Genomic DNA, 104,713 nt, shown 5'->3' with positions numbered 1-104,713 from the left:
AAATAGGTGATGATGATAACGATGATGATCATAATCATCAGATTGAAATGTATTTAAGTCTACAAGCATTTTTAAGAGCTTATAAAATACCTAGTACTGTTTCTTAAATGTTTGTTGTTTGGTCATTTTTCAGTCCTGTCTGATACAGTGGAGGGGTTTGCCATTTCCTTCTCTGGTTAATTTTACAGGTGAGGAAACAAAGACAAACAGGGATAAATGACTTGCCCAGGGCCACAGAGCTAATAAATGTCTGAAGCCAGATCTGAACTCAGAAAGAGGAGTCGTCCTGACTCCAGGCCTGGTGCTTAATCTACTATATCACCTAGCTGCCAGTGCTAAGTGTTAGGAATACAAATTAAAAACAAAAAGAAAAGCAGTACCTACCCTCAAGGGTGGTTGGTTCTTGTCTTTCCTTAACTGAAGACTAAAAGGATATCATTATGTTAGAGACAAGTTACAGTGTGTACAGCTGTGGCTGATCAGACCAACATGAATCAAAATGCTCTGCCACAGATCGGGCACAAAATGTTCATGTGAACACCTGGGGTGGTTACTCTAAACTTATACATCTCACATTTCCTTTGAGCTGTTCAATTGTGCCTTGCTCCTAAAGTGTAGAACCCTCTCTGATAAGGGCATGTCATATTGAGTGGTCCTGTGCCAGTGTTTCCAATATTCAACAATCAATTCCAAAGTTCTTAAGAGAGATCTTCAGGGTATCCCTGTATTGCTTTTTCTGACCCCTCCATGAGTGCTTGCCCTTTGTAAGTTCTCCATAATAGTCTTTTCTTTTTGCTCTGCTCCTGGTACTTTTCCTGGAGTTTTGGGGTGACAAACATATCAACTGTTCCTTAACTCTTTCTGAAGCCACACTGGTTCTTAGGTGGGTGATCATCTCCCAGGTGAAGGATCAGACTATTAAGGAGGACTGGCAAGAATCTTGCCAGCAATGACTAAGAGAGGAAACACCCCTATGATTTTCACAGGACAATCTATTCCATTCGCCTATACAGAGATGGACAATGGAAGCATACTTGAACTCTTGGGGGATAATGTCTTCATGCCATATAATCTGGAAAATTTCAGTCAGCTTCTATATGAGCAGTGGACTGTCCTCCTACCTTGTAGATCTCAGCTGGAATAGAACACCAGTTGCTTTGCCACTGGAAAGGAACCTAATGGTATTTAAAACCTTTTCTTCAGCGGAACTTCAGCTAGGGATAGAATGACTTCAACTTGAGGTAAACGGTCAATGGTTTCTACATAGATTGATGACAGTCTGTGGAAGTGTTCAGCCCATCTCCCTAGGATCATGTCCCTATCAGTAATCATTGAGTAATTGAGATGCACCATAGGTTTTTTGACCCATAAATAGCCTTTGTGGCATCATAAAAGCACTTTGGTTTGGTATTATCTGCATAAAACTGACTTTCATCTGCCTTCCTACTGAGCCAAGAGTCCTGCAACTCTTTAAGCTTCACTTGTACTTTATTTTTGATGAAATTAAATGCTGCCTTCTCAGAAATGGATGAATTATCCTGCTGGCAAACAGTGTGGAGCTCTCATTTTCCATTTAGCAGTATTTCCCCATCATTTTCATCAATCATGATGTTTGTGAGTGTTTTGACCAAGATGAGTAAATGCAGTCCTATACATCAGATCTCTGAAAACTGCCCATTCTTTTTCTGCTCCATTGTTGCCAACTGTATGTTGGCTAAGTTTTTCCTCCATGTTATCCACAAATTGTTGTCTCTCAGAGACACTCTAATCTCTTGACACTAATTCTTCTAGTAGTCATTTTTGCCCTGGGGCTTCCACTTAGGTTGAATGTGAAAATTTAACTTGGAGAGGATGAGTCTGTGATCAGTCCAGCACTCTGCACCACACATTGCCTTTGTCATTCTTGCATCCTGTCTGTCTCTCTCCTTACAATCACATAGTCTATTAGATGTCAATGTTTGCTATGAGGGTGCATCCAGGAAGTTTTATTACATTTAGTTAAAAAAAAGACAGTGTTTGTGATGAGAAGGTCATGAGATGATAAGTCTTCAGTAATAGGTGACCATTGTTGTTACACCATTCCTCCCAAGGATTCCCTACCATGTCTGGTAATCTTAGCCTAATCTAGCATTAAAGTTACACAGAATTATAAGCTTATCCTCTTTTGGGACATTGATGATCAGGGTCTCCAGGTCTTCATAAAATTTTTCTTTGACTTCATCAGGGTTTGTCATGGTTGGGAGCATGGGCACTAATGATGGTGGCAAGGCATTTTCCTGGAAGTGGCAATCTCATTGTCATGAGCCTGTCATTCATTCCTTTTCATAGGCATTCAAGAATGTTGACAAGATTAGTTCTGACTGCAAAACCTATCCTAGCTTCATGGTGTTCTTCACTGTGGTAGCTTCAGAAAAATGTGCATACAGCTCCAACTTCAGTGAGCTGGCCTTCATTTCACTCAGGGTTGCTATTTGGATATGATTCTTTCTGAGTACTCTTGCAATGAGAGCTTTTTGTCTTTCAGAGTTATTGGATCTTGTGTTGTCTATGAGTGTGTGTACATTCCATGTACCTATGGTGAAAGGAATCTTCTTTGGAGAAGTTTTTGTAGATTTTTTTTGTGTCTTGACCACACTGTGGGATCGTGGCCTGCTATAATAATCAAGCCACGGTTAGGTTAGCAGATAATTGTTAGACCACCTTTTCTAGCCCCTTGCTCACATCAGGAGCTGAGCAGTGTCATCCTTAAAAGGACTCTTAGTCATCTAGGGGGCTGCAGAATCTCCCTGCTGCTTTTCAGTGGCAAATGCCAGGAACAGAACAGAGGTTTGTAAACAACATTTGTAGATCTGAACAAGGTCTTTGATACTGTCAGTTGTGAAGGTTTATGGAAAATTACTTAAAAATTTGGTTGCTCAGAGAGGTTCATCAGTATTGTAAATCAATTTCATGATGGCATGCATGCCCAGGTTCTGGATAGTGGAGGATGCTCTCGAGATTTCCCAGTCACCAATGGAGTGAAACAAAGATGTGTTCTTGCTCCCATGCTTTTAGGCATGATCTTTTTAGACATGCAATCAAATGATTTCACTAAGGATGAACATGGCCTCAAGGTCAGCTACTGTACTCTTGGCAAATTTTTCAACTTGAAAAGGCTACAAGCCAAGAACAAAGTGGAGTGTTGGTCATTTTATGTTTACAGGTGATTATGCACTCTGAGGCTGAATACAACAAAGTATGGATCAATTCTCTGCTGCGTGTGCTAATTTTGGTCTAATAATTAACACGAAGAAAACACAGGTGCTCCATCAGCCAACATCACACCATTCATATGTAGAACCATTGATTCCAGCAAATGGAGAAGTTTTGAGTACTGTGGACAATTTCACTTACCTTGGCAGTGTCCTTTCCAGGGAGGTACACTTTGACAATGAGGTTGATACACAAATTGCCAGAGCTAGGTTGGTATTTGGGAGGCTTCGAAAGAAAGTGTGGAGAAAAGAGGTATTTGACTACCAAACTGAAGGTCTGCAAAGTTGTTGTGTTGATATTGCTATATGCCTGTCTACCAGTGCCATATCAGGAAACTGAAATGCTTCCATTTAAATTGTCTTAGGAAGATTCTGAGGATCACCTGGTGGGAGAAGATACCAGACACTGAAGTCCTTTCTCAAGCTAAACTCCTTAGCATTCCAACACTACTATAGAGAGTACAACTACAATGGGCTGTGTTTATTGTTAGAATGCTAAAAGTAAACTTACCATAATGACTATTATATGGAGAACTTACATGGGGCAAGCACTCACAAGAGTGTCAGAAGAAGCGATAGCAAGACACCCTAAAGGTCTCGTTGAAGAACTTTGGAATTGACTGTACAGTATGGGAGACACTGGCACAGGACCACCCAGCATGTTGTGCCCTCCTCAGTGAGGGCACTGCACTCTATGGAAGGCAGAATTGAAGCAGCTCAAAGGTAAGATGACATATGAAGTTTAGAATATCCACCCCAGGTGTTCATATGGGCTATTTGTGCCCAACCTGTGTAGAGCATTCTGAGCTCATATTGGTCTGATCAGCCACAGTAGGACACACTGTAATTTGTCTCAAACATTGTGATGTTATTTTGGTCTTCTTTGATAAGGAAAGACAAGAACCAATCAACCAACATTTCAGTTTTTCTGCTCTCTTCCCTTGGGCACTAACTGGATTCAGAACTCAGAATGTGATCATATAATATTAATAATGGAATTAGAATGTAATAGAAAATATAAATTGTTCTTCCTGGTGTATCTTCCCTCCTAGATCTTTAGAGCATATAGAAAAAAATTCCTGAGCCCAAGTAACTAACTGGTAAAGAGGAACAGAAAGTGGACGAGTGTTTACTTTTTTCTCTTCCCACCAATGGCTGAAGAGATATTGAAGATGATGCTGTTTCCTAGAACATCAGGTTCCTAAGCAAACAGTATTCATAATAGTTGGCAGTCCTTAGAAGATCTTGGACAATGCTGACTATGACATGTATTGATATCTGCTCCCCACTATCCTGGTCCAATTCTGCACTGCCTCTCAACCCCCAGTGATGCTTGCTTCAAGACTTCAGTGAAGTCATGGCATTTTCTTTGCTGAGTTAGAATCTCAGCATTTGTTCTGCCAACTTCTCTTTTTGAATAATTTCCTTGGACCTTGAGCATCTCCATAAAAACAAAAGGACTTGACAGATTTTTTTTTGTTTTTTCCTTTTTTTATTAAAGATATTATTTGAGTTTTACAATTTTCTCCCCAATCTTACTTCCCTCCCCTCACCCCCCCCACAGAAAGTAATCTGTCAGTCTTTACTTTGTTTCCATGTTGTGCATTGATCCAAATTGAGCATGATGAGAGAGAAATCATATCCTTAAGGAAGAAACAAAAAGTCTAAGAGATAAAAAGATCAGACCATAAGATATCTGTTTCTTTTTTCTAAATTAAAGGGAATAGTCCTTGAACTTTGTTCAAAGTCCATGGCCCTTTATCTGGATACAGATGGCATTCTCCTTTGCAGACAGCCCAAAATTGTTCCAGATTGTTGCACTTATGGAATGAGCGAGTCCTTCAAGGATGATCATCACTCCCATGTTGCTGTTAGGGTATACAATGTTCTTCTGGTCTGCTCATCACACTCAGGATCAGTTCATGCAAATCCCTCCAGGCTTTCCTGAATTCCCATCCATCCTGGTTTCTAATAGAACAATAGTGTTCCATGACATACATATACCAGTTTGTTAAGCCATTCCCCAACTGAAGGACATTTACTTGATTTCCAATTCTTTGCCACTGCAAACAGGGCTTCTATAAATATTTTTGTACAAGTTATGTTTTTACCCTTTTTCATCATCTCTTCAGGGTATAGACCCAGTAGTGGTATTGCTGAGTCAAAGGGTATGCTCATTTTTGTTGCCCTTTGGGCGTAGTTCCAAATTTCTCTCCAGAAAGGTTGGATGAGTTCACAGCTCCACCAACAGTGTAATAGTGTCCCAGATTTCCCACAACCCTTCCAACAATGATCATTATCTTTTCTGGTCATATTGGCCAGTCTGAGAGGTGTGAGGTGGTACCTCAGAGAATCTTTAATTTGCATTTCTCTAATAAGTAATGATTTAGAGCAATTTTTCATATGGCTATGGATTGCTTTGATCTCCTCATCTGTAAATTGACTTTGCATATCCTTTGACCATTTGTCAATTGGGGAATGGTTTTTTGGTAAAAAAAAATATGACAGTTCTCTGTATATTTTAGAAATGAGTCCTTTGTCAGAATCATTAGTTGTAAAGATTGTTTCCCAATTTACTACATTTGTTTTGATCTTGGTTACAGTGGTTTTATCTGTGCAAAAGCTTTTTAATTTAATGTAATAGAAATCATCTAGTTGGTTTTTGGTGATGTTCTCCAATTCTTCCTTAGTTATAAACTGCTCCCCTTTCCATAGATCTTGACAGATTATTTTGGACTTCACTATCTATTTTAACAAAAATTTTTCTTTGTGATTCTAGTTAGTTGCAAATTTGTGACACTATAATTTCTCAAAAATTTAAAGTTTTGGGTAACCAAAAGAGTAATAGATAGATTCATGGTGGGTACAAGTAGACTAGAGAACATTTTCAAAGATGACCTATGTACAAGAAGTGGCATAAAATGTCAGATGACTGGCCCTGTCCTGGAACCCACAAGATGTAAAAAATACTTAGAAGAAGGCATCTAGCACATTGAATGGATCCTTCATGAAGGATCTTTGAACAAACATCAACAAGAATTCACAAGTGAAGGGTATACATAGTTTCAGTGAATGCCAGGGTCAAGATAGTAGAAGAAAAGGAAGAATATGAGAGTTGTGCCCCCTCCTTGACTTCTGCATATATACATATATACATATATATATATATATATATCCAGAAAAAGGTTCTAGATAGGAATGGCCACATGGAGCACATGTCTTGAATAAGTAGCAACCGCTTGGCTTTGGCCCTAGGAGTGGAACAAGTACTCAGTTCTTAACTTATAGTTTAGTCTGAAGCTCAACGAAGAATAATTAGGACAGAAACCCTATATCAAAGGGAAGCTATAGTTTTGTATCCCTGAACTTGCAGAGCTTTTCAGCTGGCTGATAGTGGCTGAATCCTACAGCAGTCTACAGGAACTCCAAGCCTACACATTTTTTGGTGAGACCCATTTCTGGGTCAAATCTTGCAAAGTTCTGACTAGGAAGGCAGGGATCTGACTTTGCCCTGGGTCAGATGCTTTTGGAAGCATTGAAAGCTTACAGGTCCTCAGCCAGACCTGTAAATCCTGAGATTCCAGAATAAAAGAATACTCAATAATCTAAGAAAGTACTAGTAGTACCTCAGCTGAGATGATATACTCAGCTTAAATATTCCTTTCTGAATTGTGCATAGCCAATCCTAACATAAAGTCTGAAGTCAGGAAATAGACTGGAAGAATGAGCAAACAACAACAGCAAAAGAATCTCACTATTAAAAAAACAGAAGCTATTGTGGTGATGGGGAAGCTCAAGACACAAGAAGAGAATGACTCCAAAACACAAATAAGCAAAACCTCAGAGAAAAACAGCTTGAGCACAAGTTCTACTAGAATTCCTAGCAGAGATGAAGCAAAAGTTTTTTTTTTCAAGGTATGAAGAGAAAGCTTTATTTGTTTCTTGAGGAAAGAGCCATAATCAATTAGAGAGATTGAGGCAAAAAGGCCCAAGAATCACATTTACCCTAATTCGATCCCCCACCCCCCCACTGACCCACCCTCACCCTAGTTAATGAGGAATGTGGTCTTACAATCTAAACAGGAAAACTACCCTAGGGAAAAGAGCATAAAATTCAAACTGAAACCAGATTATCTCTTTAGTCCCAGGAATTGAATGATTCTCCAGACAACAACAGATAAGGTGAGGTCAGTTGACTCTTCAACACTATCCCAGAAGTTTACTTTGTCAGGGGAGAGGGGCACATAGTTAACCAAATTCAATCCATAATATTTTACTGAAGAAATCTCAGACTTTATCCCACTCAATCCTTCCTCTTTTTTTTTTTTGATGAGATTTCTTCAAATTTCTGAGTTGGCCCTTAAATCTGAATAACAACTCCCTGATCACCTCCTTACTTCCCAGGGACCCTTTTAGATAAGCCCTATAATCACCATGATAACAGGTATGAGTGGGATAAAGTCTGAGATTTCTTCAGTAAAATATTATAGATTGAAAACATCATAGATTGAATTTGGTTAACTATGTGCCCCTCCTCCCTTGACAAAGTAAACTTCTGGGATATTGTTGAAGAGTCAACTGACCTCACCTTATCTGTTGTTGTGTGGGGAATCATTCAGTTCCTAGGGTTAAAGAGATAATCTGGTTTCCTTTTGAATTTTATGCTCTTTTCCCTAGATTAGCTTGCAGGTCTAGACTGTAAAACCACATTCTTCATTAATGAGGGTGAGGGTGGGTCAGTGGGGCAAGGATCAAGTTAGGATAAATGTGATTCTTGGACATTTTGGTTTTGCCTCAATCTCTCAATTGATTGTGCCCCATTTCTCGAGAAATGAATGAAGCCTTCTCTTCATACCTTGAGAGATGTCTGAAATTTATTTAAGTGGCATTTGTCCCACACAGGTACATTTCCAAAGTTACTGCATCCCTTTAATATATGAAAGTTTTTATACCAATGTTTTTAGAAAAGTCTTCTTGGATGCAAAATTGATCAAACTAAATTCCTGATTTTGTGTCATTGAATCAACCCCAAGAATAACTAACATACCTAGTGATATTCCTTAAATTATTTTTCTTGCAAAAGGCCATTTCCATACTTTCCTTGCAAGTCCATACTAACTCATAATCAGTCTCCCTTAATAAATGCCCCAGTTTGCACATCTTTACAAAGGATCCAAGTACCATCATTAATCTCACATGAGTCTGAGGCTACCTATCTCTAAGTTGTACAATCCAGAATATATTCACCCCACTTCTGGACATATTCAGACATATTCTACTCCCCAGGTAAATATCTTGGCCAGTCAGCTATAAAAAATAGTCACCTTGAACTGACTCAGTCATATGCCACTGGTGTTTCTCTCCTCTGGATCAGAATCCTGTGCTACAGTGCACCTTTGATCAGGGACTGAGAATCTAGGTCAGACCCAGGGGTACTGACACCCACTAATCTCTCTTTCTCTCTCAATGGAGAACATTTTCACCCTGCCTCCCTTCTTCCTTTCCATATGGAGAAGGGCATAAGTAGGGGGTGTCACACTTACAGAATCAAGGGAAAGTTATAGATAAACAATGTACACATAGGTGATAGATGGTAAAGATGGAACTGGTTCAATGTCTCTCCTCTCCTCTCTTCTCCTTCTCTTCTCTTCTCCCTTGGAGGCATCCAGTGTTTTTCAGCATCCTCTGAATCTGTTCCAAAAAATCCTCTCCAGCTCTGGTGACTACTTGTTGAAGCAAGAGTTTTAAAACATATTTATAAAACATTTTATATAAATCAAAGTATTGGAAGAACAAAAAACAAAAAGAAAAGAAAAAATTGAGTCATGAAAGAATTCGAAGAGAATTAACAATCTGATAGTAGAGATAGAAAAATTTATTCTAGATACAAAGTTCCTAAAAGTCAAATGGATTAAATAAAACATAATGTCTGTAAGGAACAAGAAGAAATATTAAAACAAAGTTAAATGACTGGAAAAAAATAGAAGAAAATGTAAGGTATGTCAATGGAAAACTTGACCTGGAAAACAGAAAAGAGGTTTTTTTGTTTGTTTTTAATTAATTAATTAATTAATTAATTCTTATTTTGTGTAATGTTTTTTATACATTACTAAAATATTCTTGTTTAAGAGTAAACATAATACCCCCTCCCCCCCAAAAACATATAGACCCGCATGAGCAATAAAGTAGAGAGAAAAAAATAAAAAAAAATAATAATAGTAGTGTGGCCAGGTGGCACAGTGGACTGGAGCACTGGCCCTGGAGCCAGGAGCATCTGAGCCCAAATCTGGCCCCAGACACCCAACAATAATCCAGCTGTGTGCCCCCAGGCAAGCCACCCCAACCCCATTGCCCTGCAAAAAACCAAAAGGGAAAAAATACCCTGAATAAATAAAATAGTAATAATAATAATAATAGTAGGGTCAGCCAGGTAGTTGACAGAACACCAGCCCTGGAGCCAGGAGCACCTGAGTCCAAATGTGGCTTCAGACACCCAACAGTCACCCAGTGCAACCCCAGGCAAACCACCCAACCCCATTTGCCCTGCAACCTGCCCCCCCCCCAAATGATAATAATAAAAAATGTGCTTCAGTCTGTGTTCCAATACCTCTAGCTCTGTCATGGGTGGATCACATTCTTTATGATAAATCCATCACAAAAGTTACTTCCATATTTTTCCACTGTTGCCATTGCTGATCTCAACTCCCTCCATTTGAACTTTTCCACTACCATATACTATATTTTCTCTCTCCTTCCAATCTGTCTCTGCTGTAAGGTAGCTGAGTGGCACAGCTGAAAGATCCCCATCCCTAGGGCCAAGAGGCCTCGAGCCCACATACCACCCCTTAGGCCCAGCATCCACCCGGCCATATGGTCCTGGACAGGTCATCCAATCCCAGTCCCTTGCAATAAGTAAAAAAAAAAAGAAAATATGTTATATCTCACCACTCTCCCCCCATGGTCCATCCTCTCCTCCATCACTCACATTCCCCCCTTCCCCCTGTCCCCCTTCTCTCCTTCTTACTCCAGATGTCTATACTCCATTGAGTATATATGCTGTTTCCTCTCCTAGCCACCTCTGATAAGAGCAAAAATTCTCTCATTCCCCTTGCCTTCCCCCTTCCATATCATTGCAATAGTTCATTGTAATAAAAAATCTTATTATATGAAATATCTTACCCTACTCCACCTCTCCTTTTTCTTTCTCCCATTACATTTCCCTTTTAGCTATTGATTCCATTTTTTACACCACATTATATCTTCAAATCAGCTCTCTCCTGTGCTTCATCTATAAAAGCTCCTTCTACCTGCTCTATTAAATGAGAAGGTTCATATGAGTATTATCAGTATCATTTTTCTATGTAGAAATATACGTAGTTCATCATCATTAAATCCCTCACATTTTCCCCTTCTCATCCACTCTCTATGCTTCACCTGAGTCCTGTATTTGAAGATCAAACCTTCTGTTCAGCTCTGGCCATTCCAACAGGAACATTTGAAATTCCCCTGGTTCATTGAAAGTCCATCTTTGGGGCAGCTAGGTGGCACAGTGGATAAAGCACAGGCCCTGGAGTCAGGAGTACCTGGGTTCAAATCCGGTCTCAAACATTTAATAATTACCTAGCTGTATGGCTTTGGGCAAGCCACTTAACCCCATTTGCCTGGCAAAAACCTTAAAAAAAAGAAATTCCATCATTTTCCCCTGGAAGAGGATATTTAGTTTTATTGGGTAGTTGATTCTCAGTTGCATTCCAAGCTCTTTTGCCTTCTGGAATATTATATTCCAAGCCCTACGAGCTTTTAATGTAGTTGCTGCTAAGTCTTGTGTGATCCTGACTGCAGCTCCACAATATTTGAATTGTGTCCTTCTGGCTGCTTGTAATATTTTCTCTTTGACTTGGGAGTTCTGGAACTTGGCTATGATATTCCTGGGGGTTGGTTTTTTTTTTTAATCTCTTTCTCCCTGAGATCGGTAGATTCTCTCAATTTCTATTTTGCCCTCTGCTTCTAGGATATCAGGGCAATTTTCCTGTAGTAATTCTTTGAAAATAATGTTAAAGCTCTTTTCCTGATCATGACTTTCAGGTATTCCAATAATTTTTAAATTATCTTTTCTGAATCTGTTTTCTAGATCAGTTGTTTGTTCAATGAGATGTTTCATATTTTCTTCTAATTTTTCATTCTTTTGCTTTTGGAGTATTGTGTCCTGATTTCTCATAAAATCCGCAGGCTCCCTCAGTTCCATTCTACATATGAAGGATTTGTTTTCCTCAGAGAGCTTTTTTATCTCTTTTTCCATCTGGCCAATTCTGCTTTTTAAAGCATTCTTCTCAATAACTTTTTGAACTGTTTTATCCATTTGACCTATGTTAGTTTTTAACATGTTATTTTCTTTAGCATTTTTTTGGATCTCCTTGACTAAGCTGCTGACTTCTTTTTCATGTTTTTCCTGCATCTCTCTCATTTCTTTTCCCAATTTTTCTTCTATCTCCCTCACTTGATTTTTTTTTAGGTTTTTGCAAGGCAAATGGGGTTAAGTGGCTTGCCCAAGGCCACACAGCTAGATAATATTATGTGTCTGAGACTGGATTTGAACCCAGGTACTCCTGACTCCAAGGCTGGTGCTTTATGTACTATGCAACCTAGCTGCCCCCCCCCACTTGATTTTCAAAGTCTTTTTGAGCTCTGTCATAGCCTGAATCCAATTTCTGTTTTTCTTGGAGTATTTAGATGCAAGAGCTTATACTTCCTCATCTTCAGATTGAGTGTTTTGATCCTTCTTGGGATCATAGGCGAAGTATATCTCAATGGTGTTCCTCTTTTTTCTCTGCTTACTCATTTCTCCAGCCTGTGCCTGGTTTTGGGGTGCTTTCTGAGCTTTTGAGTATTATTGGGACACCCCCCCCCCCATAAGGATCTCCATATATGAAGCTCTATCTTCCCTCCTGGTCTGTGAATGACCACCACCACACCCCTCTGCCATGGGGCTGAGGTGGGGGGGCGGTGCTGCTGTTCTGTGGGGACCTAGACAATGATCAGGATCTGAATGTGGTCAGAGTCCCAGAGTCCTGTTCCAGGTACAGAGGACAGAGCTCGGAAGTCTGTCTCCACTCCCCTACCTTTGTTAGGCTGAGCACTCAAGGCTCAGTTGCCTGGAGACTCCTGCTTACCGGCTCTGCCTGCTTCCATTTCCTGGATCTGGGCTCCTGTGGCCACTACTGCTTGCTGAGTGACCTGTGGGCTGGGCTTCAGGTACCCACTCTGGAAGAGGTCCCCTCTGCTGAACATCCAATTTGTGCCCATGTTCCCCAGGTTGTAGGTCAGGAAACTCCCCCAGCTGCCGTGAGCCATGGCTCCCAGGCACCCTGGGGCTGCCTCCAGGAGGCTGAAGTTCCTTCACTCTGGCAGGCTGACCTTCTAACACCATGGAGTGGAGCCTTTCCACTATTTTCCAGGTTACCTTGGACTGAAGCATTGCCTCACTGGATCTTTCTGTGGGTTCTGTCTCTCGAAATTTAGAGTCATAATTTTATGATTTTTGAAATATTATAGAGAGAAAACCCTGCCCCCCAAGGACTTCTAAATTGGCACTTATGCACTGGCCCTTTTAAGGGAAAGATTATCTCAACAGCAAGATTCTTAGGAGAAAGAAAGCAACATTCTACTTGTCAAACAAAGCTAATGAGTTTAACAGACAAGTCAGTTTCATTTGAAAAGGAATTGCCTGATAGCAGATCCCAAAGTATCTTTACCATCTAGTGGGAGTCCAAACAATAAGATAGTACTCTGAATATGTTTAGGACCTGAGGGAAAGAGGAAACAGAATACTAAAGATTTCCCTGATAGTAACCAAGTTCTTTTCATTCCCATCAGAGAGGGAATAGGCTAAGTGGGTGCTTAATAAGACCTTTATCTGTTTAGGGGTTGCTATGAGTCCTTCATATAATCTGTATTTTCTTTGGGATTAAATAAAGAGTGTCTCATGCATGATTTGCATATGCTACCTTGAGTGTTTGTTCAAGATCCTTTTACCAACATTTTGGGAAATCTAAATGTGAATTTTACTGTTCTATAATTGCAGATTTCCTATAGTAATTCCATGTGTGGAAACAATGAACAGACAAGAAAAAAATTACCTTTTTAGGTTAAGTTGCCAAGATAAAATCTTGTTTAGGAGAGCCCATGTATGATTGGGGCTGGATCGTGATTTGCAAAAGTAATTCTTCAAAAGAGGAAGAATCAAGATGGGGGAGTAAAGGCAGAGATTCATTGTAGCTCTCTCCCAGATTCCCCGCAAATACCTTTAAATAATGACTCTAAACAAATTCAAGAATGGTAGAACCCACAAAAAGACAAAGAGAAACAATTTTCCAGCCCAAAACAACTTGGAAGATCTGTAGGAAAGGTCTGTTGCACCAGGGTGAAAGGCTGCACCACTGCAAACAGCCCCAGAAATATTGGAACAGGCAGTAGGGATGACAAGGACAATTTGGAAGGTCAGCAAGAAAAGTCTGTCACATTAGCCTGAAAGTGGAGCACAATCCAGCTCAGGTCTTAGAAGTCCAGACCTGGCCCCAGCAGACCAGGAGCAGGCCTTGGGAGACACTGAATCATCATCATCATCATCAGCAGCAGCAGCAGCAGCAGCAGCAGTTTCCAGAGCTCTTGGCCCATAAACATTAAGTAGGTCAGAAGGAGGTTGCAGGGGTCTCCTTGCTAGCACTGAGGCAGGATTATGTTGCTGAGCCCATACTTGGATCTGAGTTGCAGTCCTGAGTCACAGGGGATCAGGGAGCCTCCTCACAGTTCCGGGGAGCCTCCTCACAGTTCCAGGACAGAAAGGGGTGCTTGTGGTCACTCAGAGACCAGAGCAGCCAGGAGAGTTGTAAAAACCCTCTCCTTAGATCATTACATCTTGCAGAACTGAAAATGTGTAGGTTTCTAGAAGTATTTCTAAAAACAGCTTTTTTTTAAAAAAAAAAAACCTAAAGCTTAGGATAACACACCCTCTACCTTGGAAGCAAAGTTCTACCTTAAACCAAAAGTTAAAATGAAGTCATGGGCTGGGGAAAGGAGCAAACAACAGAAGACAAAAATTCTGACCATAGAAAGTAACTGTGTTGATAAGGAAGATCAAAACACATATTCAGGAGATAATAAAGTCCAGCAATACCACTACTGGGTCTATAACCTGTGAAGAGAAGATGAAAAAGGGTAAAAACATCACTTGTACAAAAATATTCATAGCAGCCCTGTTTGTGGTGGTAAAGACTTGGAAATCAATGGGGAATGGCTTAGCAAACTGGTATATGTATGTCATGGTACACTATTGTTCTATTAGAAACCAGGAAGGATGGGAATTCAGGGAAGCCTGGAGGGATTTGCATGAATTGATTCTGAGTGAGATGAGCAGAACCAGAAAAACACTATACACCCTAATAGAAACATGGGGTTATGATCAAATTTGATGGACTTGCTCATTCCATCAGTGCAACAGTCAGGGACAATTTTGGGTTGTCTGCAATGGAGAATATCATCTGTATCCAGAGAAACAACTGTGGAGTTGGACCAAAGACTATTACCTTTAATTTAGGGGAAAAAACCTGATATCTTATTGTCTGATCTTACTATGTCTTATATTTTATGTTTCTTCCTTAAGGATATGATTTCTCTCTCTTCACATTCAAATTGGATCAATGTACACCATGGAAACAAATGCAAAGACTGGCAAATTGTCTTCTATGGGGGGTGAGGGGAGGGAAGTAAGATTATAGGAAAAATTATAAAACTCAAATAAATAAAATCTTTATAATTCAAAAAAAAGCAGAACTGTCACAAACAGAAAAGGAGATAATGAAAGCTCACTAAATTCCTTAAAATTCTTTAAAATACGGAATTGAGCAAAGGGAAGCTAATAACTTTGTGAGAAATCAAGAAGCAATAAAACAAAACCAAAAGTGGAAAAAATAGAAGACAATGTCAAACCTCTCAATGAAAAAACAGCTGATCTGGAAAATGATCCAGGAGAGAGAATTTTAAAATTATTGAATTACCTGAAAGGCATGATCAAAAAAAAAAGGGGGCCTAGACTCATCTTTTAAGAAATTATCAGGGAAAATTGCCTCAAGGGTGGCATAGAAATTGAAAGAATCTACCAATCACTTCCTGAAAGAGATCTCAAAATGAAAACTCCCAGAATATGATAGTCAAATTTCAGAACTCCCAGATCAAGCAGAAAATATTGCAAGCAAACAGAAAGAAACAATTCAATTACTTGCTTTCTTAATGGGGGAGAGACAAGGGGAATATGGAAAAAGCAAGAGAATTAGGAATGCAAAGTTTTAAAAATGAATGTTAAAACTAGCTTTTACATGTAGCCAGGGAAAAATAAAATAAAATAAGAAAAATAATGCTTCCAAAGAGGTGTGTGTAAGAAGGGAATAAACCCCAATAAGGACACAGAAGAGGTTTGTAAGATTGCAATGATGTCGGGAAATGGAATGCTGAGTTCAGAAAACAGTTAGCAATTCAGTCTTGCCGGATAGAAGTGTAAATTAGGCTAGAAAAATTGATTGGAGCTAAATTGTGGAGTTCTTCAAAACCTGGCAAAAGCTCGTATTTTATCCTACAGGAAATTGGTAGCCAAAAAATTTTCATGGAGAACTATCCAGGGGTATGTTGAACTTAGCTTAAATTGGTTTGAAAGAGTCTATTGTTAAATTGTCAGTGTGGGCATTTGCACCTTGGAGATAGGCAAATGCTATGAATTTAGGGTTGAATGATTATTTTGTTCATTATTTAACTTTTACAAAAAGATGAAATAAACAATAATAATGAAGATTAAACTTAAAATTCTGTTGTACATACATTTTTATTTCAGGGAAGCTGGTAGTGAAACATTTAATAGCATACCATAGAGAATAATCTTTTCAAGCCATTCTCCTTAGGAAAATTCTTTTAGAAGCTATTTGGGAGAAAAATTGGCAAATATAAGAGTAGGAGACTCATTAGTGTAGTTGGTCAATAAACATTTGTTAAGAATACTAGAAATCAGTTTTTCCGACAGGACCCGGCTTTGGCTTCCCCCATAAGGAAATGGCCAGGTCCTGTCCCGGAACCCTTAGGGCCATTGCTGCTAAGGAGCCCGAGCTAACGAAGCTGGAGGGAGACCATGGCGTCCAGCAGTAACTGGCTGTCTGGGGTGAATGTGGTGCTGGTGATGGCCTATGGGAGCTTGGTATTTGTGCTGCTGTTCATTTTTGTGAAGAGGCAGATCATGCACTTTGCTATGAAGTCTCAAAGAGGTCCTCATGTCCCTGAGGGATACAATGCTCCCAAGGATCTGAAGGAAGAGATTGACATCCGACTATCCAAGGTCCAGGATGTAAAGTATGAACCCCAGCTTCTTGAAGAGAATGATGCCAGACTTTTGCAGCTAGAGACACCAGGAAATCAACATTGCTACAACTACTTGTACAGAATGAAAGCATTGGATGCCATTTGTGTCTCTGAGATACCATTCCATTCAGAAAGCCGGCATCCTCATTCTCTGATGGGCAAGAATTTCTGCTCCTATCTGCTGGAGCTTCGAAACATAAGTACCCCCTTCAAGGGGTACTTATGCTAGATGCCTATGAAACAGCTCGATATGGAACTGGTGTCTTTGGCCAGACTGAATATCTACACTATCAGGAAGCACTGAGTGAACTGGCTGCTGCTGTCAAAGCTTGAGGTGGAAGTTCCTAGCGACAGCACCAGTCAGCAGCTAAGGATCTAACACAGTCTCCTGAAGTTTCCTCCCCAACAACTATCCAAGTCACTTATCTGCCCTCCAGCCAGAAGAATAAAAGAGCTAAGCACTTTCTAGAGCTGAAGAGTTTTAAGGATAACTACAACACCCTAGAGAGCACTCTCTGACTGAATTTGGGGATAGCCATAGTCAATATGGTTCTACTATGAGATTCCAGTCTTAGTACCCAGGGATTTCTCCAGGGCAGGAGACAGCAGTATTATCATTATTATGCTCAGAATTTTTGAAATGTGTTCCTGGAAATCCTTCCTTAGCTTATCCCTCTGATGTGTTGTAGAACTTGAAGTTCCATGAGGCCCTTGGAAATCTCCCTCTCCAAAAGCATTTTTTATAGAGTTGAATCCACATATTTTTCTTCTGTCTGTATCACTTCCTCCTTACCCATCTTATTGATCATGATTATTTTTTGACCTCTCTCAAAAACAGGTTTATTCTAAATAGATTAGTTAGTGAGGATAGGAGAGGGGGCACTTATGATGTTAGAAGTAGAAACCTTATTTTACCTACTTGGATGGGGACTCTAGCCCATGGACATATTATTTAAAGTCGTGGTGTGAAAAGGGTGGACAGGAGCTAGGGTGTTATACTTAAACCAAACCCTATTCAAATTTGTGTTGTGTTTAGTGTACTGCTTTGCAATCAAGATGAGACTAAGAGGAACTGATGTGATATAGCCACTAATTCCATATTCCCCTTCCCCTGCCTCCCCAAGAAGTCACTGTACTAGTCTTTCTTTATAAAATGGTTATTTAATAAAACAGCCGAAAAAGTTAAAAAAAAAGAATAATAGGAATCAATCCTTGAGTCAGCAATGGGTAAATTCAAGGAGAAAATAGAATTAAGTAAAAGAAACTCTAACCTCAGAAAATGTGTTGGATAAGGAAAAGAGAATGGAGGGAATGGAGGAGATACAAAAAGGAAGAGAAGAATGAAGGGGGAAGAAAAGAAAAGGGAAAGAAAAATAAGGAAGTAGAGGGGAGGAAAGGGCCTGATTTGGGGGTCTTGGGAAAGGGAAGAAAAGATAGGAAAGCAGAAGGAGATTGTATCAAATATTACACTTGTATTGAACACCCTCTTCTTTCATTACTCTTTTCAAATTCACATATTTGGTAGTATCTTTCATTAAGAGGGTTTTGGGGAGGGAAGGAAAGAAAAAAACATAAGTGGATAGGAGTGAGGGAATTGTACAAAGAATATGAATGGCTGGACCAATAAAATGGAAGAGGATAGCAGAAAGGATTAGAAAGCAGAATTCAACATGTTTAAACATTTGAAAACATAAAGATACACAAAGCCTTAAAATTAGAGGTTAGAACAAAATTAATTGTGCTACAGCTGAACTAGAAAAAAGCAGAACTGATAATCATAATCTGAGAAAAGGAAACAGTAAAAGCAAACTAGATTAAAAGTGATAAAAAGAAATTGTCATACATAAAGGCACAGGGAAAATTAATTAATATACAGGTATTGAATGGCACAGCCATCTACATACCTAAAGAAAAAGTTAAATGATGTTTACAGGAAGAAGAGCGTAAAACTATAATAGTTGGGGAACTCAATGTATATTTAAAAGTCTTAGACAAATCAAACAAAAATGAAAACAAGAAAGAAATTAAGATCCTGAATATAATTTTTTAAAGGTTACATATGTTAGCTCTCTGTTAATTATTGATTTGGGATGAAAAGGCATATACATATTTCACAGCTGTGCATGGTTCCTTTAAATTGATAATGTATTAGGATAAAAAATTTCCACAAAAAATGTAGCAAAGCATAATAAAATCATATTCAATCAAGAGACTTTAAAGAAAATAATAAAATTAATTGGAACTAAATAACAGTACTGAATAATTGTGGGCCAAAGAACAAATTTTAGAAACAAAAATAATTTCATCAATGAAAATGACTATAAATATACATTTAAAATTTGAGAAAGGAACCCAAAACATTCTTAAGGTAAAATATCTATCTATAAACATTTTCATCAACAAAAAAATAGGAAAAAACAGACAAATAAGTTGGGCAAAACTAGAAATGAACAAATAAGAAAAATCACATAATGAAAATTCTGAAAAGCAGAAAAGTAAAAAGCAATCCACTGAACTCATAAATTAAACTAGGTTCTTTTAAAATATTTTATTTTTTTAAAACTATTGTTGTTTTTTCCAATTAAATGAAGAGATATTTATCAACATTAATTTTTATAAAATTTTCTCCATTCCTCTCATCCATCTTTCAGCCCCAAGACAACAAACTGATATAGACTGTTCTATAAGAATGATGAGCAAAATAATGTTAAACATATTTCCATATTAGTCATATTATGAAAGAAGAATCAGAACAAAAGAAAAAACCATGAGAAAAAAATGAAAAACAAAAAGGGTAAAAGATAGTATGCTTTGATTTGCATTCAGACTCTTCTCTGGATGTGAATGGCATTTTTAATTACAAGTCTTTTAGAATTGTCTTTGAATGTTGTATTGCCGAGAAGAGCTAAATCTATCATAGTTGATCATTGCACATCTTGTTGTTACCACTATATATAATGTTCTCCCAATTCTATTCACTTCACTCAGCATCAATTCATATAAGTCTTTCCACAGGCTTTTCTGAAATCTGCCTGCTCATCATTTCTTATAAAACAACAGTATTCCACTAAGTTCCTACACTATAATTTGTTCAGTCATTCCCCAATTCATGGGTATTCCTCAATTTCCAACTCTTTGTCACCACAAAAAAGCTGCAATAAATAGTTTTCTACATATGGATCTTTTCCCCTTTTTCATGATCTCACTGCAGATCTAGTAATGGTACTGCTGAATCAAAGGATATGCCCAGTTTTATAGTCCTTTAGGATCTTTTTTGAAAAGGGAGAAATGAACTATAAGTCTAATGAGAGAGAGAGAGAGAGAGAGAGAGAGAGAGAGAGAGAGAGAGAGAGAGACTGAGAGTAAGAGGATGCCCAACAATCTAGAATTGTCAAAAGTAATGGAATATTATTGTATAGTAAGAAATGATAACAGAGGTGGTTTTAGAAAAACCCAGGATGACTTGCATAAACTTATGCAGAATGAAGTGAGCAGAACCCAGAGAACAATTTATATAATTATAATATTGTAAAGGGCAACTATGAAACACTTGAGAATCTAGTTGATGCAATAAGAAACCATGATCCTGAAGGACTGATGATGAAAGATGTGATACATGCACTTTTTTTTTAAGATGGCTATGCACAGGGTGGTTAGGTGGCAGTGGATAAAGCACTGACCCTGGAGTCAGAAGTACCTGGTTCAAATCTGGTCTCAGACACTTAATAATTACCTAGCTGTATAGCCTTGGGCAAGCCACTTAATGCCATTTGCCTTGCAAAAACCTAAAAAAAAAAAAGATGGCTATGCAGATCTTTTTCTTTTCCTCACTTTTTAAGATTTTATTTATTTTGAGTTTTACAATTTTTCCCCCATTCTTGCTTCCCTCCCCCCCACATCACCCCCCCACAGAAGGCATTCTGTTAGTGTTTACATTGGTTCCATGTTATACATTGATTTAAGTTGAATGTGATGAGAGAGAAATCATATCCTTAAGGAAGAAAAATAAAGTAGATGCGTGCACTTCCTGAGAGAAATGAGGTAAACTTAGGATGCAGAAGGAAATTTAGATTTTCAGTCAATTACTTCTCTAATTGTATTTGACACAAGAGTTTTGTTTTTCTTCATTTCATTTTGCTTCTGTGTGTGTGTATGATTCATATTCAATTATCCATCTATTATGTATATGAAAATGTTCATTTTAACCATCTGTATCCAGATAAAGAACCATGGAGTTTGAACAAAGTTCAAGGACTATTCCCTTTAATTTAGGAAAAAACCCTGATATCTTATTGTCTCATCTTGTTATCTCTTATACTTTATGTTTCTTCCTTAAGGATATGATTGCTCCATCATACTCAATTTAGATCAACGTACAACATGAAAACAATGTAAAGACTGACAAATTGCTTTTTGTGTGGGGGGGAGTAGGATGGGGGAAATTGTAAAACTCAAAATAAATAAAATCTTTAATTTAAAAAAGAAAATGTCCATTTTATTTAATAAATTCACTAGATATATAGTTGCTGAATTCTTTGTCTTTGTTTTCTTTCGTGCATCGCCATCACTACCACCAGTCACTGCTCTATCCCTATCCCCACCCCAAAGGCCTCCCTTCCATCCGTTAATAGAGTAAATGAAAACAAATGTACACTTTGGTCCTGTTTTCTAGGTACATCATCCCTGACAAGCAGGGGTCCAGGTGGAACCACATTTCCCAGAATCCGTAGAGGCAAGTCCGGATCCCATTTCCCAGAACCCCTTTCCAAGTCTGCCTGGGAACGGAGCGCCCCCGAGGCCTTTGGGAAATGTAGTCCGCACGGAGGAAGCGGAAGAGGCCCGGGAAGGCGCTGCGTGTGCGCAGGTGCAGCGGCGCCTTGGGCTCCGCTCCTGGGGATCCGGGTGCCCCTGGGTCTGGAGGTAAGTCCGGCGCCGGGCTGCGGCGCGCGCGGCTGGGCTCGGGGGGCCTGTCGGGAGGGGTTGTCGTGAGGGGGAAACTGAGGCAGGGGGGCCGAAGAGGCACCTCCCCGTCCCCGGGGTCGGGCATTCCCGCCGCCCGGTGTCCGGGCCGGGCATCGCGCATTTATTAAGCGCCCGCTGGGTGCCGGCGCCCGGGAAGACAAGCCCACGGCCTAGCGGGGGAGGGGCGCAAGTGACCCCCGGGGCGGGGGAGGGGCGGGCTGGGGAAGGGGGGTGTGTGTGGGGGGTGTATGTGTGGGGTGTGTGTGTGTGGGGTGTGTGTGTTGGGGTGTGTGTTGGGGTGTGTGTGTGGGGTGTCTGTGTTGGGGTGTGTGTGTGGGGTGTGTGTTGGGGTGTGTGTGTGGGGTGTGTGTGTGGGGTGTGTGTGTTGGGGTGTGTGTGGGGGGTGTGTGTGTTGGGGTGTGTGTGTGGGGTGTGTGTGTGGGGTGTGTGTTGGGGTGTGTGTGTGGGGTGTCTGTGTTGGGGTGTGTGTGTGGGGTGTGTGTTGGGGTGTGTGTGTGGGGTGTGTGTGTGTGGGGTGTGTGTGTTGGGTGTGTGTGTTGGGGTGTGTGTGGGGGGTGTGTGTGTTGGGGTGTGTGTGTGGGGTGTGTGTGTGGGGTGTGTGTGTTGGGGTGTGTGTGTGGGGTGTGTGTGTGGGGTGTGTGTGTTGGGGTGTGTGTGTGGGGTGTGTGGGTTGGGGTGTGTGTGTGTGGTGTGTGTGTTGGGGTGTGTGTGTGGGGTGTCTGTGTTGGGGTGTGTGTGTGGGGTGTGTGTTGGGGTGTGTGTGTGGGGTGTGTGTGTGGGGTGTGTGTGTGGGTGTGTGTGGGGGGTGTGTGTGTTGGGGTGTGTGTGTGGGGTGTGTGTGTGGGGTGTGTGTGTTGGGGTGTGTGTGTGGGGTGTGTGTGTGGGGTGTGTGTTGGGGTGTGTGTGTGGGGTGTGTGTTGGGGTGTGTGTGTGGGGTGTGTGTGTGGGGTGTGTGTGTTGGGGTGTGTGTGGGGGGGTGTGTGTGTTGGGGTGTGTGTGTGGGGTGTGTGTGTTGGGGTGTGTGTGTGGGGTGTGTGTGTGGGGTGTGTGTGTTGGGGTGTGTGTGTGGGGTGTGTGGGTTGGGGTGTGTGTGTGTGGTGTGTGTGTTGGGGTGTGTGGGGGGGGGGGTGTGTGTGGGGTGTGTGTGTTGGGGTGTGTGTGTGGGGTGTGTGTGTGGGGTGTGTGTGTTGGGGTGTGTGTGTGGGGTGTGTGTGTTGGGGTGTGTGTGTTGGGGTGTGTGTGTGTGGTGTGTGTGTGGGGTGTGTGTGTTGGGGTGTGTGTGTGGGGTGTGTGTGTGGGGTGTGTGTGTTGGGGTGTGTGTGTTGGGGTGTGTGTGTTGGGGTGTGTGTGTTGGGGTGTGTGTGTGGGGTGTGTGTGGGGGGTGTGTGTTGGGGTGTGTGTGTGGGGGGTGTGTGTGGGGTGTGTGTGTGGGGTGTGTGTTGGGGTGTGTGTGTTGGGGTGTGTGTGTGGGGTGTGTGTGTGGGGTGTGTGTGTGGGGTGTGTGTGGGGTGTGTGTGTTGGGGTGTGTGTGTGGGGTGTGTGTGTGGGGTGTGTGTGTGGGGGTGTGTGTTGGGGGGTGTGTGTTGGGGGGTGTGTGTGGGGTGTGTGTGTGGGGTGTGTGTGTGGGGTGTGTGTGGGGTGTGTGTGTGGGGTGTGTGTGTGGGGTGTGTGTGTGGGGTGTGTGTGGGGTGTGTGTGTGGGGTGTGTGTGTGGGGTGTGTGTGTTGGGGTGTGTGTGTGGGGTGTGTGTGTTGGGGTGTGTGTGTGGGGTGTGTGTGTGGGGTGTGTGTGTTGGGGTGTGTGTGTGGGGTGTGTGTGTGGGGTGTGTGTGTTGGGGTGTGTGTGTGGGGTGTGTGTGTTGGGGTGTGTGTGTGTGGTGTGTGTGTGTTGGGGTGTGTGTGTGGGGTGTGTGTGTGGGGTGTGTGGGTTGGGGTGTGTGTGTGTGGTGTGTGTGTTGGGGTGTGTGTGTGTGGTGTGTGTGTGTTGGGGTGTGTGTGTGGGGTGTGTGTGTGGGGTGTGTGTGTTGGGGTGTGTGTGTGTGGTGTGTGTGTTGGGGTGTGTGTGTTGGAGTGTGTGTGGGGTGTGTGGGGGTGTGGGTGTGTGGGGTGTGGGTGTGTGTGTGTGGTGGGGTGTGGGTGTGGTGGGGTGTGTGTGGCGCCGCCCAGCTGAGTGGAGGCAGGGAATGAGCCACCATTAAGTGCCTACTGTGTCTCAGCACACAGCCGGGCAGACCCCAGCCCCGGCCCCATTCTAGGGGGTGAGACCCTTGGACCGAGTAAACACCGTGTCCATGAGAAGCTACCCCAGAAGGAAGAGGGTGCAGAGCAACTGCCTAGCACACAGGCACAATGCGTGCACTGGGAGGGCACGGGCTGGGTCATTTTTGGCTTTTCTGAGTTTTCCCAGTGTTTAGAATAAAATAAGCACATGTTGACACCTAAATGATGGGATTAGATTCTGAAGAGGAGCCTGAGACCTCATGTCCCCAGACTTTCACTCCCCCCTTGTTCCATCCTCTCTGTCCGGTTGTTACCAAGTCTCGTTATTTTATCCTTTAGAAGGAACTCTGAAGTTTGCCAATTTTCTCTTCATTCCCCCTGCTGCCCCCTGGTCCAGCCCCGATCATCGCATCTGCCCAGCTTGTCTCCCTGCCTCTCCCATCCTCAGCCCAACATAATCTTTTTGAATTCAACAAATCACACTGCTTAGCTTGAGCCTACAGGCGGACCTTGCATGTATAGACCACCGGCGATGGGATATGGCAGAAAGAGGACAGCTTCCGGAGTTAGATCAGACTTGACGTCCGACTGTTTTTGCTTTATCTCTCTGTTTTCTGAGATCTTGCAAATTGACTTCTTTCCCTTAATTTTCAGTTTATTCAGCAATCATTTGGTATATACTTAATACATTCCAGGCACTGAAAATATAAGGTCAACCCATACCCAGACACCAGCCCTTGCCCTCAAGGGGTTGAATTTTACTTGGGAAGCTTAAGAATAAGCAACTAAAATAAGACCTTATAGGGAATGGAAAAGCAGAAAAGTGACCAACTCCTAGTGGCACATTAAGAGGGGCCATATTCATTCCATTCTATTTCCATCTCTTAGAACTATCTTTCCTTGAACTGACTCTAGACAAGCTTAATTTGTTTTTTTTAGTAAAAAAAATATTTACTTTATTAATGTTTATCATAGTATGTCCTCCCTTTTTTTGTTGTTTTTTGCAAGGCAATAGGGTTAAGTGGCTTGCCCAAGGTCACACAGCTAGGTAACCATTAAGTGTCTGAGGTCAGATTTGAACTCAGGGTGCTCTACACCACCCATCTGCCCCCATAGTATGCCTTTTTAAATATATGCCATAGTGATTGTGTATATTATATGTAATGTAATATGTAATCATATTAACTGGTGTAAATTGAAGTTATTTTATTCTTTTCAAGGAGTGCCTATTAAATATTTATTATGGTATAGTGTGATCCAAAAGTATAAATAAAAGGGTTTTACAATGAAAGAAAAAACCACCTAAAGGGAAAGTAGGGCTAAAAAAGAGTTTATTTAAGATAAACTCTCAGAGGAGAGCACTAAGGAAAGAACCATGGAGAGAAAGAGATTGAAGATTTAGGAGAAGGGGATAATTGTGGGATTGAGTCCCAAAGGTGTTAAGAAGTTAGGATGGAGGGCTAGAGGGAATAGCATTAGAGGATGAAGAAGATCACCCTTCCAAGAAAGAAAAAGGCAGCTAAGACAGTGAAGATGCCATATGAAGATAAATTGAAGGACCAAGGGATACTTAATCTTTAGGTTAGAGGGTAGAGTAGGGGTGCAGAACTATGATTACTATGGTCATATATGTAAAAGATCATTATATGTATGTTGGATTAGACTGGTTCAATTTGGTTTCGTAGCACAGAACCATTAGCAATGGATTGAATATAGAAAGAGGGAATTTAGGTTTGATGCCAGAAAAAACTTACTAACATGTAAAGCATTCCCAGAGTGGGAATGAGCAGAGGTGGAATCTCACTCATCAGAAGACTTTAAGTAGGATTTGGATGACCACTTTAGTATGTAATGGGTTTTCTTTTAGTATGGGTTGGGCTAAATGACCAGCTGAGATCCCTTCCAACTTTAAATTCTGTTAATCTCATTCTTTTTGGAAAGGCTAAAAGCAGAGATGTAGATGTAGATAAATTAAAATGCAGCATATAATAAACCCACAATTATGGTCTGAAATATTTTCCCTTAAATGTATTACACGAAGACATCCACTGAGAATAAGGGTATGAGTCAAGTCAATACACATTTATTAAACCCCTGCTATGAATTAGACACTTAAGCTACAAAGAAAATTTAAAACAAAAAACAAGTGTCTGCTTTCATGCTGAATGAGGAACTCAGTATGAGAGAGACACTATGAAGACACTTAATTTCTATTTTCCTAAGTATATTTAAAGCATTGTCATTCTTTTCTAAGTTACAAAAGAGAATAGAATGAAATTCATAAGGATAAAGAAAGAAGCAGGGGCTGTATTGGGGCTAGCAGAGCCAGAAAATACACACACACACACACACACACACACACACACACACACACACACACACAAAATGATTGCAACAATGTAAATGGAAAGAACAACCACACAAAGAATCAAAAGTGAATAATACAGAATTCTAAAGAACAATTATGGCTTCCCAATTTGGAGAGGTAGGAGGTCCAAAAGCATTGAACATTTTATATAGTTTCAACTATTTTTTCATTGATCAGTTATGTTAGTTTTTTTCCTTTTCTTTTGTCTTGGTAACTTATTGTATGAGATGAATGTTTTGGAGGAGGTGGGGAAAGAATACAGAGAGAAACTACAGTGAAATAAAAAAGATACTAACAAAAACTTATTTTAAAAAATATATACAAAACTCAAGCTTTTTGTAGCAAAGATTTGTAGTTTTATGTGCAGTTTTCTTTTTCTATAGGGAAATGTTCATATTTGTTGACATTTGTCAAATTCATAAGGTCTAAAAAAGGAAAAAAAATCAAAAACTGTGTAATTAAAAAAAAGTAACTCTAAAAACACTTAAGAGAAAATTATTTTTTGAGGAAGAAAAAGGCAAGATGCCTAAAAAGACTGATATGGTTGCCTATGGCACTCTAAAACAAGTTCCTATTTTAAAAAGATGTGTAGCAAGATGGAACTTAACGAGAAAAGAACACAGTAATAGTAATTCTAGTGGGCACTCCCAAAACTAAGGAAAATATTCATAGCAGCCCTGTTTGTGGTGGCAAAGAATTGGAAATTAAGTGAGTGTCCTTCAGTTGAAGAATGGCTTAACAAACTGGCGTATGTATGTCATGGAACACTATTGTTCTATTAGAAACCAGGAGGGGGGGAATTCAGGGAAGCCTGGAGGGATTTGCATGAACTGATGCTGAGTGAGATGAGCAGAACCAGAAAAACACTGTACACCCTAACAACAACATGGGGGTGATGATCAACCTTGATGGACTCGCTCATTCCATCAGTGCAACAATCAGGGACAATTTGGGGCTGTCTGCAATGGAGAATACCATCTGTATCCAGATGAAGAACATGGAGTTTGAACAAAATCCAAGGACTATTAACTTTAATTTAGAAAAAAAACCTGATATCTTATTGTCTGATCTTGTTAACTCTTATACTTTGTTTCTTCCTTAAGATATGATTTCTCATCACACTCAATTTGATCAATGTATATAACATGGAAACAATGTAAAGACTGACAAATTGTCTCCTGTGGAGGGTGGGGGAAGGGAAGTAAGATTAGGGGAAAAATTGTAAAACTCAAAATAAATAAAATTAAAAGAAAAAAGAATTCAAGTCATCAGACCCAAAAGAATTATATCCTAGATAAAAGAGAGCTGGCAGATGTGATTCCTGAAGAGCTAACTATGATCTCTGAAAGATCTTTGAGAATAGCAAGATTGCTAAAGGACTAGAAAAGAGCAAACATTTAAATTTTCAAATGAGGGAAGAAGGTAAACTCTACAAACTCCATTAGTGAGCTTGACTTCAATTCTTGGCATGGTTATATAGGGCAGATTATTAAAGAGCTGGTAACATCAGTATTTAGAAAGGGAAGCTATTTATCTAAATTTCAGTATTACTTTTTATAGAACAAATCATACTTGATTAAATTTCTTTCCTTTTTTTTGGCAAGGAAATGAGGTTAAGTGACTTGCCCAAGGTCACCCAGCTAGGTAATTATTAAGTGTCTGAGGCTGGATTTGAACTCAAGTCTTCTTGACTCCAGGGCTAGTGCTCTACTACAGCACACAGCTGTGGCAGATAAAAGTAAAGTTAAATATGGGTTCAAAAATTCAATGGTACAAGCACGAGAAGGGGGAAGTCATGGCTAGACAAAATTTTTTTACAAAAATTTGTATGAAGGTTTTAATTAATTTGAAGGTTTTAATTTATTCAGTCTCTTTGAGTCAGCAAAAAAGCTATTAAAGACTGTGTCTAGAAAGGCTACTGTGTAGGACAAGGACACTCACCATTCTGGAGAACTGCTCTCAGTTTTCTGAGTTAACACATTTTAGGAAAGTCAGATTGGGAAATGGAGGGGGGAAGTGTGTGATCTTTGTGAGGAAGTAAGAACTGCAAAAAAAAAAGATTATCAATTAAATTTAAAAAATGCACTGAAAAGAAAGGAGTTCAAATGACATTTTTGTTACTATCTTGTTAAATATAATATAGACTCCAAAGATTTTAAAAATTACTGTATTTTTCTTTCTATATCACCTTAATTTTCATATATATATATAAATATGTATGTATGTATATATATATAATCCTCCTCCCATAGAAAGATTCATTCTTTAAAAAAAATTAAATAAAAGCCAATTAGCATGTCAACTCAGTCTGATATATGCAGTGATCCATAGTCATATGCCTCTACAAAAAAAAAAAAGGAAAATGCATTCTCTTAACTCTTTTGGAGCCAAACTTTGTTAAAATTTCACAGCATTTTTTTCACTTGTTTTGCTGTTCTTTCCATTTGTATTCTTATACTCATTAGGCATATTATTTTCCTGGTTCTCCTTACCTCACTTTGTGTTGGTTTATACTTTTTTCCTGTTTCTTTGTATTTTTCATATTTATTATTTCTTAAAGCACAATAATAACATGTGGTTTTTAAAGGAAACTGTAATAGAGGTTCATGATTTCATATAATTTCTTTTTTGTATATTAGAGTCTTTGTATCTAAGTTTATGATAAAAGAAAAAGCTTTACAGCAATAGAAAAACTAAAATGTGTACTGATGGAAGCTAGAATGCATGATGGAGGGGGATCTTCTACTCTTTAGACATCTGCTTGTTATAATTTCACAAAGAACTAGGAAATATTCCATACAAGGATCAATGAAAGGAATTAGAAATGTTTAGCTGAGAGGAGAAAAGATCTAGGAGGGATATGGATAATTTATGTGAAAGGGGATGAGACTTATTCTGCTTGGCCCTTGGCTAAAGAGCATCGGGGAGGAGCTTTGAGAAGGCAGATTTAGGTATGATATGGGGGGGAAATTCCAATAATCTAAGCTGTCCAAAAGTCAAATGGGGTGACTCAGGAGAGAGGGAACTCAGGCTCTCCTTTAGTAGAAGTCTTCATAGATTGTATGGTGCTTGATCGGTAGGCTCTGAGGAGATTTTTGTTCAGATACAAAGTACATGAGATGGCCTCTGAGATCCTTCCTAAATTCTTCTTAAATTCATTCGTTCAGTGATATGAGTTGTCACTAAATATCATGACACTTATTTTAGTGAGTTGTTTCTGTTTTCATTCCCATTACTTTTATTCATGCATCATAGCCAGAGAGCAGATGAGAAGCTAAAGTCACATAGATATTCATAGGCACAGCTACTCAACTTCTCTGATCCTGTGTCATGTATCCATGAGGCCATTTTGAAAATCAGAGACTTAATTTTCATAAAATATTTGAAACAAGGCATGAGAATTATTTTCTTTCAATGAAGGTATATAGTTTATAGGAATAGAGCTTGAAAGGACCTTAAAGGCCATCAAGTTCGACTAGCTCCATTTTACAGATGGAGAAACTGAGATCCAGAGAGGGTAATGATTTGCCAAAAGTCATTCAGATATTAAGTGACAGAGGTAGCATTTGAACTCAGTTATTTTCATTGAATCGTGTTAAGTCAAGCCACATTTCTGACTTGGAAACAAAACTGTTCTTACTAATGGGCTACAAGTGTAGGAACCAACATCTCAGTTCCCTTGATCCTTGATTCTTCTCCCTTATCTGGAGGTGGAGCAGGGCTGCTATGCTTGGGCTTCTTCTGATCCCTCTCTTTATATATTCTGAAGAATGTGGGAAAAATCATACCAAGCTGTTAGGGAGAGATTCTGGGAACTGCAAAAAAAAAGACCAGGCTCCCTCATGTCCTTATTCTCTTTCAACAGCTCTGCATCTCTGGTCCTTGACTTTTTCCTAGAGGGAAATATAGAAGAAGAAATGGCTCCTGTGTTGCTGACAGCCACGCTCCAGGTGAATTGATCTTTCCTCTTCTGAAATGCAGTAATGTCATCCAGAATATGAATACTTTTTCCTTCTCTCATTATGAAGTATCTCTGTCAGGAACCAGTGTTCCCAATTCTTTATCCCTAAGAAACTTCCTCATCTTGGTGGATAATGAATTATAAGAATTCTCCCTCATCTAGTGCCTTTTCTCAGTGTTGCCCACCTTATGATAGGCACAGTACTTGTAGACAGTATGCTTTCTGTCTTAGGCCACATGCTTCTGTCTCATGCCTTATTAAAAAGAATAGTACTTTGAGTCCTTGCTGTCATCAGACCTACTTCCTGTCTACTTCATCTGTCTCTATAGAATATTTAATCAACTCCCTTTCCAGAGGGGGAGGATCCATGGGTGAACAAAAATGTGTTTGTTTCAGGAATCAGTGACATTTAAGGATGTGGCTGTGAATTTTACCCAAGATGAGTGGCAACAACTGAACCCTGCTCAGAGGAACCTGTATAGAGATGTAATGTTGGAGAATTATAGAAACCTCATATCTCTGGGTAAGGAGAGTCTTATTCTGCACTTCAAAATCTACACAGTATCAAGAAAATAATCTTCTGTCATGAATGGAAATAACTAAATTAATTTTGTAAATTAAGTGCTTATACCAGATCTCAAACTGGTCTATAAAGTATTAATCATCAACTAATCAAAGTGTTAATCAACAGTATGGCAAGATGCAGCTAGGTGGCACAGTGGATAGAGCACCAGCCCTGTAGACAGGAGGACCTGAATTCAAATGTGACCTCAGGCAAGTCACTTAACCCCACTGCCTTGCAAAAACAAAAGCAAACAACCAATATGGTACTGTGTAAGAAAAGATTGGTTGATCAGTTAAATAGATTAGGCACATGATATACTTAAGTAAATGGCCACATTAACCTAGTGTTTGATAAATTAAAATTAAAAAATCTAGGCTATTGAGGTAAAAACTCAGTGTTTAACAAAAACTGCTGGAAAAACTGGAAAGCAGATTTGGTTAAAAACTATATAAGGACCAACATCTCACACCATATACCAAGATAAGTTCAAAAGGGATATATGATTTAGGCATAAAGGATGATATAAGCAAATTAATGGAGAATCAAAAAATTACTTGTCATATCTATGGATAAGGGAAGAGTTTATGTTCCAACAAGAGATAGAGGGGATCATGGGGTGGGTAAAATTCTGATTACATTAAATTACAAACAAAGCCAATTGCAGCCAAAATTGGAAGAAAAGCAGGAAACAAGAAGAAAAGATTTTATAGAATGTTTTTCTTATATAAAAGTCTCATTTCTCAAATATTTGGGGAATTCAACTAGATTTACAAAAATAAGTCATTCCCTAACTGATAAATGCTCACAAAGGATATGAGCAGGCAGTTTTTTGAAGACAAAATCAAAGCTATCAATTATCACATGAAAAAATGCTTTAAATCACTGAAACAACTCTGGAGTACCACATTACACTCATTAGATTGACTAATATGACAGAAAAGGAAAATGACAGTTGCTGGAGAGGATGTAGAAAAATAGGGAAACTAATGTACTCTTGATAGAGTTGTGAACTGATTCAGTTGTTCTTGAAGACTTTTGAGGTTAGTATGGAGCCTTGTCAGAGCTTGTGTGAGGTTAGTATAACTTGTGAGAACACAGGATCACCTTTATGACATGTTGAAGTATCAAAATGAGACTTTAGTAGTGGTCCATAGGAAATGCTTTGAAATTTCAGTGACTGGGCAAAGCCAAGATGATGAGGTGAAGGCAGGAAATCCCAGTAGTTCTTCCCCAGACTACTCCAAAAATCTCTAAATAATGACTCTAACCAAATTCTACAGTGGTGGAGCCCATAGAATGACTGAGTGAAACAATTTTCCAGCCCAGGAGTTCTTGGAAGATCCACTAGAAAGATCTGTTTCACTAGGATTAGAAAGAACAAACCAGCTCCAACCATCCAGGAACAGCCTGAGGGGCTCCTGGGTCTGTGGCAGCAGAGGCAGTTTCCAGACCTTTCAGCCCAGAGATTGTCAAAGACATCTTGGAAGGTCAGTGGGAAAACTCTGACACACAAAGTGAGCATGGATCCTTGTCCAGCACAGACCTCAGTGTAGACCTTTCCCAGGAATCAGGAGCAATTTTGTAGAGCCACCTGGCAAGGTGTTGCTTCCAGAGCACTCAGTCCATGGATGGTAAGGGGGTTGGGGGAGACTGCAGAGGTCTCTTTGATATCTCTGAGGTAGTACTCTGTTACTTTGCCCATACTCAGATCTGGATCTCTGTCTGGGCCCCATTCTCAGGAAAAGGAATTTTACTGCCATAATGGATTGGGGACTCTCCTCGTGGTTGCAGGACAAAGGGTGTGCTTGTGGTCATCCACAGACCAGAGCATAGGCCAGAAGAGTAGTCATAGTCTCTCATATGACTAAAGGGATTGAAGTCCTGGGGGTTGTCCCTGAAAAAAAGCTGAAAAAACCCTCAAAATCTTGGGAAAGTGCACCCTTCACCTTGGAAGCAGAATCTCACCTTAACAAAGAGTTAAAGTCAAGTCATAGGCTGGGGAAGTGAGCAAAAATTAAAGAAAAAATTCTGACAATGGACAATACTTTGCTCCAATGGAGAATCAAAATACAAATTCAGAACATAAAAAAGTCAAAACTTCTATATCCAAACCCTCCAAGAAAAATATGAATTGGTCTCAGGCTATAGAAAAGCTCAAAAAAAAAAGATTTTGAAAATTAAGTAAGGGAGGCAGAGGAAAAATTGGAAAGAGAAATAAGAGCAATGCAGGAAAATCATGAAAACCAAGTCAACTGGTTGGTAAAAAAAAAAAGACCAAAAAAAAAATAACATATTAAAACCAGTTTAGGTCAAATGGAAAAAGCAGACCAATGAGGAGAATGCCTTAAAAAAGCAGAATTGGTCAGATGGAAAAGAAGATACAAAAACTCTCTGAAGAATATAATTCCTTCCATAGTTATATGAAAAATTGCTCTAAATCATTACTTATTAGAGAAATGCAAATTAAAGCTTCTGTGAGGTATCACGTCACATCTCAGACTGGCCTGTATGACCAGAAAGGATAATGATCATTGTTGGAAGGGTTGTGGGAAATCTGAGACACTATTACACTGTTGGTGGAGCTGTGAACTCATCCAACCTTTCTGGAGAGAAATTTGGAACTATGCCCAAAGGGCAACAAAAATGTGTATACCTTTTTCAGTAATACCACTACTGTGTCTTTACCCTGAAAAGATTATGAAAAAGGGTAAAAACATCACTTGTACAAAAATACTCATAGCAGCTCTGTTTGTTGTGGCAAAGAATTGGAAATTAAGCAAATGTCCTTCATTTGGGGAATGGCTTAGCAAACTGTGGTATATGTATGTCATGGAACACTATTGTTCTATTAGAAACCAGGAGGCATGGGAATTCAGGGAAGCCTGGAGGGATTTGCATGAACTGATGCTGAGTGAGATGAGCAGAACCAGAAAAACACTGTATACCCTAAGAGTAACATGGGGTTGATGATCAACCTTGATGAACTTGCTCATTCTATCAGTGCAACAATCAGGGACAATTTGGGTTGTCTGCAATGGAGAATACCATCTGTATCCAGAGAAAGAACTGTGGAGTTTGAACAAAGACCAAGGACTATTAGCTTTAATTTAGAAAAAAAACAAAACTGATATCTTATTGTCTGATCTTGCTATCTCTTATACTTTATGTTTTTTCCTTAAGGATATGATTTCTCTCTTGTCACATTCAATTTGGATCAATGTATGTATGCCATGGAAACAATGTAAAGACTGGAAAATTGTCTTTTGGGGGGGGGGTTGGGGGAGGGAAGTAAGATTAGGGGAAAAATTGTAAAACTCAAATAAAATCTTTAAGTAAAAGAAAAAAAGAAAGAATAATTCCTTCAAATGTAGAATGGAGTTATTTGAAACTGATGATTTGATGAGAAATCTAGTATCAATAGGGAGCCAAGATGGCAGCATGAAGGCAGGATTTCCCAGAAACTCATTCCCCCCAAAACTCCAGAAGCTGGCAAATTATGACTCTAGTCAAAATTTAGAGGGGGGAAGAACTCACAGAAAGACTTTATGATACAATTTCCCAGTCCAAGACAACTTAGTAGTTCCGAGGAAAGGATCAGGGGTTGGAAAAAAGCTGTGGCTGCAGTGCGTTGCAGCCCAGGGATCACCAGGAACAGCTTGAAGGGGCAGTGAGAGAACTCTGCTGTACCAAAGTGTGGGAGCACTAGCCTCAGAACAGCCCTGCTGTGAGAACCTGCAGCCCACAGATGGTAAGGGGGTTAGCGGGAGATTGCAGAAATCTCTCTGTTCTCCCTGGGGCAGGACTCAGCTGTTTGCCCACACTCAGATATAGGTTGCAGTTTGGACTTCCATACTAAGTTACTTATCAAAGCACAGGCAAGGCGGCAGCTAGGTGGCACAGTGAATAGCACACTGACCCTGGAATCAGGAGTACCTGAGTTGAGTTCAAATCCAGCCTCAGACACTTAATTACCTAGCTCTGTGTGGTCCTGTACAAGCCACTTAACTCCATTGACTTGTAAAAAAAACCCTAAAAAAACCCCAAAAAACACAGGCAAGAGAGCATAAGAACTTGGAGGAATAAAAGTCCCAATGGGTTCCCCCCCCCCCAAACCCAAAGCTTTGGAAGTGCAGTAAATTAGTCTTGGGCTGAGGAAATGAGCAAACAAAAGAAAAAAGAAGAATCTGACCATAGAAAATTACTTTGCTCCCATGGAAGATTCAGAAGATAACAAACTTGAAGCTTCTGTATCCAAAGCCTCTAAGAGAAATAGAAAGTGAGTTCAAGCTATGATTGAGCTAAAAAAGACTTTGGAAAGCAATTAAGGAAGGCAGAGGAAAAATTGGGAGGAGAAATGAGAGCAATGCAGATAAATCATGAAAACCAAATCAGCAGTTTGGTCAAAGAAATACTGAAGAAAATATGTTAAAAACCAGTTTAGGGGGCAGCTAGGTGGCACAGTAGATAGCACACTGACCCTGGAGTCAGAAGTACCTGACTTCAAATCTGGCCTCAGACACTTAATAATTACCTAGCTGTGTGGCCTTGGGCAAGCCGCTTAACCCCATTTGCCTTGCAAAAACCTAAAAATTAAAGTAAAATAAAAACCAATTTAGGCCAAATGGGGGAAAAAAGCAAAACAAAAAGCAAATGAGGATACCTTAAAAAGCAGAATTGGCCAGCTGGAAAAGGAGATAAAAAAACTCTCTGAAGAAAATAACTCCTTCAAATGCAGAATGGAACTAACTAAAGGAAGCTGATGACTGCGAGAAATCAAAAAGAAATAGAACTCTTTCTAAAAATCCAGAAATTAGGAGAAAATGTGAAATATCCTTCTGGAAAAACAACCAACCTTGAAAAACAGATCCAGGAGAAATAATTTAAAATTTATTGGGCTACCTGAAAGGGTCTGGAAAAGACTTTGTTTTTTAAGAACTAACCCAACAAAGTTGCCCTGAGATCCTAGAAGCAGAGGGTAAAATAGAAATTGAGGGAATTCACTGATCACCTCCTGAAAGAGATCCCAAAAGAAAAACTTAAAGGAATATTACAGCCAAATTCACAAACTCCCAAGTCAAAGAGATAATACTAAAAGCTGCCAGAAACAAACAATTCAACTACCTTGGCTTTATAGTCAGGATTACACAGGATCTGGCAGCATCTACATTAAGGGCTCTTAGGGATTGGAACATGATATTCCGGAAAGCAAAGGATCTTGATTTACAGCTGAGAATCAACTACCCAGCAAAACTGAACATCCTCTTTCTGGGGAAAAGATGGACTTTCAATGAAATACAGGGGACTTTCAGACTTTCCTACTGAAATGACCATAACTGAACAGAAAGTTTGATTTTCAAGTACAGGACTCTGGTGAACCATAGAGGGGATGGACGAGAAGGACTAACTATGGGGAATTTAATGATGGTTCAACTGTTTGCATTCCTTCATGGGAAAAAGATATTGATAATTCATATGAACTTTCTCATAAGAGCAGTTAGAAGGAGCCTATTTAGTCAGGGCACAGAAAGGAGCTGAATGAAATTGTATAATATAGTAAAAAGATGGAGTCAATGGGTAATAAAGGAAAGTACTGGGAGGAAGGGAAAGAAGAGGAAAAAGGGGCTAAGATATTTCACATAAGAGTCAAGAAAAAGCTTTTTCAATGGAGGGGAATGGGGGAAGGGGAGGCGGAATGAGTGAGTCTTCATTCTCATCAGAAATGGCTCAGAGAGGAAATAATAGGCACACTTAATAGGGTATAGAAATCAATCTTACCCTAGAGAAAAATGAGAAGAAAGGGATGGGATAAGGGGGAATGGGGGGGAATAGGTGATAGAAAAGAGGGAAGATCATGGGAGAGGGTACACACTTTTGAACAGGGTCAGGGTGAAAGGAGAGAGAGAGAGAGAGAGAGAGAGAGAGAGAGAGAGAGAGAGAGAGAGAGAGAGAGATTAGAATAAATGAGAGTGGGAAGGAATAGAGTGGAGGTGAATACAGCTTGTAATAGCAACTGTGCGAAAAATAATGAAGCAATTTCTTTGGTGGACTTATGTTAAAGAAGGCAACTTATCCTAGAGATAGATCCATTGGAATCTGAACACAGATTGAAATACATTCTTTTTCTCTCTCACTATTCTTGAGGTTTCTCATCTTCTTGTGGGGGTGGGGGGTTATGTTTACTCTTATAAGATTATTGTAATAAAATAAAATAAATTAAAAGTTAGAAATCTAGAAACAATAAAACAAAACCAAAAGAATGAAAAACTAGAAGAAAATGTGAAATATCTCATTGGAAGAACAACTAACCTGGTAAACATATACAGGAGAGAAAATTTAAAAATTACTGAGCTATCTGAAAGTCATGTCCAGGAAAAGATCCTAGACTTCATTAATAACATACTAAAAACCAGTTTAGATCAAATGGAAAAAGCAGTCCAAAAGACCAATGAAGAGAAGAATGCATTAAAAAGCAGAATTGGTCAGATTGAAAAGGAGATACAAAAGTTCTCTGAAGAAAATAATTCCTTCAAATGTAGAATGGAGTCAGGTGAAACTGATGATTTTATGAGGAATTAGGTAACAATAAAACAAAACCAAAAGAACTAAAAACTAGAAGGAAATGTGAGAAATATCTCATTGGAAAAACAAATTACCTGGTAAAAAGATACAGAAGAGATAATTTAAAAATTATTGGGCTACTATGACCAGGGAAAGATTTTTTTCAGGAAATAATCCAGGAACATTACTCTGATATCCTAGAAGTAGAGTGTAAAATAGAATTTGAGGGAATCCCCTGATCATCTCATGAAAGAGGTGATTAAAAGTTCCCAGGAATATTATAGCCAAATTATAGAACTTCCAAGTCAAGGAGAAAATATTACAAGCAGCCAGAAAGAAACAATTCAAATACTGTAGGGTTACAGTCAGGATAACACAAGATTTAGTAGCTTCCACATTAAAGACTTGTAGGGTTTGGAATACGATATTCTGGAAGAAAGAAGAGTTTGAATTTCAACCTAGAATTAACTACCTGGCAAAACTGAATATTCTCTTTCAGGGGAAAATAGGCAAGGAAAAGTTTTTGCAATGGAGGGGAGGGAGGGGGAATGAGTGAGCCTTCACTCTTGTTGGAAGTGGCTCAGAGAGGAAATAAACACATTCAATTGAGTATAGAAATCTATCTTACCCTAAAGGAAAATAGGAGAGGAAAGGGATGAAAGAAAGGGGAAGGAAATGGGGGTGTGGGTTATAGAAGAGAGGGAAGATCATGGGAGAGGGTAGTCAGATACAACACACTTTTGAGGAGGGACAGGGATAAAGGAGAGAGAGAAAGAAGAGAATAAATGGGGTGAGGAGGAATGGGATGGCGGGAAATAGAGCTAGTAATAGCAACTGTGGGAAAAAATATTGAAGCAATTTCTAGAATGGACTTATGATAAAGAATGCTATCCATCCCAAAGACAGCTTTTTGGTTTTTGCTCACTTTATTTTTTCTCGAGGTTTCTCTTTGTGGGAGAGGGGATTATGTTTACTTTTACAAAATGACTATTGTAGTAATTTGAAAAAAAGTAAATTCTGGATTAAAAAAAAAAAGAAATCATAGTGACTGCTATCTAACCAAGAAGGTGAGCATAAGGTCCAATTGTTTGCCCAAGGAAGAGGTAAATATTGATGTACTGGAAAAGATGATGACCTCAGAAGCTATGAGTATTTCAAGAATAACAGGAAGATAGGTGCAGGTTAGAGAAAGTACATTAATCTAGAAATTCTGTTGAGGGAAAGACTTGAAAGAGGTAAGAGCAGGGAAGAGCCACATGTGGCATTTAAGAAATCAAGATCTCCTTCATCAAATACCTTAAAAGATACAATTGAACATCTAACTAGCATTTAGGAGAAACTGAAATGCCTGGCTTATATATTATGGTGAGGAAATGTAGTGGAGAGAAAAAATTAAAATTTAGGGAAATCAGCTATAAGAGAACTTAAAGTTGGAGGTGAGAAAGGCATCAGCGTATTTTCCACATTCAACTTGAGAGTCCTGAACATTAAATAGAAGAAAAACTGACTTCTCTTAAAACAATCTGAAGGGAGAACTGGGCTTCATATAGAAACACAGTGTGAACTTTGAAAAACTTAAGAAATCAGTGTAATGGCCAACCATAATTCTACAGGACAAAAAATGAAGCATGCTATCTTCTGACAGATAGACTCAAGATGCAGAATAAAATAGACATTTTCAGACAAGGCCAATGTAGAAATTTATTTTATTTGACTATGTATATTTGTTATAAGGGGTTGGGTTTTTTTTCAACTATAGGGGATGGAAGGGAAGGGGAGCTAAGAATAGAATTGCCATTAAAAGAAAGATTTATTTTTAAAAGTTTTTAAAAAGAAAAGATTAAGAAAAAGTATTTGTGAATCCCTGATAAAGACAGGAAGTAGACTAAAGCAAATTTATCCTAGTTTTGCCCATAGAAAAATCAAGGAAAGAAGTGAACAAGACATGGTCTAGAGGGGAGCTGTATAAAAGGGAACAGGGTCCTCCATCTTGAGCAGCTCTTAAGGTGCAGGAATACCAAAAAAAATTGGTAAGAGCTAGAGAGCCTCTAAATTGTTCAACTGTGTTTACGATTCAAACCAAAGATTTCTTTTTGAAAATTTTACAGTTAATAGTTTTGTAGCTGAAAATGAGCAGCTTGATTTGTAATCCTTCCCTCCTCATAAGAGTTAGTTACATTTCCTGTCCTTTTTACCAAAAGGCTCCAGAAATAAGCCTGAACCTCTTTCAGAAATCTTTGCCATTCTTGACTTTCCTATCTTGTCTCAGTAGGGAGGCAGCAAAGTATAGTGGAATGAGAAATGACCAGGATTGATTTTTGGAACAAATTTTGTGTCTCAGAACAAATGGTTGTATTTCATTCCCTTCTTTTAAACAGGGTTCCCCATTTCTAAACCTGATGTGATCTTCCAATTGGAGCAAGGAGAAGAGCCATGGATGTTTGATCTACAAAGATTTGAAGAGGGAGAGGTCTCAAGAAATACCTATTTGAGTGAGTAAAAGAGAGAGTAACAAGTAGGATTTATTAATGAAAATTATATCCCAGGTGTTTAGTGAAGGGGTCTTCTTAGTGGCCCAAAGTCAGCTGTGAGTTGATACCCAGGACACATGTTGAAAGTTGTTTTCCTGGGGCGGCTAGGTGGTGCAGTGAATAGAGCACCGGCCTTGGAGTCAGGAGTACCTGGGTCCAAATCCGACCTCAGACACTTAATAATTACTGAGCCATGTGGCCTTGGGTGAGCCATTTAACCCCATTGCCTTGAAAAATCTAAAAAAAAAGTTGTTTTCCCATTTTGTGGTAGGGAGTAGATTTGTTTTTCCTCAACTGTCATTTTTCTGCTTTTCTTTTCATTTTGTTAGCCATCAACTCTTTCCCTTTCTTCACCCATTCCAGAAACCATCCTTTCTTTAAGTGAAAGTTTTATTTTCCCAGATTATATTCTCATTCTTATGCATTCTTGGTCTTGGATTGGCTTAATCATACTTTTTTTCTTTTTTCAGTTTTTGCAAGGCAATGGGGTTAAGTGGCTTGTCCATGGTCACAGAGCTAGGTAATTATTGTGTCTGAGGCTGGAATTGAACTCAGATCCTCTTGACTCCAGGGCCGGTGATCTATCTACTGCGCCACCTAGCCTCCCCTTAATCATACTTTTTTGCCCACCATTCTCTTTTCCTTTCCCTCCTTTTCAATTTTTCTTTATTTCCTAGCCCCTTCTCAGTTTACAAGGCTATTTAGAAGACAAGCCCAATAATGTGGATGATGCAACTTTTTTGGTCTTATTCACTTTCTACCAGTTTCCTTTTAAAAACATTAATTTATGTTTTCTTCTTGGTTTCAGATAGGGAGAGTAAACCTGGGACCCTGGGGTCAACTCCAAAGCAGAGCATTTCTGAAGATGTAGAGTCATCAGGGATATTAATAGAAAGATTCACAAGAGAAATTACTGTATCTGAGATTAGATTGGAGAAGAAAAGAGAAAACTCTGAAGGAAAGACAAGGAGAAAATCTGTTTCTCATAAGCAAAATCTCAAGAAAATATCAATAAATGAACAAAAAAATCCCACTAAGGAGAGAGGACCTGAATGTAATATATGTGGGAAAACCTTCAGACATAGAAGTAGTCTTCGGAGACATCAGATTACTCATACAGGAGAAAGACCCTATGAATGTAATGAATGTGGGAAAGCTTTCTTTGACTGTTCATCTCTTACTATTCATGAAAGAATTCATACTGGAGAGAAGCCCTATGAATGTGATGAATGTGGAAAAGCCTTCTTTAACTGCTCAAATCTTACCAGACATCAGAGAATTCATACTGGAGAGAGTCCCTACAAATGTAATGAATGTGGTAAAGCCTTCAGACATAGCAGTAGCCTTAGGAGACATCAAATGACTCACACAGGACAAAGACCCTATGAATGTAATGAGTGTGGGAAAGCCTTCTTTGATCGTTCAACCCTTATAATACATGAGAGAATTCATACTGGAGAGAAACCCTATGAATGTGATGAGTGTGGGAAAGCCTTCTTTGACAGATCATCTCTTACTCAACATCAGAAAATTCATAGTAAAGAAAAGCTCTATGAATGCAGTGAATGTGGGAAAGCCTTCAACTTGAGAAGGCACCTTAACCGACATCAAATAACTCATACTGGAGAAAAACCTTATGAATGTAGTGTATGTGGGAAAGTTTTCAGTCGAAAGTCATCTGTTATCCAGCATCAACGACGTTATGCCAAAGAATAATTCTAGAAATATCAAGAATTGAGGGAAAACTTCAGCCAGATTCATCACTTTATTAAATACTCAAGAATCAAGGTGGGACCATGGACACCATAAAAACTTGATGTTAACTCCCCTAACCTAAATAAAACTGTTACTCAAGTCTGTTAACATTTCTTCTTACAATTCAAATTTTCTCCATCCTTTTGCGATCAAACTCTCTGAGAAAGTGATCTGTAGGTAGTATTGCATCAGCCAGGCTTCAAGTAAATACAAAATTAACCAAAAACCTCTTAAGAAGTGTCTCTTGCTGCTCTTGTTGGCCTGAACTTGAGAGAGAGAGAGAACTCAAAAGGAAACTTCAATTTCCCCTCAGCCCCTTTAAGACCTATATCTTCCCCTACCTGATTATAAGTATTTTTTTCTCATACCTTTCTATTCCTGGCTTAGAGCCTCAAATCTATGGGATCCAATAGCTAAAAGCATTAAAAGCACATCAGAGTTTCAAATTATTTTTAGCCTCTTGGAGAACAGCTAATAATGAAAATTCAAATTCTCTACAGGACATGAAGCTGATCTCTGATTATGCCTTGTATCCCAATCTGTCATCTTCCAGGAAACTTGTGCTTGTGTGCCTGGGCATCTTGACATCTTTCCTATCCTTTCCACTTCGCAATTTGAAGCAATATTTTCCATAATACCCCTAGAGACCAAACCAGCCCAGGCCCCCAAATTCTTTGGAGTCGTTTATCCACTAGAGTTGAGCTGTCCTGATTGGTGAGTGCAAATATGTCTAACCCACTGTATTATGACCCCAGACCATTCTTTTTCCCCATTCAGTCCTATGCTATCCCTACTCAGGTTACTACCATCTTCATCCTCTCTACCTTTTGCTCTGGGAACAATAATCAACTCAATATACCTTTGTCAAAAGAAAGGAAATGACAATCAATTTTCCTTTGCTTCTCTTAATGTTTGTCCTTTATTCTCAAAAGACCATGACATCAAGGAGGTGATGCCATAACAAGCAAGTGAACTTGGACTTGAATGAGAGGATAATGTGCTAAGTCATCAGTCTTACTTTCTCCTCTGGAGCCATCCAGTGGGCAGGAATTCCTCAAGATGACTGGGGTTGGCCTTGGATGTTTACACTTAGAATCCCCATGACTTCCCAGATCACATCCTTCTCAAGCTCTTCACCACATATACCCATGTGTATATGTGGGTAAATACATATGTGTATATATGTATTCATACAAATTACATCAAGTATAATTTGTATGTTTATATAAATGCACATGTTACATTTAATCAGGAAAAAAGACTTTTTTTCCCCTGTAGAACATAAACTCTTTAAAGGTACAGATTATCTTGTTTTTATATCCCTGTGCCTAGCAAACAGTAAGTACTTAAAATGATTTTCATTTATTCATTTATTTGTCCATCCAACCCATTTCTCCTAATCTGGATCTTCTTCTATTCTAGTTCTTGGAACACTTGGTTGTCCCACTGATTCATGGAGGTTGTACAGCCTCATCTGCAGATATAATAGGAGGTCCATCATTGATTATTATACAGTGTTTGGCTTCATTTTTGTAGTTTTCTTTAAAAAAAATATTATGCCTTTTCTTAGTTCCTTTTTTTTAGAATTGGAACCAAGGCAAGTTTCTAAGAGAAGTAGAGCTGATAGCCACAAATAGAGTTGCAATGCACAAATGAATAAAATATAATTTTAAGTGCTTCATATTTGCCACACATTTGTACTAGGTGCAGGCATGCATGTTTACATCTTACATGCCCCTTTTGACTATCTTCTTCAAGCTTGCCTTTATTTTAATGGCATTAACACCTCTTCTACATTTCTAACCAATGTGTGGTTTTTTGGTCTATAAATGGGTTTTCCCCTAAGGATCAGTCCCTGACTTTGTCTTTTTGCACTTATCCTTGAAAAAGCCTTATCTCATGGTTTTAGTTATTACTTCTCTGCTGATTATTTCAGATTTACAGCTATTTGAGAGCCCTACCATAGAATGCTAAAAATTAAATGATTCATTTGGACAGAAAACCAGCCACTTCATCTATGTGCCCCATCTCCCTATTTGCCCTACAAAACTCTGCCCTAACCAGAGAAGGAAAGTACTGTCACAGAACATTATCATTGGGATCTGGCCAAGTAGAGGATATGAAGCCAAGATGTCAGTTATGAGGAGACAAATGCAGAGAAATAGGGCAAGTAAAAGTGGGAAATGGGCTGCTCATGAAAACCATAGGGTTTCTGGGTTGAGAAATGTAATTAGTTTCCTCATAATTGAGGTGGATTGGGCCAGGATATTTATGGCAGATGGAGTGGGAGTTCTTATCCCCTACCCCTCCAAGCCCTGACCTCCCAGAATTTTAAAGGACACATACTTGAGAACCTTTTAGTTGAGACATCTTCATTTGGTTGTCCCCTTTCATCTTAAACTTAATACAAAATAATATGAATTAGAGCTTGGAGGGAGTTGGTGGCATTATTGCAGAGAGAACTGAATTTAGTCAGAGAAACCTTGAGAACTGCTACAGATACCAGCTGCTTCAATTTCCTCATCAAGGATCTGGAATCAGGAAGAGCTGCATCCAATCTGGCATCAGATAGGACTATCTGGGGTGTATGACTCTGAACAAGTCCACCTCAGTTTCCTCATCTAAAAAATGGGAATAATAATAGCATTTACTTCCTAGTGTTGTGAGGATTAAATAATGCAAAGCACTTTGCAAACTTTGAAGCACTCTATAAATGCTAGTTATTATTCTAGCTATTATATAATTTTATTGAAGACAAAGTATTCTTACTAATTTTGTAGGTATTCAGATGTATATAATCCTAGTGTGTGGAAAAAGTTAATTTGGTAAATAATACAACAGAAATTGGATAGCTAGATATTATTTGGAACACATTTTGAAAACACTAAGGTTCTCAGGAACCAGGGATACTTTGTAATCAATATGTAAAATAGACTGTTCTATTTAAAAGAAAATTTGCTGATTTATAGAACTCTAATCCACATTGCTCTAGTTTATTCAGGCGGTTCCTATACTATCTTTAAAATTAACAACTTGTATTGATTGTTGTTTATAATAGGATGCCTGAAGATCTCTTACTGTTGTGAGATATTCCAGCATTTGAAATTACTCTCTGAGTGAATGCAATAAACCTATTCAGTAAAGACTAAAGAGAGTAAAAAGTTAAGTGAACATTTCAAACTACAAACTTGAGTATCTTTGCTTTTGTAGATTGCATAAAGAGGTTTTTCAGAAAGATGGTCCAAAGTTATGCTAAAGATAGGTGGGCAGTTTAGAAACAGATCTAGGCTTTCTCCCTCCTTAGCCAAGATCTGTAACTTTTTCTATCATTTAGGAAATTAAATTGTGATTTAATCTTACTTCTTTCCAGTTTCTATTAGTGAGGCTAGAAGAGTTTGATTTTTTCTTCACAAAGAGTGCCAAAAGTGACCCCACCTTACTCTCAGGTTTGGCACAGTGCACCTGAGGAAAGGAGGAAACAAGTTATTTGGTGGTGGTGTTGCAGTCAAAAAAAATGGTTGAAAAAAGACTAGTTAAAATTTTTTTTTAAAGTTCAACAATATTAATGTGCTTGTCTCATCTGCCAGGGATATAATATAGAGGGGGGGGGGTTAAACCAAAGAGAGTAGCATATAAGTCTTTTTCCTTTGTTTACATGTTCATTTACTCCTCAGGGTTGTTGTGAGGATTAAATAAGCATGTGTTACATGCTAATGTTTGTTACATTTACATGTTTACATTCATTTAAATTTTATTCAAATGACTAAATGCTAAAATGATGACTATGTTCTTGTTATAGCTATATATGTTTTTAGGATGCAGTCTAATCTACTGTTAACACAGTCTCCAAAAGCAATCACAAAGAAAATTGCTGAAGGATTTTTGTAACCAAATTACTATTAACAAATAACTGTTGAAAGCATGATTTCAACAATTAAAATCAAGATATAATTTGATGTATTTATAGTAAAGCCAACGCTGAAGTTTCCAAATAGAATATATAGAAAGATCTAGAAAAAGAACACTAGTTGGTATAATTGGTTAGTAAGTCAATACACATTTATTAAACAGCTACTATTGTTGCTAGGCAGTGTGGCTAAAGCTCTGGGGATATTAAGGAAGGCAAAACATGGTCCCTCCCTTCAAGAAGCAATTAGAGGGCAGCTGGGTGGCATAATGTATAGAGCACCGGCCCTGGAATCAGGAGGACCTGAGTTCAAATTTGACCTCAGACACTTAATAATTACCTAGCTGTGTGACCTTCAGCAAGTCACTGAATCCCATTCCCTTGCAAAAAAAAAAAATTAGAAAATGTCACTGTCTTTATGGCAGTATTCTTATTGATTCAACTCCAAGCAAATTTGGGAGAGCTCTACATCATTGGATAACTAGAGTGCATATTAGGAAGAACTAAATTTTAACCCTGGCTCAGACCCTTTCTTGCTGTGTGATTCCAGATAAGTTAACCTGTTTTTCTTGGTTTCCTCATCTGTAAAAGGACACATATGAAGTTCAAATAAGATAATGATTATAAAGTGCTTAGCAGAGTGCTATAATCACAAAGGTCACACATATGTATATATTATATATAGTAAGTGCTATATAAATGATAGCTATAATCATCATTTCTCTACTAGACAAAATCACCTAGAAGTTTTTCTTCATTAATGAGTGAGATAATCTAAAAGGTGAGATATTCCAATGGGACAGAGGTCCAGAATTTCTTGAATGACCAGCTGTGAGCCTTACTAATGCCCTCACTCATCACTGCTGGCCTGAAAATTCAAAGAATCAAGAATTCCATTTGACCTATGGCCAGGAAGTTATGTCTGCATTTTATTCAAGAAACAATAAGTAGTCGCTTATTGTGACACTCAAAGCGGAATAAAAAATATAAAAAATCTTGAAAGGGACCATGAAGGACTTTAAAAATGAAACAGCATTTTTGTGTGATCCTGTAGGGAACTATAGGGAGCCACTGAAGTTTATCCCTTTGATAGCTGAGAGGAGGAAGGAATAAAGTGGGGAGAAATTTGAGTCAGACACACCAATCAGTAAGCTACTGCAATGAATGGTTCAGGGGAGAGATGATGAAGGGGGGGGGGGGAAGAAAAGGAATGGCTTAAAGAGAATGAAACCTTTATAACCACTGTGATGAATCCAATTCATAAATGGTATGCCATGAAATCAGATATTTGGTATGGAACAGAAATTAGGGAACTTTCAAACCTTAACAATTGTTCAGATGCAATTTTCACAAATGATTGAGATGAAGATGTAGTTGCAGGAAATGATCTGATTTTTTCATTGAACAAAAAAATACAAAGTATGCTCTCCAGATGAGAGTTATAGTTATATTAGAAGAATCAATATACAGACTCAATAGCTGTTCTATAATGTTATGGGTAATGTCATCTATTGACCAAAGAAAAAATATTACTTTTAAGTTCATACTGTTCTTAAACTGGATCATCTCATATATATTTAGATGCTGAGTTTTGTCTCCAATTGCACTGCTCTGTGTCTCAGGTCAAGACGATGCCCTCAATCCCATTAAGATTACTTGGCATGTTCTAACATATAGAATAGTTCTTGTCATTTCACTGCTTTACTGGATCTATTGTAATAAAATACAGAGAACTTGTCATTTTGGATCAGCAAATCATGCTTCAGGATAGAAAGGGAAGCATATGGAAACATTCCCTTTTTGTTCAACTGAAAATAGAAAATAACTGTCTCCACTCCAGAATTTTTCTTTTAGGAAAATGTGTAAAAAGATCAATAATAAAAGCTAGGGCTGGATTAAAAGCTTTAACAGTATAACTAAATTTAGAATACTTCATCCAGTTAGATTTTTACCTTCTCCTTTCCCAGAAAGACTAAGTATGATTCACCTAGGAGCTCTGCCCACTTTCCCCATTCTATGGGGATTGGGTTAGTGGTCTGAGGGAGGTGGTCATTTTGATTACTTCAGGAGAGTCATTTAGGGCAGCAGTCAGGGAAGAATGAGTAATTTTAGAAAAATGGTTCCCCAGAGGCCTTCAGGAGACAGATGGTGATTAATGTCCTATTAGATGAAACATGTTAAATTCAAACTATGTTTTATCATTTCATAGCATTTTCTTTTTCATGCTTCCAATGAATGAATGTTCTTTCAAAATGTCTTGTGTTGGAGAGGCTCCTAGAGGAGACTCTTGTCAGTTTGGCTAATTTTCTCTAAAGTAGCCAAAGCTTGATATAGAATTATAAATTAATAAAAAATATAAACATTATTTCTGGCAGATACTGAGTACATATATATATACACATATACATAGATATACACACATGCATGTATACACATATCTACATGTATATATAAATATTTTTATTACCTCCATCCCCATCTTATAAATCCTTTTACAAAGCTCTGATTATATTCATTGGAATTGCTTAACTTCTTTTCAAATGTATGTTTGAAGTGATTTGGCACCAATCTATTAAGAGATTTCTAGAAGAACTATCTTCCAAAAAATCTTGGACTAAAATGTTTTTTATGGTGGTGTCTTTCAATAAGCATTTATCAAACCCCTATAAGAGAGTTCAGAATTATCCAACAGCTGTTAAGATGTGGTTCTTACCCTAGAGTAACAGCAGGAAAAGTCTGGCCAGCCACCATATAAGGCCAGCAAAATCATTTGATCTGGCACTCCCTCAGCCAACTGCAGGCAGGATGTGAAATTCAATAAGTGTAGGAACTTTTAGGTGTGAATTAAATGTTTGACCAAATATAACCTGTGAATGACATTATAAATTTCCAAATGGCCTTTGACACAAAATATTCCCCACCCCTACCTTAGAAGTTCTTATATGCTAATTATCCTAATACTGATGAAGTAGAGAACTAAATTAGGAACTTTATGTTAATATTAAGTAGAAAAGTTTTAGGATGTTTTTGAGAAATGGCTTCAAAAGCAAAAAGTAAAGAGTGGGTTCTTCCAAAGATTGATTTGTAGCGCCTCACTCAACCTGGTTCCATCCCAATCTATGGTAATGGAAAAGCTGGGGATAAAATACATTTTCTTCATTGCTTTCCCTTTTTCCTATCCCATCCTTAAAATGTTTTCTAATATTTATCTTTTGAAAGAAATTATTAGAAGAAACTTTTTAGGAGCTTTAGCTCAAGGGTGGGGAGTGTCAAAGGTCATTTGGATATAACCTCAGGATTTGGCCAAACATTTAATTGCCTCAACCCTAAAAAGCTCCTACATTTATTGAATTTTGATTCCTCCCTGTGGTTGCTGTGGCAGGGCCAGAACAATACCCCTGGGCTGGAATTTTCCTGCCTTTGTTTTAGATGAACTCTGGAATCTTGAGGTTTCCTTACAGGGGAAATTTTCCATATTCTCTGCAGTATGATTAAACAGAAAAACAAACAGACATTAGGAAGTCTAGCCATCTTTAAGTAGATTAAGAAAGTGGACACAAATTATTTTTATATTCCTAATCTCCAAAGGCATGTTGAGCACCTATTATGTAGAAGGCACTATGCTAAGTGCTATGTGGGCTAGTATGCAAAATTAAATAACACTGAATAACTTAAATAACAGTTCAAGTTAACTGTAGACACAAGAAAGCACATGATCACCAAATGAATCCTGCAGACATTCTTATAGGGGTTCAGAGAAGGAGGAAAGCCCTTAATCTGAAAGGGGGAGGTCACGAGAGTCTCTGAGAGGTGTGGGATCTGAGCAGGTCTTTGTGGAGTGGCAGAATATTCCACAGCAAGACAACTCTAGGAGTCAAAGAATTGAAGTAGCCAAGTGATGGTGGATCAGTCATAAGGAGCAACCAGTTGGGCTGGAGTATGTAGCAAGATAGTTAACTGCGGACTGCCAAGTTAATGAGGTTAGACTTTCTCTTTGAAAGTCAAAGGAGACCCACTGAAGGTTTCTGAGTAGACTATGCACAAGGGACACTTTCCTTACTTCCATTACACTTCATGTCTATTACCCATAGCATATTTCTGGTATATAAGAGATTATCCTCAAGTCTGTCCTATAGCCATTGTAAATAATGCATCCCTTCTGAATGCCCCAATATGCAGTAAGTCACTGCTGAAGTGACTTCATGTTGGCATAGCAAGGAAAGGCACAGGGTTAGTCTGTGAGAGCAGCAGTTGTACTCCGGGGCACTGAGGGGTCTTCTGGCATACTGACAGTGTCTAGGGCTAGCTCACAAAAGAAGAGAAAAGTCAGACTTTCACTTTGTTTCTGAAGGTTGGTCCTAGTGATACCACATGTGCAGAGCTGATGGTATTAGGAAGGAAAAGAACAGGAGACAGATGGATGGGATCTTGCTTAATCACAAGAAATGCAAAATGGAGTGACTGTTCTTAAATGTTGTGTCTAGGGGTTTCTTTTGTGCTATGATTATTCCTCTGACAAGTTTTGTGTGTCAAGCCATGCTGTTGACCTGCCAGAAATCTTGGACACAGAACATCAAAGGGAGATGGCTATGATGAGTCTGTGACACAGGTCAGGATAACCTGCATTCTTGGCAGAATCTTCTGATCCATTAACTTTCTTTTAGGGCACTTTGTTCTAAACCATGACAAGAGATCATACATGGCAGTAGCATGGGGTGATGAAAAGTTCACTGGACTTCGATCTAGGGGACCAGGATTCAAATCTTAGTTCTAATACTTACTAGCTTTTTCATCTTTAAAAATAGGGATAATACTTTACTACCTACTTTATAGGGTTGTGGCTAAGAAAACAATCTTCAAACCTCAAATGCTACATAAATGTGAGCAATTATCACCATATATTTTAATTCATGACATTGCTATACAGGTCTAAGGTAGAGACAGTTGTGGGATAATGAAAAGAGCAAAGGACCAGGAGTCAGAAAAACCTAGCTTTAAATCCTTAACTGCCACTTATCAGCTGGGTGACCTTGAAGGGAACTGACTATATGACCAAGAGGCCTTTTCCAATGCTAATATTTTATGATTCTATGAGTTCTTTGATGTTTAAAAAGGGATGAGCTCTGGCTGAAGGCCTTTCCACATTCATTACATCCATATGGTTTCTCCCCAGTATGAGTTCTCTGGTGTTTAATAAGGGATGAACTCTGGCTGAAGGCTTTCCCACACTGATTACATTCATAGGGTTTTTCTCCAGTATGAGTTCTCTGATGTTTAATGAGGGATGCAGTGTGACTGAAGGCCTTCCCACATTCACTGCATGTATAGGGCCTTTCTCCAGTATGACAACTCTGGTGTAGTGCAAGAGATGAGCTCTGGCTGAAAGCTTTTCCACATTCATTACATTCATAGGGTTTCTCTCCAGTATGAGTTCTTTGATGTTTATTAAGGGATGAAGTGTGGCTGAAGGCTTTCCCACACTCATTGCATTTATAGGGTTTCTCTCCAGTATGAGTTCTCTGATGCTTAATAAGTGATGAAGTATGACTGAAGGCTTTCCCACATTCATCACATTCATAGGGTTTCTCTTCAGTATGAATTTTTCGATGTTTTGTAAGGAACAATATGTGACTGAAGGCTTTCCCACATTCATTACATTCATACGGTTTCTCCCCAGTATGAATTGTCTGATGTTGAGTAAGGTGTGTTCTCCGACTAAAGGCTTTCCCACATTCATTACATTCATAGGGTTTTTCACCAGTATGAATTCTCTGATGTTTTACAAGGGAGGAAGTATGACTGAAGGCCTGCCCACATTCATTACATTTATAGGGCTTCTCTCTAGTATGAATTGTCTGATGTTCAGTCAGGTGTGTACTCCGGCTAAAGGTTTTTCCACATTCATTACATTTATAAGGTTTCTCTCCAGTATGGATCCTCTGATGTTCAGTAAGGTGTGTACTCCGGCTGAAGGCCTTCCCACATTCATTGCATTCATAAGGTTTTTCTCCAGTGTGACTTCTCTGATGTTTGACAAGGGAAGAGGTATGCCTGAAGGCTTTCCCACATTCATTACATTTATGGGGTTTCTCTCCAGTGTGAAATCTCAGATGTAGAGTGAGGGATGAGCTCTGACTGAAGCCTCTCCCACACTCATTACATTCATAGGGCTTCTCTCCAGTATGAGTCCTCCTATGTCGAGTAAGTTCAGAGTGATAACGGAAGGCTTTTCCACATTCATTACATTTGCAAGGCTTGTTCCGCAAATCAATTTTCTGATGGCCAATTGTTAATGGATTTTGTCGGAAGTTATTTCCATTGATATCATATTTATAGGATTTCTCTCCCATAGCAACTTTGTTTTGTGCAATAAGGATGGAACTTATATTTAAACTTCTTCCGAGGTCATTACACCCACGGTCTTTTTCCCAGATTGGTGACTGCTTGTGATTGATTGCCACTTCATTTAAATGTGTTTCCTGGCTTCTCCGCTGCCCCTGTAACCAAGTTTCATGTTCCCAGGCATCACCTGACTTGGAATTCCAAAGACTATCCTTTGTGAATCTTTGTATGATCACTTCGTGAGATAATCCTTCTTCAGAAATGTTCTGCTTTGCAGTTTCCATGATTTTAGTCCTGGTTCCCAAATCTGAAAGAAACAAACAAAAAAAAAAATCAAATATCCCTTGCTCAGGATGTTGGGATAAAACTGAAAATAATTTCTTTGAAAGCTCAAAAATAATGTCATATAATCTTTGAAACAGAAATGTCGGGGCGGCTAGGTGGCGCAGTGGATAGAGTACTGGCCTTGGAGTCAGGAGTACCTGAGTTCAAATCCGGCCTCAGACACTTAATAATTACCTAGCCATGTGGCCTTGGGCAAGCCACTTAACCCCATTGCCTTGAAAAATCTAGAAAAAAAAGAAAAGAAAAATAGAAATGTCAGGATAGAAGAAGTAAAAGAACAATGATATATACATTAAGCTAAGGAGAATCCAACAGGAAGGATGAAAAAGTTAGGCTAACTTAAGCAAACTAGATTGTAATAGAATTCTAATTTTATTTCTCTGCCTCCAAACTCTCCCACTTTAAATCTCTCTTAAATACTACCACTAGATTAACCTTTCTCATATAAAACCCAATATGTACAAAACAGAAACCATTATTCCAAATCCACCTTATTTCAAAATTCCCTATTTCTATTAAAGGAACCACCATTCTTTTAGACTCTTAGGTTCTTAACAGTACTATCTTCAACTCTTCATTCTCTCACATCTAATATCCAATCAGTTGTCAGATCTTGATGTTTCCACATTTACATTTCTCACACCTGACCCTTTCTTCTCTATATAGACAGTGGTCTTTACTTTGGTTCAGTCATCAGCCTCCTGAAATGACCTCTTCCTTGGTTTCTCAGTCTTAATGTCTCCCCATGTCAGCCCATCTTGTTCCACACATAGTTGCTGGCAAGATGAAATATAAATATAGCTCTGTTTGGATTTTAAAGCCCCTTACACCTGGCCTCAATGTATCCATCCTGCCTCATTACATCTTTTCCCTTATTCTATAGTCTTGCCAAATTAGCCTTCTATCTGTTTCTCACACATGGGTAGGCCATTCTCCATCTCCTAGAATATTTACCTTCTTCACCTTATACTTCAAAATTCCACTTTCTGATTCCAGATTCTAGAACTGTCTCCTTCTTACATACCTTGTATTTACTTTGTAGTGTGTGTGTGTGTATGTGTACACAAAAACAAAGTACATATGCATTTTTGTATAAATGAATATATCTGTGTATGTATGCCTTACAGAATGTAAGCTCCTTGAAAGTAAAAATAACTTTATTCTTTATATCTCTTTTGGAAGTGCACAAACACAAAGAGTTGGACTGTATTCTAATCTTTTAATGTCCCCAAGTTTCTCCCAGAAACAAAGGACTATTTAAAAATACCCAATATTCTATCAGTATAATGGCACAAAGAAGTGCTCTGCCATCCTCAAAATAGCAGTAGAAATTGGGGAAGACCCTTGCCACCCTGGTGGACCCCTTGTGGCAAAGGTAGGAGAGGACATGTTCAAAAACTGACAGAATAAGAAGCACGGATGAGATCCAATATTCATAATTGGAGGAAACAATAAAACTAAGGAGATCACAGATTTATGAGTGTCTGAATAGAACATTGTTTCAGGGACTGTCATAGTCAAAGAAGCCAAAACCTAGAATGGTCAATATCCTGGTGATAAGCCTCTCTAGACTTGACTAAGCTGGTCTTTGATCAGCTCACAATTAGCAAGACTGCAAAGTCTTTCCATTGTCAGTACTCTTCTGGCATAGCTTCAAGTACTTAGAGTCATTACACAATGATGCGGCAATAGAGCAATATTTTTTTTTCAAAGTGTGGATAACTTTCAAATTTGGAGCCCCATCTGAGCTCTAGGCCTACTTCTCCTATTACCTATAGAATATATCCCCCTGAATGTCCCATTGCCCCCTTGAATTCAATAAGTCTAAAACTTGCCTCATTATATTTTGCCCTGAACAATTTCCCCTCCTTTTGACTACTACTTTTGTTACTGAAACTATCATCTGTCCAGTCTTGCATGTCAAAAATCTTGATGTTATCCCTTTGACTATTCCCTTTCTTTCCTCCCTTACAATGAAGCTATCACTAAATCCAATCATTTCTACCTCCTATCCTCTGTCACTGTCAAATCCTTAATATAGGCCCTGTTCCTGCTTGCCTGGGCCATTAATAATCTCCTAAAAAAATAATCCTCCCTCCATTTTTTTTCTTTTTATCATTCCCTGAATTCTTCCCTAGGGAATGGAACCAAAATAAATTCTTGAGCTGTCTAGGAAGAAAAAAAACCCCTGAAAGACTAAGACCTACATCAAATCAACTGATCATGGTCATCTGTGGCCTTGTGACCATCTCTGTTGATGTTCACCCCAAACTGTTTGACTAACTTCTGCTTGCTCCCTTTTTATGATTACACAATTCCTGACTTTGTTCCTTGATCCTAGCTAGGCTAGGGATGTCATATTCCAACTGGAATAGAGTTCCTAGAGGTAGATGAAATTCACAAAACAGAGGGGAACAGAAGCTTGAGGAAGATTATCATTGTTAAGGAAAAGGAAAAATACTTGGAAGTGCCTATATTAAATAGTCTTGGATTTTTCCTAGGCCTTCTGGACTTTGAGGATAATTCCTGACTAATGGCTGAACTTATGGCCTGAAAGACTAGATGAAATATTCTTTGTAATCCATCTGAATAGTTTTTACTCACTCACCTAGGCAGATGCCTTTTGAGATTTCTCTTTCCACTACCCAGGGTTCTTCCCCTTGCTCCAGCTGTGAGATCACATATGGCTTAGAAACTGGAAACCCTGTTCATGTAGGAAAAAACAGGACTTGTTTGTTTGTGATAGACAAAGGCAACTGCACAGTCAAATTCTGGTCCCTTAATGTGAGATGAGAGAGAAGACAGTATAGGAAAGGTCCAAAGGTGATATGAACTCCTTTAAAGGTTAAGGTAATTGAAACATCTGGGATAACACAATGAGGGTTCACTTTCCATTCTGTAAACAGCAGATCTTTCAGCTGTAAACAGGGAATGGAACTACCCTGTCTCTAAGACCTAAAGAGGTTATAAATCACTGTCCCCAAGTTAAAACTTGGTTAAAAGCCCTTTAAAAATAAAGTAAGCAAAGATGTTCCAATTGATAGAGTTTGAGTCACAGGAGGAAGACATTCTTACCTAGGGAGACCAGGTTCCCATAGTTCTCCAGCATCACATCCCTGTACAAGTCTCTCTGAGCAGGATCCAGTTGGCCCCACTCCTCCTGGGTAAAGTCCACAGCTACATCCTTGAAGGCCACTGATTCCTAAAACACCAAATATATTCTGCTTACCCAATAAACCTCCAAACATGGCTCAGGGATGATCTGTGAAGTTGGCAGCACTAGGAAAGGTAGATGGATTGTACAGGACTTCTAAAGGTGTTTACAACCACTGATATTTTTGATATGAATCTGACAAAAAAGAGAGGAACTAAGGTGGAAATGACAGGAACCTTGAGGAAAAATAGCCATGCTATCTTATCTGGTACTTAAAGAAGGCATAATCTGGCCTATACTCTAGATTTTTGGAGAGTATATTTTAAAGAATTCAGGGAAAGTTTGGCTAGGATTATGTGTTCTTGAACCTCTCAGAGCTCTGAAAGCTCTTATCTCAGATATGATTGCTATTGATAATTTTATAAAACCAATGATGGTATAGAGCACTGGCACTGGTGTCAGGAAGACCTGAGTTCAAATTCAGTCTCAGACACTTGACATGTATCAGCTCTGTGACCCTGGGTCAGTCACTTAACCCCTCAGGTTGGGGAGGAGGAAGGGAAGAGGGGAAAAGGCAATAGTAGAGAACAGAGTAGTAATAAGAGTTTTTCATACCATAAGCCAACAAACTGAAGGTAAACTTCTGCAAAAGTCTTAAAGATAAGAGAACAAGAAGAAATCCTAGGGATTCATTCATGACTACGTACTCTCATTTACAATTTTCAAAAGGTTTACTAGGCTGACATATTTCAGCAAGGTCAGTGACCTTGTTATCTCATGTAATCTTTGTGAATAAAGTGGAGAGATTGGACTGAATAATAGTTTAACTGATATATTTGGAACAGGATGACTATTAGCACTTGAAAAGTAATTCAGGGATGAAAGTATCTAGCAGTGTTCTCAATCTCTGTCCTTGGTCCTATTTTGTTCAATATTTTTATCAATGACTTGGGTGAAATTTGGAAAGAGAGTTAATATACTGGATGAGAAAGATGTCAGTGGTCTAGAATGATGGGGGTCAAATTGGATCAATGTACAACATGGAAACAATGTAAAGACTGACAAATTGGGGGGTGGGGGAGGGAAGTAAAATTGGGGGAAGAACTGTAAAACTCAAAATAAAATCTTTAATTAGAATGATGGGGGAAATCTAATAAGTTTAAAGATAATAAATGTAGAGTCAGCAGTAAGGTATAGTGTTTAGAGGATCAGCCTTGAAGTTAGAAATACTGAAATTTAAGTCCTACTTCAAATATATTAGCTGTGTGACAAGTCACAGGCTTCTCATTCCCTAGCTTAGAAATGTCAATCTTACCTTTTAAATTGAAATATAATTGAGAAATGTTTAACAAAGTAAATAAAAATACAATATAATGCTAATTTTTGATTTTCTAAGATAAAATATAGTTCACAGAAATCCATTTCTATTTGAATTGGACACCTGGACAACCAAAACCATAAGTTACAGTGACCCTGCTAATTTGCTTCTAAGGATTCCCATACCTTAGAATCAGTCTAGACCAAAAAGAAAAAAAAATCAAGTAATGCACCTAATTTTTAAAAAAGGCAAACTACAGGATAGGAGGACTGTGGTTAGACAGGAGTTCATATGTGGAAAGAATCTAGGGAGGGGGCAGCTAGGTGGCACAATGAATAGAGTACCAGCCCTGGAGTCAGGAGGATCTGAGTTCAAATCTGACCTCAGATACTTAATAATTACCTAGCTGTGTAACCTTGGCCAAGTCACTTAACCCCTTTGCCTAGCAAAAATAAAAAAAAAAACACAGAAAAAAGAATCTAGGGGCTTTTGGTGACTGCATGATTGATATGAGATTACAATATAACATGATAGCCAAAAAAGTTAATGTGAACTTAGCCTTCATCATCAGAAGTATAGTCTCCGGAATTGAAGCCTATTGTCTTTACTGCCTACTACTTCCCTCACCAAAAAAAAGGTGCTTTTATTTTTAATTTGCCATCAACCCCTAAAAGGTATTTCCTTAAAAGGAAATATGAATTATGATACACAAACTCTCTAATTCTAAATAATATAAATAATTAAACCAGAGATGCAAGATAAAAAGAAGGACCAGGGCAATAATCACACAGGATGAGAAAGTATGGATAGACAGGTTGGAATCTGTACTTTTGATAGTATTGTCCACATTACTATGAAATCTCAGAACCATTTATTTACTGTGACTTCATCAAAACTCTCTAATGATTTTATGCTTAAGATAAACTAAACTGGATAAAGGATCACTGCACATTTGTATTTTGAACAATAAGGTTATCAAAGTTGAAACTTTATTATTTATTATTGTTAAATGTTAACATTTATTAACATTTATAACTTTAAAGTTTGCAAAGCCCTTTATGTGTAGGTTCATTAAGTTTTCATAACTTGCTAAGAATGATTTCCAGGAACATTAATGAGATTCAAGGAGGTTAAGAGAACTACTCATAGCCATGCTGCTAATGTCAATAGCAGGATTTGAACCTAAGCTCTGACCACAAGTCTATAAAGTCCAGTGATGTTGCCTCTCATTTAATAATCATTATGAAAAGTCCTTCTGGTGTTTTTTCTTCTTATCCAGAAAAAACATAAATGTTTCACTTCATTAATCAATAAAATAAGCTATAATCCCTAGCTCCTTGGAAAGACTGACTAGACCCTGACATCTATTGGGAAAGAATCTGTAGTCATAACATGATTCCATGGATTAACATTTTATAATGGATGTTTCAAGTCCTGTACATATCTACCTTTATTACTCGAAGACTTTGCTGACTTTTAGATTAGTAACTCTGCTGTTTTAGACTCTGCCCTCTCCACTACACCACCTAGATGCCCCTCATTAGATCTTAAGCATTTTAAACACTCTATCCTTAAAATTATTTAATAACTTTCAGTATATAGATTAAACTGAGGATGACATTCAAGGCCCTCTACCATCTGTTACAATTCTACATATTCAAATTTATTACCTATTATACCTCAAAAGCAATTCCCTTAAACCAAGCTTACTTTTTACTGATGCATGTGAATAACAATTTTGCCTGAGTTTCTTTCTTGTTCTTGCCTGTAAATGTTTTCCTCTATTATACAAATCCTTCAGGACCACCTTAAACCCCACCCATTCCATTTCTTTCCCTGACCATTCCACTGATCTCACCCTTTCAGAAGCTCATAAATTCCAACATATCCTGTTATACATACTGCTCATCTTACACTTATTATCAACTTCCTTCTATCACTTATCTTTTGATGTTTCAGTCTCATGTTATTGATACCATCAACACATTTAGGGTGAAGACTATGTCTTATTTTTACTTTTGATCCATCAGTGCATTTAGCATCTTTAATGACAAGTCAGTGGATGAATGAGTAGATGTTAAAATTTTATTTTATTTTCCCCCTAGTTACATGCAAAAACAGGAGTATGGGGCGGATAGGTGGCATAGTGGATAAAGCACTGGCCTTGGAGTCAGGAGTACCTGGGTTCAAATCTGGTCTCAGACACTTAATAATTACCTAGCTGTGTGGCCTTGAGCAAGCCACTTAACCCATTTGCCTTACAAAAACCTAAAAAAAAAAAACAAAAAAAAAAACAGGAGCACAAAATAACAGGGGAACATTTTCTATAGAGCATTCACTATTCTGGGGCCCATCTTCCTGGGAAGAACTGGGTCTCAAGTGCCTATATGAAGATTCCTTAGAGAAAGGAGTTTTCTGGAGAAAGGAATAAATGTATTCAGAATATAGGCATTTCAGAAAAGAGTAAGAAAACAATAACTCACCTGGGACCTGGCTTTCAGGAAAAGTATCGTCATTTGCTCATCTTCTGGGTTCTCCACTTGAGAAAGGCCAGAGTCCTGAGAAGATGGAACTAGAGGGATAAAAGAAGCCATGAGGGGCAGCTAGATGGTGCAGTGGCTAGAACACTGGCCCTGGAGTCAGAAGGACCTGAGTTCAAATCTGATCTCAGACACTTAATAATTGCCTAACTGTGTAACCTTGGACAAGTCCTTAACCCCATTACCTTAAAGAAAAAAAGGAAAATAAGAAGTCACAAAAGGGCTGATACTATCTTCTAGTTCTCACACTTAAAAAGTTATAAACCCAATCCCTCCAGTTAGTGTGGATCCCCATATTTCTAAGAAGGAACTTGTTCAAAAAACGATCAGAAGAAGCCTGCCAAAGTGAAGGTCACAGGAGGCCAGGACCTCTTTTGCTGAGGAATCCTACTCTGTCACATGGCAGATTCTAGATGAAAGAACTGTAGTTGAGGTCACAGAAAAAGTGGGCTGTTGGGTCTATTGGTAAGCTCTTTATTGCAGTCTTCTCCCTTTAAAAAAATGCCCCTTCCTTTGCTCTCAATTTGTGTGAGGAATTATATGCTAATTCTTTTGAAGAAAGCAGCTCTGTTGTCATACCTATGACAATAATTTCACTATCAGAAATGTAGTACTGGCTTAAGTAAACACAAGGCCACATAGGATAATATATAAAGAACACTAGACTAGGAGGAGGGAGACCTGAGGAATTCTATTTCTGGATCTTCTCTTACCAAGCTCTGTGACCCTAGGCAAGTCAGTAGACTCAAGTGATTTTTAAGGTTGTTAAATCTTGACTTTATGAGGACTCTAAACTATATGCTAGTTCCAGCTGTCACTAAATAGTGCTGTAACCTTTGTGTTAACCTTGAGTACTGTAACACTTAGCTCACTGAATTGGGTTCCAATCTATAAAAAGATATCGAAGCTCTTTTTATCTTAATCTTTATTTTATTTTATTCCCCCTGTCACATGCAAAAACAAGTGTCAACATTTGCTTCTAAAACCTTGAGTTCCAAATTTTCTCCCTTCCCTCATTGAGAAAGCAAGTTACTTGATATAGACTAAAAATATGTAGTTATGAAAAACAGTATCACAATAGTCATGTTGTAAAAATAAACATAACACCCACTCCCTAAAAAAGAGAAACCTCAAGAAAAGTATGCTTCATTCTATATTCAGATACCATCGGCTCTATCTTTGGGATGGGTAGCAGTCATTATCATCAGTCATTTAGAGTTTTCCTGGGTCACAGACTTGCTGAGAAAAGGTAGCTCTATCTGTCTTAAAGGGTTCTTATGAGGATAAATGAAGATGTAATAGCACTTAATAAAAATACCATTACTGGTTCATAGTATAATGGATAGATAAGGCACTGAACTCATGGTGAAGAGGAAATGCGGTCCAATTTTATCTCATAGGCAACCTTTCTGTGCCCTACTTTCCTTGTCTATGAAACGAGGAGGCTGCTCTAAATCTATGATCTTATGATTCTTTGATCCAATGGCAAGGTGCCATAAAGTTCTGGAGTAAAAGGTTAAAACGGAGTCAGGAAATGAGATTGGTCCTTGCAAAGGAGTATCTAGTGGGGAATGTTCTCTCTGTGGCTTTAAGTTTTTTATTATTATAAAAGGCAGGGCTAGAAGAGGTGTGTAATAGTCTGGCTGCTTCACGTGTGGAAGTCTCAGATGCACTCAGACTGGGAAACTTTTCTTCCACTCTTTTTTTAAAATTTTTTTTTTTTGCAAGGCGATGAGGTTGAGTGACTTGCCCATGATGATTACGTGAGGCCGCACTTGAACCCGGGCCCTCCGGACGCAGGGCCGGCGCTCTGTGCCCCGCGCCCCCTCGCTGCCCCTCGCTGCCCCTTTTCTACAAGGACAAGCTGTTTGGCTGTCTTCTCTCGGCTCGGTCCTACCTTGTCCGTCCGGCGCGTGAGTCCAGCGCTCCACGGTCACCCACTGCTCCATGGTGTGCCCCTCCCGTTACGGGGCGCCCCGGGCGCCTTCCGGCTCCATCCGGCTCACGTCGGCGCGGCCTGGGTCCCAGGAGGGGCCCCTCCTGCTCAGGGGCCAGCCTTCATGCCGCGGGGCCTTCATGGGGCGGCCGGCATGGCGCGGGGCGCCGCTTCCCGGAGCGGGGCGCCCGCCGCCCCTCGGCTCCCCGAGGCTGGAGGGGTCAGGCCGAGGCAGCCATGGCCGGGGAGGGAAGCGCGGTGCCCTCCCAGTGCCACACCGCTGCCCTCCTCGGCCCCGAGGCGCGCACCCCGCGCCCCAACCCCGCCACCCAGACCAGCGCCGGTCCCGCACCCACAAAGGAAACCAGCTTCCAGACCGGAAGGAAGCGCCGGCTTAGCCCCGGCATTGAACTACGACTCCCAGAATCCTCCGGGCGGCGCTTCCGGTTCCCGTCGGGGACGCTCAGTTCCGCCCCGGATGGTCTCCGTCCCAGGGGCTCCCGGCTCCCTGCAGCTCGAGCTCCCTGGCCTGGCGCCGCGGGCGCCTTCTGATCCTTTGTCAGCTCTCTCGAGGTGTCGGGGTGGTTGGGGGGCGCGATCCAGGGGGGGCCGGCAAAGTTCACAGATGAAAACTATTTTCCCTTGGGGGGAACACAAGCAGCTCGAGGAGGGGTGAATGACCGCGGTGACGAGCTGCCTGGCTCAGCCCCCAGCCCCGGCGCCTCGTGGAGCGGAGACCAGCCTCCAGGGGCCTGCCCCAGCTCGTGGGTCCAGCCTGGAAAGGGAAAGTGGGCCACCGGCTTAGGAGAGGAGCGAGGAGGAGGCAGCTTACTCAAAGGCATTCCCATGTGGGTTGGAGAAGGGTGGCGCCTGGTGTAGCCTTGGCGTCAGATATTCTCAGGTACATGTGCGGCCCTCCAAGGGATGTCCTTAAGGAACTCACACTTGTGGGGTGCATTGAGTAAGGAATAGAATGCATTATATGCAACTATTATATACATAATTGAGGAGGGGAGATCAAGATTGACTTCCCAAAGGAGTTGACCCCTTAGATGAAACTTCATAGAGAGCTGGGGTCTTTCACGGGCAGAACTGAGGGACTGAATTTCAGGCATAGGGGATATGGTTTATGCAAAGGCATGAAAGATCTCGACTAAAAAAACCCAAACAAAATTCCTAAGTATGGGGATACAAACCTCTATTTGAAAGTCTTTGAGAAAAAAATAGACCTCTTTTGCTTCATTAAAAAAAAAACTAGAAGCAATATGATATGGGGCTGTAGTGAGGTTTTAAGAGGATCTTGAAGAATATTTCAACTCATTTTAAAGAGAACTTTTTCACAGTGAGAGATGATCAACAGTGAAATGGGCTCCCTTAAAAGGTAGCCTTCCTTGTAGGTTTTGAACAGAAGGCCATGTTACCACTATTTGGAACTTCATAGAAGATATTTTTAAAATATTGTTTGTATTAAATGCTCCCGAAGTCTTCTTCAGCTCTGAAGCACAGGGTGGAGAGATTGAGAAATTGTCAAAAAATAAATCAATAATTAATTGGATTCTGTTTTTATCGAATTAGCAAAATAGCATATCTTGAAATATAGTTAGTATATCATCATGATAATGTCTTGCCCCCTATATAATTTTGCAGTCTGTATTTGGAAAGAATAACATACTCCATCTAGTCAAGTGGTCTAACAATACATGTCATTGTTTGGTTGCTTTTTTTCCCAATAAATTCTTCCTGCTTTGTGGATTTCCATAAGATATATATATATATATATGTATATATGTATATAGTGTGTGTGTGAATGCATATTCATGTATATGTAATGTTAACATATGTCACTCCTAACTAATCTCAACTATTAATACTTCTTTTGAACAAAATTATATCCCACTATATCACCTACTTTCCCAGAAATCCTTCAGTCAGTAAACACTTATCAAATGCCTACCATGGGTCAGATACTATGCCAAGCACTGGAAAAACAAAAAAGAAAAAAAAAGACAGTTCTCACCCCCAGGAGACTTATAATCTAATAGGGAAAGACAACACACAAAAGGAAGCTAAGAGGACAGAAGGTACCACAAGTGGTGAAGTCAGAGAAGTGGGAAAGAGCTACCTAACCTAGCAAAGTTTCTGGAGTGAGTGAAGCCCCAGATACCTGTTTACCTCTGAAGGTCCTAGAGTGAATGCAGTCTGAAAATCTAATTAAATATTATACAGTTCTCCACCTCAAATTCCTTACCACCTTGTCAAATGCTCTTTCATCACTTTCTAAATTCCAGTCCCTCCTCTAATCAGTTCTCTTCCTTCTACTCATGGGCAAACTAATTCAACCGGAGGAAGTTATATAATTGTGCTCAGTTATTCTACTACAAAACTTAACAAATCTCAACACTGTTGCAGGGAAATAATTTTACTTTTTTCTCATTAATTCCCCAATGACACCCATTATAGTGTTTGTTCCAAACTTTTTCTTCTCAACCAGCTTCATTTTTTTTAAGTTTCAGATGTTTAAATGATAATTATTCCAGTAATCATGCAATCAAAATGCAGCATTCACAAATGGCTCCCCCTCTCCAAATCTGGCCCACTGGACATGGATGTTCCATTAAAACAGGTATGATTCAGGTTAGACTGATAAAACCCAAGTTCTAAATTGGAATGAAATAAGATACTCTTAGTACACCATCTTAATAGATAATAAAAGAAGGCTTACTCAGCCACAACACGGAAAGAATATACAACAAGGAGGTATCACTTTCGATCATTGTGGTCCCTTAGTCTCCATCCAAAAACCAATCTGGTCAGATAGGGAGGGAATTAAGATCAAGGTTTAAATATCAAGTGACTGAGTCCTCATGGATGTCCTTAAATAATCAGAAAGCCACTGAAAGTCTTGCGACTACACTAATATTAAAACATTAGTAATGAAACATTTGTTATTTAATAGTTTGACAATTCTGTTTCAGTATAACTGACGACCTTTGTAATGCTGTGGATTTTATTGTATAGATGTTAAAGTATTTAGAAGAATCCAAAGGCTTCATCAGATTGTCCAATAAAAAAGTTTAAGCATCCTTTGTATAGTAGAAAACCACACAATGTTGGATGTGGAATAAGAGAACTTGGGATCTTGTTCTACTTCCGATTTTCATGATCATATGCTTAACCTATATGGGCTTCAAGTTCTTTTGCAAAATAAAATCCCTTCCCTCTGAAAAACCTGAAAGAAAATGACGTAATCCGCGGAGGTTGTTACTATGGCGACTGGCCGCGCGGCGCTTGAAGCGGATTCCGACTCTTCTGACCGCTACTTTGACAGGAGCGAAGCCAGCGCGCTTGCGCAGATGGACGCTCCTCCTGGACCCGGGAATCGCCCTGATTGACGCGGAGACTCCGCAGCCCAGCATCTCTGCGGGGAACAAGCTCGGCCCTGATGTGCGGGAGGCTCTTGAACTCGGGCTGCCAAGGCCCCGGGGCTGGAGGCCGGAAACCCAAAGGGCATCTCCCCGAAGGACTGCTGGAAATCTTAGTGGTCCCGGGATGCGGGAGCTGCTGCTGGCCGGGGCGAAGGGGGTCAGCGGGACAGGTGAGGACCCCTGGAGGACGGGGCTCTGCCTGGGCAGCTGCAGGGACGAGAGAGGCTGTGTGGAGCGCTCGGCCCATCATCCTGCTCACCCTTATTTGGAAATGCTCCAGTTTTCAGGCCTAGATGCAAGAGATCCAGATGTGGTTTATCCCGAGCAACGGGGGACAGTTCTCTTGAGCAAGCTTATCCTGAGGGGTAGATAGAGCTTGACTGGCTGAGGTTTTGAATAGGACTGATGGCAGTACACTCAGGGTCACTTGGAGAGTGGGAAGAGTAGACATGGCCATGTGGGACTAGAGCCACCTGCCCTCATCTCCGCTCCCCACCTCTTGTTACAGATGTTCTTATATTCATGAAACCTAAGTTTAGTGACTTACCTACCAGTTGTAAGTGGCAGAACCAAGATCTTCTCTCGAGTTCAATGCTGTTTCTACTTCTCTTTCCCACTGAGAAAGGTGGGTCTGTTCTTAGGGATGGGTGAAGGGGGGATGGGGGGGTTAATAAACTTCACATGGCCCTATCTACTCCTCCTGCCCTCCAAGTGACTCTGGATGTTGCTGCTATCAGTGCTATTCAAAATCTCAGCCAGTCAGCTGTACCTACCCCAAGATAAGCTTACTCAAGGGAAATATCAATTTTTAAAAATTCATACCTTTCATCCTTCCTACAAAAAGAGAGTTCCTAAACCAAGGCAGGAGGAATATTTCTATCTCTGTACTTGAGTTCATCTTAACTGGGCTCTCTTCTTTCATTCTTTATCTTCTCCAGTCCATCTTTCATATAGTTGGTAAAAAAAAATCATTGGGTCTGACTATGTCAGACTCCTGCTCAAAAAACTTTTGGTGGCTCCCTATTGCCTTTTGGATCAAGTGTAAACACTGCCCCCTTGCAATTAAAAAAATGTTCTAATTTAGACCCAATCTGCTTAACCAGCCCCAGTCCACATTGCTCTTCTTGGTTTATTCTGTATTCAGGCCCATCACTTTCTGCTTCCATATATTTATGTCAGTTGTCCTACATGCCTAGGATATAGGCTTTTCTCCACTCTATTTGTTGAAATTCTTTGAGACTTAGCTTGGGTATCTTCTACTAAAGCCACTATGTCCAGGCTGAAAGTCTTCTCTCCATTCTCTAATGAACCTAGAGTTCTTTAGATCTTTCCTTTGTTCCTTTCATGTTCTCCCTTATAGTATGTGTACATGTCATTTTTACTAGTGGACTATAACCTTAGGGGGTATGTCTTTTCATATTGTACCCTAATACCTAAGAAAATACTAAATACATAATATGCTCTTAATGTTTGAAGAACTGAATTTTTAGAATCTAGTCCTGAAGGGGTGGTGGGTATAGCTTGTATCTTCAAGTTTTAGGATAGGATCTTGAATTTGGGATTACATCTACATTTATCTCTATCTAGTAATCCTTTGTAGCTATCTGTCTAATCTTGCCTTCACTGTATCTATACCAATTCTAGGAGCTCTGATTATGTTTAAGAATAGTCAAATCACTTCTCCCTCATGCTTATCTCATGAATAGATACTGTATTTAATGTGCTTTTCTTACATTTCTGTGCAATCCATAGGGCAGACAATGTATTTTTCTGGATTCCCTGATGCTGACTTTCTCCTGTCTGTTCTCAGCAGGTCTTGGTAGAATTTATTATCCCCAGCCTGGGGATCCAGAGGGTTGGCTCCATTAATTCATTCAACTGACATTTATGAAATGTGTTCTGCTTGACAATGCTTACATTTTACATGTATTAATTGGATTCCTAAGTAGAAGCACTTCATCTAGTAACAGAAGTTCACCCTAAGATAAGAAGTATTCATTGGATCTTTAGGTTGTTTCAATTCCAGGAAGAAGCAAGAACTTGAGAGATCTGATAGCAGCTCTGGTATTCATGGTTGAGATTTGAGATTCCCTAAAAGGAAATGATCCATTTGGCTCTGGAGTTAGAGAAATAATTAATTACTCTACCTAAGAAAATTAAAAGTTGAGTGAAAGCACAATGTCAGAAAAATGTGAGGAAGCAATTTCTCATGGATAGTGGGAGGCATGTGCATGAGAAAGTGAGTGATTAAAGATTGGGCAGAGAATGAAGAATGAAGATGGTTGATCTCAGAAAGATGAAAACATAACTCATATAGCACTTAACAGTTTTTTGAAGCACTTATTTTACTCTCACAATAACCCTTCAAAGGGGGAGGGGCACCATCATTTCCATTTTGCAAATGAGGAAACTGAGTCAAAGAATTGAGAATTTGTTAAGTGGTAGAACTTTGAATTCAAATCTTCTGACTGTAGATCCAATAATTTATTTTTTCTTCTGTTATACTATAAGGCTGCTTGTATAGTACAAGTTGGAAAGAAAAATGTTGGCTTGGTTGGCACTGTTCCCTGCCCTCATTCACTGAGTTTGTTTGGAACTTCATCATAGGGCTCCTGTGGCTAACCACTGCATGCAGGGCCTTCTCTAGTTGTTCGATCCACATTTGGCCACTGAACCCAGATGGCTCTTTAGGAGAAAGTGAGGTTGGTGATAGCGTACCTCCCCCACTAAAATGTGTCACTTGCATGTCATGGCATCATATTCCTGATGTCATGGTCCTCTTTGAGAAAGAAGTCAAACAGTAGTCAAACAGTAGTTCATTCCCTCTTTCAGTTTTGCAATGTGCAATTTGAAATAACAATGAGAAGAGAGGGACAATTTCCATCTTTTGCTATGTAGAAAGTGAATAAAGATGTAGAGAATAACTTATCTCTGTCTCCTTGTATCCCAGAGATCCAAAAAGTACATTTCTCCAAAGGTTTATGAATTTCCTGATTTAAGTCAGTAGGTCTAAGAATTGGGCTGAGTAAAACCAAGAATTTATCAAAATATTTTTAAAAATAATTCTAGTTCATGGCCTACAGGTTAGAAGCCCCTTTTCTAGGGAATATGTTTTGCTTAACTTTTGTTCTCCCTCAAAAGTGAACTGAGAATGATAAAAGAGACAGAATCAAGAGCTATCAGCTTCAGGTCACATGCCTTACCAAAAAGCACTCATTTTCTTTAATTCTGTCAGTACTGCTTCTGAACAATTAATTCCTCCCAGAGCCTTTATCTTTACATCTTCCCTCTAGGTCATGGGAAGAAAAGGATCATGGGTGAGCAAGATTATTTACAATTTATGAATTGGTGATATTCAAGGATGTGGCTGTGAACTTCACCTAGGAAGAGTGAAAGCAACTGAACTCAGCTCAGAGGGATTTGTACAGGGATGTGATGCTGGAGAACTATGGAAACGTGATCACAGTGGGTAAGGAAGGTTTTGTTTTGAGATTAATAATCTTCCCTGTTGCTCGAAAATACCTCTTTTCCTTCAATGGAGATGACTCCTAGGGAGGAACCACATAAGCAGTTTTCAAATATCTTATTTTATCTTCACAACCCTGGGAGGTAAGTGATATTATTATCAGTCTTTTAGCATTTTTTTTTTTTACTGATACAGAGAGGTTAAATGACCTGTGCAGGATCACACACGTAGTAAATGTATGAAAATTGGATTTGAACGCAGGTCTTCCTGACTGTGGACACAGTGCTCTAGTGTTCTGCCTACCTAGCCTAAGGGGTTGGAACTGAGCCCTAAAACATTTGTATGTCTCCAGCAAAACCAGCTATATTTCCTTTGTTTTTGATTAGGACTTTCCATTTCTAAACTTGATGTTATTTTCCAGTTGGAAGGAGAAGAACCATGGATACTCAATCTAAAGAGAACTTCGGGGAGATACATCCCACAAAATATGTCTACTGGTAAGGGAAAGAAAACCAGGCAGATAAGATTCACTAGAAGTAATAGCTCAGCAATTCATTTGGGAAGCTCTCAGGGACTAGAACTGAAATTGTTATCACAGACCCATTGGAAGTCTCTTTTCCATTTTGGGGGAGGAAGGGCTGCCATTATTTCACTACATCCGATTCTTTTGCCTCCATTCATGAAATCCTTTCCTAGCTAGGAATTCTTGCTTTGGAGGGGCTACTTTTCTTTTCCCAAGCTACACCTTATTCTCTAATAACTTTTAAAATAATTTATCATTATTTTTTTTTTTAGGTTTTTGCAAGGCAAATGGGGTTAAGTGGCTTGCCCAAGGCCACACAGCTAGGTAATTATTGTCTGAGACCGGATTTGAACCCAGGTACTCCTGACTCCAGGGCTGGTGCTCTATCCACTGCACCACCTAGCCGCCCCCATAACTTATCATTGTTGCTGAATAAGTTATCCACATGTGCCCCCTTCTTATTTGGCTATGTATAACAACCCACCCACCCTGCCTGTACTTTCCTCTTCCAAAATTACAAGGCAGTTTGAGAGACTTCCAATGCCAGGGATGCATAATTAGCATTATTTTTCAATTTCATTATTCTTTCTTGAATACAGCTATTTCCATTCTTCCGAGAAATCTAATCCAGCAAGCATGTGTTGACAGGGAATGCAAGGCATTTATGTTTTCTCTTTGTTTCAACTTGGGAAAATAGGCCTGAAACTCAGGGGTCAATCCAAAACACAGTAGGTCTCAGGAAGCAGAATTACTCAAAGGGAACATGCCTGTGCCTAAGAGCATAATGGAGAAGCAAAGGGGAGACACGTCAGGGGAAACTTGGAAGAAAGCTTCCTCCCAAAAGTTTCAAGCAAGTAACCATGACACACAAGAAAACTACCAGTAGAGAGTCCATGTATGCAATGAATGTGGAAAAATTCAGTTATCACTCAAGCCTTGTTAGAGATCAATCATATAATTCATATGGGAGAGAACCCTGTGTGTGTGTGTGATGAATGTGGAAAAGCCTTCAGTAAGCACCCAACCCCTATTAGTCATCTTAGAATTCACACTGGAGAGAAGCCCCATAAATATCATGAATATGGGAAAGTTGTCATCATTTGTTCTTCCCTTATTCAACATCAGAAAATTCACCCTGGAGACAATCTCTATGAATGTGAGATAAAGCCATCTTTGGTGTCTCAACCTTTACTAAATATCAGAGGAATTATATGAATGTAATGAATGTGGAAAATACTTTTTTGATGGCTCATCCCTTAGACAACATCAGAGAATCCATGGAGAGAAACCCTATGAATGCAGTTTGTGAGGGAAAGTTTTCAGTTGCAAGTTATAGATCATCCAACATCAGTGATGTCATGCTGGGAATTAAAAAAGATATGATGAGATTTGGGGAAATCTTTAGTCAATAATCAATTTGAAATCAGACATTTCATAAAGTTTTTTTTTTTAGGTTTTTGCAAGGCAAATGGGGTTAAAGTGGCTTGCCCAATGCCATGCAGCTAGGTAATTATTAAACGTCTGAGGCCAAATTTGAACTCAGGTACTCCTGACTCCAGGGCTGGTACTCCATGCCACCTAACAGTTCCTTTTTTTGGGGGGGGGGCAAGGCAGTGGGATTAAGTGACTTGCTCAAGGTCACACAGCTAGGTAATTATTGTCTGAGGCCAGATTAGAACTCAGGTGCTCCTGATTCCAGGGCCAGTGCTCTATTCACTGTGTCACCCAGCTGCCCCTCAATTTTTTTTAACATTTAAAATTTTATTAACATGTTTTTACATGACCTTCATTTCTGAACATATGCCTCCTTCCTTCCCTCCCCAGAGAACTATCCCTTATAGCAAAGAATAGAGGAAAAGTAGTTCAGCAAAACTAACCAACTGAGCCTGATGGTATAGATAAGTTACATCCATCATTCCCATGCTTTGCAAAGATGGTTGAGTGTCCTCTTTGGGGACATAGCTGGTTATTATAATATAGCATTCAACTTTATGTTTTTTCTGTTTTGTTGTCTTTGTGTGTATATCTATATATATCTATATAAACATTTTTCCTAGTTCTGCTTACTTTCTGTCCTTTCTTATGCATCTTACCATTACCTCTCTGAATTCTTCATAGTCATCCTTTCTTGTGGCTGACAAACTTTTTTTAAAAGATCTTAGAAAAGTCATCTACTCAAATAGGATGACAAGATGTTATTTGCTCTTTGTTCTTCAAAAAGATCATGACATCAGGGAGGTGATGCCATGACAAGCAAGTGCATTGGATTTGAATGAGGGGGTGCTGTGTTAAGTCACCCACCTTACTTTCTCGTCCAGAACCATCTAGGTTCAGTGGACAGATATGGATCAGAATGACTGGAGGTGGCCCTGGATGTGAAGCAAGGGTCATACAGATAGTGTCAAGTGTCTGAAACTAGATTTGAACTCAGGTTCTTCTGACTCCAGAGCTGATGCTCTATCCATTGTGCCACTGAGTTGCCCCTAAGAATGGCAACATGATTATAAATCATGTGCCTAAAAAACCTGGGGCATTCTCTCCCACAAAGATAAACAATAGTCTGGGGATTAGAGAGTGGGACTATAAATACCTTAGACTAATTGTAGGATAGTGTTATGGCAATACCTGATCATTCTCATTTGGCCTGGTATTTATCTTATATACTTATCTCTACATAGTTTTTTACATGTATCTTCTGATAGAAGGTAAACTCCTTGAGGATAGATACTATTTCATGTTTGTCTCTATATCCTGGGGTTTAATATGAAGTAGTAGACTTATTAGTAAATATTTGCTGACAGCTGATTGATTTTATAGTTGCTCATTCAACAAGCATTTATTAAACACTAATACAGGGGCACCTATGTGGTACAGTGGATAGAGCACCAGCCTTGGATTCAGCAGGACCTGAGTTCAAATGTGAACTCAGACAGTTAATAATTACCTAGCTGTAGGATCTTGGGCAAGTCACTTAGCCCCACTTGCCTTGCAAAAACCAAACCAAAAAAATCCCCCCAAACCAAACTCTAATAGAGCAATGGATAGAGCACCAGCCCTGGAGTCAGGAGAGTTTGAGCTGTAATAGCCTTTGAGCCAGGCTAACTGCTATAGGCCTGGATTAATGAAGGTTATGACATTGGGAGTTTAGAAAAAGTAGAAAAGCTACCAGAAGTCCAGAAAGTGGAGTCTATTATAGAGTCTGCTGATAGCTACAGTAGAACTATGAAGAACCAGATGCCCAGTGGTGAATCAATATCACTGGGCATTCACCAATAGTTGCATATTTCCCTTTAGCTAAAACAACAAAGTTAGTTTTTTTTTTTTTTTTAGGTTTTTGCAAGGCAAATGGGGTTAAGTGGATTGCCCAAGGCCACACAGCTAGGTAATTATTAAGTGTCTGAGACTGGATTTGAACCCAGGTATTCCTGACTCCAAGGCTGGTGCTTTATCCACTACACCACCTAGCCGCCCTAAAGTTAGTTTTATAAATGAAGTTTAATTGTCTAGGATCTTACCAGAAAACCCATGGTTGGATGACATTCTTTCAAAGGCCAACCATGACCCAACATTTTGGGGAATTTTTATACAGTTTGAACAAAGCATCACAAACCTTTTGGTGGCTAACCAATCAGGTAATACATTTGTTTATTATTAGTTTGCTCCAGAGGTCTGTTTATGTGCCCAAACTGACAAGAATCCATTTCCTTGGGGACTTCTAAGATGCCAAAAAGGAAATTCTTATCTTTGGTCTAGGTAACCTGAGCAGTTTCTCCTGCTTTTGCAGATTTCCCCCTGATACACAACTTGAAAGCCCTATTTTTTGAGATGCATGAATTTCAAAAGTTCTACACAGACAAGACCTGGGTTCCCTTTGATCTATCAAAAAAGGACAAATCTCATGGAAAGGGGCAGATAAACATTCTGAACTTACGGTCCTTACTTAGAGCTAACAGGGGCTTGATTTTCTTTTTAATCAGGTCTATAGAGGTCAATACATTTTTAGTGAACTATTAAAAGATATTAGGGTAGGCATAGTTAAGACATTGTGCCCTGTCTGCAGGGGAGCCGCTGGCCATTCCCCACCAAGGAGTGAGTGTGGTAGAGACCACAAGGGAGAGAGCAATGTGAGAGCCCGACAGAGAAGGGAGAGAGCAATGTGAGAGCCCGGCAGACAAGGGAGAGAGCAATGTGAGAGCCCGACAGAGAAGGGAGAGAGCAATGTGAGAGCCCGGCAGAGAAGGGAGAGAGCAATGTGAGAGCCCGGCAGACAAGGGAGAGAGCAATGTGAGAGCCCGGCAGGGAGAGAGCAATGTGAGAGCCCAGCAGCCCGGCAGGGAGAGAGCAATGTGAGAGGCCGGCAGAGAAGGGAGAGAGCAATGTGAGAGCCCGGCAGAGAAGGGAGAGAGCAATGTGAGAGCCCGGCAGAGAAGGGAGAGAGCAATGTGAGAGCCCGGCAGAGAAGGGAGAGAGCAATGTGAGAGCCCGGCAGACAAGGGAGAGAGCAATGTGAGAGCCCGGCAGGGAGAGAGCAATGTGAGAGCCCAGCAGCCCGGCAGGGAGAGAGCAATGTGAGAGGCCGGCAGAGAAGGGAGAGAGCAATGTGAGAGCCCGGCAGAGAAGGGAGAGAGCAATGTGAGAGCCCGGCAGAGAAGGGAGAGAGCAATGTGAGAGCCCGGCAGAGAAGGGAGAGAGCAATGTGAGAGCCCGGCAGACAAGGGAGAGAGCAATGTGAGAGCCCAGCAGCCCGGCAGGGAGAGAGCAATGTGAGAGGCCGGCAGAGAAGGGAGAGAGCAATGTGAGAGCCCGGCAGAGAAGGGAGAGAGCAATGTGAGAGCCCGGCAGAGAAGGGAGAGAGCAATGTGAGAGCCCGGCAGAGAAGGGAGAGAGCAATGTGAGAGCCCGGCAGACAAGGGAGAGAGCAATGTGAGAGCCCAGCAGCCCGGCAGGGAGAGAGCAATGTGAGAGGCCGGCAGAGAAGGGAGAGAGCAATGTGAGAGCCCGGCAGACGAGAGAGCAATGTGAGAGCCCGGCAGACAAGGGAGAGAGCAATGTGAGAGCCCGGCAGACAAGGGAGAGAGCAATGTGAGAGCCCGGCAGACAAGGGAGAGAGCAATGTGAGAGCCCGGCAGACAAGGGAGAGAGCAATGTGAGAGGCCGGCAGAGAAGGGAGAGAGCAATGTGAGAGCCCGGCAGAGAAGGGAGAGAGCAATGTGAGAGCCCGGCAGAGAAGGGAGAGAGCAATGTGAGAGCCCGGCCGCCCGGCAGGGAGATGTTCCGCAGGAGGCCTCGGGCCGCTGTCCCGGGGCAGTGGGGTGCGGCTGTTTGGGTCTCTCCGCTCTACTTGCTCCGGAAATACCCGCCTTTTGGGAAGCTGGGTGACGCAGACCGCCGCCGGAAAGCTTGCGGGGCGCTGGGCGTCCTGGCTCAGGCCCCGCTCCGCAGGGCAGCCCGAGCCCCCGAGGCGGGCAAGGGGCGGGCAAGGGGCGGGCCGCGGGCCCCACGAAGGGAGAGCCCCGCGGGGGCGCCAAGGGCCCGGCCCGCTCCAAGGAGCGAGGCCCCGGGGGCCGGAGCGGCGCAGCCGCGGGGACACTGGCGCCACGGCCGGATGCCTTCTTGGCCCGGGGGTCCCCGGAGCTGCGGCCCGAGGCGTGGCCCGGGGGGGCTGCCGGCCCCGCTTTTCGCGCCAGCTAACAAACCGCGGCCCGGGGTCGGGGCCCCATCCGGCCCCGGGGCCGGTCTTCCCCGATTCGGCAGCCCGCTGGGAAACGGAAAGGGGCAAGCCGGAAGTAACCGAGCCCGAGGGATCTTGGGAATTGTAGTTCCATCGGGGAGAGAGGGCGGCTCTTTCGAGCCAAGGGCAATTCCGTTTCCGGCTTCACGCGGGTCCTTTTGTTAGTCTTGCCCGGCCCCCGCGTGGGAGGTGAGTTCGGGCTGGAGCGTGTGTACTCGGGTGTGTATCGTCCAGCCTGGGCCGAGGAGGAGGGGTCGGGCCCTGCAGGCAGCGGGTCGCGGGGCCCCACGCGCCGCGGAAGCGGACCTCAGTCTCCGGTCTCCGGCGGGAGCCTCGGGCCTCGGCTGGGTGGCTTGGGGGAGGGGCTGAGCCGGAGGGTCCGCGCGTGCGCCGTGCGCCCCCGGGGAGCTCGGCGTGGGCCCCCGCGCTCCCGCCGCTCTCGAGACCCGTGGCGGGAAGAGAAAGAGTAACGGGGCCAGCCTGCGGGAGACGGGGGGCCGGGGGGCCGGGGGCCCGAGTGCGGCCCGCCTCAGCTCGTTCACGCGTGACGGGGTTCGGAGGGCCGCGCCCCAGCCGTGAGCGCGCGGCGGCCGCGGAGCACCTGCAAGCTCGTGTGAGGTGACCCCGCGGGCCGCGGGCACGTCGCCGAACTTCCGGGGCCCCCGCTTTCCTGACTCCCCAACGTATGCGGTTCGACTTGGACCGCTTTCCAGGCCCCCGAAAGCCCGGGATCCGGGAGCAGGCGTGGCTTGCCGGGACAAGAGCTCGCGCCCAGGTGCGCACACCGCAGCTCCGTAAAGCGCCTGTTACCTGCCGCCGGCCGGGGCCCCGAGCTTTGCAAAGCAAAGCATCTACGTCATGTGTCGTATACCTGTCCTGGCTTCTGGGGCTCCGCACCCGTGTGATGCAGAGGCCTTTATCATCCCCATTTTACAGCTGACCCCTAGGCTAGGGTCACACAGATGATGTTGCAAGAACTTTCAGGGTTGTTGCTAGCCGCGATGTGGTGATTGAATATGACCTACTCACAGTTTCACAGATAACGTGTGTGTGTGTTGTGTCTTCTGTGGAATATATATGTATATCTGTCTAACTCTCAGTCTCTTCTACCCCCCCCTTCTCCTTTTCCTCTTTCCTCTTGAGCTTCTTGATGCAGAATTTTGGGTAGGAAATGTTGAAAGGAAAAAGTACATTTTTAGTAAAAGGAAAAATAAATTGCTCCAATTGTCACAAAGGCCTTTAGCCTAGCCATTTGCCCTATACCTGAAAAGACTCGCCCTCCTTATCTGTCACTTAATTAGCATTTCTTAAGTTCCCACTATATGCCTTATTGAATAAGAAGTAGGTGAGCTCCTGGAATTATTCTAAACTGAAGAGATTGAGGGAAGGGAGGTAGTGAAGGAGTGTCACAAAATAGTCTGTTAAATTTTCTCCAAATTCACTTTTGACTATAGAAAGTGCCTGAGGTGGCATTCAAACTCATGTTTCCCAAACTCTAATATTGTTATATCTTAAGTGTCTTTTTAAATCAACACAATGCTCATCTTGTCTTTGTGTGTTCCAGGGTCTCTGGGTTACCTCTGCAAAGACGTTGGATAATGCTGGTGGATCTCTTTGATTGACAACATCCTATCATGGGCTGCTCTCTTAAGCCTCCTAGTAGCTCTTGATAGAGACCAGGAGCATCAACTTGGGTATCCCATAAGGTTGATTAACTTCAGGAAAGAAATGTGAACTTCAGAAGGAAAAAAAGCCTAACTGAAGAAAGTTTCTTCTAAAACTACCAAATCCCCATTCCATATGGACAAGTTAGGAACTCGAGAGTGAAAGTAGAAGATACCTTCATAAGCATAATTCATCCTAGGAAGGAGACAAATCTGACTTCAAGAGAGAACATCAGGAAAGAGGCTGGAAACAAATTTGGAACCTCTGGCACTAAAAAAATTTCACTTTATTACATGTGAGAGATCAGGACTTTAGTGAAACTAAATATACCAAGGCAGCAAGGAAGGGGGGTGACCATGGAAAAATTACCCCAAGCCCTTGGAGAGAGAGGTAAGGATTAAAAGAAGGGTGAGGTCAAGTAGAGCAGGGGTTAATCTCCCAAGGGTGGGGAAAATAGAAAACAGTTCAGGGAGGATACTGGGTATGGTCAAAAAATGACTGGAAAACTTGGCAACTAACATGTTAGGGATTTCAAGTGATTTTTGTTTTTCCACTTTAGTTTTCACTGTCCTTTATTTACATATCATGCTGTATTCTCCTAAGGACCAGGGTAAAGACCTGGTTGCATTTGTGGTAGGGTTTAAAAATCAAGGATAGTTCAGATACTCTATTCCTTTCTAAACTTTTCCCCTAAGAATTGGGGAGTTAGTGGCCCTCTCTTCAAGGATAAAATGCAAACTTCTTAACTTGGTTAGTTTACCTCTAGCCTCTATTGTCCAAAATCATTTTGTAATGAATTCTATATTAAGGCTAAACTGGCATATATGGTGTTGTCTTTGGCAATGTATCTAGTTTATGTCTTTTCAGATGCTGTTTCCCGTGCCTAGACTGCCCTTTCTCCCCAGAGCTGAGACCGTGCCTCCTCCTTATTCTGCCTGCTGTGAGGCTTAACTTGAGCCACAACAGGCCCTGTGCTAGGTCACACCTAGCATGAAGATGAGCCTAGAACAGTCTTAACAGTTCTCTCCCCATTCACTTGAATTCACTCGTCAGTGGCTAACATTCTCCTCTCTTTTATATTCTCCCAATTGCAGTAATATAGAACCCTTGCTACTATACCTCACATTGCCCTTGCCCCTAGCCTTAGCTGTCTATTTTCTCCCTTTCATATCGGCCCTCATCTTTCCTTCTTGTCCCATTCTTTAACAGCCAGTGCCTTCCCCTGTTTCAGGGGTGGGGAACCTTTTTTCTGCCAAGGACCTTTTGGATACTTATAACGTCATTCAAGGGTTCTGTTTGGTCAGACATTTAATTAATTCATCCCTAAAAAGCTCTTAGATGTATTGAATTTCAAGTCCTCCCCATGGTTGCCTTGGCAATGCCAGACCAATATGACCCCTCCCACCCCTGCTCTATACCCTTTGGAATGTGTGTGCCATATTTAACAAACTTTAATTTTAAACTAAATCTGTTCTTTTCTCAATCTTTCCCATCTTCTGTAAGTCACTAATTTCAGTCTTCTTTTTTGTGACCGTGCTTCCTTTATCAGCCTTTCCAGTAATAGCTATTCTTTGAGCTCCCCAATTCACTGGTCATGAGAGGAATGTTGGAATGCTCATTAATTTTCATTACAGCTTCTAGTTTCTGCCTAGTCTCTATACTTTAGTGAATCATGTGAATTCTTCAGTATCTTCTATTTTCAAATCCCTTGTCCCATTTTTAAAATATACCAGGAAATTTTATTGTATGTGGAACTAGTTGGTTGTAGTTGAGATGATTTTAATTTTGGTAGCAAGATCCAAAATTTCAGTCTGGGGAAAATTGGATATCAGCTTCTCTCTGGGCCAGATCAGTCTGTTGATTTTAGCCGCATCAATGTCATATAGGTTCTTTATATCTCCTTTTATCTGATGTTTACTGGAGTTGTCTTCAGTCTTCATGACAGATTTAGTGGTCAAGAGAAACTTGATGATAGCATAGTGATCATGCAACTCTTATGGGCACTTTCTCAAGAGTATTTGAACTATCTCTAATATTGAAATGACTTGAATCTCCAGAAGGTAGGTAGAGGACATTCAGATTTATTTATTCATTTATTTATTGTGGCTATGTATACCCTTAAAATTGCCTTGACTTCTGTCTTGGGGGGGCAACCACTTTTTTTCTTTATTTTCAGTACCATCTTGGGGGAGAAAGTATCCCATTGTTCTAACAGATTACATCTTGCCAAACTCTCATCCTGGTTTACTTTAACTCTCTTTCCTATTTACCTACTGCTGGATGAACTAGAGAAAGTTGGAAACTCTAATTAGATCCACTTCAGATTATGTTATTGAATCTTGCTAGGGGTGGTTAGGTGGCACAGTGGGTAGAGCACTGGACCTAGAGTCAGGAGTACCTGAGTTCAAATCCGGCCTCAGATACTTAATAATTACCTAGTTGTGTGGCCTTGGGCAAGCCACTTAACCCCTTTGCCTTGCAAAAAAAAAAGAAAGAAAAAAAGAATCTTACTGGGCTCTTACTGTAGCAGAACAATCCTTCAACTCTAATTGATTCTGTATCCCATTTTACAGAGCACCCAGAGTATCACTTTCCTCATCCTTCTCAGTTGCGAAGACCTTGCTTCATACTTCACTGAAAAAATCGAATCTGGGGCGGCTAGGTGACACAGTGGATAGAACACCAGCCCTGGTATCAGTAGTACCTGAGTTCAAATCCGGTCTCAGACACTTAATAATTATTTAGCTGTGTGGCCTTGGGCAAGCCACTTAACCCCATTGCCTAGCAAAAAAAACTAAAAAAAAAAATTGAATCCATTTGACAGGAACTTCTTTTTCTCTCTCATCTCACATACATCTTCCCCTGCTATATTTTTCAATCTCTAGTGGCTCTTAACATCATCAAGTTCAGCTCCTTTTGATATACCCTTGATTCTTTCCTCTTTTATTTTCTTTAGCAGTTTGCCTGCCCCGTTATCATACAGAATTTGAGAATCACAGGATTTAAGTATTGGAAAAACTTTCAGAGTCCATTATCTTAACATGTACAAAAGGAATCCTGATTATAACATATCTCACAAAATGTTTTTTTCCCCAATCTTCAATCTAATCTTTGGTCTCTTTCTTAATCATCATTTTCTTCCCTATCTACACAGACTCCTTTCTTAATGCCTACAAACCATGCCTATGCTTCAATTTTTTTTTAATAAAATTTTTTGGGGCAGCTAGGTAGTACATTAGATAGAGCACCAGCCCTGGATTCAGGAGGACCTGAGTTCAAAACCAGCCTCAGACACTTAATAATTACCTAACTGTGGGCAAGTCACTTAACCTCTTTGCCTTGCAAAAAATTTTTAAAAAACCCACAAAGCTTTTAATTTATATTTTCCAATCACATGTGAAGTTAGTTTTTAACATTTATTCTTTTTGCAAGCTTTTGAGTTCCACATTTTTCTATCACTCTCTCTTCCTACTCCCCGCCATGGCAGTGTGCTATCTGATACAGGTTGTACGTGTGCAGTCGTATTTAACATATTTCATACTAGTCATGTTGTGAAAGACGAATTAGAACTAAGGAGAGAAAATAAGAGAGAAAGAAACAAAATAAGTTGTTTTTTTTTTTTTTTTTTTTTTTTTTTGCAAGGCAGATGGGGTTAAGTGGCTTGCCCAAGGCCACACGGCTAGGTAATTATTAAGTGTCTGAGACCGGATTTGAACCCAGGTACTCCTGACTCCAGGGCTGGTGCTTTATCCACTGCGCCACCTAGCTGCCCCCAAAATAAGTTTTTAAAAGTGAGTATAGTATCCTTTGCTCTGCAAACTCCATAGTTTTTTTCTCCAGATGTAGATGGCATTTTCCATAACAGATCTCTCAGGATTGTCCTTGATCATTGAACAACTGAGAAGTTGCCTTCATCATAGTTGATCATCTCACAATATTGCTGTTAAGATATACAAAGTTCTCCCCAGTTCTGCTCACTTCACTCAGCATCAGTTCATACAAGTCTTTCCAGGTGTTTGTGAAGTCTGACTGCTCATAATTTTTTTTTTTTTTTTTTTTTTAGGTTTTTGCAAGGCAAACAGGGTTAAGTGGCTTGCCCAAGGCCACACGGCTCGGCAATTATTGTCTGAGACTGGATTTGAACCCAGGTACTCCTGACTCCAGGGCCAGTGCTTTATCCACTGCACTGCCTAGCCGCCACTGCTCATAATTTCTTACAGGACACTAATACTCCATTACATTCATATATCATAATTGTTTAGCTATTCCCCAATTGATGGGCACTCCTTCAGTTTCCAATTCTTTGCCACTGCAAAAAGAATTGCCATAAATATTTTTATATATGTGGGGTTTTCCCTTTTTTTTTTATGATCTCTTTGGGATATTGTTTCCTTCATTTTTCATTTTTTTTACTTTTTCATTTATTTATTTGGTTTTTGCAAGGCAATATGATTAAGTAATTTGCCCAGTCACACAGCTAAGTAAGTATTAGATGTCTGAGGTCTCATTTGAACTCAGGTCCTCCTGACTTCAAGGCCAGTGCTCTAACCATTATGCCACCTAGCTGCCCTGTCTCCTTTATTCCTTTTTTTTTTAGGTTTTTCTAGCAAGGCAATGGGGTTAAGTGGCTTGCCTAAGGTCACACAGCTGGGTAATTATTAAGTTTCTGAGACCAGATTTGAACCCAGGTCCTCCTGACTCCAGGGCCGGTGCTCTATCCACTGTGCCACCTAGCCGCCGCGCCCCCCCCCCCCTCCTTTATTCTTAAAAGACACTTGATTCTCCCAACCCTGCTAGTTATCCTATATCTCTCCTCCCCTTTTCAGTTTAACTCTGAAAAAAATAGCCATATATGGTGTCTCGACTTCCTCTGGTCTCTCTTATAAACCTTCTGTAATGTAGCTTCTAACCTAGTCACTTGAAACTACTCTTTCTAGAGTTATGTGTGATCTTTTAGTTGTGGAATCTAATGGTTTTTCCTAATCCTCATCCTTGAAATTTTTGCATAATTTGATGCAGCTGTTCACTTTCTTTGGGATAGTCTTTCTCTGGGTTTTTAAAAAATTTATTAAATTTTATTTGTTTAAGGCAATGGGGTTAAGTGACTTGCCCAAGGTCACACTGCTATATAATATTATACTTGAAAAGTGGTCATTTAGCCTTTGCTTGAAGACCCCCAATGAAGGGGCCCCTCTAATTTCTATAGCAGCCATTTATGATTCCCTAGATTTTAAATGTTCTCTTCTCAGATTGTCTTGTAATTTACTCATCTGTATACATGTCTCCTTCAATGGAAAATGATCTTCCCTGAAGGCAGAGATTGTCATTTTTATCTTGGCTTTCTTACTCCCCAGAACAATTCTTTGCATATTGTGGGTTTTTAATAAATGATTATTGAATTAAATTTTCACTTGTCAAATTTCTTTTATATTTTGTTCTTACAGAAATGCATTGTCCTTACAGAAATTCATTGAAGCACATTGAGTGTATATCATTTCCATTTTACATGTTAGGAAATAGGTTGGAATAGATGAAAGTCATTGCTTAAGATACTACAGTAAATAATACCCTTTGAGTGGTAGCAATACTATTACTATGTCTACATCCCAAAGAGATGAAAGCAAAAGGAAGAGAACCCATATGCACAAAAGGATAATAAGCAGCTTTTTTTGTTTTAATAAAGAACTGAAAACGTAAGTTTGTCCTTTAGAGAAGTGACTAAATAAATTATGGTGTATGAATGTAAAAGAATGTTGTTTCAAGAATTAATGATGAGGGGCAGCTAGGTGGCGCAGTGGATAGAGCACCGGCCCTGGAGTCAGGAATACCTGAGTTCAAATCCGGCTTCAGACACTTAATAATTACGTAGCTGTGTGGCCTTGGGCAAGCCACTTAACCCCATTGCCTTGCAAAAACCTAAAAAAAAAAAAAAAAAAAAAAAGAATGATGAACAGGACTCTTTCAGAGAAATCTGGGAAGACTTGTATGAACTGACACAATGAAGAGAGCAGGACCAGGAGAAAAATTATAACATTTTAAATAAAAATAACTTTTAAAAACTTAAAAACTTTGTGGTCAGTGCAACAAACTGACATTCCAGAGGAGTCATAATGAAGTTTACTACCTTCGTACTGATACAAGTGATGGACTTGAGATATAAACAAGGCATTTGTTTTCAGACATAGCCAATACCATGTGGGTATTTATTTTGCTTGACGGCAAATAACTCTCCCTCCCCTACAGGCCCATTTTGGGTATATAGGGTACAGAAGGGGCTAGAAAAACGGGTCATTGAAGCTTCTTTAACAATGTACAGAACAAAATAGGTCAGAAAGAATCACAACTTTTAAAATTATATGTTGACTTTATTTTGAAAAGAAAAGCAAACCATACATAACTGAGATCCATAGTTTCAATTGCAGTCTTTTTCTGCTATATATTTAAGGAAAGGCTACTTTTATTTTGTGTTTTTACTTCAGAATTTTAAAAAAAGCTTAATAAAAAGATGCCATTGTATCATAATGACAGAGTCTAGACTGGAATTAATGATTATTTTTAACTATTTTGATAGAACATATTCTATTTTTATAATACGTCCTACCTAGATAGACAATTTCTAGTTCTATAAATTCTTTGCAGATCTTCTAAGACCAAGAAAAGCATAAATTTTTTTTTCCTTAAGTGGCATAGTTGAAGGGCAGATTTGAATGCTCTACTATATAACACACAGCAAGTATACTGTAGATGGAAGTGTGACTTTATGGTCCTAATTCCCAGATCCGGACTGTATTGTCTTAAAGAAGAAAAAGTTTGGTTGATGGTTTTTTTTTTTACCTCCTAATTGTTTCTGGATAGAGCCTCCCCACCTCCAAATCTCTAGCTTTGGAAGCCAACCTTTCTTGTAACAAAGCAAAACAGTTTGTATAAAGCAGCACCTAAGGGGCCATGTCACAATATGTGGTTTGTTTGGTATAGAAGAAAAGGAACTTCCTCATATTAATGGATATGGATTCACAGGGGCAAGCCCCAACCTCTTGGGACTTCAGTTTCCTCTGAGGAAGTTGGATTATAATGACTCTTGTGGTCCTTTCTATCCCTGGAATGAACATTTTGCCCCTGTGTGTCCTGCCTCTTGGTTGAGGAGGGAAAGTGTATTTTGTTATCTCTATTTTAGGACCACAATTGATCGTTAAAATCACCTGGATTTTGTGTTCTTTTCATTTACATTATTTAATTATAATCTGTCTTTTTATTTCACTCTGCCCTAATTTCAACTTGCCATGAGTATAAGGAAAGTATCACACTTGTTACCTTAAGTCAGTATTTATGGCTTGTTCTATGGTTCTGGGAAATGATGGGATTGGTTCTTTGGCTCTCATTTTATGATTTAGCATTTTTCTTTTTTTAGATGGCTCCTATGCACAAAATGTGCTGGAGATACAAAGACAAAAAAAAGATATAACAGTCTGCCTTCAAGAAACTTAGGTTTTGGTGGGAGAAACACTATGTAAACACATACATACACATATATGTGCCTGTGTGTGTGTGTGTGTGTGATATAAATTTGAATAATGAAGGAGAGAGCACTAACTTCCAAGGTAATCAAGAGAATTCTAGGAGGCAGCTTATGAAGTGAGTTTTGAAGAAAATTAAATTCCCTGAGGAGGGAAATCCTATGCATGGGCATGAAGGTGGCATATAGAATGCTGAATTCTGAAAACAGCAAATAGACTGGTTTGACTGGAATATAACATTTAAGAAGAATAATGCTGTGTAAAAAAATCTGGAGTCATATGAAGGGCTTCAAATACCAACTGGTATCTAGAGGTAATAGGGAACCATTGATTTTTCTTGAGCAGGGGAATTGGTCATATTTGTTTTTTGTTGGTTTTTTGGCACCTTTGTGGAACTTGGAACCACCTCCAGGTGAGGAGACTTGAAGCAGGGAGAACAGTTAGGAGACCATTGCAATACATCAGAGATGACTTACATTAGATGTGGGAATTTCCAACTTAGCTTTGGAACTACTCTTAAAAGTTTCTTCTTTTTTCCCCCTCTAGTTTTGTCTTCTCAAGATTCTGCTCTTTGCCAAAAGAAGAACTCAGGGGAGGATAGAATGACTGCTGTGGTCCTTTCAACCAAGTCCCAGGTGATTTGCAGTTTCTTTGCTTTTCTGAAATACTAAATCTTTTTAAAGAATGGATACACTTTCTTCCTTTCTGTACTTGAATAGTAATCTGTAATCACTCATTCACACCTCAGTGAAGCCTTCTACAATTCTCTGCCCTGACCCATTTTGTGATCTCTCCCTTTTCAAATTCTACTTCTTGCATTTCACCCTTTGTCTCCCCCTCTCATGTCAACCCTTCAGTAGAATGTTGCCTCCTTGAGGACAGGCATGGTTTTGTTTCTGAATCTCCCCCCCCCCCAAAAAAAAACCCTCTAATGCTCCCCAGGGATAAGCCTAATGCCTCAGTATAGTAGGTATTCATTAGCTATTGCGTTGAACTGGTTAGATAGACCTGTATCATTCCTGCATGTTTTGTAGATCTATTTAGGTTATGAGAGATAGTATCTAATGGGCTGGTTTTGAAGTTAGGATGACCTGGACTTAAGTCCTGCCTCTGGTAAATAATGGACAAGGTATTCAACCTTGTTTCACTTGGGCAGTTTTCTTAGAATTTCTGTATCAGTGGAGGAAACTAAATTACAGGTCTGAATCCCCCCCCCAGCACCCCGACTTTATTTCTTTTTTTTTTTTAAATAGTTTTTGCTAGGCAATGGGGTTAAGTGGCTTGCCCAAGGCCACACAGCTAGGTAATTATTAAGTGTCTGAGGCCGGATTTGAACTCAGGTACTCCTGACTCCAGGGCCAGTGTTCTATCCACTGTGCCACCTCACTGCCATTAACAACCCCCTGACTTTAAAAAAAAATTAGATTGTAAAATGAAAATATTAACTATGATAATCCATTCAGAGTATCATTTTCAATAGACATTTGCTTGTCCATATGTAGGACAATACTAGACGCTGAAAATATGAAATGATATAGTATCACTTTTTATAATGGAAGGGTAATTTCAATCATATATAAACTTTATCTCTTATAAAGAGTGGAAGGAGTGGAAAAGTGCTGTATAGATAATTTCCCATACCAAATTAAGTAGATTCAGAACCATATGTTTTCCTTTTTTTGAGCTCTACTTTCACGAAACCTAGAAATAAATTTTAGAGACATGACCAAATCCCAGAATCATTTGACCTTATTAAGCTTAGGTGGGAGTAATCATCTATTTCCACAATAATGCAGATATTTTCTTAGGAGGATATTTATATATCTGGAGATATGGGTACCTTTTTTATGTGTTAAGATAATCTCCCAAATTTTCTTAGTTGTTAATTCCAATTTATATACACAGATTCTGTAATGTGGTTAACTGTCATCCAAACATATCAGTACAACTTTTTTCTTTTCAAATACTACTAAAAAGTTGTTGAAATCCTTTCAGATCCAAATCTTTTGACTATTTTTAAAATAATCTCTTAATATTTTAGTAAGATGATGCTTACTTGTTATTGGTAAGAGTGGTAAATAAATTCTTACCTGCCTTATAAAGTAATATCAATTTCTGGACCTTCATAGTCAAATTAACTCCAAACATAAATCTTAGAATTTGTTTCCAGAATGCCAATTTTTTCTTTCAAATTATTTATTTATTTCCACATTATTACAATAATCTTGTTGTGAAAGTATACATACCCCCCACTCCCTTCCCCCGAAGATTGAGAAACCTCAGGAGAAATGAAATGAGACAAAAAAAGTGTGCTTCAGTCTGTATTCAGATACTGTTGACTCTGTCTCTGGATTGGGTTTTATTTTTTTATAAAAATATTTTATTAGTTTTGCAATTATATACAATAGTAGTTCCTATCCATCTTTTTTGTTGAGTTTTGCAATTTTTCCCCCACCCTCCCTGTCTCTCTACCCATCCCCCCCACAGAAGTTAGTCTGGTAATCTTTACATTGTTTCCATGCTATACATTAATTGAAATTGAACGTGTTGAGAGAAATCATATCCTTGAGGGGAAAATAGAGTATTAGAGATAGCAAAATTATGTAGTGCATAAGATACTTTAAAAAAAAATGAAAGTAATAGACTTCAGTCTATTACTTAAACTCCACAGCTTTTCTCTGGGTACAGATGGTATTCTCCATTGAAGGTGCTCTAAAATTAACCCTTATTATTGCATTGATGAAATGAGCAAGTCCATCAAGCTTGATCATAACCCCCATGTTGCTATTAGGTTGTACAATGTTTTCTGGTTCTGCTCATCTCACTCAACATCAGTTCATGCAAATCTTTCCAGACTTCTCTGAAATTCCATCCCTCTTGGTTTCTAATAGAACAGTAGTGTACCATAAAATACCTATACCATAATATATTCAGCCATTCTCCAATGGACATTCACTCAATTTCCAATTCTTTGCTACTGCAAACAGGACTGCTATGAATATTTTTTTTTTAGGTTTTTGCAAGGCAAATGGGGTTAAGTGACTTGCCCAAGGCCACACAGCTAGGTAATTATTAAGTGTCTGAGACCTGATTTGAACCCAGGTACTCCTGACTCCAGGGCTGGTGCTTTATCCACTGTGCCACCTAGCTGCCCCTATGAATATTTTTGTCCAAGTGATGTTTTTACCCTTTTTTTCATGATCTCTTGAGGGTATAGACTCAGTAGTAGTATTACTGAATCAAAAGGTATGCACATTTTTATTTTCCTTTGGGCATAATTCCAAATTGCTCTCCAGGAAGGTTGGATGAGCTCACAGCTCCACCAACAATGTATTAATGTCCCAGATTTCCCACATCCCTTCCAACACTGAACTTTTCCTTTCTGGTCATATTGGCCAATCTGATAGGTATAACATGATACCTCAGAACTACTTTAATTTGCATTTCTCTAATCGGTAATGATTTAAAGCAATTTTTCATATGACTATGGATAACTTTGGTTTCCTCACCAGAATGCCATTTTTAAGTCTTTGAATTAAAGTCACATATGTGACTTTTCATGCCTTGCACTGTTTTTCTCAGTACCTTATTACAAGCCTCAAATCTGTGTAGTAGTTAATTTTTGCTTGACTCAGAAGTACAAGAGATTGACCTAAAATATAAGCCTAAATTCTTTATAAATTATATCATGCATTCTAAATACTAGAGAGAATCCCATATCTCCAAGACCAAAGTTTTATGCCCAATAGAATATTATTTGCATAAACACATTTTTTTGATCTCAGCTTTAATTACACTCAAGTTTGAAGATGACAAGTTAATAAACCTTTATTTAAGCACTTTCTGATGACTGCATTCAGATGCCATAGTTTGTTTTTTTCTGGATATCTATGGCATTTTCCATAGCAGGCCTCTCAAGATTGTCCTTGATCATTGAACTGCTGAGAGGAGCTAAGTTTATCATAGTTGATCATCTCACAGTGTGTACAGTGTTCTTCTGGTTCTGCTCACTTCACTCAGCATCAATTTATTTGTCTTTTTTTTTTAATAAAAGAAAGAATTTATTTATTTTGGGTTTTTACATTTTTCCCCTACTCTTGCTTCCCTCCCCCCACCTCCCACAGAAGGCAGTTTGTTAGTCTTTACATTGTTTCCATGGTATATATTGATCTCAGTTGAATGTGATGACAGAGAAATCATATCCTTAAGGAAGAAAAATAAAGTATAAAAGATAGCAAAATTACCTTATAAGATAATGGGTTTTATTTTTAAAAATTAAAGGTTATAGTCTTTGGTTTTTGTTCAAACTCCATAATTCTTTCTCTGGCTGCAGATGGTATTCTCCATCGCAGATACCCCAAAACATGCAAGTCTTTCTAGGCTTTTCTGAAATCTGCCACTCAGTTTCTTACAGAACAGTAGTACTCCATCACATTCATATACCATAACTTGTTCAGCCATTCCCCTGTTGATGGCCATCCCCTCAAATTCTAATTCTTTGCCATTACAGAAAGAGTTGCTATAAGTATTTTTGTACATATAGGTCTTTTCTCAATCCTTTTTTTAAAACAATCTCTTGCTACATCAAGGGATATACAATTTTATTGTCCTTTGGGCATAGTTCCAGATTGCTCTCCATAATGGTTGGATCAGTTCACAACTCCATCAATAGTGCATTAGTGGTTCAATTTTCCCACATTCTCTTCAATACATACATATATATATATATATATATATATATATATATATATATATATATTATTTCTAATGATTATCTTCCCTTGAATATCTTAAGTACTTTTCATGAATTAAAATGTGTGTATTTTTAAAAAATGGTACAACTGGAGTGCTGGGGGTCATTTTCTCAGGACTAGAAAAAACCTTGAGACCTTCTGGTTTCAAGAATTGACCTTGTGAAAATAATTCTTGTACTTTTCCTAGTAGTAATGAAGGGGACCAACCTATATCTTTGCTTTTTAAAGTAGTAATTTAAACAACAGATTAATATTATTTATAGCATACTTCCTTCTGCTTCCTTACATTATTTTGCTGCATGGAATCTGAGCAGTTATTTACAAATTATTAATTCTTGGTAAAGACTTATTTGTTCTTGCAGACTGTTTAAGGAAAAGTCAGAATTTTAAAAGGTCAGTCAGTAGATTTCACCAAAACAGGGAGTTTAAGAAAAAGATGATAGGAATGTTATAGATTTAAATATACTTACTTCTTTTAGTGTTAGGATCAGCACTTAAGTAGAAGATTAGGCTATTGTGGCAAATCTGGCTCTTGTGTACCCCGCATGCTCAAGTGGTCTTCCATGGACTTGAACTCAGTTCTGCAGAGCTAGGCATCTCAGTGACTGACTTGTTTGATAGGATTGAGCCCAAGGGAAAAATGAGCTTAGGAAACCACTGCTTTCAGAAGACTATTTTATATAGGATTGAGTTTAATTATTTATAGTAAGAATAAAAATGGTTAGCATATAGATTGCAATGATAATGACTCCTTCTCTGTGCTTCAGTGAATTTGTGACATTGATCTATGCTCTCCTTCCACCAAGTGTTTTCCTTAATCCATTTATGCCTTCTCGGACTGTGTGATTCTTGGCTGACTTGCTTGAGGTGTTCTTCTACATCTGAGGACCCTGCAGACACTATCATTCCCACATATTTATTAATAAGTCTGTTTAGGTTATAAGAAATTGTATGGTTTAGTACATAAAGGATTGGTTTTTAGTTAGGAAGACCTGAGTTTAAATCTGCCTATGGTAATTCATGACTATGTGACCGTGGGCATTTAGTCTCATAGTCACTCAAGCTAGAATTTCTCTGTCAGTGTAATGAATTTCAGGAGGTCCACAAGATCAGCACTATTTTTATAACAATACTAAAAGTGATTTGCTTGTTAAATACTCTCTTTTTTTCAGCTACATATCTTTGAAACTGGATAGTTTTCATTTATTGCAATAGACAGTGCAAAAGCAGATAATGAAAATTCAGTTGTTTCCTGTTGTTGAGCATTAAAAAGACTTGCAGAAATATGTAAAATACTTCTCACTAGTTTTTTAAAAAATAGTTAATTTGTGTATCATATTTTAGTTAATACATATTTTAACACTTATCAGCTTTAATTTCTAATATGTTAAATAGTAATAAACAAAAGCTCTTTAGGGTCCTCAATAATTTTTAAGAGTATGAAGAGATTCTTAAACCAAATAGTTTGAAAAACACTGGACTAGATTTTAAACTTTTTGTTGGCACTAGAAAAGCATCTGGACTATTCCTTTGTTGTCTTTTGTTCTTACTTTATATGAACAAATCATCTTTTCTTCATTCATACATTTGCCTGACTTTATTCAGCTTTTTGCATTCATTTCATTATTTACAAGATAGTATGATCTACTTTAGAGCCATCCTTTAAAAGCTATCATATGACTTTCTGTTACCACTTCATATCATCCAGAATTAATGTCTTGAGGTCATAGTGATCCAGGATTTATAATTGTATGAGGACGATTGGAAGAATATTGGCATTAAGATCAGTTTGTGTGTCAGAGCAGCTTGGATCATTGAAAGGACTATGTCACTTCCCACATGAATCCCTTTCTCTTCTTCAGTTTTGGGTCCAATCTATTGCCCAGTATTTGTGTAAGATAAGAAAAACTCCTTGGACTTCCTAGCTAGTTGCTCAAGTTACAGTTGAGGCCATGTATATTTTTGGTCTACTTGAGTTATCCATTATTGGTGAGTAAGTTTTTCTTTTGAATAACTATGGATCCCTTGGAGAAGGCCATATATTATTTAGGGGCTTGATATATTCATCACCTTTTTTTGGCTTATAGAAATAGCTGAAGGACTTCACATCTCTTAAGAATTTCTTTTCCATTTGGACTCTTTATAATACATCCCCTATAATAGAGGTACTACAAATACATGTATATTCTAACTTATGCTTTATTTTATGATATCCTTGTGACTGCTCTATCAAGAAATTTTATATGCTTTTAACATATACATGAGAAATACTTTGTTGGCAGCTGTACTTGCTTTACTGAGTCAGATTTTTTTGTAAAATAACAAAGCAGAGTCTCATTATCTTTCCATTATTTAGCTAATGATCTAGTCTGCAAAAGTCTACTTCTTTTCTTGTTTTCATAGCAGAACTCTTGCTATATGTATGAGCTGTTCTTAAAGTTTTTTTTTTTTTTTTTTTTAGAGAGGAACAGATTTCTTGAAGAAAGGATATTGCAGAGCACACAAGAAAGAGAATAGAGTAAAAACTTGCCAGCATGAAGTTTTGGATTTGGGTGTACTAATTTTCTTCTTTTTCCTATCATATGCCTTACTCTTTTTTTTTCCCCAGAGTGATTAAAATGTTTTGTTTTGTTTTTATTAAGAGGCACATCTCTCTCACCATGCCTTACTCTTTAAGTCTCAGTATATTTGCTGTGCTTTTACCAAACCATCATGTAGAATGCTTTCTTGATAATACTTTCCAGCCAAATTCTGATCCTATTTCCTTAAAAACTTCCTTCATTTCCATTGTATTTGGATCTCTTTTTTGTCTATATCACACAATTTAACACTTGCTTATATATGTCATGTTGCTCCTGTTCAGAATTGAGGACTTGTTCATATTCTAGTTGTATCTACCAGGGAATTTAGTGCACTGCTGAATTCCTTTAATTGTGTAATAAATAGACATTCAGACTTGGGATACTTAACACTCTGATAAAGAACATTATTATCTATCCTTTATGTCATCTTTGATGTTGCCAACTGCAGGAATGCATTTGATCTTTCAGAAATCATTGACTTTGAAGGATATGGCTGTGGAATTTACCCAAGAGGAGTGGGAACAACTGGACCCTGCTCAGAGAAACCTATACAGGGATGTAATGTTGGAGAGGTATAGAAGCTTGGTCTTGTTGGGTAAGGACAGTTTTCCCTTGTGAATTTTATCATTGGGCATTCTCATTTTCGTAATAGATAAGGACTTCAGAAGTATTGAAATTCAGCTTAGGCAGAATTTTGGTTTGCTTTGAAGTTCATGAATCATTTTACTTTCTGGAACTATACATGGGTAATTTATTGTGCCATCCCTTGGGTTGTAGAATCTTTTTTAGGTTTTTGCAAGGAAAATGGGGTTAAGTGGCTTGCCCAAGGCCACACAGCTAGGTACTTATTAAGTGTCTGAGATCGGATTTGAATCCAGGTACTGCTGACTCCAGGGCCGGTGCTTTATCCACCGTGCCACCTAGCTGCCTGTGTTGTAGAATCTTTGTCCTTGCATACCCTGAAGTGGTAATGAGAGGCTAGCCTTCCTTATGACTGGGAAACTCAAAGGGACTAATAATTGATTTATGTGTGCGTAGCAACTCCCCACCCTTCGTGTGAACATAATACTGAATAACATTCTGAAATATTTCACATTTTCCCTAGTCTGTGCCATCGTATTTTTTTTTCCCCTAAAAAAGTCAGTGTTTGTGTTATCCTTAGTATAAATATCCATTTCTTTTGTCAACAGGGCTTCCGATTTCTAAGCCTGATATAATCTCCCAATTGGAACAAGGAAAAGAGCCATGGATGCTGGAGAGAGAAGACCCAAAAAGTGCCCACCTAGGTGAGTGTAGGAAATAGGTAGAGAGGAATCACTGGGAATAGCAATTCAACTATTTAGTTGGTGTTGTAGCTTTGAAATATTTTCTGAGGCATTCACATTCGATTCTCTTGTATCTGTGGAGAAATGAAAGTTCAAATGGCTGAATGAATGGCTGAACAATTTCTTCTTCCTTAAATTTCTCACAATACTTTGCTTGGACTTTTCTAATACATTTATCACATTTGCTTCTTATATTATAGTTATTTATGAACATTTCTTCACATTCCTTCCCCTGTTAAATTCTTTGAGACCAGGAAAGGATCTGCCTGGAATATTGTAGGTATTAAAATAAATCATTGAATGGCCAGCTTCCATTATCCAATTCAGAACTTCCTCACTTCAGGCATAGTTTGTTACAGTGGCTTCTATCTGATTTCCCTTAGTTCCCTCTCTCTTGCAATCCTTCCTGCATACTGTGTCCACACTAATCTATGAAATATCTAGGAAATATTACTTTCCTAATGTTATCTCATTCAGTAACATAGTCCCCATTGCTTTCTTTACTTTGATGATTCTCTGCTTTTTATTGTGTAGTTACTTTCTCAAGTGTTACAAGATACAACTCTTCTGTGATGCTTTATCCTTGGTGATTGTGTCCACATCTTAACAAATCTTTATAGAGGTCCAACCCATGTGTTAGGGGCCTTCTGATAATATCTCAGAGGTAGCTGTCTTGGTATTGTATTATTCTTACCACATCACTCATTTCTCTCTTTTTCTTGTTGCTTATCTTATTAAATCTAAATTCTTCAACAGTAATTTTCAAGTCCTTCCCAGCAGGGTGGTACTAGATATGGAGTTCTGGACCTGGAGTCAAGAAGACTTAGTTTATATCTGACCTCAGACACTTAATTGCTGAGTGACCTTCATCAAGCTACTTCACCTTTATCCACCTCAGTTTTTTCATCTGTAAAGTGGAGATAATATAACTCCCATCTCCCAGGGTTGGATTAAAGTGCTTAAGGCATGGTATAAAAGTTTCTGTTATTATTGTTGCTGTTCTTTTAAAGTTCCTGGATTTTATTCACTTTTTCTCCCTCATTGCTGTCTAACTTGAACCTTCTATCTTCTGGGCCTTTAACTATTCTATTCTCACAGCAAACATCCCTCTCCTTTCTTCCTCTTCTATTCTTTTTCTTATTTTTCTAGATCCAGTTCAAGTCCCTATTTAAATTCTTTGTCAACTGTTCTAGCCTAAATTAATATCATCCTTCTTTGAACTCCTATTATACTTATAGTTTGTGTTACAGAATATCTCACTAGAGTATATATTTGCTGTTATTGTTTTAATTTTAGAGTTAGCAGGACTTGAAGCTCAGCATCATACAGAGTAGCCATGTAGGAATTAGAACTCAACTGTCCTGATTCCCTGCCCAGGAGTCTTCTACGGTAACTCATGCACATGTCTCCTCTCAATACCTGTACTGTAAGTTGAAGAGAAGGACCCATACATGTCTTATATTTCTATTTCCAATGCTAGGTATTCAGAACTGAATAAATTTTTGATTAATTGAGTGCTAAGTGATGTGAATAACTTTCTCTTTGGAAGTTTGTTTGATTTTTTTTTTTCCAGCTAGTAGTCATATTTCTGCCTCACTTTCCCAGACACTTGGCTTTTTTTTGGTGACTATATGCATGACTCTGTACTCAGGGACTATATAAGTAATAGAGAAACAAATTTTTGTCTTCTAGAACCACTGGTTAGGGAGATAGGGCCATACACAAATGCACAAAACAGTTCCATAAGAATTCAGATATGCACATTCACTGTGCCCAAAGAAATAATATTGATAGTACTTCAGAAATTTATCAAAGGGAGAGGGTTGGTGTGTTGGGCTGGTGTTGTTGAGGAAGACTATAGAGTCTATAGAATTGGAATTGGAGTCTATAGAATTGGAAAATGTCCCTGGGAATGCCTAGACATTAGAGAAGTGGAAAAAGTATTTCTGCTAGAGACACCAATATGAGCAAAGGCATGGGTTCAGCAGTGAGCAGCCTGGGTTTGGAAGAGAGGACAGATACTGTTCTGATACAGAGAGACCATGGTGGGGCTAATTCCAAGAGATATCATCAGGTTAGAATGGGGAAGGTTAGGAACCTCAAATTTAAATGTCAAATTAGGCATTATCTTAAGTGCATGGGAAGTTTTTCAGTATGATCAGGTAAAAAGGTGTCAACAGAATTAGTTAACAGTCAAATACAGAATAGATTAGGAGGAAGGAAGCCTAGGATACTAGTAACTATAACCCTAATTGGAATTTATACTGGATTAGGTTTGTGACTTTGGACATTTCCAGGAAACACAACCTGACATCAATCTGCCTTTTTTTTTTTTAAGTTGCTGTAACATCTCATATTTTCTAGTCTCTATTGCTTAGGCTTTTAATTATTTGCACAAACTTCTTATCTTTTTTGTTTATTCTTTCTCTGTGGCCCCTCTTACCATCACTTCTTTACTTGGTCACAAAAGTGACTCATAATCATGCTTGCTCCAAGTTCAGAGAAAGATCACATCTAGGTAACTTCTCATCACAGTATTCTGTTGTGGGACTCAAATCATTGAAGATGATCTCTCAGAAACTACAGGTGCTTGTCCTAGCTTGTCCTAGCATTATAGACTTCCTCCTATAGCATTCACTAAAGCTCTTCTAAATTATTCCTGATCTCTTTAACTCAGAAACTTCCATTAGATCCTCAGCACAAACAGTCACACTGATATTCAGATTCCTTAAACTCATGTCTCTATATTGTTAACTCTTCCTTCATCATACCCTAGGTAGGTAACAATACCCCATTAACATTATCCCTGTGGCTGTGTCTTGATGTCTTTTTTTTTTTAAAAAAATTAATTTAAGGCACTGGGGTTAAGTGACTTGCCCAAGGTCACATAGCTAGACCATTATTAAGTGTCTAAGGCCAATTTGAACCCAGGTCCTCCTGTCTCCAGGGTTGGTGCTCTATCCACTGCACCACCTAGCTGCCCCTTCTTGATGTCTTTAAAAAGACCTGGGGAATAACTGACATGGCCCTTCCACCCTACCTACCCTTGGGTATACAGTCATTTCTCCTCTGTCAATATCTTCAACCTTCGACAACCTTCTTTCAGGAATGTAAACCTATATTCAAATACTGTCAGATTCCTCCCTATATAGGCATTGTTTTCAGTTTCATCATTATTTTCTAACTAGCAGTTCCAGTCTAATACAGAATAAGGGGAACATTTGCATTTTTTCATTTCTTTCAGACTGGGTTATTAGACCTGAAACTGAGGAGTTAGTGTCAAGGCAGGACATTTCTGAAGAAGAATCATCCCATGGGGTGTTAATGGAAAGATTCACAAGGGATTCTGTGTTGGAAGAAACCTGGCAATGTGAAGGACGCTTAGAGGAGCAAAAGGGAAATTATGAGAAACATTTGAGCCAAGACATAGTTATTCACAAGAAAACTACTGGGGAGAGAAGCCATCAGTCTAATGAGTTTGGGAGAAACTTTGGCCTGAAGTCATTCATTGTTACACCACAGAAAGTTCCTACAGGAGAGAGACTTCTTAAATGTGATACGTTTGGAGAGAACTTAAAACAAAATTCGGACCTGATTAAAGATCCAAGAATCTGTGCAGGGAAGAAGCCTTGGAAATGTAATGATTGTGGGAAAGCCTTTAGTTACTGCTCAGCCTTTATTCTCCATCAGAGAATTCATACTGGAGAAAAGCCCTATGAATGTAATGAATGTGGAAAAGGTTTTAGCCAGAGCATACATCTTACTCTTCATCAGCGAATTCATACTGGAGAGAAACCTTATGAATGCAATGAATGTGGAAAAGCCTTCAGTCATCGATCAGCTCTTATTCGACATCACATAATTCACACTGGAGAGAAACCCTATGAATGTAACGAATGTGGAAAAGCCTTTAATCAAAGTTCATACCTTACTCAACATCAGAGGATTCATACAGGAGAGAAACCCTATGAATGTAATGAATGTGGGAAAGCCTTCAGTCAAAGCACGTTTCTTACTCAACATCAGGTAATTCATACTGGAGAGAAACCCTATAAATGTAATGAATGTGGGAAAGCCTTCAGTGACCGCTCAGGGCTCATTCAACATCAGAGAACTCATACTGGGGAGAAACCCTATGAATGTACTGAATGTGGGAAAGCCTTTGGTTACTGCTCAGCTCTTACTCAGCACCAGAGGACTCATACTGGAGAAAAACCTTATAAATGTAATGACTGTGAGAAAGCCTTTAGTGACCGTTCAGCCCTTATACGACATCAGAGAACTCATACTGGAGAGAAACCTTATAAATGCAAGGAATGTGGGAAGGCCTTCAGCCAGAGTTCATCCCTTACAAAACATCAGAAAACTCATACTGGAGAGAAACCCTATAAATGTAATGAATGTGACAAAGCCTTCAGCCAGAGCTCCTCCCTCTCTCAACATCGAAAAACACATGCTGGGAGTAAAACCAGTAAATATTGCAAAGTCTTCAGTGATCACTCAGCATTTACTCAAAAGAGAATTCATACTGGATAGAGATTCCTCAAATGCAGTGAATTCAGCAAATGTTGGAGGGTTTACTGTGTATCTAGCACTGTGTTAAGTGCTGGAGGTAATGCAAAAAACTGCTAGATGGTGTTACACAGCTACCATGCTCACCACAAAGTTGTTATGGTTCATGCGCAGTTCTCTTGGGGATCTTGATGCAGGTGTGGGCAATATGTGAAGTCTTGAGAATTTTAAAATATTTTAGTGATTGATGAGGAGGGATTTCCTTGGCAGAGTAATGATTGTCTTTATACCAGTTATGTGATGTGAGCCAATGAATCCCTGAGAAAGAGAATGAAGTGACTTTTGGAGGAGTGAGGCTCTTGGAACAGGGTGGATATGCATACTTAAGTTTTAGAATAATGGCAGGGGAAAGAATGCAAGATAAAAGATCTAGTATACAAAATTTGGAGAAACCCCTGCCCAGAAGATATTAAAAGCATTGAAAAGCAAAGGCATGAGAAAAAAAGAAAATAGGTGGCTAAAACTCAGGCAATATTCATGATATAGGCAGTCTCAGAAGAAAGGCTGTCAAAGAATTTCTTCTGTGCAGAGTATCCAGAGCACTGGCTTTTTGATAGGCCTTTGGTTCCTATAATAGTAGGTTCTACTTGGAAGCTAAAAGGTGATGGACAAAAGGATCTACCAGGGCAATATAGGGAAATTTAAGAATGCAGCCTGGGCTTACAGTTAAGAAACAGGGTAGATTAGTAAAGAACACTAACCCCAAGGATTAGGAACTTGTAGACTAAAAAGGAAGGGAATGAAGGATGAAGACTTTTTGATTATTCTTCCTAGATGAGTAGTTTGAGAATGTTTTTGTGATTTACTTCTGCTGTACAGGGTTGTATTGCAGAATTTGCTGTAGTTTTGTTGTGTGTTTGAATTCCTTATATCCTGGGCTACAGTGGACAAGGTAGGAAAAAAGTGACCTCAGAGAAAAGAAAATAGGGAAACACAGCTAACTATAGGATAGAATTTGTTCCCCATTTTAATCCCTTGGTGATAGAAGAAAAAGTCTTGGTGACAGGAAATCAGGAAATCTAACTGTGGGAGTCATCTCTCTCTCTCTCTCTCTCTCTCTCTCTCTCTCTCTCTCTCCCCCCCATATACATATATATATATATATATCTATATCTATATCTATCTATATATATATATATATATATATATATATATATATATATATAGTTGGGATATCCCATCTTATACAAAGTCCCTCAAAGAGTTTATATTTTGGTTGGTTGAAGGAGTAAACCTTTATCCATAATAATCCATATTCAGCATCAGAGAATTTTTCTTGAAAAGAAGACCTTGATTGTATTATGGCTGTAATCATCTCTTCAGGCTTTTGACTGAGCTTGATCTTTTCAAGCAGAGCAGAAGGACCCCTCTAGAAAGCCCAGTTATTGGACTATCTGCTACTATTATAGTTCTCTATAGGTTCAGTTCAGAATCATGACTCTCAATCATACTTTGCCAGGTAGTATAGTAATAATAAAGATCTAATCAATCTTAACTAATATACAAAGTAGATAGTCTATGTACCCCCAAATCTTATGCATTGATCTGGTATGTATGGATCAGAAATTTTTATTAGAGGACTTGAAAGAAACTGGAGTCCTGAGATGGTAATATTAGGTCACATAAAGTTCTTGAAGGCTTAGAAAGTACTTCATTTACATTTGATCCTTATAGCAGTCTTATGAGCTGGGTGCTGTTATCTCCTTTTTATAGGTGAATAGGTTGGGTCTCAGATGCTAAGTAACTTGTCCATTTAGTAAATGTCTGAATTTAGATTTGGCTTTTTGCCTCCAAGTCTAATATTCTGTCCACCGTGTCAAACTGCATCAAAGATATCATCCAATTATATAGTAGGAAGTTTGGAATTATATTTTGAGAGTGGGATATGGTTAGACAAAGGTTTGGAATGAAGTAACCAATGATAATAATAATATGACCATAGAAGATAATTGGCTCCAGTTTTGTTCAAACTTAATCCCAGGAAAACAAAATAACATTGTGAAGAAAGCAGCAATATTGGTTTTTTAATCTGCTATTTAAAACAAGATGAAAAGTCGAGTGATCATTGGAAGAGTCCAAAGAGCATTAAATCCCTCCTTTTTTATATTATGAAAACAGTAGCTGAAAATTTAATAGCTGCTTATGGATTCACAAAGTGCTTTACAGATTCTTTTATTGGATCTTTAAAGTATATCACAAGTGAGAAACAGACTTAAGAAAGGAGGTTAAGTTAACCAGAGTTCAGAAGCTTTAAACTAGATTTAAATAAACCAGCAAGAAGATTAATTTGATTAAAAGCAAATGGTTTCCTAAATTCAGGGCTTAGAGAACAAGCCATCAGTATTTGGTTATAGGTTATAGAAGAGGTGAAAAGGAACGAGTGAGCCTTCCTTTAAAACATCTATTCACAAAAAGGAAAACAAGGAGGATATGAAAAAGAATAAATGAAACTTTTATTTGATGTCTTATAAAGATCTCTAAGAAGTTTTGCATGTCCCAATAGCGTAGAACAGCATTAACCAATTAGGACTAAGAACTAGAGACCAACTTTGGCTTATAGATAAGAGACAAGCTCTGGAACTTGGTAGGGCTACAAGCTTGGGGGATTTATAAAAAACATCAGAATTTATTTCTAAATTAGAATAAAAAAATTTCAGAAGTAGGACAAGTGGGAATGAGATCCCAGATGCACATAATTTGGTTTAGGTGAACTGTTCTTTTATAAATCTCTTATAAAAAGGTGACTGTAATTGCAAGTCACATTATTATATGTATTTGGGTAACAATGTTAAAATGAAAAAAAAAACGATATGGAATCACAACCAAAATGAACAGGTGCACCATCTAGTGGCAAGCTGCATGAAATATGAGGGAATGTGTCCAAGTAGATAGAAAAATGAGAAGCAAGACATCTTTGTCCTGAAGAGAAAAAGGCAATCTGGCATGACTACCACAGTGCATTTTGTAGTCTTGAGATGAAAGGGACCTGAAGCCAGTCAAGAATTTGAAACTTTCTCAAGGGGTAGGAAATGTGGGTCCCCCCCCACCTTGCCCAGAGAATGATGAAAGATGTAAATTCCAATAAAATTGAGTTCCTTTACCTTGGGAAAAGTCTTGGTCTTTCTGAGTCTTTATCTTGTGGAGCTCATGGAAAGAACACTGGATATAAAGTCAAAGGACATTGGTTTAAATACTGACTGTTGTTTTATCTACATTTAAGACTCTAGGGGTGGCTAGGTGGCACAGTGGATAGAGCACCGGCCCTGGAGTCAGGAGTACCTGGGTTCAAAATCCAGCCTCAGACACTTAGTAATTACCTAGCTGTGTGGCCTTGGGCAAGCCACTTAACCCCATTTGCCTTGCAAAAATCTAAAAAAAAAAAGACTATACAAACCATTCTGACAATTTAAATGAAATGGATAATGATGAAAATATAAATTACCCACATTAACAGAAGAGGAAATCTAATATTTAAGTAATTCTTTAAAAAAAGAAATTGAACAAGCCATCAATAGACTTCCTAAGAAAAAGCCCTCAGGACCAGATGGATTTATAAGTGAATTCTTCCTACATTAAAAAAAAATTCCAATAGTATATAAACTATTTGGAAAAACAGGCAAAAAAGAGCCCTACCAAATTACTTTTATGGCATAAATATGATGCTGATATCTAAACCAGGAAAAACCAAAACAGAAGGAAAACTAGACCAATTCCCCTAATGAATATTATTGTAAAATTTTAAAATAAATTCTACCAAGGAGATTACAACAATGTATTGTAAAGATCATATATTATTACTAGATGGGATTTATACTAGGAATACAGGACTGGTTCAATATAGGAAAAGTATCAGCATAATTGACTTTACCAATAACAAAATCAGCAAAAATTTTGATTGTATCAATAGATGCAGAAAAGGCTTTAGACAGAATACAGGATTCAGGGGTGGCTAGGTGGCATAGTGGATAAAGCACTGGCCTTGGAGTCAGGAGTACCTGGGTTCAAATCTGGTCTCAGACACTTTTAATAATTACCTAGCTGTGTGGCCTTGGGCAAGCCACTTAACCCCATTTGCCTTGCAAAAACCTAAAAAAAAAAAGAATCGAGCATTCATTCCTATTAAAACACTAGAAAGCAAGGGAATCAATTGAGCCTTTCTTAAAATGATTAGTATCTATCTAAAACCAAGATATATGGGGCTATAAAAGGGTTAAACTAAAATTTTCCCAATAAAATCAGGGATGAAGTAAGGATGTTCATTATCATAACCATTACTTAATAGTAATGCTAGAAATGCTATCCATAGCCATAAGAGAAAGAAAGGAAATTAAAATAGGTGAGGAAACAACTACCTTTGTAGATGATTGTTGATATATATATACCCTCTCAGAGGTTCAAATAACTAAGTTAAAACAATGAATAACAAAGTAGTATTGCTATATACTACCCACAGACTCAACAGGAAGAGATATAACTTGCAGTCATAAAGTATCTGGGAGTCTACCTGATAAGACAAACAACTATATTCACACAGTTACAAAACACTTTTCATACTACATAAAGACTGATATAAATTGGAGAAATAGTAATTGTTCATACATAAAGACAGATATAAATTGTAGAAACAGTAATTGTTCATGACTGAAATGGATACATGATTTAGCCACAATCTGTCAGATCTATGGGTAAAGGAAGAATTTTGATTACTTGAAATTTTAAAAGTTTTGCACAAACAAAATGCAGCCAAGATTTGAAAGCAGGAAACTGGGAAAAAAAATTTCACAGTTTCTCATTTCCTAGATATGTAGAGAACTGAGCTAAATTTACAAAAATACAATTCATTCTCAATTGATAAATGGTCAAAGGATATGAACAGCTATTTTTTTTAGAAGAAATCAAAGTTGATTAGTCAAATGAAAAATTGTTCTAAATCTCATATTTAGAGAAATGCAAATAAAAACAAACTTTGGATACTACCTTTTATCAGATTGACTAATATTAAAAAAAGGAAAATTATATATATATATATATATATATATCATAGGGGATGTGGAAAAATTGGAACACTAATGTACTTTTGGTGGCGTTAAGAACTGATTGAATCATTCTGGAAAGTAATTTGGAACTGTGGCCAAAGGACTATAAAAGTGTATACTCTCAGTGGAAGTAAAGAATTGGAAATTGAAGCAATAGCTGAACAATTTGTGGTATATGATTGGAACACTATAGTAGTACAGTGCAGTAAGAAATGACAAATAGGATGGTTTCAGAAAAACCCGAGAAGGCTTTATGAATTGATGCAAAATGAAGTGAGTAAAACAAAGAGTACACAATAACAGTGACACTATTCAGAGATCAACTGTGAATGACTTAGCTATTTTGATTAATACTCTGATCCAAGGCAAGGATTAGGACAAATGCTATCCGTCTCCAGAGAAAGGACTGATGGAGCCTGAGCACAGATTGAAGCATAATTTTTTCACTTTATTTTCCTTGCCTTTTTTTGCAATAAGCCTACTACGGAAATATATTTTGCATGGTTTCACATGTATAATTGATGTCATTTCTTACCTTCTTGGTAGGGAAAAGATAGGTTGGGTAGGATAGATTTCAGAACTCATTTTTTTTTAAAGGAATGTTAGAAAATAAATGAAAAAGTGTGATTTCAGGGATCATAAAAAAGACCTTGTGCAAATCAGTTCTCTGGGCTATTTATTAGTTGTATAATGAATGAGATTGGACTAGGTGACCTTGAAAATCTTTTCTAGCTCTAAATATAAGATCTATGATCTTAAGACACAGAATGGTAGCAAGAAGTATGTGAATCAAAATACTGTCAGCCTTGGAATTATGGATAAGATATAAGTGGGTAGTCATGAGGAAGGAGTGGGGTTGCTTCCAGGGCTGGCAGTCAAGATCAGGAATAGAGGAACCAAGAATGCATAAGGGGACAATGTAAGACTAGCCAAATGTCTTATCAATAAGTTGACAAAGGGACCTATTTATTCTTTCTTGATCAAAGGGATCAGCTTCAGTGCCTAGGAAACTTGCTGTTTGAAGGATGCCCTTAATTTTTTAGACAAATGTTATGAACTTTTAAGAGTCCATAGCCAGCCAGGCCCACCTCTATCACTTATTGAAAGGTTATTTTTTCCTTCTATAAGAGTAAGCTTCCAAGTGAAACTAGAACAAGTTTGATGAGCAGGACAGAATGGAGTCAATAGGATGTATAATCAAGAAACAAGATAAAATTCAGGAACCTCATTCTACCAAGTGTCGGTGCTGCTAAGGGTGTGTGGATGCAGGGTGGGAGGGGCAGCAGGTTAGGGGCAAAGTTACAAAGAACCAAATTTGTGTCCCCACCATCTCAATGGCACCCTCTCTCCATTCAGTTATTTCTTTAAGCCCCTCTTCCCTGTGAAAACAGGATGTCCAAATACTAAATATCCTACAGTTTGAGTGAATTTATTACAAACCTTTTATTTCCAATGGAGAAATTAGAGCTTTTTTCCTCAGTTAAAGGAATTTCAGGCATTATGGATCAGTTTAGGGAGGGAAACAATTGTGTATGTAATGCCTTAAATTTAGCTGATCATAGAACTAGAGCTGGAAGGGACCTTAGACCATCTAGTCAAACCCTCTCATTTTACAGCATGATTGCAGAGGTGAGACTTGAACTTTGGTCCTTTGCCCTCTCTCCATGCCATCCCACAAAAGAAGAAGGGGATGAAGGAAGATTATATGAGTACTCTTAGAGCTAGCTGGGCCTCTTAACCTGGTCTGCCCTACTTAGAATTAGAGGCAATGGGGGATTCTGAGCTAATAGGCTTTGTATCCTCACCAACCCACTCAGAACCTCCATTCCTATATAATTCCCTTTCTTGTACAATCTTGGACAGCTCCAGTGTTCCTAAGATACAGATTGACAGTATGTAGCAGAGTCTTTCCTTAGCACCAACTGTGGTTCATTGATGTAACCAACACTGGCATAAAGTTGCCACCTGACTGGCCAAGTCTTGGGCTCGGTGCACCTACTTGTTTCCCTTTTCCATTATGATCATTGACTGAACAGTTTAATAGAAGCCCAGAGAAACATCCTAGCTTCCTTCCTAAATCCATCCTGCCTATTAGTGTTTACATATCTTTCTGCAAAGAATCAGAAATGTCTGAACTTGTAAATGAATAGATCTGGAGATCCTGACTGGTCTCCAGTTCAACCTCCATCTTCTCCAATAAGTTCAATCTGAGCCTGGCTCAACTATTCTAATGTTGGTCCCTTCAAATATCCTGGCTTCCCAGTTCAACCATTTCCTCATCACCCATGAGTAGCCATATCTTAGAGTCTCCTCTTTCCCACCCCCCAAACACACCTAAATTGGAGTTCCAGTGAAGAATCTTAGGTTGCATTGTTGAGGAAATGATTCTTTTTTTGGGTGGAGAATATGGTCCACCCAGTTGAAATGAACCTATATTGTGTCTATTTCTGGACAAAGAAGCATTTCCTATGCCCCATATAGATCTAATATTCTTTTGCAAATTTGGAGGTGGAATAAGTTGATCATGGGCTTCCATTTCTGACATGAGCTAAGCTCATCCATCAACATTTAGCTGACCCATTCCTGGTCACTGTTAGAACTGAACCCTCTGCTGCTTATCAGCTTTGAGACCTTTGGATGAGTTATCTAACCTCTTTGAGTTTCAGTTTTTTGAGAGTCTTGGACTAGAGGAACTCTAAAGTCTTTTCTAACTCTAAATTTAAGATGATCTTTGGTACTCAATTCAACCTCTGATTAATCAAATTCATCTGTGAAAATGGGCTCAAAGTATAAGAATTCAAAGAAAAAAGATTCACATTAAAAGAAATATATTTTTTTTGTTTAAAGAACTTTTTTATTCAGTTCAAATTTTTTTCCCTTCCCCTCCTCAGACTAAGTTACTGATATAAAACCAAATGCTATGGCAAAGATATGGGTCTGTTCTACAGCCACCTGGCTCCCAGTCTTATGTCCTCATTCTTTGCTGGGAA

At 39.2% G+C, this 104,713-nt stretch overlaps 2 protein-coding genes and 1 pseudogene across 3 annotated transcripts; 2 read left to right on the top strand and 1 right to left on the bottom strand.

Moving 5' to 3' along the window:
• The first annotated feature begins 16,404 nt into the window (after positions 1 to 16,404).
• LOC141504316 (protein C1orf43 homolog pseudogene) lies at positions 16,405 to 17,252 on the top strand (annotated as a pseudogene).
• A 4,245-nt stretch (positions 17,253 to 21,497) lies between these two features.
• On the top strand, positions 21,498 to 97,790 carry LOC141517864 (uncharacterized). Its single transcript, XM_074229325.1, has 19 exons — positions 21,498 to 21,569; positions 30,084 to 30,168; positions 30,576 to 30,702; positions 39,681 to 39,794; positions 40,642 to 41,537; positions 51,677 to 51,696; positions 60,995 to 61,611; positions 61,792 to 61,968; positions 64,459 to 64,920; positions 69,467 to 69,700; positions 73,929 to 74,330; positions 74,441 to 74,741; positions 74,989 to 75,050; positions 76,238 to 76,330; positions 84,001 to 84,089; positions 90,670 to 90,762; positions 91,259 to 91,385; positions 91,981 to 92,076; positions 95,360 to 97,790. Exons 2-19 carry the CDS (start codon positions 30,136 to 30,138, stop codon positions 96,649 to 96,651), a joined length of 5,235 nt encoding a protein of 1,744 aa, XP_074085426.1. The 5' UTR covers positions 21,498 to 21,569; positions 30,084 to 30,135; the 3' UTR covers positions 96,652 to 97,790.
• On the bottom strand, positions 45,576 to 61,323 carry LOC141504312 (uncharacterized). 2 transcript variants are annotated; one of them, XM_074209251.1, is made up of 5 exons: positions 61,092 to 61,323; positions 59,138 to 59,226; positions 55,258 to 55,384; positions 54,791 to 54,886; positions 45,578 to 52,144 (listed from the first exon to the last, which is right to left on the bottom strand). In XM_074209251.1, the coding sequence occupies exons 1-5, from the start codon at positions 61,141 to 61,143 to the stop codon at positions 50,568 to 50,570; spliced, it is 1,941 nt and encodes a 646-aa protein (XP_074065352.1). In that variant the 5' UTR covers positions 61,144 to 61,323; the 3' UTR covers positions 45,578 to 50,567. The 2 variants fall into 2 exon arrangements, with proteins under 2 accessions (XP_074065353.1, XP_074065352.1); XM_074209252.1 differs by lacking the exons at positions 55,258 to 55,384; positions 59,138 to 59,226; positions 61,092 to 61,323 and adding an exon at positions 52,357 to 52,406 and having other exon boundaries at positions 45,576 to 52,144; positions 54,791 to 54,878.
• Positions 97,791 to 104,713: the final 6,923 nt, after the last annotated feature.

Source organism: Macrotis lagotis, chromosome 1, assembly GCF_037893015.1.
Source record: "Macrotis lagotis isolate mMagLag1 chromosome 1, bilby.v1.9.chrom.fasta, whole genome shotgun sequence".
Lineage (NCBI taxonomy): Eukaryota > Metazoa > Chordata > Mammalia > Peramelemorphia > Peramelidae > Macrotis > Macrotis lagotis.
Note: the sequence above shows the minus strand (reverse complement) of the source record. Positions and strands in the feature narration are given on the sequence as shown.

Bases quoted from the DNA above. Each gene is read 5' to 3' on its own strand.
- LOC141517864 (XM_074229325.1), top strand. From the start codon at position 30,136: ATGGCTCCTGTGTTGCTGACAGCCACGCTCCAG. The intron at 39,795-40,641 runs GTGAGTAAAAGA...TCTTGGTTTCAG, and splicing joins CTCAAGAAATACCTATTTGA to ATAGGGAGAGTAAACCTGGG. The intron at 74,331-74,440 runs GTAACCGAGCCC...TCCTTTTGTTAG, and splicing joins CGGAAAGGGGCAAGCCGGAA to TCTTGCCCGGCCCCCGCGTG.
- LOC141504312 (XM_074209251.1), bottom strand. From the start codon at position 61,143: ATGGAGCAGTGGGTGACCGTGGAGCGCTGGACTCACGCGCCGGACGGA. The intron at 55,385-59,137 runs GTGAGTTATTGT...TTGGTGTTTTAG, and splicing joins TCCTGAAAGCCAGGTCCCAG to GAATCAGTGGCCTTCAAGGA. The intron at 52,145-54,790 runs GTGAGTGAGTAA...TGTTTCTTTCAG, and splicing joins CTCAAAAGGCATCTGCCTAG to ATTTGGGAACCAGGACTAAA.